Below are 144,179 nucleotides of genomic sequence, written 5' to 3' on the forward strand. Positions count from 1 at the left end.
GGTCCTTATTCTGAGCATGCCAATTCTTCTGCGTGGCAGACATCATCTGTTGGGTACCCATTTGCATCCAGTGGACAGGGTCAAGGTTTTCCTTATGCTGGTCGTCAAGGTTCTTTTGTAGGCTCACATCACCAACATCATGTTGGATCTGCTCCTTCTGGTATTCCTCTTGAAAGGCAGTTTGGCTTCTTCCCAGAGTCACCGGACACATCGTTCATGAATCCAGTTGCATTTCCAGGCATGGGTTTAAGTCGTAGCAATGTGATGAACATTGGTGCCCGTGCAGCTATGAGTGCTGGTGTCGGTCTTTCAGGAAATGTAACAGAAAATGGTTCTCCTAGTTTCAGAATGATGTCAGTGCCAAGGCATGCTCCCTTGTTCCTTGGCAATGGTTCTTATTTGGGACCTGGAGCAACTGGCAATGAGGGATTAGGTGACCGTGGTCGAAGTAGGCGAGTTGAGAATAGTGTAAACCAGACAGATAGCAAGAAGCAGTACCAGCTTGATTTGGATAAAATTATCAGTGGGGAAGATACTAGGACTACTTTAATGATTAAAAACATTCCTAATAAGTAAGAACAATATATGGTCAACGTTTTGAAATCATTACAAATTTCCTAGTTTTTGAATGAGGTGGTCAATTCATTGATGATTTCTGCTTCTGTTATCTTCCTACCAGGTACACTTCAAAGATGCTGCTGGCTGCTATTGATGAAAATCACCGGGGTACTTATGATTTTCTCTACTTGCCAATTGATTTTAAGGTATGCCATTGTGGGAATATAATATTGTGGGAATATAAGATACCATGGTCTTCAATCTCCTATATTTGAATTGCAACTGATGTTAAAGTTGTCTGTTGCAGAATAAATGCAATGTGGGTTATGCTTTCATTAATATGGTGTCTCCTTCACACATTATCCCCTTCTATCAGGTTCAGCTTTTTCCTTTGCTTGAGGCTCCAGGAGTAGTAATACATTATAAAATTTAGACGTTCTTCTATGTCAATGTTGTAAAAGTAAACTTATATGCTAATGTTTTCATAAAAACTAATTTTTTGTTTAAATGGGAAATTCTTTGCATTTATATCTGGCTGACAATTCAAGAAGATTTATCTGCTGAATTGGAGTCATGGAAATCCTTCAAATTTTCCAGAACTTATACCATGGAAATTTATGCAGGCGTTTAATGGAAAGAAGTGGGAGAAGTTCAATAGTGAAAAAGTTGCTTCACTGGCATATGCACGAATTCAGGGCAAGGCTGCCCTTGTGACACACTTTCAGAATTCAAGCCTAATGAATGAAGATAAGCGATGCCGGCCAATTCTCTTTCACTCAGAGGGTCAAGAGATTGTTGATCAGGTTACATGTTTATTGATCACAACAAACTAGAAATATCCTCAACTACTTGGAGCGTTCTTGCTAGTTCTTCTATCTCTAAATAATGTCACCATGCCAGCGTCCTCTAACTTAACTGCCCGAAGATATTTATTGCTGATTCCATATAAATATTATGTTGATAACTGCTTAGTATTCATTTATGTTTGTTATATATTTCATGCTATTTTTGAGCTTTAATTAGGGTCTGTGTGGAAGCAGCTTCTTTGTTGGAGTACATTACATTTGTTAAATTACCGATTGTCTCAAAAGCTTAAGCTATTAGGAAATGGTGAATTTAATCACTTAACCATAAGTCTAACACTTCCCCTCACTTGTGGGCCTAAACTTCCCCTTAATAAGTGGGGGCCCAACAAGTGGGAATTTAACATTTAAATGGGAGGTAGAGTAAAGTTAGGGATCAAACTCAAGATCTCTTGCTTTGATACCATGTTAAATTACCGATTGTCCCCAAAGCTTAAGCTATTAGGAAATGGTGAATTTAATCACTTAACCATAAGTCTAACAACATTCATCCTTAATTTTTTGTTAGTAGCTCACACCTTACATAATGAGGCATTTAGAGGAACACAAAGGAGAATTTAACTGTTGGAGAGGATATTGTGAAACAGAAAAAATTCTCATACAATTTGTACTCAAGAATTTTCATTTGTTTTGAGTGGAGTGCAAAGAGTGAAAGAGGGGGCTGATGCTGATGGTTGAAATAGCTAGACCAAGGGTCCATTTCTAGTTTCTGTGGTTCCCTTGGCATCTTTGATCAGGTTATCAAATTGATCTTGATAAAGAAATAGAAGAGAGAGTTTAATCCTGTTTTAGAATTTACAAAACAAAGATTAATGTATCCATAATTTATTAGAAGTCATGGTTTCTTGAAGTTGTCTTGGAGAAACCATGTTTATTTTTTGACTATTTTTGTGTGTGTCCTCCAGGAACCTTTCCTTTCCAGCAATTTGAACATATGTATTCGACAACCAGATGGGTCTTACTCAGGGGATTCATTGGAGAGCCCAAAAGAAATTCTGGATGAGAGGCCAGAGAAAATTTAACAACGTATGAAAATCTACTCTTAGCCTTAAGGATTGGCAACTAGGAGCTGCTAACTGTTGCATAGATGTTCAAGTGTATAAAGTTGAAAGAGAACCAAGTAACGGGCGTATAATTGCTCTGTCGTATTTGCTACCTCCACCTTTGAGTGATGGATACTTGAAAATATTTCATGAGGAAGTATCCAAGGAAAAGTGGCAGAGAGCATTTTGTTTATATGTAGAGGTACAAATTGTTATTTAACCAGGCGAATAAGGGAAGCATATTGCTGAATTGTGAAGTCTCTCTCCAGCCATATGCATTGCTCACCGGCTTGTGCATGATCTCTCCTTTCGGGTTTGCTTTTTATCATCTCTCAGTTTTTTTTTCTGGGTCTTTCAAGTCAATTTGCTAATATCATTACATGTGTATGGTTAGATGTTTATCAGGTTTGGGGGTTGTAAAAAGATTGTGTACAGAAACGGGACAAACAGAACCATCATGTTCATGTGTTACAGACTTACAGTGTTATTGTGTGACTTAGAAAATGTGTATCTGAGGAAATATATGGTTGTATAGATGTCTTGTTACTCTCTCTCTCTCTCTCTCTCTCTAACAGATTTTTTTCTTCAAAATCGTAAATGAAATGTTTTCAGTTTGATATCTGTAGAACTTAATTTGAATTGAGTGTGGATCAAGGTATTCATTTCATCTCATAGGCTTAATACATTGTTTGCATGTAATTATTGAGAAATTGGCATAAATGAAAGGAGGTGTATTTTCGGCATGTTTTTACTTAGGAAATAATTGTTGACTTTTCCATGATACATTGATCTGTTATAAACGTACAATAGATTTGGGGGGGGGGGGGGGGGGGGGTGGAATCTTACTAGAAAACTGAGTTATGGGGTTTGCACTTCCTCTAATTTCCTTTTTTAACAATTAAATTAGGCTATAAGTTTTGAGACCTATAGCCATGAATTAGTGGGCATCTGCCTTTCCATAATGATATTTGGTTTGAGTAAACCCCCAACACACAAAAAAGTCACTTTGTTAATTATGGAATACATCATGATAGTAATGACTTCACTGCCTTGCAAAGACACCATAGTGTAGGTAACCCGTCTTTTTCCTTGACGTAGAATCCTTCAGATGTTTACCATCTTTCAAGCAATGTTTTACTTTGGTGTCTAAAACAAGTTCCAATACTGCAGCTGTTCTTCAGACTAATCGCTAGTCAAATGATTAAGCATTGCTATCTTTGAGATAACTCACATGGGCTTAACACTACAAGAACCAAATGGTTCTGGATATGATTTATTTTTTTTGGTAGGACCTTGCTCTTAGTTTTTGTGCAATTTTCGTCTTCCCTTGAATACAGACATACAGTGTTTGTAACTAAGCTTCTTTCACAATCTCTCTCACAATGTGCATGGAACTTTATTATTCAACTCTCAGGCAACCTCACGAACTCTTTATCCAAGCAAATGTTTCTTGCCGTCAAACATCTAGTTAACTCACCTGAATATTTATAAGATGAACTAGCTTTTGAAGAGCAACGTTGAAAACAATGTATCACCTATATGGGAATGTGAAGCCTGTCTTCTTTGTTTATCATTTTCAAAGGGATTTCCAAGCCAAAAAAAAAAAAAAAAAACTCATAATGATTTATAGTGTCGTATTTACTCCATACTCAGGCATGGTGAGCCCAAATGACAAAACAATCAATGAAATTTGCAAGCATTCCAGCGGCGTTTAACATTTTTAGTCCAAAATAGATTGAACACCATGATCTAGTTGCAAACCAGTGCTTCAGCATGTCCGCAAGGTGTTTAATTTTTTAGTCTAAAAAAGTCAGAAGACCATGATCTAGGTTCAAACCGGTACTCTTAAGGTTAGATTTTTTTTTTTTGGTTGAGTTGGTAACATTAAAATCATGAAATAAACCAATGAAATTTGACTTAAATGTTACTTCCATCAAAATGATTTATTGGTGAGGTTGCGAGTTCAAAACCCACTCAGTGTGCGTAACTTACCAATTGAAACAATAAAAATCAGGAAATATGCTTCTTGAATACAGCCTTGCCTAAAACATAACACTACATGCATTTCTTCCCACACCATCTTTTCAAATTTGTAGACCATCAGCGATTGATCCTGCAAGACTCAACACTTCAAAAGGGGCTTTATTTGCTATGGCTTTGACAGTCAGTGGGCAAGAATCTGTTATCCAAAAGTAGGAGAATGCCTTTTCCGAGCGTTCTGAAATTGAAATTAAGAAGGCAATAAAAATCAATATAAGTTCAAAAGATAGGGGCAGGGATAGGAATATGCAAGTACTTACCATCCTTTTGAGTGAACCGTTCCCATGAGCGCTTAGGAAACACCCCATGGGTGACATAAGCACTCACCTTCGCTGCCCCATGAGCCGCCAAAACTTTCTGGAAGAATCAAAGAGGAAAAGAGTCAGAGAGAAAGGCAAATGTTATGTTAATACGTGTATGTCTTACACATATCAAATGCCTGTTTCCATCATACTACATGATACACATCCACATGGAACATATATAAATTTAAAGACTAAAAGATTAAAAACTAAAGATTTATTACTTTTTTTAGAGGAAAAGACTTTGATACTTCTGTGGGAAATGTAGTACTGTCGTAAGGAAAGACATACCAAATGCATCTTGAATGTTATGATACAACATTAAGTACAATATAATTGAAAAAGGAAGAACATAGTACGGGTCCCTACACAAGTTAACAATGGATGTGTAAATTGAAAATGCTTGCCTGACTAATTATCCCAAAAAAAAAAAGAAAAAAAAAAAAGATGCTCACATGACTAAATCAGTAAGTTATACCTACAGATTTTGAATCATCTATTTCTTTTAAAAGAAAAAACAGAGATTCCATATTTACATAGATAAACACATAATCCAACTCCACTCGTTATCCAATATTTCACTGATTCACCATATTCATGTATCCATATTATGTCATTTCCCTATCCCTCTACAAACTTGGAATTACATGGGCTACATATGGTAAATTAAAAATTCAGGTTGGGGACATCACAAAAGATTTTGATGTTTAATGTAAATGACATTGTATTAGAAGAATAGTGGAGAGAGAGAGAGAGAGAGAGAGAGAGAGAGAGAGAGAGAGAGAGAATCTTAATGAACATGACCTCTGAAGCACATGACTTCAGAAGAAGAAATAATTCAAATAAGAAAAAAAGTCAATATATTTGAAGATACCTGGCACTCAATCAGGGTGCCTCCAGATTGGACTAAATCATCAACAATGACTACATGACAACCAGCAGGATTTCCTTCCTTGAGCCGGACTATCCTCTTATCACCTTCACGAACTTTATTACACACCACCTGCCATTCAATAACATAAAACGGTAGATATCATATAACACAAACAACAGATTTTAAACTTAAAACTCAAATCTGTTTGAGGGAAAAAAAAACCGTTGCAAAATGATCCAACAGCTTGTGGAATCGCTTCCAAGCTCCATCATCTGGGAATGCAATAACAATCTAGAAGAGAAACAACGATTAGAACGGAGAGATCAAGGATAGAGAAAATTCAATGGGCTAGAACATATTCCTAGAGTTGATAATAAATCAAGAAATATTAATCATCACTCACATTGTCAGCGTCAGGAAGCTGGTGCAGACGCTGTTTTAGGAGAGGAATACCAGTCTCAAACAAAGGCAAAACATGGTCCCCAAAATAAAATCTTTCCTGCGTAAAATTGAAAAGTAAAAGAATGAGAATGCATGCAATGCAATGTTAGCCAGAGTTCATTCTTTATTTAAAAAGATAAGAAAAGCAAATTAAAAAATAAATGTTACATAAATAGCAGAACCCTAGCTACCACCAGTTTTAGAACCATTAGTTACTGCCGGATTATGCACATTATCAGCTAACAGTCTTTGTTAATTAACTCAGACCTCTTAGGTTAAATAATCAGGCCTATATGGAGAGCATTTCTTTATATGAAAAGAAATCTGAGCTTATATTCCAATAGCTTGTGAGCTAATAGGAAAAGAATCACAATATCAGGATAGAAAATAAACAAATGGACAAAAGCATAGGATGGCCTAGAATGGATTTCAGTATACTATTTTTCAGAAAATATGCATGCAGATTAATTGGTTGATGGAATGCATTCCATAGTGCCAGCCCACCAATCCCAGTGGATTCTCATTAGTTGGTCCCCCATAATGTCATCCCCACAATTGTAGAACAGACCTGGCTAAAAGTGACCATCTCAGTAAAGCGCTAATGGCTTTTTAATGATTTTTCCCAGGAAGAAAAATCTTATATTTGCAGCTTGTCTTTTATTGAATATAGCTTATTTTATGCTGGGAAGAAGATTAAATGCATACCAATCAAAATCTATTTAGCTACAAGTCTTCAATCAATTAATATATCTCCATAATTTGAGGTTCAAATTTATACTAATAATGAAAAGGACAATGAGCTGAGGATTAGCAAGAATTTGAAATTGCTCTGGCAACACCTTGTTCAAAGGTAAGATGGTAACAATGTATATATTGTTACTTGATGGAGAATGGAAGTGAAAAACAAATATCTCCACAAGATTCCCTTGTGTATTTGACATTTACACATTCTTCAGAAGCTTTGAAGTTTCATTTCATTGAGCAATTGCTTCTATAAAGTTTGCCTACAACTTGAGCTAAATTGATTTTACACTGGGCAACTGTATGTGAAAATCAAATATAGTTTGCTAAACTTGAGCTAAATGTCAAAGACCACACACATATGATGCACACAAAAACATATAATTGTACACGTGTAAGAAACATATGCATAGTATCAAACATGCATGTCTAAATAATACTAAAATAGATATCACCACACCACTCCAATGCTTGCTCTTTTTCTCTAGGTTTCAACTGTCAAGCTAGAGGCCTATGATCCACTTCCAACCTCCTTAACCCTCAAGCCCAAAGAAAAGAGTGCTTCTAAGTTATGCCCAAAACACAGGAAACCAGATTCATATGTGCCAGAAGACAGCTCGAATATTCAGACCACAGTAAACAAAGATGAAATTAATAGAAGAAGAAGAAGAAGAAGAAGAAGAAGAAGGAAATTATTTTTCATAGTTACAACAAGGGGGAGGGGTGCTTTGAACTTTGGATGTCTCCATTGGAAACACCAAGAAGTACCTGTTGAGCTACAAGGCTCTTGGCAAGAAGAAGGAAATTATTGATCTCCAACAGTACAAGCTTTAAACAAAAGGAAATTCAGCAAAGACTCGTACTAAAAGTTCGTTTCAATATAATCCTAAACCATATAGAAATGCAGTTAAGTATCTAATTCTTAACCTAGAAAAAGGAAAAACAACTAATATCTCTGTTAGATGTTTCACTTTCACCTATTAGATGAAAGAGTGGAAAATCTTTTAACCACACCGCTCTGCACACCCCAATAGATAAAGAGTAGATATAATCATAAACATCTAAACATCATTAATTGAAGTAAGACAAACAACCAGAATCTTCTCATCAACATCATATTCACACCGATTTATAAAGTTTGACAAAGATACTGACTTCCTAGAATTTTTTTAAGAAGGACCAATTTAATGTTGAAAAAATTGAAGTATCAGTACAAAAGAAGTAAATATAGTCACTTCCAGAATAAATAGAACAAACCTGCAAAGCATGAATATCATAGATGACTAAACTAGTAGGACCACCTCTTGATATAGGTATATTAGTCAACATCCTTGATAAGGTAAATGCAGTTGCTACATCCCCTTCATCTTCCATTCGCTCAAAGGAGCCTGTTGGAAAGAAAGGCAAGACCAAAGTGAAGGAAGCAACAAACAGCCGTGGGAGTAAATATATGACTGAGAGCTGCTCAAAGATAACTCCTGTGGAGCTAAAGGATGCAAGAAAGGCAACATGTTGGCCTCGCAGATCTTGGGCATTGTTAATATAAATGTTTGGAAATCCATCATCGAAATTTCTGTACGTGCATAGAAAATAATCAGTTCTCCAATTCATCCTTTTGGGAAACAAGATTTATTCCTATGAGGTGATATCTCATTGTACTAGACTAATGTAACTGTTAGATGCAATGCCCCTCTTACTGCAAAGAGTTTTAACAGGTGTTGGTACCACATATATGTGAGAAAGGCTTTGCATTTAATGGCTGTGTGATAATTTCTAATTTAGGAGAACAACTGACTGTTTGTTCATCTCTTGGTCAAGGGAAAACAAAACTTAATTTGCAATTATTCTTTATAACTATTCTTGCAGGCCCACTTTTGTACACCCAATTCTACATTACGCACAGGTTCAATCTCAAATTAAGAGATCAGTATCAGTGTATGTGAACTTCAAAAATCAGAATACAGAAAGCTAAATAACAATTAAAAAATTCTACACAGTTAGAAATACAGATACAAGTGCTGCATGGAGAAAAGCACATAGATGTTTATGAAACAAAAAATTTATGATCCTTATTAAAAGGAGAAAAAAAAATTGCAAGCTTTAGTAAGTAGAGTAAGAATAGTATTTGAGTAGTGTAGAAATAATTTTTTTTTGATAAGTGAGTAGTGTTGTGATAATTTAGTCGGTAATAACAAACAAAGGGCATGAATAGTAGAGAAATGTTGCACTTTCAATAGAAGGGATTCCTGAAATGCTCATCCTAGCACTCCTATTCATATGTATAATCAAACTGAACCTATCACATTTATCTTTAACCAATCCCAGTTACACACAATTCAAGGCACTTAATGGGATAAAAGAAACTGAAAAAGGTTGAGGATGTGTGTTTCAACTTTCATAAGCTCTTGTAAAGTGCAAACCATTATTTGGTATTGACAAGAACAAACAAAGAATGAAAGAAGCTTAGCTAGTAGAAGTTTCTAACAAGAACAATTCTGAGGTACTTAAGGAAACTTTACTGAGATTCCTTTTCTTTTCTTTAAATTTCAAGACTAGGTGAAATGTGAAATCTAGTAATGAACTGGTTCAGTTCACCTCTAGGGAGCTAGGCCTAGCACCAAAATCTGCTTGCTGATTAATTGAGTTTCTTTAAACCTTTGGTACCTTAAATTGCTTACCATTAAGTTCAAATGCAATATTAGATCAAACATCCTTTCTAGACTAGAGGAGGATCAAATCATTAAATAGTATGAAAACCTGTAAAAGCAGGAAAGTTTGAAGTTTGCTCTTATAATAAAGTTTTGAAGTGTGCAGTGTGCTATAGGGGCTAATTTCCTATGGAAAAGTATCTGGGGTGTTAAGTGCCAAGAAAGATTGCCTTTTTTTCCTGGACAGAAACTTTACATAGAACTTTAACAGTTGATATTCTTCGGAGGTGTAATATGATTATCAATTTTTATTGTGTGTGTAAGAGTATGGGAAATCAGTGGAGCACCTTCTACTTCATTGTATTTGGTCATTTGTGTGAACTTTGTATGGGTATCCTGGGTTATGGCGAAGATGATGGCTCCAAATGTATGGAGAGGGAGCTTTCAGCACTACAGCGATTTTAAAGCTTGGAATGCAGTTTTTGGTGCCTCTTGTGGATGTTTTGGCATAAGAAAAATAGTAAATATTTGGTGCAATTGAACGGCCAATCCACATGATCTAACAATTAATGATATTATGGTTGTATAATTGGATGATGGTGTAAGGAAATGCTCCCTCATGTTCTATCTCAGGCCAATGAGCTCTAGCTCAACTAGCATATCCTCCCCTTATAAGTGTTAAGTGGAGGGTGAGGTCATGGGTTCAATACCCACTGGGTGTGTGTAACTTACCAATAAAAAAAACTTGTAAATGCAACTTTCAGCATCTATTGTATTCATTTTATTAGTCCCTCTGTTGAATAAAATAATATTTAGTTATAAAAAAATTGAAAAGACAGAAAGATAAATTGCACGTTTCTGTTACACATAAAATCAAGGAGTAAAAATATTCTATATTTTTCCCATATGTATTATCCTTTCCTTATTATTAGTCTGCATTATGTGATTCGGGTATAGGATGTTGCATTATTCTCCAATTTTGCAACTAGAGTCAAAACCTATGGACAAGATTAATTACAAAGTGATATTTTAAATGATGCCTGTGCTCGTCTCTTATGCAGTTACACACACACACACACACACATATATATATATATACACGCACACAAACACATGCTCCATTTAGTGCATTTGAAATGCATATGGCCATGTCATCATGCCAAGACTGGTGAAATTACTTTATACTGGTATCTAATATTTTTGTGCCAAATACAAAGATCATGTTAATAACAAGGCATGCGTAACACCACAAAAATCCTAACATCATGCCAAGACTTCTGTAATTTCTTAGACTGGTGACTTAAACTGTTGTGCCAAACACAAAGATCATGTTAATAACAAGGCATACATATGGAAAAGCAAACTAGGAAAACGGATTCAAACTTAACATTATAAATGTAAAAAAAAAAATAAAAAACTCTTTCTCAGTTAGCCCTCCTTCTTACCTTTGTTTTACTTAAGTCTTTTGCTACAATTTATTAAATTTGCATAACTATGTCAACATTCATACCACAATAATTCGGCTTTCAATTTTTCTTAACTCAAACTGGGTTTCAATTTCTTTTAACTAGAACGACATTAAAATTAAAAAAACGTTCTTTTCTTTACCTTATTCGTTTATCTAATTCATTTTATTGCTAAATTCAGAGAAGTAGATAACCAACAAGCGAAAAAACCAAAAAATAAAAACTACCCATTTCATTTTTATAGCAGAAGAGCAAGATAAAGCACAGAAACAAGTAAAAGAAAATGGAAAACATGAAGATTAATCAGTGTACATAGTAGAAAAGAAGGAAAAAAAAGACCTCCATTTGATGGTTTGGAGAGTGATATTGCTGGACTGAGCAGCAACGTTGCGAGCAAGGTCCTCGCATTCAGGGTAGTAGAAGAGGTGCACGTGCTTTTGTTTATTAGACTGAGATTCAGACAAAGCCATTGCAGTCCCCCCAAACCCCTTTGCTATTGGAGAGTGAAAGAGAGAGAGAAAGAGAGAGGGTTTTAGCGTTTAGAGAGAAACAGAGAGATTCGCGAGTGGTGTTTGGTTACTTGAATAACATATTTATAGGGCAACGAAAAGTGATTGTTCTGCTTCTACCTGCCCGTTGCCAAAGCCAAACGGCAACATTCAAAGTCCAAAGTCCAAAGTCCAAACTCCGCATGATATGTACGTGTTGGTTCAAGTGTTTGAACGTTTTACAACTTACAAATCCTCTTTTTCGTACCATACCATGTATATTTTTTACTTTGCTTATCTCTTGTACAAGAGATTTGGGAGTGGGTTTCAATTAATTTAATTGGTAAAATTTTTTATAGTTGAATAAGAGATTTGAGTTTAATTGGTATCATGGTCAGATAATAAAGAATTATCATTAAAAGCGAACGTTATAGATTAAAATACTCTAAAAAAAGCTAATTAATATCTTAATTTAATGATAAAAAAAAAAAAAAAAATCGAACACATAATATATCACGTACCACATGGATGGAATATAAAAAGTGAGGTGAGTTTGGTGTGTGATCTATTATGTACTTTTTACTTACCAAACAGAGCTTTGAAAAAAAATGAAATTCCATAAATACAATGGAGAGGCACTCGAGGACGGAATCTCTGATAAAATCTTGTGGCATTATTTTTGCCGTTGGACCCGACTTTTTTTTAAAGCTAGTGGGTCATGGCCTCATGGGACATGCCTCTTCTTAGTTTTAATGCCTTTCAATCTTTTGGAATAAAGCACTAGTCTTTTTCTTGGAACGTCTTATTTATTATTATTATTTTTTTTTTGAGATATTCGTGGTGGGTCTTATTACATAATATGATTTAAAAAAAAAAAAATTAAGTGGGTAGATTTTTATTTTTATTTTTTTAAATGAGGTAGTGGGTAGAAGCTAGAACCTTAGAACAATTCCTATCTCATAAATTTAAAGTTTCCATTCACATCGTGTTCATATTAATATTAAATTACTAGTAATTAGGGATGTGTATGGTTTGTATTAGATTGAATTTGAGATTTTTTTTTTTTTTTTTTTCCTAATATTTTTTTAAACCCACTTTGATGTTCTTGAATTGAACCCAACCCAACTCATAAGAATCATATTGGGTTGGGTTTTTTTTTTTTTTTTTTTTTTTTTTTTATGAAATTTATCAACTTTAACAAAAAATTTTGGCTTTCCATTCAACTATTTTTGCATTCATTATTCAAAAAATATTTACAATTTACAAACTTGCATATAATATTTTCAATTTCATTTAAAAAAATAGAGGAGCAAATTAATAAATTTAAACTAATTCCCAAAATTCAGATTAAATTGAACCAATACATTTTAATTACGTATTTTTTTAAAGTATTACCAACATGAGTTAGGTAAGGTTATTTATGTTGACAATTTTTCCAACCTGAATTTGACCCAACTCAATTTAAACAAAAAAAAAAAAAAAGAAGCCGAACCCAACCAATCAACTCATGAAAAACTAATCTATAGCGTGAGGTTGGGTTTGATTAGATCGTGTTTATTGGATTGGTTGGTTGAATGCACACTCTTAACATCAACCAATACATGACAAGTAGCAAAAAATAAAAGAAAAAGGAAGAGCACTATAAAGGAGACACATGTTCAGTAGTTAAGCAGTAAAAAGAGCAATACTAGGACCATAACTATTTATACAACTTTTGCTACAACTCGCCATGTGGCGAGTTATGTCAAAAGTTTTGAACTTAGTTGTGGTCCTAGAATTTTTTTGTAGCAAAATTTATATTACATGTACTTATTATGCGACAATCAATCATTAATTGAGAAATTAGTTAAAATATTTTAAAATCTGAATCCAATTAAGCAATCATCCCAAAAATCAAGGAGAGCTCAATATTGGATCATGAAAGTTTTACTAGGGATCAAGATTGAGAAGATAGGTGTCTAGTAGGACAGTGACCATTAGAATGCGAGTATAAATAGAGGTTTCGTTTAAGTAGAATGCAGTCCAACTCCATGTCAAAACTCTCATTGTTTATCCCTTGTATCATGTTGGTTAGAGGGGAGTAAAGTAGAATTGGTTGAAAATAAGCTAATTTTTGACAAACTCTATTTTACTTCTCTCCACTCCTCATGCCTCCACTCTCAATCCAAACAGACCCTAATAGAGAGGAATAGAATTTTAGAAAGATGTCATTTCCTTTTTGTACTTTTCAAAAACAATAAAGAAACAGATTAATCTGTTTGGCAAATGTGTCTCTATTTCAACTTTTTGAAAACACTTCACCATCACAAGATTTTATTTTTATTGATTCTCAAAAAAAAAGAAGATTTTTTTTAATAGACCCCACCACATTTTGGTTTTAACTTTTTATAATGAACAAAACCAAACAAACCCTACTTTGCCAAATTGGACGGAGATGGGAGAGAATGGTTGGGTTTGAATTTGGAATTTCTTAAATATCATCGTAAGTCTTTATTTACAACCACACATTAAAGGTATATCTAAATAAAATTGTCTTTTCTCTTCCTTTCTTTCCATGAACCAAATAATTAAAGATAATTGATAAAGGAGAAATAAACTAGACTATAAGACAATTGATCTGCGTGAAATGTCTGTTTTTTTTTTTAAAGAAAAAAAAAATATTTATGTATAGATAATCGTGATCATGAAGGTATAAACTATGTGACTATGTCCATCCAAATTTTGTCTTTTTTTCTCCGTCTTTTGCTTGTTTAGTGAGCTAAGGACCATGACCTTTGAAAAATTATGCATCCCGGGTTGGTCCAACTGTTGGAAGGTTCTTCCAAACTGGAAAAAAGAATTTTTCTTCTTATTTTTTATATTTTGGTTATTGTTTCCTTCATTTCAAATTGAAAACTTGTAATTTGTAAAAGTCAAGTGTTTTTATCCCTTTGTCGAAGTTATAACAAAGTTGAAAGTGTTGATTAGGACTCAGGAGTATAGATCTTCGGTTCAAGACCCAAAATTTGCCTCTGCCTTGCGTGAAAGACCTATTTCCTTGGCCAAGCACAAAGAGTCGTAATATATATAAATATATACACACACGGTACAAAAACAAAGCGATGTAATTTTTTTGATTTATCTATATTTCTATTTTTAATTATATATGATATATACCAAACAACCCCAACGACCAACTATCAGTGTGGCACCCCATGCCCAACAAAACTAGTAATACTGCAATGACGTCTTTAAGAATATTTTTAGGATGATTACTGAGAAATTTAAATTATACGAAATTTAATAAAAATATAACTTGAATAAATTTTAATGCTAAAAAAAATACGTAAATATATAAAATATTATAAAGTGAAAATTGAAAATGCTAAGATGATAATAATAATGTGAGAAAAAGTCTGAGAGAGAGAGAGAGAGAGAGAGAGAGAGAGAGAGAGAGAGAGAGAGAGAGAGAGAGAGAGAGAGAGAGAGAGAGAGAGAGAGAGAGAGAGAGAGAGAGAGAGAGAGAGATGTTTGCTACAGTTGTAAGCCGAACGGCTAAGGAAAGCAAAATTGTTGCGACTGTAAATCTAAAAAGAGCATAACTACTAGTGAGTTCAAATCTTCTGTCCCACTTTTCCTGCTCCACTTTATACTCCACTAATAAAAGCTTGCCACGTATTCACCTAATTAATTAAATACTATCATTAATTAATAATGATAATATCAATAAGTCAATAATGATAGTATTTAATTAATTATGTTAACATGTGGCAAGTTTTTATTGGTGGAGTATAGAGTGGAGCAGGAAAAGTGAGACAGAAGATTTGGATTCAACTACTAGCACCGCTAAGGAGAACTCAAGACCACGGTATTTTTCTTGATATCATTTTTTTTAATGGAAAAATGAATTAGAAATCATTTTTATAATTATTTTTATGTAATGGGTTGAACGAATTACAAATTTTAATTATTAGGGATATATATTTTTGTTTTTGAATAGGCTTTTTGTTGAATAATTTGTTCACTTGTTGTTGTTTGATCTAGCTTTCTTTTTGTTTAGGTTATTTTTGTTGTTATTGCTAATTTTTATTAAATTTTTTTTTCTCTGGTTTAAGGGGTTAAGAATTATGTTTCGGGAGCTATAATTATTTTTGGAATAATGCTACATTCACAAAATTTTCATAACAAATCTTATGTGATAATCTATTATTGGTGCTAAAATTAGAAGCAATAATAGCTTATCACATAAGATTTGTTGTGAAATTAATGTTATGAATGTAGTATTACTCTTACTTTTGTTGAACCTAAATTCTTGTGGTTCTCAGGTCATGATATTCAATATTTTCATTAAAGTGATCAAAATATGTTAGTTTATTAGTGCAATTGGGCCTTTTTCCAATAAGCTCAATTAAAACAGGGCAATGATTAGAAAAGGACCTGGGGAGATGGGTTACCAATGCTTCAGGGTATAAAAGCCTCCAATTCGGGTTAGCAAAGCATCTATCTAGTCTTTCAAGAATAAGACTCGTGATTAGCCTTTTATTAGTCCAAGTAAACTTTGGGCCAGCAAAGCCCAAATCCAAAAAACTACAGTTATCTAAACAAGCCTTAAATTCCAAAGCCCTATTTAAATTTATCTGATTCCCTCCAAATTTATCCTCACTACTCAAAACCTCATTAAAATCACCAAGCATCAACCAGGGGTGGTTATGGAGTTTAGTAATTTCAGACAAATTGGCCTAGACAATTCTTCTCTCAGCCAATCGTGGACTAGCATAAATAGTTGAAATGAACCAGGAAAGGCCAGAAGAGAGTACCTTAACAGTGGAATGAATTTCTTTTTCCGTGGCAGCAAGCAAATCAATTTCAGCTTCATCCTTCTTCCAAAGCACCCAAAGTCCCCCTGCATAACCAATTGTCTTAGTTGTGATAAAACCATTAAAAGGCAAGTCAGCAATGATCCTCTTAGCCCTATCTCCACCCACTCTAGTCTCCATAATCATCATGATCACCGGATTATGATTCACAACCATCTCAAAAATCCTTCTCTTAAAATCAGGGTTTAATGCACCCATGCAATTCCACATTAAGACATTCATTTGAGCAAACTAACCCAAAGAATATTTGATCTGATTAGGATTCATCAATGCCGCATCCACCATACTCCAACCTAGCCTCCTCAGAAGATCCTTGGATGTTGTCTAGTCCAGTTTCCATATCATCATATACTTGAGAATCCCCATTGTGTCCTCTCTACAACAAAGCAATAGATCACATCTCTTGATCAGCACTAGGATTTGGATCAGCTTCAACATAGGATGGTTCCCCATGTGTGCTAAGGCCAACCCTCTAAAATCCACAATCCTCTTTTCTTGAACGAGCCACCCTGATTCGTTAAAGTAAGGCATGACTAACGACTTCCTTTGCTTGCTCAAAGTCTCTGCTTCCTCCCAAGACAGAAGGGGTGTGTCTATGATGAACCTCCACCATGGGTTGGGCATTTGAGCCCAAGCCAGATGATCCAACGCAAGGTTCCCTGTTTTGATGCTGATAGGAGTAATAGGGAATAGATTTTCCATGCGTTGCTCAAGCCCGGTTTGAACCACCCTGGAGTGTTTGTTGGTGCTGCCCTTATCTGGGCAATCATCTCATCTGAAATTACCACTATTCTGTTTCTGTACCAAATCGCCTATCCTGATCGTGGGAGAGGCATCAATCCTAGGAAGCTTGTTTCCATTGGGTTCAGAGTGAAGCTTATCTGAAGGTGGCGAAGCTAGATTGTTCATCGCCTTACTCCCAAACGAAGCTGCCTAGCGTTTCAAAGTTTTGAAACTTTTGATCCTAAGGCTTTTAGCTGTTTGAAATTTGGAGCTTTGGGTTTGCTTCCTGATGGACACTTCTTCTTTCCTTGCCAGCTGATCTGCCGACAAATCCTCGCTATTGTTATTGTTGGTCAGTGAATCATACTCCAAAGAATCCATACCCTCATCTTGTACTTGATGCGTCGCTTCCTCACGTGCTGAGCCAGGTAGTGTTGTATCTTGGGTCTCAAAAGAAGATTTGGACGTCGCATCTTCATCCACCAATTGATACTTGATTTTACCCTTATGCCTTTCGGTTCTAGAATTATCCTTAGCTGAGGTGGATCCTCGTCTATTTCGGACCAAACTATGTTTTCTCGTGACCAACATCCAAGGCCCATAGTTAGGATTTGGTTGAGATCCCTGGCCCACATCCTAGACTTTAGAGACATCCCTAGGCTGACCAACATTCTAATCTTTAGAAGCTTCTGCAACCTCTCCACCCTTTTCACATGGTTTGATACTTTAGCAACAATTGCATTGGGTATGACCCAGACGACCACAACTGAAACATAAGGCAGAAATGCCTTCATACAGCACCGCTTGCCTGCACTTGCCAATTCTTACTACATTAATAAGGGGTTTCTCTAAGTCAACTTGAACACACAACCTTGCATAACTCCCCCTAGTCCCTGATACAGTGTATGAATCTATACACAACACAGGTCCAATAACACTGCCAATCTCTTTGAGCATTGACCTGTCATAGAACTCTATAGGGAGTTTTGGAAATCTTACCCAAACTACCATAGAGGACAATTTAGCTTCTAAAGCTTTAAAATAAGGCTCCCATGATCTGATAGCTAAAAAGTGTTCTCCAACAAACCAAGGACCCCCTTTTAAAACCTTGTCATAATCATCAACACAGTTAAATTTAATTAAGAAGAAATCCCTTCCCAAGTGGTCACAATCCAATTTAGCTGCAGGTTTCCATAAAGCATTGATTTTAAAAGTGAGGTAGTTGTAGTCAATAGTTCTACCAAATACTTTTACTATCAATGCCTTAGACCAAGGTTCCCTAATGCACAACAAAGTCTCTTTGGGCAACTTTACATCAACCATACCTTCAATAAGAGGTTCCAGATCAGAATTTGAGTCCTCAACATCATCTCTAACTAAGTCAAATTTGAATGCTTGCTCATAAGCACCAGGAATATCTCCTAAAAGAGTATTCTTATAACTGACAGGTACACGAGGCTGGAAGGATTGCCTGGCACCCGTGCTCTCCTTAAACTTCTTAACACTTTCTCCAAGTACATCTTCTTCTTTAATCGAGCAAGGAGGTTTCAAGGAAAACTTAGTGTTCATTTTCATCTTCTTCCAAACAAAGACTTCGATTTTGTACATGTTAGTTTTTTTGCAAGTTAGGGTGGTTCCCTCCCCAAAAAAAAAAAAATAAAAAAAAAAAATTTCCCATAAACAATAAGGCTGAAAGTGCCAAAAAAAGCTCTAGCCATGAGCCTACAACTTGTCATGCACTACTAGACTAGACCTAAAACTACTTAAGTCTTATCACAGTCAGCACATGCCCCACTAGGAGTGATATTGGGTCGGGTCAGGTCAGGTTGGTTCACTATGACCTACAACTTGACCTGATAGAAATCGGGTTTACCTAGCTGAAGCCAGACCCAACCCGAAAATTTGGGTCTATTATTGGGTCAGTTTTATTAGGTCTTGGGTTGGACAGGTTTTTTGTACTCAACTCGAAAAAATTACTTACTCTTTTACTTAGACTTGTCATTTAAAAGTTGTCATGATTTTATTATTATTTTTAAACTTCCATGTTGGAAGGATCTTCACTTTTTATGATAATAAATATTAATGTCTTTTTCTTTATCAAGTTAATGAATGTATGTGTTTAGGCAATATTTTTGTGAAATTATTTTACCAATTTATTGATTGACATTAATGTGAAAAATTAAATTCAATAATTTATTTATTGTCATATAGGCTTAATGGTCGTGATTTCTTGATTAGACAACAAACTTTTACAAATTTTTTTCCTTGTGTACATCTTGACCGATATAAAAACTTTTTTAAACAACAATTTGATTTTCACTATGGAAAATATTATTGTTAGAGTTATTCCCTTTTTGTAAAGTCCAATTATTTTATCATCATTCTAACCTTCATTTGGATGGAAAGTATTTTCACTATTAGTATCATATAGGAAATTATGCTACAATAAACCAAATTATGCTAAAAATTATATTTGGAAATATTGCAGGAAAAGATCATTACTATTTAAGTAAAAGAAATACATAAAAAACAACATTTGGCATTGAAAGTGACGGAAAATATTAAAAAAAAAAAAAATCGGTCAGGTCAAGTTGGACCCAAGACCAACCCGAGGCAGACCCAAATATTGGACCTAAACTCGACCTAAGCATTCATCCAACCCACCCAAGACAGGTCAGGTGGGTTGGGTTGGCTGGGTCTATGCTCAGCCCTATGCCCCACAATGCCCAATCATCATATCTTCCATGTAAAGCCTAGTCTTATGTCACATCAAAAAAAAAAAAAAAAAAGCCTAGTCTTATGTAACATTTCAATTCTAGAGAGTGCCATGTCAATCGTAACTCCATGTCACTAACACATCATCATTTTCCATGTAGGCCCCTAATGTTTGCCACATTTCACCTCTACAGATCACCACATCATTACTACCAGTACCACCTTATACTACCATCACTGTTTACCATCATTGGCTGCCATTATTTGACGATGATAGCAACTGTCTATATTGATTTCCATTTCCTACCACTATTCTCTTATATAATGGCACTTTAATTATCACTCTATTTTTCCATTATGCTCTGGTTTAATTAAGTAGGGGTATGTTTTTTCTATTTGAGGCTCTTAAGTTACACAAAATGGCAAATCACTCTTTTTTTTTGGGGTTAAATCTACTCAAAATCTACCAAACTCACTCATGTGCTTCGTCACGATGTCATCCTATATCGATGTTCCTTAAGCCATTAGTATAGCCACTCTTTGGCCATAGTAGCATTCTTTGGTCATTGGTGCAATTGTTCTCGAGTCATTGTAGCAGTCTTCATAGGCATTCATCTATCCTTGTTGTTTGTTGCCATCATCAACATTTTGCACGATTCATTCCACATTGTGAATGACATAGCATTCATGATCATTATCAAGGCATCTTCACAAATTTATATTCTATACTCAAAGCATTTTTAAATAACTACCTTGAGTTTAAGTGGGGTTGTTAAATATATTGTTGGTTGTGTTAAACATGTTGTGGCCCAAGAGGCCATGTATATTGTAGGCACATGCTAGTATAGTGTTACCCTAGAGTTGGCTCTTATATATAACATACTTAGGATTCATTGTAACACATAATTACCCTAGAGTTTGTTTTTATTTATTTATATTTTTTTCTCTGTGGACATAGGTCATTTGGCTAAATCACATTAATTCTTACATCTGCTTTTCTCTATTCTCTCATTCAATCGCTCAACAACTTTAACAGTTGAGATTGGAAACGTTGCAATATTCGATTATTTTTTATTTGATTGATATTTTAAAACTGTAACATTAGATTATATATTCTTATTATTTTAATGCTCATGACAAATTCATCTTTTTTTTGGATGTTCATTTCTATTTGATCAACAAATTGATTCTTTGAGTATAATTTTAATACCAAAAAAGTAAATGAAATTTAAACATTTTAGATATGAGATAGTCATTGATCTTTGATTATATATCTTGAAAAATTGAAAGAGTGGAGGGTATAAAGAGAAAATATGATCTAATTGTTGATTTATCAAGATACACTTCTAATAAAAAAATATTAGGTGATATAACATTGATAAAAGTTACATGAGTGTAACTTAAGGCTATCCCAATTTTATTTGTTTTGTTCATAATTTTTCCTTAATTACCGACTCTTCAACAATAACCAATAATTTGAAGAGATTTTAAAAAAAAGGGGGCAAAATCCTACCTTAGTCAAATAAAAAATAGGCGTCCCTTCGTGGATAATTTTGTTGTCATCCTTCTCTGTTCCATACTTTGTTGTCATGCACCATCACATCATCTCCTACAATGGCAACACCTCCACCGTCACAGCTACATGAATCATCAATTATTAATCGTGAAAACCAGAAGAGATTATTTTTAGAGTAGTAACCAAATACAAGAAAACAAATGAATTTCTATAGGAAATATTGTGATATTGTCCACTAAAGCAACGAGAGCATTAGACAAATTTATTGATGTTAATAGAATTAATTAACTTAAATTTATAGGGAAATAACATATTTAATAGGAAGAAAGCTCCTTATGGGACACTTAATTAAGGGTCTTATTCAATTCTATAAAGAAGGGGATCTACATCACACAAAAGGTCATCTTGACCTAACACAACTCGTTTCTTAAGCGAATAATATTAGTTGTGTTGTGTCAACTTGTTTAATAACAGGCCTTGTTCATGTAGATATATATATATATATATATATATATATATATATATATATAATCAAATGCTCATAAGTCCACATGATAAAAACACGACATGAGAACATGATTTGCCACCATTAATTACATCCCACCATGTTTAACATTGGCAACAACCCGACCTCCAACATGCCTACATGAAACATCAATCATTAATTGGATAAACCAGACAAGATTATTTTGATAGTAACCAAACACAAGAAAATAAATTCTTTTCTATAGGAAAATATTTTCCACTAAAGCAACAAGAGCACTAGGAAGATTTATTGATATGGATATAATTAATTAGCTTAAATTTATAGGGAAGTAATAGATTTAATAGGATCTTGCCAAAATTTAAATTCTACCCAATAAAGGGTAGAATTTAGTGAGAGGTCTCATTCATTCCAAGCTAAAAAAATGGGGCTTTATATCATGAGAAATTATTAGGTCTACTGGGAGGACTGTTGAAGTGGTCCTCCCAAATAATGAAACAATGTCACTTATGCAAATGTGTAAGTTAGCTTCCTAATCAGAAATATAAATAAAAAATTACTAGATTGTATCATATATGTATAAATAATAATATTTTATTGGTTAGGAGGATTACTTTACTAGTCCTTTGGTAGACCTAATAATTTCTCTTACATCACACGGAAAGTACACAAAAAAAAAAAAAAAAAAAATCTCTCTATGATTGAAAAATAATAAGTTCAATTCTTTGCTAACCTAATTAAGCATCAGAGACTTCCTACTGGGTTTAAGGTATCTTCGATTTTCTTATTTTATTTGCATTTAGTGTTCGGGGTCCAAGGTTGTGCAAAATCATACATCACCATCTATTAGTTTAATGAAACGTGCAATTATGCAGATTTGAGACGCATCAAAATTTGCTGTATTGATCAGTCGTTATATAATTGGTTGTGAAAAGACCCACCACCAATGCAATATTGACTTGGCAACATCTGTGATCTGCCTGCCAGCATTGGCCACTTGTTAGAGTTTAGGAAAAGTATTTGATAGCTTATATCAGCTTTTTAGGGCTAGATCTATTCAGGTTACATTTTTCTCTTTAATCTTATATAAAATGAAATTTGGTGTTCAACCCAACGTCATGGACTATTAGATAAAAGTTCATGTGCTTTGGTGTTCTTCCATTGTTTGGCCAAAAGAAGGTGGGAAAATATAATAAAAACTCTATGACATAGAGTAATGAAGAGGGTTCTATTTATTAAGCCATTTAAGTCATTTTGAAAAAAAATTTCTTTCTAGGCTCACGCCAATTATAAATTTAATGTACTTCTAAAATTATTGATTTATATATATATATATATATATAGTTTCAACCTATAGTGTTCTTCTAAATTTTTTATTTAATCATTAGAGATTTTATTAATTAAACTAACTAAAACTTACTAAAATTAATAATTTTAATTTTTTTTAACAGAGTTATATGTATTGCGAATTTTTTCGTTTCTCCAATTATGCTGTCAACTTGTTTTGTACGTGACTCACCTACACAATTTCTCTATGTTGCATGGTTTACTTTTTAATTTCTTTGCTGTGGGCCTGAATTACGTGGTCTACTTTGCAACTTGTTACTGCAGAAACACATGTTCCATTGAAAGGTGATGTGCGATTTAAATCAATGCCTTTTCACACCAGTTGTCATTTCTTTTCTAATTGCCTTGACTTGGGGAAAAAAAAATGAAAGAAGAAAAAATAAGTGAAAAACGAAATCTGGGTTCGTTTGGATTCATGAATCTTTCTCATGTTCCATGCAAACAATATGCATGATAATCAAACATCCAAATTAAATGATTATGATTTAACAGAACAATAAGGAGAATTGCATGATCTCAATTTCCCTACCCACAAAATTTGAATGAATTGCATTCAACTTTCATAGATTTTTGACAAAATCATGCATATTCAAATCTGGCTTTTTATGGTATCAATTTTTTTTAAAATAAAATAAAAAAGAAACAAACTATTTGTTTCACTTTCGGTTTACCTATCTGGCTGCCATGTTAACCCTAGTTAGCCTGAGCAACATCTAGGAAAATGGCAAGGAAGTCTTTAAATTTTTTGGTGAAAACTGTTGAAAACTCAACAACCTTCCAGGCATAATATGCATGAAAAAGTATATTTCTCTGGGGATGACACCATGATATGTATACCTAAATTTGAATAATGTGATTTTATTGCTTATTTTTTTAATTCTGATCAATCAAGATCAATAGCTGTGATCGTTTCATACTAGAGATTGTAATGAATTAATGATGAAATTGAACAATTATAAATTTATAATCATCAGTCTTGGGAAGACACAAGGGGCAAAGTCAAAATTAATTTTAGTATTAAAAAAAAATAAAAACTAAGGTCAATGGCCAAAAGTAGTTGCAATTTAGTGATTTACTGACAGAGTTTGACATATACAGTGGCAATATCTGAAATAGATTATAAAAAAAAAGTCAATTAATCAGATGGTATGGGTGATCTAACTCAGGATTGGTCCTTTTCACTAAAATAGGTTGAGAAATGTATGGTTCCCCTAGTTTTTGTTTTTATTAATCTTACGCTATTGAGAAAATTTCAAAGGGTAAACATGCACACACATTCCAATAGGATAATAATTAGTGCAGAGAGAGAGAGAGAGCAACTTTTTTTTCTTTTTTGAACTTACTTAGGAATTAATATAAAGTTGTAACATAAGGCGGTCACCAATTTTCAAATATAAACCATAGAACGTAAGGCGGTCACCAACAATTCAACCTACTCTTACTATTTGTCAGTAAACAAGGAAGAAAAAAAATATCTATCTAATGGTGGCATGGCATTTTTTGCACAAAGATACTGTTTATGACTTTATGTAGAGGAAAATAGTATACACATGTAAGGGATGCAATTAATGCATGCGGTGTGGTTAACCGAATGCTCTGGTCAACTTCTCTCACATCCATTAATGGCTCCTATAAATAACCTCTCTACATCTCTTCCAATTCTCCAGGCCCTTCTTTAATTTACTCTCTCTTTCTATCTCTTTCCCCTTTTAGCTCTTTTTAGTCCTTCCTATAAACATTATTGTCAGAGAGAAGAAAAAGAAAAGAAAAGAGAAAATCATGGTGTTTCCAGTGGTGTTACACAAACTTGCTGACTGGGTTTTGTACCAGGTTTTAGCTAAATCATGTTATAGAGCTGCAAGGAAAGTGAGAAACTGTGGTATCCTTTTAAGCAACAACAATAACCCATCTCTTAAATCATCACAACAACCTTCTTTGTTTCCTAGTGTGAGCAAATGCTGTTTAGAGGGTAGGGGTTCTGACACTTTGGTGTGTGATATTCAAGGAACACTCCTAAGGTCTCAATCCTTCTTCCCTTATTTCATGTTGGTTGCTTTTGAAGGTGGTAGTATTGTGAGGGCATTTCTGTTGCTTTTGTCATGCCCAATCTTGTGGGTTTTGGACTATGAGCTCAAATTAAGGGTCATGATATTGATATCCTTTTGTGGGCTTAGGTTGAAGGATATGGAAAATGTTTCAAGGGCTGTTTTGCCTAAGTTTTATCTTGAGAACCTCAACCTTCAGGCTTATGAGGTTTTGGCTTCAACAGGAACAAAGGCTGTCTTCACAAGTGTTCCTAGAGTGATGGTTGAAGGATTTCTTAAAGAATATTTGGGTGTTGCTAATGTTATAGGGTCTGAGTTACACACTTACGGGCACTACTACACAGGCTTGCTTTCTGAGTCTGGTTTGGTTGTAAAGCACAGAGCCCTTAAAGAGTTTTTTGGAGACACAAAGCCTGATGTTGGTCTTGGTAGTTTAAGCCTCCATGACCATCTCTTCATCTCCCTTTGCAAGGTATTCTAAACCTATTATATCTTAAATTCCTTAAATTATTAGTGCCAAAGAAGACAAAAAAGAAGAATAAAGATGTAGAGAATATTGAAGTGTGTACCTTATATGTCTTGGTCAAATGCATTTTAATTTCTTTTTCAGTTACTACTTGAGTATTACATGCTAGCATTTCATATTCTTTGGTATTGAAATTAACCTCTGAAGATATTTTTTTAATATTATTGCATCTTAAGACAATTTTAGTAGTTTGGAAGAACTTGTTTCTATCATTTTATCATGTTTATTTTTTATTCTATGAATTTTATATTGTTTCTTTTGGTTATTGTGTAAGTATACAGATTTATAATAAAAATGGTTACGTTTTAAAAATAAGAAATAAATAAAATAGGAATAATATGGACCTTTTTTCCATTCTTGATATATATATATATATATATATAGAATTTTTGCATAAGATTCACTATTCTTGTTAGAATAGCAAATCTATTGTTGTATACTAGATTATACTTTTTTTTTTGGGTGAGAATCATATTAGATTGTACTATACTATAATTTCTCAATTTTTTTTTAATAAAAAATCTATAGTATATACTGTATATATTCGGCCATTGACGTATGTTTGGGCAGCCGGGCTCTTGTACTCAATGACAGAGCCACTCCACTTTAAGGCCAGGTGGCCACGGTGTCCCAATTTGTTTTTTTGAAAAAAAAAAGAAAAAAAAATCTAAATAGATATTGATTATATATGAGTAATCCAATTTTTTTAATTAAAAAATAATTAAATATATATTCTTATAGCCTCTAAATGCCAATTGTAATTATAATTTTATCAATATGTAAACTTATTTTTTAAAATTATATTATGTTTATAAGAAAGTTGAAGAATTTTTAGATTCATTTGAATAGAGTCACAATTCTATCAGTGATGAGTCGTATATACCCGTTATTTAAATCAATTATAAATTATAATGAATACATAATTATTCTAACAATTATCTTAAAAATTAAACATAAAAATCATTTTTTATTATTTGCTTCCTCTTCATAAAAAGGATAGTTGATTAAAGGTAAGTGAATCCTTTTGTCATGTCTTAACTCAAGTTTGTGAAAGTTTAATAGGTATATTTTATGTAGTACACATTAGATTATAAAATACTTAATTTATCTCTTTAGTTGTGTTTATAGTAATACTAATTTATACTACTATACATATTATGACTATAATATACTATAAGAAAAAAATATACTTAAATCATCAACTTTTTTATTCATCCCCAATGACTAATTTCTAGCTCCATCACTGCTTGTACTGTAACAGGAAGCTTATGTGATAAACAAGGAAGAAAGCAAGAGCAGTACAAGCTCAGTGATGCCAAGGGAAAAGTATCCAAAGCCTCTGATATTTCATGATGGTAGGCTAGCTTTCTTGCCTACCCCCTTAGCAACTCTCACAATGTTCATGTGGCTTCCATTTGGAATTATAATAGCCATCTTTAGAGTCTTGATTGGTATCTACCTTCCATACAAGTTGGCTCTCTTATTAGGCAGTTGGAGTGGTGTAAATGTTCAGTTCAAAGGATGCAATCCTTCAAGATCAAATCACAAAAAAGGAGTTCTATATGTTTGCACACATAGAACTCTCTTGGACCCAGTTTTCCTAAGCACATCTTTAGGCAAGCCATTGACTGCAGTGACATATAGCCTTAGCAAAATGTCAGAATTCATAGCCCCTTTGAAAACAGTAAGATTGACAAGAGACAGAAAACAAGATGGAGGTACCATGCAAAGATTGCTAAGTGAAGGTGATTTGGTGGTGTGCCCTGAAGGAACAACTTGTAGAGAGCCATACCTGTTAAGGTTTAGCTCTTTGTTTGCTGAATTAGCTGAAGACATTGTCCCTGTGGCCATAAACGCACAAGTGAGCATGTTTTATGGGACTACAGCTAGTGGACTCAAGTGCTTGGACCCAATTTTCTTTTTGATGAATCCAAGACCTAGCTATAATCTTGAAATTCTTCCAAAGCTTCCAAGAGAGCTCACATGTGCTGGTGGGAAATCAAGCTTTGAAGTGGCAAATTATATTCAAAGAACACTGGCTGATGCTTTAGGATTTGAGTGCACCACTCTCACAAGAAGGGACAAGTACATGATGCTAGCAGGGAATGAAGGGATTGTAATTGAAAACAATAGAAAGAATATTTATTAATTTCCTTTATTTTTTTTTGTGTGGGTATTATCCATATAGTTTCTTTTTTTTTTTTTCATGTGAAATTTTTGGCTAGGGAACCAGATATATTTCTTTTTGTTAACTATATGGTCATTAACTTTTGTTATATATATCTCATATGTGGGTGAGTTATATGTATCATAAATATTGTTGCAGGATTATTTATTATAGTGTCTTGACTTTGTTTCATCTATATATATTGGCGTGTTCCGATGAGCATGCGTGATACACCCGTACAAACCTATCTTTCTCTCTTATTTTTTATTTTTATAATTACAACCGTAGAAACCTATCGGTTTCAATTTTTGGTGGGTGGGTGACTTAAATGGCTGATACCCCAAAAATTAATTACGATGACTTACTACAACACTACTTTGAATGTTCGCACCGCGCTACCAAAAATTAATGCAGGCGTGAAAAATGTAAACTACTTTTAAAAATGACCACATAATAATTGAGATGCTTTATCTCTTTCATAAACATTGTACGGACATTTGGCCAGAGTAGTTTGTATATGATTATAGTCATTTGGGTACAATGCAGTTGATCCCATATTTGACCAAATTTTATTTTTGAGAAAGAGCTTAAATTTTTAAAGCCAAACAACTCCCATTACAAAAGTAGAACAATTACTATATATTTTGAAAATTTAATTGTCGGTTTGAATGCTCTTTATGTTCTTAGTATGCAAGTCAAATTTTGCACAAATCGGATATTATTTACTATTCGATCCATAAACTTATTTTATATGCATAATTTTAAAGTATAAAAACTTGAAATTTAAACATTTGATTGATGACATAGTTATTGATTTTTGATCTTCTGAAAATTTTGCAAACATGGAGAATATAAGAATTGTATCAAAATTCATATTTAATAAAAACATATTAAGTGGAGTTGTAGTCATTAGTTACAACCAAGTTTATAACTAAATTTTATCCAATTTTTAATTCAAATCTTCATGATCGAGTAGAGAGCACTTTTATATTAGAATGAAAGAACTAATTAAGCATAAAATAAAATAGAAGGGAAGGAAGGAACTATATTATTAAGGATTATGTTAACGGATGCCTTTAGTGCAATTGGTTAATAAAGAATCATTTTCATTGACACCACTTTCATTGAAAATATAAAAAGATGTCAAAAAAATTAATTCATTTTTTATCTTTTCCCATAAAATGTTTTTTTAAAATATTTTCTAAATCAATGTCGTTAATGCATTCGTTAAAGAATTTCCTCCTTGAAGTTGATGTGGTTACCTATATACTTTTTTAAATGTATAATAGTACATTTTTATTATCATTTAGACAATTCAAATGATTAAGCATCTTTTATATAATACACAACTAAGTAAAAATTATAAATTCATCAAAAGTTATTAAAAACATTATAAATTATAAAATTTTGAATCATAATATATAATATTTGTGATATAAATATTGTAAGGACTGAAATTGTATTGATCCCAAGACCGGATTGGGGGCTCAAACGCTAATGGCCCAAACAATAAATTTGTAGAGCGTGGATAGAAGAACTAGATTTATCCCAGAAGAAAAACGATTAGACTTAACGATTTAAGATGGTTTGACACAAATAAGATTATCAAATTTATCCTCGGAACAAACTAAGTTATTTGTTTCATATGGTTTTCTTTAAGACAAAAATTGTATAAGAGTTCCAATCCCCTTCCTCAGTGCATTCTTCCGGGTTATATATTGCAGTCTTGGTGTCTTCCTTACCACACACGTGTAGGTTAGATTTGAGGGACTCCTTCCTGTCCCATCCAGCATCTCCTAGAACCATCAACTAGTAGCTGTAAGGCTGCTTGATCACTGTTCAGGCATCATTTCTACATTAATGCGGCCAGAGAGTTGGTTGAGAGGTATTTAATGCGGAGGTAGCAATTTTTGAAGATATTTGTTTACCTTTCTTTTCTTATCCCTAGTCCAATGTCCCATCCTTAGTTGTGGTGTAACTCTGAAGTAAGTCTGTGATGGTATGACACTTAGATTTACCTTGGACACACGTTGCCGAGAAGACTTTTGTCCTCGGACGCTTATTGGAACCATCTCACATTGTCTCTACTTCTCTCTTAACTTTACTCTCCTCATAACCTTATTTGGGCCTCCTCGGATGGTTTAACGTCCTCGGATAGGGCCATAGGCCCAGTTAATACTGCTTTTAACAATACTTCCTGGTTAACTGGCCCCCACAAATATAACTAAAGATATAAATAACTTTCTTTCACTAATTTAAACGAGAGTTATAAAATATTACATGGAAAAATTATACTTTTCCGCTTTAAACTATTGTCTCAATTACATTTTACCCATGAACTATTGAAATGCATGATTGACCTCCTAATTTTAAACATATGTTACACTTAACTTTTTACCTTCTATTTTGTAGTTAACTTAAACATAATTTGGGATTGAAAGACCAATTTACTATTTAATTGTCTGTTTTGTACAGATGGTTAAATTGGTCTTCTAATGTTAAATTTTGTCAAATTTAACACCAAAACAAATGATATAGGAGACATTGAAACAAAGTTACAACTTTGGAAATGGGGGGTCAATTGTGTTTTTTGATAGTTTAGGTAGTTAAATGTAATCAAGGTGATATTTTATGGTGAAAAAATAGAGTTTTCCCTTGTTACATTCATACTTTATATATATTAATTTTTATTTATTTATAGTAATGATAGAATTTCAATATATGATATTCACTCCATAATACTGCTCTTTATAATCAAGTGAAGACACCAATTGATTTTTAGTGTAAGCAGGATTTTTCGATCCCTAGACTTCTTATTTAACGATAAAAAACCTTACCAAGTATATATATATATATATATATATTTTTTTTTAAAGACATTACAAATAAGAACATAATCCTATCAATTTCCATAAAATGCCATCTATTATAGCTTGTTCCCATGTTAAATACGCCATGTGGCTGAGCAAGCTTAGCTGCTTTCCTATCGAGGTTGCTGGTCCACAGCTCATTTAAAAAGTTTGGAGAAATTTATACATAGAGGTTTTGTAATAAGTGTCCATGCAATTATAACATAGGTTAAAACTTAAAACATAATTCATGGACCATCATTTTCCTTCCACACAACATTAGAGAGTTCAGTGTCAAATCATTCGGTGGTGTCAAGGCTTCTGTTTTTCCTTTTTGATGAAAGGTGTCAAGGCTTCTGGACATGCAATAAATGAGAGAGAAATAAATGACAATGTTTACCGACTTAAATATAGTCAACTGGTGTTTAGGTGGCTGTGAGTTGGTGTTTGGGTTTTTGTAGGTCGGTGTTTATGTGTTGGATTTTTGTAAATTGTTGGGCTTGTGTTTGTATTTTGCTTTTGTTTATTTTTGTTTTGTCTTTTGATTTTTTTTTTTTTTTGAATAACTCTTTCGAATTTCTTAATTTAAAAAAAAAAAATTTGTTGGATTTTTGGATATAATGGCGTTTTGCAATGCTGCTATAGCCATTAAAAAAAAGGATCTATAGAAACTTTTTAAAATGGCATTTTAGGGTATGGATATATAGTGGCGTTTTGAAACGTTACTATAGCCTTTTAAAAATAAAAATTGGTCTATAGTGGCATTTATAAAAACGCTGCTATAAAATTAAAGGAAAAAAAAAATTGTCCTATAGTTGCGTTTTATAAATGCGACTATATCAAACACCGCTATAGTCCTAATGAGCTTATAATGACCTTTTTAGGACCTATAGTTGTGTTTCACAAATGTCATTAGACATAAACCATACATGGACGGAACTAGCTATGGAGCTTTCACGGCATCCAATTTTTTTGATCATTTATATAAATATTGTGGCAGAGATATGGTGGGTTGTTTTGATTAATTAATTATTTCTTTTATAGATAGAATTTAATTTTATAATATTCCCTTTATAATAATTTTTCTCTTTATTATCACTCCATTAATTCAAGATAACAATTGATTTTTCAGTGTAGGCGAGATTTGAATCTCAAATCTTTTATTCAAGAATAATATATTTTACCAATTGAGTTAACTAGAACTGTAGAACCCATATGTTGATTTAAGTTAAAAGAATGAAAAAAAAAGGTAAAAAAAGACAAACATAATATTAGTAGAGAAGTAGTAAAAACATGACATGTTAATTAAGAAAGTAACAAAAAAAAATTGTCTCATCTAAAAAAAAAAAAAGAGTAGGACCTTGGATAAACTAGAATGAAAAAAAAAAAACCATGTTTGCAACTTTGACTAATTTAACTTGTTAAATTTTCTTCTCAATTTTTTCTTTTTTAAAATTTTGTGTTTAGTTAAAAAATTTGACGTTCTCCTACTAAAAAAGAGTTATATTATATTCAAAATATTTATGATATTGAAATCATTAAGGATCTAAAAATTAGATTATATGATAATAAAGTGTAAGTATATTAATATATATATATATATATATATATTTGAGTCACATTTCGTTTTAATAAATTAGGTTTTCAAAATATTTAATATTTCATAAATTTTTTATTACAGCTTTATACAATCTGAAAAAAAAAAATAAAAAATAATGTCAGCATGTCCAAAAAATAAATGCATCAAAATTGTTTAATAAGATGTTAGTTTTCCAATCACTTTCCAAGAAAATATATATAAGATAAGACCTTATTTATTTTTTGAGAAACTATATAAGATAATACTTGGGTAGAGTTTTTCAGCTGGTGCTATATACATTAGCTAGGTTCCTCCCTTAAATTTAGTCATCTGGTTGTATATTAACTGATCCAGTGCAAATAATATTCTCTTTGTGTGTGTATATATATATTATAATGTAATTTTTATTCTTGATCTTGTAATTAAAAATAAAGTCAAATGTAAATAAATATTGAGAAAAATAATTACAACTACCCTAACTTACAACTGTGATCTCATTATATATATTTGAAGCAAAGTCAAGATTTGATTTCGGGGGCAAAATCTATCACTAATATGCATCTCTCTATACTTTGTAGGAATATATAGTGTAATGTTATATCTACAATATTTTCACAACAAAACATAGTTGACAGGTTGATACTTGTTCTAATATGTTAGTTTGAGTGGTAAAGTTTTTTGTTATCGAATAAGAAATTTAGGTTCGAATTCCACCTATACCAAAATTTAAAATCAATTGGTATCTTACACAAATGACAAAGAGTAATTATTATGGAGTAGATGCCATAAATTGAGTGTTTGGTTAGGTATTTTGGGAGCTTAAATGAGCATTTTTAAAATCTAAAACCTTGTTTCGCAATAGAAACTCCTTATAGTTTTATTTATTTATTTTTTATAAACGCTCATTTTAAACTAAAAACACAGTTTTGCAATAGCTTATACAAATGCATCCTTAACTCAATTGCTAAAGTTTCTTCTAAAAAAATTGCTACAGTTTCATGTAATTAAATTGTTTATTAGTTTAGACCCCTTGAAAATCAGATTAGTTTAACCTAATGAATTAGTCAAGTAGTTACTTAGGTTAATTATTCAGATCTAGGTTAAACTCATGCAATCATATTAACTAGTGCGAAAAATTAAAGAAGACAATAATATGATAATCTAAGAAAACTAATAAAACAAACCATTTTAAGGTAAAAACATGGGGATGATTTAACCTAACTATTCTCAAGATAAACAAATCTACTAAGATAGAATAGAAGATTACAATAGATTTAAACCCTAAATCTAAAGCTACCTCTTGTAGAACTTACTAACATGACCACGTGCAGTTTTGACTCTATAGACTCTTCTATCTTGAATTTGCTGAATACAAACTCCCTCGTTTGTGACTTTGAGATCCCACTCAAAAATTTCAGATCACCGTCAGTAGTCGATCTTTTATAGCAACTTGGTTCCACTAGTTCTTGATTGTAGATCTCTTGATCTGGCAGATACTTGCTGAGTTAGAAGACATAGAATCTCTTAGATCTCACATGATTAACTCACAAGACTTTTTAGAATCAATAAAACATAGTTTGGGTTTTCCTTTTATATCTAGAAGTGTTTCACTTGAAACCCCAAACGTTTTTTTTTTGTAGTGTTTGGACTGAAATAGAATTCTGTAGGAAAATCATGTCTACGATTTTCAATCAGTCGAGGCTTAATTTCGATTGGTCGAACCTCACTGAAATTAAATTCTCTTTCTGCAGTTTTGAATGTGCTTGAATCCTAACTTGTACTATCATGAACAATGTCTAATACATAATCTAGACACGTTTAATTCTCGGTTTGCCAACATACATAGAAATAGAAATCTAAATATTTAAACCTAGACATTTAGAACCTAACATAAATAATGGAATTGACACCTCTTAATATTTCCAATGGACACATTCAAGGTTCAAGTTCCCATTTTTCCATTGAATCTATAAAATTATTAAAAGAAAAAGACAAGAGAATCAGGTTTTAACTCCAATTTCACAAAAAAACTAAATGATGTCCTGGACTAGAACAAAGAGTAACCATCATATAAGAAAGCATAAGTTTAAATCCTATCACATATATGAAAAAAAAAAAAATCCTGTCACAGCTTAAAAAGAATTATATGATCCGGCACAATAATTTGGTTATGGTCTTGAAATAATAATAATAATGTGGTCACGGATTGTGCATGGAATAGATTTGGTAGCTGGTACCAACCAAATCCAAGGCAATCTGTAGTCAAACGTGAGGAAAATTTTGGGAACAAGTAACATAAGCAAATCTCAAGAAGTGATAGATAAAATGAAGAAGGAAATCTGGAAATGGCTGTACTGAAAAACAAAATTGGACAACACCAAGCTGTCCTCTGCTACTCTGATCTGAGAGTTATAATTGCCGCGTTTTCTTTCTCACACAGAGTCTGAAACATGTATGATGTATAGTTGTATTAAATCAATCGCTGCGAACCACAATTGACCAGAATGTAGCTAGTCCAAGTCACAAAGGGAAACAAAAATTGACAGCTAGCCATGGCCCCATTGGTCATATTTTTCAACAAAATAAACGTGATGACTTACAGAAAAGCTACCTTGATAGCATGTACCCAGCAAATTCAGCAATAGCCAAAAGCAGCAATTTAAGGATGGCCATGGAACGGGTTTGGGTAGACCTGACCTAAACCTGATCCGCTTCCTACCCGACCTGGTTGTTGTAGACTTGTAGTTGTTAATTTTGTTCTTAAAAAAAAAAAAAAAAAAAAAAAAAAAAAAATCTATGAATGGATAAGTATTAAGTACTAGGACTGCCCATTAATATTTCTCATAGGGTTTGCATGCATCCGCTTAGAGCTTAACAATAGATCAAATGACCCATTGTTTGCGTAATTGCTTCTAATTTATGACCAAAAGCTACTTTGGCCCAACTTTAAGGCAACTAGCTAGCATTAATAATGTAGTGGGCCAATAAACCAAGTCTTTTATAAATTTGTACCCATAACCTAGCCCACAAACCAAGCCCCACCCTTTTTTTTTTATTCCCTCTCTTTGTTTCTCCACGTCTTATCTTTATCTCCTTTCTCTTTCAAATTGTTCTTCTTCTTTATTTTGTTTCTTCACTCTTATGGAGTTTTCTCTGATCTCTCAATGTCCTCATCAAGCATTGTCCAGCCAAGATGTCGACACATAAGAGATTGAAATTATTTTCAATCCGCACTCCGGCCCGTTACATGAAGCCCAAGTTGCTAAAGTAATCTAAAACAATCATATGAGGTATATTTATTTATTTATTTATTTATTATTATTATTTTTTATGATAATCAACCATAAGGTAATCTAAATACACAATCTGTGGAAACAAAGATGAAAATTAAATTCTCACTTTTATTACTTATACATAATACACTTTTCTAATCCTAGTAGGAGCTTTTTTGTCTGCACGCATAGATTTGGCATTTACAGCTTGCTCAGTTGCTTGGGCCCGTTTTATGGTTTACATACAAGTATAAAAAAAAAAAATTAAATAAAAAAAAAAAATTTCCGTTAGTTGGAGTCTGTTAGATGTTATGCAGTCTGTTAGTTGGAGTTTGTGTCATGTTTTAGGAGAAATTATTAGGTCTACTTGGTGAATTGCTGAGGTGGTCATCCAGTTAATAAAACACTGTCAAATTTTTTTTTTGAGAAACTGTCATTTATGTATATATTAATAAGCAAAATTTAGAGAAAGTTCAATTAAAATTAAAATTAAAATTTAGAATCTAATTTTGCGCTATATGTTTAAATTTATGAGAGGATCATATCATAATTATCTACTTAAGTTTGTATCATGTTTCCATTTAAGTCTTTTTAATCTTTGTGCCAAATGAGTTAATGTGTGCAAAATACTAAGAATATAATATTAATGAAATATAAAATTTTAAAAATAAAATCACATATACTCAATAAAAATCACCACACGTTCTATTTTATTAAAAATTAGAAAAAAAAAAAGATCAAAAGTAGTATTAAATTTAGGTAAAAAATTTAATATATGACTAATTACATTTACTTTTTTTATAAATTGACTAATTATTTATATTTTTTGATAAAAATTGTATTTAATTTTAAGTGTATTTATATGTATGCATTAATGCATGTGTTATATGTTATTTTTTTAATAATTTGACTAATTATTTATATTTTTATAATAAAAATTGTGTTTAATTTTAAATGCATATATACATTTGTATGAGTTATATGTTAGCTTGTTCTAATGTGACACCACTTGATGATTTTTTTATTTTATTTTATTTTTTGTGCTAATTACGAATCTGATTCACATATTTTCATAAATGATATATTTTCATTGATTGAAAAGGCCACTCCAATAGTCCGCCTATAATTTGTCCCCTTTTAGTTGGATATATTGTGTGAAGGTAGCTGTTAGGTGAAGGCCGTGAAGTACATGTCCGGTTATTAGTTTAGGTACATTGTTCTAAGATCTGGTAGGAGTCGTAGGACAGCTGTCTTTGTGGTGTTATGGTTTAATCGTTTAAGTTCTGTTGTAGTGTTTTGGTCCTTGCTGTACCGCTGTCCTAGTGTTGTATATCTACTATTCTTTTCAATAAAATCCTCAATTCACGTGGAAAAAAAAAATACCAAAAATATAATATGTAATTTCTTGAATTATTTAATTGATTTATTTTTAATATTTTTGTTAAATAATAATATTATCTTGTTAGCTCATCAAGTAGAACTATAAAAACAAGATAATATTTTACCAATATTATCATGTTACCTAAATTTTACTCATCATATTTTACCAATATAAATTGTTAGCTCAATAAATTATTAAAAAAAATTGTCAATTTTTGTTTGCCCTTAACGATGGGTAAATATGGGGAAATTTAAGCCATATCTATGGCTCAATTGCTTGTCCAAATTGGTAGGAATGCCTTCTTGTACTATATATAATGTAAAATATTGAAATGATTAATAAAAAATGGGTTGAAATATAAATTACATTCTTTAATTTTGGTTGGTTTTCGTTTTTATCATTCACTTCTTAAAGTTTATGTTTCGTGTCACAAATTAAATATTATTCCTTCCCTCCTTAAACTCCAACAATTATTAGTTTTATTGCTAAAAAATTAATAAAATTTCATTTTATTTTTGTCAAAAATACAATTTACATTATTAAATTTGGTGAATTGTCATAAAAATGTTATTTTAATACTAAAATAAAATCTAATTAATTTTTTAGTATTAAAAAATATTTTTAATGTTTATGGACAGAAGGACTAATGCGAATGCAGACAATAAGCATAAACTTTAAAGAATAAAATAATAAAAATGAAATTTAAGTAATAAAAATGATAATTCAGCAAACTTAAAAGTGCAATTTGCATCCTAACAAAAAAAATGATGACCCTTCTAAAGATTTACCAAGATTTATTTATTTAAATTTTTTTTTATCAGATGCTTAATCAATATTGGAGTGCTTATTATATATATATATATATATATATATAATATTTTGGAGTACAACAAATTGAAGGGCAGATGACATATAAAATATCAAATCATCACTTTCCTAATTAAAAAGATAGATCGGATGTAGCATATATCAAATTACTCAGCCCTTATATATATATATATATATATATATATAAACTAATAAGTGAAGCTGAGAGAAAATTCAATTAGATTTCAATTGAATTCTTAATTTTGCACCATGTGTCCTATCTAAATTTTTGTGCCAAAATAAATAATACATTAACACCTAATACAAAATCGAAGAAGACCACAAAAATAACCTAAACAAGAACATTTCACTTGGACACTTCTATGTAGACTCTCTCTCTCTCTCTCTCTTAAATGTTTCTCTAAATATAATCTCAACCCCTAGCCACTTGCTACCATTGGCAAACAACTTTTAACAACACACCGGCAACCCCCCAATGCACAACAAATAGATTTGTAAGTAAACTTGCAGCCCCTTTTTTATTCATATTCATTGACTTATGAAACATTGTCAATTCCTTTTTTCACATTTTTTTTTTTTTAAAGGTTAATAGCTTTTTTGCTTCATAACTAACCATTGAATTTAACAATATCAATATTCAAATATATAAATGAAAATTAAATCCCATATGAGGATTAAAATAAGCAACCATACGAATTTGAAAAATATGGGCTTTTCGAAACAATACTTCATTATAATGCTATTTGGAGTTTTAATTTAATTATTATTAATTTTGTTGTTGTTGTATGCCTTTTTTGTTTTGGGTTGCATCTCAACAATAAACAAAGCCAGTATTCCAATTATTTGTGGTAAGAATATAAGGGTATGATTAGGCAAGACCAATAGTTCTTTTTGTTCCAAGTCCAATGTACATGACTTATTTTTTGGAGACACTAAGTTGAAAGTGGTATTTCTTGAAATTTTTCATATTGCATGAGATAAGATCTATAATGAAAAAAATATATAGTTGAATTTAGTTATACAAGTAGTAACAAAGACTAGACTTTAATACAAGTTTTTTATACAGTTAGGTAGATGAGACTTATCGACTAAAAATTTAAAATATATTTAGTTTCTCAATAGGTAAATATAGAGAGATAGTATTTACTTACATCCAATATGGGGGATGACACTCAAAAGCGGTAGATATTCATCAATAGCTAAAATATAGCATTCCATATGAGTGTTGTTACTTATCTTTGAAAAGATCATATCCAAAAACAAACAAACCAAAAAAATAGGAAAATTATAAATTCAGCTTTCAGAAAAATTTGTTTAGTTTACAAGCTTTTATAATAGTTTTTTTTTTCTCATAGTTTTTAATGCTCTTCAAAGTATATATGACTTTTAATGAAGCTAAGCATTGCTAGAAACAATGTTATCTTATAGCAGAAAATATTGTGGAACAAATGAAAGCTCTCAACGAAAGCTAATTATTTGTCTTAATTCATGAATGAATTTTGGTTTGGAAGATTCACATATATATGAATTTGGAAATATTTTATATGAGAATCATATAGCATAATATAATACTGGTGAATGCCATGGTTGAGAGAGAAGATACTTTAAAGTTTGATTTGTGAGCCAGATGATAATAGTGGGTGCATGTCATTTGATAATTGTGTCTTTGACCTTAAGCTTCGCAAATCAAATGTACATAACCTTGACTCTTGAGGCATTGTCATTGTCCATAGTTCAAGGCAAGCTCTGAGTTTTAAATTTTTTAAGACAAAACTATTTCTCCTGCATGTTGTCATTCATGGTCATTTTATGTCATGTTGAACTTGATATCAGAATTGTGTATGAAGCATAGCTCCTACATGCACCCATGGAATGAGGCTTATAGTGTAGCTTATTTGCCTTCTCAAAAAAAGCGAATACTGAGGTCACTATTCAAGTGGAAGCCAAACCTTTTTTGTGGGTAGTGGAATTAGCAGGTCAAAAGTAGCTTTAGAATGTGGTAATTGGGGGTAATTCCAAACTTTGAGCTGAGGTAGTGACCAATAGATCCAAATTAGTGCACTAGAGAACTGTTAATTTTGTTGTTGAAGTCAGATTGCTATATGCAAGATTTGACTGGCTGGAGTTTAATTGGGTGTATAGGAATGCTAACAAAGTTACACGTCTTAGCAAGATGGTCTTTGTCAAACTCTTTTCCAAGTTATTTTGGTGAAGGGATTGATCCCTTAGGAAATGTTGTCTTGGCATGACTAATTCTATTTTTACGTTTATTATTCTAAATATTAATTTCAATTTGATTTTTAATTCATAATCAATAAGCAAACAATTTATATATATATATATATATATAAAATTGTGATTGTTTTTAAATGTACTGTGCATATGCATGGAGTTACACATTAGTAATTATAAAGAAAAGAACAAATAAGAAATAGAATAAATACACCCCCAATTACATATGCAGTTAATTATGAAAAACTAAGCTTTCATGTTTTTTTAATGATTGCTCACTACTTGGCGAGATTAATTACCAATATTGTTGATTATGCCGTGTGGATGAAGAATGTTTTGCCATGTATCTAACCTGTAATTCGGGCTGATATAGCCGTTATGCATTAATAAAGCCTTGATGTTTTTTTCTTTTAAAAAATGAAAGGTTTTCACCTTTTTTTTTTAATGGTTGATATGGTAAGTTATGACTAAAACAATAACTTCTTTTCATGGATTCATTGTTGATAACAGTTAGCACTAATCATAATATGACACTTCAACCTTGAAAAAAAAAAGTGAATTTATAAATTAAATAATACAATAAGGCATCTTATCTGCTTTTGACCCACAGCTCTGACGTTAAGATCAATAACCACTACATACCATACCCTCACCATGTGATCCAATCCAATAATCCAAACCTTTGGCAGAGAAATGTGACACCTCAAGTTGAAGTAAAAGTTCACGCTTCAGTAACTTCAGTCAAACTAGAATCCAGTAAAATTTGAGAGCTGGTTATTTTTTGAAGAATTATATGATGAACCACATAAATGCTGAGCTGGCATCCCTAGTGTATCCTCCACCATCCGATCTTCCCACCTATCTTTCATGGCTTGATTCAGCCGTTGGATGAACCCCTTTTGTTGCTCTTCAAAATAACCCAACAAATGTGCCACAACCCTAGGGTCCTTATCCTCCCACCATTTCTGGTCACAAAGTTCAGGCAACTTATAAACTTTGTCATAATCTTTAACATTAACAAAGCCAGCAACCATGGTGATATACTCGACCAAGCCATCTAAAAGTGTTGGTGGAGCACTAGACTCGCCGTCGTATAGCCATATACGTGCCATGCTACGTTGGACCGACGATACCATGGCATAGTTCACATCATAATCTTCAAATACCAAAGGGTTTATGTTAATAACATAATCATGTTGTAGTTGGTAATTGGTGACCTTGTGAGTGAAGTTGTGGGTAGCTAGACGAAGAGTGACATGGTGTACAACTTTCTTGGGGAAGTGATGGTTGTTATTAGGATAAAGAAGGTTTTCGACGAATTCACTTGTGTTAAGGACTATGCGTGTGGCTTTATCATTGGAGACATAAAAGAGGGTGAAGTATTGGCCAGCAGGAGTGTGTTTAGCATCATTGATTATGGTTATTTCGAAGCCTTTGGATGCTTCAAAATTGGCCCATAATGAGAGAGTCCCAATGAAGAGGACCATGAGAAGGCGTATAATAATGGAGCAATTTGACAAAGGAATAAGATTAGTATCACGAGCTTCATTGGCATGTAATGAAGAAGTGGAGGTGGTGGTGGTAGCGGTAGTGATGATGGTAGGTAGGAGAGGTTGGTGGAGGCCATGTTGGTCCTTCATAATGGGCATATGGAAAGAGGTGTGTTGAAGTGTAGAACTGTATGGAATAATATGTATTGGCCTTGCCACCACTCACTAGTGATTTACATTGTATAAAGCACGATCAAAGTGAGTGGCTTTGAATACTTGGGTCCCCCTCAGGTATAGGTTCCAGAACTTGGCATGTGCCATTGTTGTCTGATTGAAAAAGAGAGATTTCTGATTTCACTTTATTAAGTTTTTAGTTTTAACAATGGAACACCCCACCAGAAAGGAAAGTGCAACAAACAAAAATTTTACAATTAATTTTTTTTTTTTTTTGAGATGTCTAGTTATAATTTTGAGTAATTTCATTTATATATGAATTCACTATTAAGATTATTTTTGAGGTTGGAATGAAAAATGAAGCTTGTCCAAGTTTCCATTTTTATTGATAGAAATGTAATAGAAATAAAAAAGCACAAGAAACATGATTTTGCTCCATGATTTCAATGCTATTAAGATTTAAGGTTGGAATGAAAAAAGAAGCTTGTCCAAGTTTCCATTTATATTGATAGAAATGTAATAGAAATAAAAAAGCACAAGAAACATGATTTTGCTCTATGATTTCAATCATTGGAAATACCTTACACCTAATATATACTAGTAATGCGTTCTATAAGAGTACTTGTGTGTGTAATAAAACATTGGGCAAATTTAGGGATAGACCCAGAATTTTAAGGTAGAGGGGGTTAGAGTAAAAAAAAAAAAAAAAAAAAAAAAAAAAAAAAACCAAATAGACATCTATATAGTATTAAAAAATTATAAATACATAAAATCGTTATTTCTAAATACATTAAGATGCAATCATCTACCAATAAAGACAAAAAAGAAAACAAAATAATTTTTTTTTTTTAATACTAGGCTGATTAGGATTTTTTTTTTTGAAGTTAGAGCATTCATAGTCGTGGTGCTAAAAATTTTAGCTTTAAGTACCTTAAAAATCTATTTTATCTATTTTATTATCTCACTTTACAATACACTCAATGTCAAATGTTCTATTTTGTTATTACTTTATTTAAAATAATATAAACAACTCATTAAAATAATAAAGAAAAGAGAGTGTGCGCACCAGAAATTAGACTGTTGGGCTTGAACTAACTTGGGCTCACAATCTATTTGTAGAGTGGGCTTCAAGATTTCCTACCTTGGGTCGTTCTCGGCACAGAGACTCAAAGTGATGTTGCTCCTCTCTTTCTTAATGACTCTTTTTCCTCTTTTTCTCTGAACCCTTTCCTCTTCCCCAACTTCTTCTATTTATAGCTTGGGTTAGTGGGGAGATTATGATTACAGCCACCGCTAGTGCAATTGGAGTCCAATATTATCTGTTTTAAGTGGGCGTTTAGGTGAGAGTGTGATGCAACATTTATGGCCTTGGAACTTGGTTCAAGCTTAGCCGATTGTGCTCGGTAATGCTGCTCCCTGAGCATTTGATGATTTGTTAGGACTGGGTTCATATGTTTGTTCGGGAAAGTTTATGCTGAACACATATCAGGATCCGAGACCCAAAATTTGTTTTATATGAAGGCAGCTTCAAGAAGGGCTTAGGGCAATGGGGCCGTTCCATTGGGCTTGGGTCTAGGGCCCATATGAGTCTTAGGATCTCGGTACCGTACATTAGCCTTCCCTTGATTCATACCCGGTTGCCGGGAAGAATCAAGGAGTTGGCCGAGCCTTTCGATCTTGGAGGTTTTAGGGCCTGGGACTCGTGGTTATGGCTTCCCATTAATGCTCATCTCAAAAGACGTGCCGTTTCGCGACGTTAGGTACAGTTGTCATTATTGCTTGACGGTTCATGAATCGAAGCGGCACGCGTATCAGTTGGCTTTGGTATTCGCAGGGCCATTCGTAAATCGTGCCCATTTATTGCCTGATTGAACGTTTCTTTCCCCCCCTTTTTGATCCTATAAATAGTTTCCCTTAGAACATTCTTTCACTTTTTCTCCACCTCTGATTTTTCGAGTTTACTCTCTGCCGACCAACTTTCTGTGCGCTTACTCACCTGCCCAGAGTTCCTTCCCTCCTTAGAACCCAAAGTAAGTTTTCTTCCTTTTCCTATTCCTTCAGCTTATTTCTTCAAGTTCCCTTTCATAGCATCAAGCATCATAGATGGGTTACTCTTATCTTCTAGAGTCCTCGGCCACCTTGGCTACCTTTAGAAACAAGTTTAGTATTCTCGATGACGTGGAAGTGGCTTACTGTCATGAGAGCGAAATTGCTTTACACCAAGGTCGAGGCACAACCTTCTTTCCTTTGATGTCAATTTTAGAGGGTAGGGTTAGGTTCCCCGTAGATCCCCTTTTGACACATACACTTAGGTACTACGGACTGTGTCCCAACCAGTTTCCTCCCAACTTTTACCGGCTAGTTAGCTGCGTCAGTAGGTTGAACCATACCTTTGACTTACAATTAGACTATCATGACATTAACCATATGTATAGCCTCTGTGGGAATAAAGCTACCAACTATTACCTAAAGACAAGAGATAACCGGGTACGGCTAATATCATGCCTACCTGATTCGAACAAGAACTCTGTCGAGGAGTACGTTCGGGTGCGCGGTAATTGGTTTGCCGGGGACGTCCCTTGCCCTCTTTCACGGCGTGAAGTGGGTTTGTACCAATCCCTTAATCTAATTATTTTCCTCCCCCTTTTCCTTTTCTTTTTATTGAAGTAAAACTTTATTGCCAGATACTGATATAACACTTGTTCTTTTGCAGACGACAAAGTGTTTGTTCCGGACATCAGAACTGTCCACGTCAAAGACTTGAACTTTATACTTTGTTCCGAGATATTCGTGCATTGGGATGGATAGCTCCGAGCATCGCATTTGATCCTCGGAGTAGAGCCAGTTTACTCTAACTGGCAGACCTTCAAGCAGGCACTTCTAGTTGATAGTCCCTTGCTGTCATACATTGACGTCCGATACGCCAACTTTTTGCCGCCGAAACTTACAACCCGGGAGATGAGGGAGTTTGGACGGCGCTTCGCCTACTCGGACGAGCTAGCCCCTTTGCGAGACGAGTCTGCAGAACGCGTGTCTCGGCGCCTTAGAGAGTTAGCCCACGAGGCTATCCAACAAGAGGACCCCGTTCAAGAGCAGGCGCAACCCGAGAATCCGCCCGCTGAACCCGAGCAACCAACAACCGAGGCAGAGGATAACCAACTCGGCAGAAACATGGTGTCACGGAGGTTTATGACCATTGACTGCTTTGTGCCTGGCGCACGGCAACCCACACAGCCCTCACCTTCCCAGGGCCGGAGTTAGGTGCCTCACCCTCCACCTTCTTCTCAAGCCGGGCGAGCCCGTAAGAAGCAGAGGGTCGCCGATCAACCATCCTCGGGTTTGAGAGATTTTGCTGACCAGACTCCTCCCCAGCCAATGGGGGGGATTGTAATCTGTGATCAGCAGACCCAGGTTGGGCCGGAGGTCGTGTCCTCCTCCCAAGCTACTCCTGCGTGGAAGCCAAAGTTTTTGCTAGATGGCAAGCCTTTGCCTTCAACAGCCTGTGTGCGGATGTGGGAGAAAGGCGAGGGTGGCCGTATTGCCCAGTCCCTAGCCGAGGGTCTTCTTCTCCCCAAGGATGTGCATGCCTTTGAGGAGGGATCTGAGGAGTCCGTGGGGCTCCGGTTAGAGTGGCACGCTATCGCGGTAATTTTTTAGTTATCTATTTCTTTCCATGTATTTACTTCTACTTCCTTACTAACTTTTGTGATTGCCAGGCTGCTCAACTGGCCCACATAATGGCCGACCGGGCACGGGATCTTGCCAAGGAAGTAGAGCGTGAGAAGGGGGCATGGGAGTCAGCGGCCAAAACAGCAAAGGAAAAACTAAAGGCAGCTGAGTTCGCTGAGAAGAAAGCCGTTGCCGCGGAGAAAAATAGGGTGCTGGCGGAAAAGAGGCGTGCAGAGCTTTTGGCCAAGCAACACGAAACAGATGTGAAGCTAGTTGAAGCCATCAGCCTCAACACTTCTCAAGCCGAGGAGCTAGTCGACCTTAGGGCAGCCCTAGAGGCCTGTGAGCAGAAATGGTACAACGAAAGATTTGCTCATGCCGAGAAATCTGCGGAGCCGGTAGTGGACTAAGCTCGGAAGTTGGGTGGTTCACCGCTCTTCAAGCACTGGGAGTTCCCGAGGATTCCCACCTGAGAGACCTTGGCCAAATTCCCTTCCCGAGTCCCGTTATTGCCGTGCAGGATCCCTCGGTTGCTCCTGAAGAGGAAGAAATGGCAAGCATGAGGGAGCTGGTTAAACAGATTGACGCTCATGCCGAGCCAGATGACATGGAAGCCACCAGCATCCTGACTATACAAGACCTTCTCGGTGAAGACTCGCGTTACCCCCTGACCGATCAGCAAGAAGTGGCAGATCTGACCCGACCCTCCAGCTGATTATCTGCAGTCTAATTTTTTATGCTTTCACTTTTTTATTGGATTTTTAGTTTATTTAATGGTTTATTTGCCTATGTCACTAGGATGTGGTGAACGAACAATTTCCTCTATTTCACGGGATTGACCCGTAAACAGCTTCTTTATTTACCTTGGTTTTAATTCGTTGCATGAATTTCTATTTATTTGCATGTTTTGCTTAGACTTCTGTCAGTGTTTTGGATAGTCCGAGAGTGACAATGCATTTATTGCTTGTAAAGGATCAGGGTTCCCACAGGCTTAGTGATTTATATTGCAGAGGATGATGTTTTTGTTATCTTTTTATTCCTTTGTGACGATAAGGTTTCCACCTGCTCGGCGATTGTAATCGAGCCGAGGGCCAGGTTTCTGTCCTTAAAGTTTTATTTTTTCAGTGACAAGATTTCCACATGCTCGGCAATTTTAATCGAGCCAAGGGCTAGGTTTCTGTCCTTAAGGTTTTTACTTTTTTAGTGACTAGGTTTCCACCTGCTCGGCGATTTTAATCGAGCCGAGGGCCAGGTTTCTGTCCTTAAGGTTTTTATTTTTTTAGTGACTAGGTTTCCACTTGCTCAGCGATTTTAATCGAGCCGAGAGCCAGGTTTTTGTCCTTAAGGTTTTTATTTTTTCAGTGACAAGGTTTCCACTTGCTCGGCGATTTTAATCGAGTCGAGGGTCAGGTTTCTGTCCTTAGAGCTTTTATTTGTAGTTCTCTTGGTGCGCAATAATGGAACCGAAAACAGCATATACAAGCAGCTCCTTTATAATCTTGTCTTTAGCAAAATACAAGTTTTGGCTTACATGGATTGTCACGCATAAAACTTCTTTAAGTTGTGGGCATTCCAAGGCCGGGGAAGCGGCCTCTCGTCAAGATCTTCTTCCAAGTAGTAGGCCCCTGCGCCGGTGATGGCGATAACTCTGTACGGTCCTTCCTAGGTTTAAGCAAGCTTCCCTGCAGCTACGTCTCGCATGTTTCCCATGACCTTTCTTAGCACTAATTCCCCAGCACTGAATTCCCTCTCCTTTACATCTTGGTTGTATCTTTGGGCTAGTTTCTGCTGATACTCGATGAGACGTATGGTCGCGGCCTCCCTGCATTCTTCTAGCCAGTCCAAATGCTCCATCATCAGGTCGGCGTTCTGGGCGGGGTCAAACCCCGCGACCTATGCACTGCATAAGTTCACCTCGGTCGGTATTACGGCCTCCGCCCCGTATGTCAAAGAGAAAGGGGTCTCGCCTGTGGATCTTCTGGGGGTCGTTCGGTAAGCCCATAATACATTAGGTAGCTCTTCTGCCCATCTCCCCTTTGCCCTGTCCAACCTCCTCTTGAGCCCGTTCAAGATCGTCTTGTTAACTGCCTCGGCTTGACTGTTGCTTTGTGGATAAGCCAGGGTTGAATACTTGTTCCTAATGCCGAGATCATTGCAGAAGGCCCGAAAAGCTTTACTAACGAACTGTAGTCCGTTGTCTGTTACTAGTGAATTTGGCACCCCAAACCTTGTGACTATGTTTTTCCATACAAACTTCTTCACGTCAGTATCCCGGATGTTAGCCAAGGCCTCGGCTTCCGCCCATTTTGTGAAGTAATCTACAGCCACCAATACGAAATGGCGGTTGCCTGTTGCTCGGGAGAATGGGCCGAGGATGTCAAGCCCCCATTGCATGAATGGCCATGGGCTGCTAACGGGGTTCAGACGACCTACTGGCTGGTGGATCAATGGGGCGTGCTTTTGACACTGTTCACATCTCCGGATGTATTCGGCAGCATCCTTCTGCATCTGTGGCCACCAAAACCCCTGGGTCATCGCTCTGTGCACTAAAGATCATTCCCCAACATGGCCGCCACACACTCCGTCATGTAGCTCGGTCAGAAGTTCACTTACTTTCTTGGGATGTAAACATAAAAGGTAAGGGCTTGCGAAAGATCTTCGGTACAATTTGTGATCTGAAGATAGCCAATACCAGGGAGCCACCCGACGAATCTTTTTGGCCTCGTCTTCATCATCAGGAACTTTGTTCTCGGCAAGGAAATCTATGATCGAGTTCATCCAGCACGGATTGGCCACAGTTACCTTGGCAACCTCCACTCTGGCCTGGTCGTAAATATTCTTCACACTGATGCTTGGCTCTCTTATAAGCTCTATTTTGACTAGCCGTGGCGTATCCTCAGTAGCGGATGAAGCTAACGTGACTAGTGAGTCGGCGTGTTTGTTTTGAGACCGACCTACCTGGGCCACCTTTACCGTTTCGAATTGGCCGATAATCTGCTTAGCTGCATTTAGATAGGCTTTCATCCGCGAGTCCCGAGCTTCGAAGCTTCCCATGATTTGATAAACAACCAGCTGAGAGTTTGAATAAATCTCAACATCTTTTGCGCCCAGATGCAATACGGCCCTCAAACCAGCCAGTAGGGCCTCGTATTTGGCTTCATTGTTTGAGGCTTTGAATCCTAATCTGAAGGAGTGTTCTAATCGTATGCCCTATGGGGTGATTATGACAATACCAGCCCCAACCCCCATAGCATTAGAAGCATCGTCTACAAACACCTTCCACAGATGAACTTCTGCATTACAGATTACCTTCCCGTCGTTCTTAGGTGTGAATTCTGCGATGAAATTTGCAAGAACTTGTCCTTTCACCGAGCTTCTCGATCGGTACCTTATGTCGAACGAACCTAACCGAGTCCCCCATTTGGCAATTCGGCCCGTGAAGTCTGATCTTTTTAGCAGTGACTGCAATGGATACTCGGTGAGGACAAACATCGTATGGGCCTGAAAGTAATGTGGCAACTTCCTAGTGGCATGTACCAGGGCTAAAACCAACTTCTCCAGGGGCAAATACCTCGTCTCGGCATTTACTAAGGTTTTGCTTATGCTTATGTAATATACAGGCATATGTACTCCTTGATCCCTTAGTAACACAGCACTTACGGCATGGTCGGTGACCGAGAGGTACATAAACAAATCCTCCTCAGGCTCCGTCAACATTGGCGCCTTTACCAAGTATTCCATCAGTTCTTGAAAAGCCTCATCACATCCCTTGTCCCAATAAAACCCCTTCCACTTCTTCAGAAGTTGATAAAATGGCTGGTAGTGATCGGCGAATTTGGAGATGAATCGGTTTAGGGCGGCTAACATCCCGGTAAGCACTTGCATTTCTTTGGGATTGCTTGGTGGTCTGAGATGCTTCACAGCCTCTATTTGGTCGGGGTTGGCCTCTATCCCCCGAGTAGAAACCAGATAACCTAGGAACTTGCCAACCCTCACACTGAAAGTGTGCTTCTCGGTGTTTAGGCGCAATTTATGCCACCGGAGTATCTCAAATACTCCCCGGAGGTCTTCCGTGTGTTGTAACACTTTTCTGCTTTTCACCACCATGTCGTCAATATATTCTTCAACTGTGCACCTAATTTTTTCTCGAAACATCCTCGTCATCATCCGTTGGTACATGGCTCCGGCGTTCTTCAATCCAAACGGTATGACCTCGTAGTGATAGTTTGCAGTTGGGGAGATAAATGCTATCTTTTCTCGATCCTCGGGTGCCAAGACAATTTGGTGGTAACCCTGGAAAGCATTCAAGAAGCTCATCCTTGGGTGCCCATATGTCGCGTCTACTAGTTGGTCAATCTTGGGCATAGGGAACAGATCCTTGGGACACGCCTTGTTCAAGTTTGTGAAGTCCACTCAAACTCTCCATTTACCATTCTTTTTCTTCACGACCATTGTATTCGCTAGCCATCTTGGGAAGAATATTTCTCTTATCACTCTAGCTTCCTTTAGCTGCTGGACCTCCAAGTTCACTGCGTCAACATGTTCCTTTGATGCTCTTCTCGGCTTTTGCTTTTTCGGGGGAAATGATGGGTCCACATTAAGCTTGTGGACAATGAACTCGGGATCTACGCCGGGCACTTCATACGGGTTCCAGGCAAAAACGTCTAAGTTTTGCAAAAGGAACAACAACATCTCTACCCTTTCTCGGTCATTCATGCTTGTACCTATCTGGAAATACCTATCAGTATCTGGAAAAATTCTAACCTTCCATACCTCCTCGGCAACGTCCGCCCCCGTTTCCCTTCGGGGCTTCTGTAATTGCTATAAAGCTTCTCTATTAGTCTGTTCCGCCTGTTCGAGCTGTTCACTTTTCCACTTGACCGCGACAACAAGACACTGCCTCGCCACTCATTGGTTTCCTCTCACCTCGGTGACTCCATATTTGGTGGGAAATTTTACTTTCACGTGGAGGGTGGACGGAACAGCCTTCATTGCGTGAATCCACGGCCTCCCCAGGATTGCAGTATATGGTGAGAATGATCGGACTATTATGAAGGTCACTATAACTTCCTTGCCTTCCATGTCCACCGAGAGAGAGATTTGTCCCTCGGGAACCACGACTCTTCCGTCGAATGAGACCAGCGGCGTGTCATATTTCGCCAAATCCTAACTCTTCAGTCCGAGCCCTTCAAACAGGTCCGGGTACATGACGTCAGCCCCGCTTCCTTGGTTTATCATCACCCTTTTCACTAGGCACCCACTTATCCAAGCAATTACTACCAACGCATCATCATAAGGTTGGACCGTCCCCTCCAAATCCTCTTCTCCGAATGAGATGGTCAGCCGTTCAACTTTCTTCTTCTTCTCGGGTGAATCTCTTTCCGTGCAAGCCACTGTTAATACCCTTTTAGCTGCTGTCGTACCTCTTGGTGCAGCGTGGATGACTTCGATCACCCCCAGTGGTGGCGGGAGGGGGTTCTTTTTCTGTTGAACACCCTGACTGGCTTCCCGGTCCGTGGAGTCCACTACAAACTCCTTCAGGTACCCTGCTTTTACTAGCTGCCCGAGATGATCTTTTAGTACCTAACATTACTCGGTGGTGTGCCCTTTGTCTCTATGGTATATGCAGTACAGGTTTTGGTTCCTCCAAGATGGATCCCCCCCATTTTGTTTGGCCACCTAAAGAATGATTCATTCTTGATCCGATCTAAGATTTTGTACACGGGCTCTTTGAACGCCACATTAACTCCCTCAATTTGCACCCTTGGTTCCTACAACCTGAAGTCTTTTTTTGGTCTTGCCGGTACAACGCCTTACCGAGATCTCCTGAGTAACGGAGCTTTCCCCTTGTTCTACAGCCGATCATCCTCCAGGCGTTTGTACTCCTCAATGCGTCTCATAAGCTGCCTTATATCCTCGGGAGGTCTTTTCGTCAATGACTCCCGCAATTTAGAGTCTTCGGGGAGCCCTATCCTAAAGGTGCTTACTGCAATCTTCTCATTTCCTCCACCAATCTCATTGTAGAGTTCCTAGTACCGGCTGGCATAACTCCGGAGGGTTTTCCCGACCCTCATCTTTATGGAAAGTAACGCATCCATCGGCTGTAGCACTCGGCTGCATGTCATGAATCTACTGCCGAATTCTTGAATCAGCTCTGCGAAGCTACGAATGGAGCCTTTTCGTAACCCATTGAACCATCTCAGGACCGTTGAGCCGAGACTAGAGGGGAATACCTTACACATCAATGCATCATTGTGTGCATACAAGGACATCATGTGGATGCAATGACTGACATGCTCCACAGGGTCCGTCTTCCCATCGTAGGAGTTGAATGGCGGTCGCGTGAATCTACTCGGCATAGGGGCCCGTTCAATCTCATCTGAGAACGGTGACCGGGCAGTCATTCACAGGGCTCGGCTCATGGCATCCAGGGTAGCATTGTGGGGCTGCCGTTTCTCCGGCAATTCCGACCCCCGGTCGTCGTATCCATGAGACCGTGAACGGTTCCGGTGATGGTATGCCTCTCGGGAGTGCCGGCGTGATTCTTGAGAGCGCGATCAGTTTTGGAATCGTTGTGTGCAAGAATGACCGAAGCCCCTCTCGCCCCAATTTCTCCTTTGCCGGCGGTTGTGATCCCTTTCTTGGCGTCGACCCCTTACTTTTAGTTTTAGATTTGTTACCTGTCTTCGCAACCGCTCCAGCTCTCGATCTCTATCATCATACTGCCTATGCGCCGAGATGCCCGAAATTGTTCGGCGTGTCTGATCCGACCCTTCTCCTAGTCCAGACCTTTCCTCCCCTTTGGGGTGCTCCCTATCCTCACGTCGTTTTTGCCTTCTCTCCCTCTACGTCGATCCCCGAGAAGATCTTTCGGAACTACTCGGTGCACGCCCCCCTGAACGCTCCTCGGACATCTCCCTTGTTTGAGTCTCAGTCGAACCACAACTTCGTAGGAGGGCCCCACGGTGGCGCCAATTGTGCGCACCAAAAATGAGACTGTTGGGCTTGAACTCACTTGGGCTCACAATCTATTTGTAGAGTGGGCTTCAAGATTTCCTACCTTGGGTCGTTCTCGGCACAGAGACGTAAAGTGATATTGCTCCTCTCTTTCTTAATGACTCTTTTTCCTCTTTTTCTCTGAACCCTTTCCTCTTCCCCAACTTCTTCTATTTATAGCTTGGGTTAGTGGGGAGATTATGATTACAGCCACCGCTAGTGCAATTGGAGGTCCAATATTATCTGTTTTAAGTGGGCGTTTAGGTGAGAGTGGGATGCAACATTTATGGCCTTGGAACTTAGTTCAGGCTTAGTTGATTGTGCTCGGTAATGCTGCTCCCTGAGCATTTGATGATTTGTTAGGACTGGGTTCATATGTTTATTCGGGAAAGTTTATGCCGAACACATATCAGGATCTGAGGCCCAAAATTTGTTTTATATGAAGGCAGCTTCAAGAAGGGCTTAGGGCAATGGGGCCGTTTCATTGGGCCTGGGCCCAGGGCCCATATGAGTCTCGGGATCTTGGTACCATACAGAGAGAATTTGAATTTTTTAATTGAAGGAAGAGAGATATTCTTAATAAAATACTGTATTTTTATTTTTTATTTTTAACAACTTGCTATAGTCAACTGGTATTTATACCAGTTTACTGTAGTTGCAAAAAATTTAGTTTTAGTTTCTCTAATAACACGTGATTTTTTTGTTCTCTGGTGATAAAATAGTTTTTTTTTTACAAAAATAAAGCAATCATTGTGAATATTTTTATTTTTTTTGTTATGTTTTTGGGTTGGATAGTTGCTATTAGGGTTAGGCTAGCTAGACTGATTGGGGAGAAGGGAGCCCAACTACAAAAATGAAATATAGAATGACTAAAAAAAAAAAAAATGGACCTAGAGGGGCCCAGGCCTCCCTGGGTTTGTCCCTAGGCAAATTACAATTTACCCATTTGTAATTTGACCGAAATTTAAGTTGCCTATTTTGATTTGAAATTTGAAATTTTACCCACTTAAGGTTAGCTCAGTTAAATTTCTTTGACCCACATTTGTTAAAAATAGAACTAAATATGTAATTTTGCTTAATTTTTATGTTTCTCTTATCCAAAAACACATAAAAAACATAAAAACATAAAAATACAAGATCAAATAAGATCAAAAACTATCTATTAGAACACTTGCATCATGAAATTTCAAACCACATATAGACAATCTAAATTTTGGTCAAACCTCAGTGGGTAAAATGTCAAATTTTAAACAACAAGTGGACAGCTTAAATTTCAGTCAAACCACAAGTAGGTAAGTTAGAATTTGTCCTAAAACAATATTCACTAAACCAAACAGTGACACATGAGTGTTTGATTGTTGGTTGTGAAAATATATCGTATTCATTTGCAGTGAATAATATATATAAAAATGTTAAAGTTACTATAAGTTTTATTATATAAAAATAAGTTTATCAAAAAAATTATTATATATAAATAAATGTGATTATGGGTTCTAGTTAGCTAAACTACTAAAGTTTCTGACAGTTGAATCAAAGATCTGAGGTTCATCCCCACTTACACAAAAACTGATTGGTGTCTTGATCTGATGAAAAAAAGAACAATCACCAAAAGTGGATGACATAGGTTAAAACTCTATAAAAATAAATATAGAGTCTGTTTGGATAGAACTTATTTTGCTGAAACTGAAAACACTGTAGCAAAATAATTTTTAAATGTGTGAATAGTACCGTGGGACCCATTTTTAATGAAAAAGTTGATAAAAAGTGTAATTTGTGGGTCCGTGAACAGTGCATATGTGCACTGTTCACTGCAGAAAGTCAACAATTGCGGTTACTGTTCATTGAACAGTAACCGCAATACTCCAAATGAAAACGCATGAAAAAAAAAAAAAAACATAAACGCAACGCAACGCAACTTAAGTCCAACCCAAACACACACGTAATAGGTAGGTTTCAACCACCTCTTAAATGAATTTTTTTTTTTTTGGAGAGAGTTTCAATATATGGCGTTCGCTTCTGATGATAACTTTTTATCATTAGACCAAGACACCAATCAGTTTTTGGAGTAGGCAGGGATTGAATCCTAAATCTCTTTTTTTTTTTGAGAAACAACCCCCTTGGGTTAAATTTATTGATGCATCCTCAAAAGGTCAAGTTGATAAACATCAAAAATATCTGGAGGAACAGCCTCCATCCAGACAAGAAAAGGATCTCTAATAGCCCGTCTAGCAAGTTTGTGGGCAACACAATTCCCTTCCCTATGAATATGCTTGATTGAAATGAAAGAAAAACTAGAAAACAAGAACTTAATATCCTTCAGTACATGACCCAAATAGGAGCAGTCCATATAGTCACCAAGAATAGCCTTGATAACTATCTCAGAGTCACCTTCCAAGATCAACCTGTCAAACCCAAGTTCCTTAGCAAAAACCAGAGCCCGACGAGCCGCTAACACCTCCACCATCTCCACCGAAGCAGGTGATGGAATTTGTTGTGATAAAGCAGCCATAACCAATCCTTGCTCATCTCGGATTATCACTCCGGCGCCAGCTAGTCCATCTTGGGAAAAGATAGCACCGTCGAAGTTCGCCTTCACACATGTTGCAGAGGGAGGCCTCCATTTTACTGCATGGGCTGTTCTTGGAATCACAGCATGGATGGGGCGGAGTTGCTGGAATTCCTGAAGCGCACAAGTGGCCTTAAGAGCAACCTGGCAGACCGGTACAGTAGGCTCTCCCACACGAGCTCTGTTTCGGTGCTGCCATATTTCTACTACGATCATTGCAAACAGATCCAATGACGGTTTTTCCGCTGCTGCACATTCCAGAACTTCCAGAAAATTGGAGCAAGATCCCGTGTCTGTCACAAACTTCTCAAAATTCACCTTCCACACATCCTTTAGAATCGGGCAGGACCAGAGAGCATGCTGCGTGTCCTCCAACTGCAACTTACATTCTGGGCATAACGCATCGGTAAGAACTCTTCGCCGGACCAAATTCACTCGTGTAGGAAGGGCATCTCTCCCAGCTCGCCATACGAGAGACTTAACACGATTTGGCACGTTCATGCGCCAAATGGTCTTCCAAACCGGAGCTGCAGTCCCAGTGTGCGTCATACCATGCATCTCTGTTTCATCAAGCTCCATTAAACGGTGATAACCAGATTTTACCGAAAACCTTCCATCACGGGAAAACGGCCAAAAGGGAAGATCGTTCTGAGCAAACAAACTCAGTGGGATAGCCTTAATGGTGGCTGCCTCCTCTGGTAAGAATACTCTGTCAATCTCATCCACATTCCAACTCCTTTCTTCATGGTTAATTAGGCTATAAACCAAGGCATTTTCATGGCTTTCAGGGGCAGGGGAAACCACCTTACCATGTTGAGAATCAGGCAGCCAAGAATCATGAAAAATGCGCACTTGTGCACCATCTCCAATTCTCCATTTCAATCCCCCCTTAATGAGCTCTCTACCCTTCAAAATGCTTTTCCATGCAAAAGAGCCTTTAGTGTCTTTAGCATCAAAAATAGATCCATGAGGGAAATATTTTGATTTAAAGAACCTGTAAAAAAGGGAGTCTTGATTTTTTAATAGGCGCCATACTTGCTTGGCGAGCATGGCGTTATTAAAATTTTTGAGTTCCCTAAACCCCATACCTCCATAGGCTTTTGACCTACACAAAGTGCGCCATTTTACCCAATGAATACGTCTTCTTGTACCATGTTGTCCCCACCAAAACTGACGAATCAAAGTCTCAATCTCCTAGCAAAGTGAAATAGGGAGTTTAAAGCAACTCATAGAGTAGGCTGGGATCGCTTGTATCACTGCCTTTAGAAGGACTTCTCTACCAGCTTGGGAGAGGAGCTTCTCTTTCCACCCTTGGAGCTTAGACCAAATTCGATCTTTAATGTATGCCAAGCTTGCTTTCTTTCGCTTACCCACAAAAGATGGTAAGCCTAAGTATTTTTCATACTGCTTTATCTCTGGAACCCCTAACAAATCTTTGATAGATTCTTGGACCTCTATGCCCGTATTTTTACTGAAGAACAGCGTTGTCTTTTCCCGATTAAGCTGTTGCCCAGAAGCTTGCTCATAAGTAGCCAGAAGGGTTTGTATGTGATTGCATTCCTGTAAAGAAGCTCTACAGAAAAGAAGACTATCATCTGCAAAAAATAAGTGGGTTAAGCGAGGTCCATTCCTGCATATAGATATTCCTCTAATATCACCAGAAGTGGCCGCTTTTGAAATAAGGCCATGCAAACCCTCTGTAACAAGGAGGAATAGGTATGGAGAGATAGGATCCCCTTGTCGCAATCCTCTGCTAGGATAGATGGTTTGTGAAGGCTCCCTATTGATCAAAATGGAGTAAGAGACAGTAGTAATGCACTCCATCATAAGATCAACCCAACGGTTATGAAAACCAAACTTTCTTAACAAGCATTCCAAGAAAGACCATTCAACTCGGTCATACGCCTTACTCATGTCGAGTTTGAGAGCCATAAAACCTGTGGAGCCAGTTTGCTGAGTTTTCATGTAGTGTAAAGTTTCAAATGCCATGAGGATATTGTCTGTGATTACCCTCCCAGCTTGAAAGGCACTTTGATTCTCAGACACAATAGAAGGCAATAAAGGTTTCAATCGGTTTGCTAGAACCTTTGAAATCAATTTATAAATAACATTACACAAACTTATCGGTCTGAACTCAGCAATTTTTACAGGATTTTTCACTTTAGGAATAAGAGTCACATATGTGTAATTGAACTCTTTAGGGATATAACAAGAATGTAAACAATCCAAGACAGCTTTAGAGACATCATCACCAATCAAAGGCCAAAAAGACTGAAAGAAAAGAGGAGGCATACCATCGGGTCCTGGAGCCTTAAGTGGGGCCATCTCATTCAAAGCAAGATCAACCTCTTGTCTTGTAAATTCTCTAGTTAGGTTGGTGTTCATTTCTTCAGTGACTATTGGTTGTATCACTTCCAAAATACCTTGGGCATTGGCTGGTCTCTCCGATGTGAACAACCTCGAATAAAACCCAACTATAATATCAGCCACCTGCTTAGTCTCTGTGCACCATGAATTAGAATCATCCAATAAACCCATAATCCTATTGCGTCGAAATCTCTGAGAAGCTTTGTTGTGGAAAAACCGTGTGTTTTGATCACCACACTTAAGATGCAAAGCTCTAGCCCTCTGCTGCCACATTAAGCTCTCTTTGTCCAACAATTCATTAACCTCCAATTTTAGTAATCTCACTGGCTCATAATCTGCTCCTCTTGCCGCAGCAAATTCAGCCTTTTCCAGAAGTTTTGATTTTTCCCCCAACTACTTCCTCACGCTGCCAAAGGATCTCTTGCTCCACTCCATAAGCCTAATACCACAAAGCTTTATTTTATCATGCATCAACGGAGAGCTTGAAACAGGGGAAGGAGACAGCCATGCTTCCTTGACAGTATCACCACACCCACTTTCTTTCAACCACATGTGTTCAAACCTAAAGGGTTTGCAAGGTCTATCTGCAACCCCTTTAGGATTAATAATAATGGGATAATGATCCGAAACATTGGACCGAAAGCAATGAACTCTAGTAGTTGGATTCTGAGCAAGCCAAGAATGAGTAGCAAGAGCACGGTCAAGTCTCTCCAATACCATGGTATTACCTCTCTTGCCTCTCCAAGTATATTTTTTCCCCACAAAACCTAAGTCCATGAACCCACAATCATCCACAACTTCTCTGAATTCACTCATCGCTGCTGCACTTCTTAGTCCCCCTCCAAGCTTTTCGTGTGACATTAGAATTTCATTGAAGTCGCCGGCGCACAACCATGGAAGGGTGTATTTCCGATGGAGAGTATGCAGTAAGCTCCAAGTATCACTTTTCCGGCTAGCCTCCGGAAACCCATAAATACCCGTGAACCTCCATGAATCCTCCTTCCCTTTGTTGACTATAACGTCTATATGGTTAAGCGAAGAGGAGTCCACATCAATCTGAATTGTATTCTTCCATAAGAGGGCCAAACTGCCAGCCCTTGTCACTCTAGGAACTACCCATTTTTCATCAAAATGCAAGTCATCACAAATCTTAGAAAGCCTATCATCGTCTGCCCATGTCTCGGCCAAGAACAGGACAGCAGGATCTTGCGCCCGCATAATCGATGCAAGCTCATGAACGGTGCGTTGGTTCCCAAGCCCCCGCACGTTCCAGCACAGCCAACTCATTGGAATCGGCGGGGCTGTTGGGCAGCCTCCACCGTTGAGAAAGAGAGTGGCTGTGTAGCCTCATTTCGTTGCAAACGACGCTTTGCTTCTGGATGTTCAGAGGAAGCAGCTTCAACATGGCGCTTTCCCAGCTATGCAACGTTATTAGCTTCTACGTAATGAATATTGGGCCGAGCCATCCTCACCCATTTAGCTGAAACTTCACTTACCAGGCCCGGTCTCACTATTGGGGCCTTTTTACTTCCAATGCTTGTCGGGCTTAGCCCTACACGGGCCTCATTAGACCCAGTTACTTCCACTGTGTCATCCAATGAATTATCAGCAAGCTGGCTAGCCCCATGCAGATCAGAATCCCTGGACGTGCGCTCCGAAATAATGGGATTCATTGTCTCATCATTAACGGCCTCATGTTGACTCTGAAAAATAGGCAGTGAATCCGGCTTGTCTGAATTCAAGTCAGCATTAAATTCATCCTGATTAGGCGCACCTTCCTTATCTGGTTTTTCCTGTTGCCGGCACTGAACATCTGGCTCTCCTCTCCGATTGGATTTCAACGTGGAAGACGCCCTTTCTTTGACTTTTTGTTTCTGTGTTTCAAAATAACCAGGCACACAAACAGAATTTTTGTTTGAGGGATAGAAAGGCAAGGCTCTAATGCTAGAATCATACCTTTTGTCCTTTAGCTTGAGAGTGCCATTACTCTGTATCCATTTGTCGCAGTCCTTATCGGTATGGTCCAGACGTCCACACCAATAACAAATTGGTAGCCGCTCATACTTAAAGGCCACCCATGACTGCTCACCATTCTCCAAAGTCACCACTCTACCACGACAAAGGGGTTGATTAACATCCACTCTAACCCGGACCCTCATAAAACCTCTTCCGCCCAAGGGAGAATTCCCCGGCACATGTATCACCTCTCCAATCGATGCACACAAAGCTTCAGCCGTAGCTTGGTTCATGTATGTAATTGGTATGTCATGCACTTGCACCCAAAAAACGGTCTCCTTAAACACCACATCACGCAAAGGGAGGGTTTTGTCAAAGTATTGTAGTACAATAACATGCTTGTCAAAGCTCCATGGCTCATTGCGTAAGACCCTTTCCACATCTGATTTATTTTCAAATAGAAACAATAATCGGTGTTCACCAAGATTTTGGATCTGAAACCCATTCTTTGATCTCCAGATAGGGTTAAAGGTGCGCGCTACTGCTTCCACATTTAGAGCTCTAGGTGTGAAAAACTTCGCCACAATCGAGAACTCTTGAGATTTGTGCTGCGCCTGAAATTTGAATTCACCCGCTTCCCTGTCTGAGAGGGATAGTTTTTTCCATCCATTCATGATATCGTCCATAGATAAAACTGTGAGATCAAACACTCAAAGCACTCACTGTTTCCCGGAACCCCAAGAAACAAAGCCCTACAAGCCTTGATAGTAAGCTAGTTACTTCAAGGATACAAACAAAAACACTCACAAGAACATTCTACAGTCTAATGTTAGCAGGAGTTGGAGCCCTGAAAACCATTAGATCAGAGAAACTTTTTCCCAATATGCCACTGGTGGTACTCCCATTTAAAAAGGTAAGTTCTCCTATCGAATCCTAAATCTCTTATATAACCATTAGAGACTTTATCAATTGAACTAACTGGAACCCACCCTCTTAAATGAATATGTAAGTTGTCTATTTGTAATTGATGACACCCTAGTTTGTAAGCTTAATGTTGTAAAATTTGTAGTACCCAGTGGTGGAGCCAGAAATATTTTCTAAGGAGGGCCAAGCTAAAGAGTAAATACAATAAAGTTCTTAAGTAAAAAAAAAAAAAAAAAAAAAAAAAAAAAAAAAAAATTCATAAATTAACTTTAACTCAACAAAGTTGTGACCTATATTTTTTTATTATACTAAAATCATTTATAATTGATTCTAAGCTAATTTTTTAGTAATATATATATATATATATATATATAATTAAAAAATTACTCAAAATCTTATTTTCCATCTTGTACACTAGGATGATACCACATCGGTCGTCAATAGTCAATACACAACACTAGTATGAACAATCAAGCATAAACTACCATGTGTAGTAAGATAAACAAACAATTAAGCATATATATATTATAAAAAATCCAATTAAAAATTAAGCAAAAAATTTCAAAACCAAATACAAATACGTTAACATACAATACATGGCACTATTCTAATATTATATAACATTCGCTTTCAATAACACAATCACTCATGACTCAACAATACAGTAATATTATTAATATATTATAAAAATTTATAAACAAAAATTTAAAGAAATTACAACCAAATTTTTTATTTATTTATTGAGATTATCAAACCCACAAATGAAACTCAACCAAGTTAAAATTGCTAAAGTACAACATATAGTTGTATAGGACATTGTATAACAAAAGTAGTAAACCGACTACACTATATAGTTTAGTCTTTAGTAGTAACTGATGTGCATGAAATATATACAATAAAGTACTCACATATCTACATATTTAGCCTTACTTTTATGTTACTTTGTGACTGATTATATAATATCTTTGTGTTGTAGGTAACAAGGGCTTTACATGCAAAGTGGGGTTAGGCCAATTGAATCAAGCCAACTTACATCCAGCCAGGCATAAATTCAAGAAAAGACCAACCCAATTAAATTTAAGTCCAATTGGAGTAAAGAATCAAAGGAAATTTGCACCAAATCTAAGTTCAATTCGGATTAGGATTCCAGACTGCACATCAGTTAATATTTTTGGCATAATTTTCGGCTCAAATGTCCAATCAAGATGATTCAAGTTGGGCTGAAAAGTTAACTTAAAGGGCTACAACTTTGTAGTTTACCAAAAGTCCAAATTCTGAAGTTAAATGGGCCAAAACTGTCGGTTAAGTGAAGCCTAAAAATCTGGGATTTTCTCTAAACGGGAATTCAACTTGTAAGAGGATTCCTTGACCTATTTAAAGACTCTTTAGGGCAAAATTCAGGAGGCGGAGGCTAGTGCTAGGGCTGAGGGCTGAATGTATAGAGAGTGCGGCTACTTTTTTGGTTTTCTTCTATGACAGTTAGTTTTATTTTATTTGTCTAGTTTAATGTTAGTACTTTATTTTTGTGTTTTCTTTCAATTACTATGAGTAGCTAAATTTATAATTAGTGTTGAGAATGAAACCTTGTTAAGGATTATCAATAATATTTATGTGATTTGATTTTTCCCACAATAGTTGTTTTTTAATGATTTAAATTGTTCTTGTTTTATATCAATTGACTAAGATGGAATTCTAGATACGAGTTCAATCATGTTTTTCTCATGATTTAGGATTTATCTTAATTAATTGAATGCCTGGTTTATTAATTCTTGATTATAAAATTGGATATTACTTGTGATTTGTCTGTCAATGGATACAATTTATGATTTGATTTTTAGAATTGGATATATTTTGTGATTTGTTTGACTATGGATACAATTGATGATTTGATTTTATACTTAAGAAGCGAAGAAGAACATGCCTTTGATTTTTAAAATAAGGATTTTAATGATGATATTTTCCATGATAGCAAGATTGATTTCTAGATTATCATGCAGTGGTTGGAAAAAATTAATGATCATAAATATATGATGATATGATTTACAAGACGGATTCCAAAACCTTAATTCCTTTCCCTTGATTGTTTACATCTTTTTATTGCTTTATATATTTTGCTGAGTCTAACTATTTGCTTAATTTTATTATTTGCTTAGTTTATTTTATTGCAACCAACCAATTTTTATTTAAACTAGATTAGGATTAATTTGGTTAAGGTTTAATTAATTTTCCTACATTCATACAAGTCCCTGTGGATTTGACCTCGTTCTTGTCCAACTATACTTCGGTACGGTTCGTACACTTGCGAGTATTTTAAAATTTCACAACAGTAACGTAGTATATTACTTGGTGTTCACAAGTTAAAGAGAGAGAGGGAGAGAGAGAGAGGGAGAGAGAGAGAGAGAGAGAGAGAGAGAGAGCTTGGAGTTGATGGACGACCACAGATTCACAGCGAGGTGACTGGCAGTGTGATGGGTTAGGTGCACAACACACACAATAACTTAGGTGACAAACGGAATACACTGTTTGCTGACGTGGCTAATAAACTGATAATAAAAAAATATATTTAAAATTTTTTAAATGCCATGTCAGCATTTAAATTAATAAAAGAAAGCCAGCCCTAAGAAAATTTAAAGAAAAAATGTAAATTAAAATTTTTAAAAAAACCTTAAATCTAATTTAAACTAAAATCATTTCTTAAAAAATAAAAATTCATAATTGTTTTAATTTTTTTTTTGTTTTTTTGTTTTTTTTTTGTTTTTGGTTAACCTTATTAGCTTAAAAAAAATCTTCACACTCTCTACCACTAATCTCAAACTCCCTCTCTCTCTCTCTTCACCCTACACTTGGACTCCCTAAATCAGAAACCACCAATTCAGCCTTCTTCTCCCTCTCTATTTGTCTATTCTTTTTTCCTCATCTCGGTCTCCCTCTCTCCAAATCAGTGATTTCTGGTTGAGTAGTGGCGTTTCGGTGGTCGTGTCTTACTGTGGGTGGGTTCAGATCGGCACAAGTGGGATTCAGATTGCCGTGGGCTGGCGTGGGGCCGTTGGTGCTTGTGGGTGGCAGTGGTTTTGCTCGCCATCATCTTGGTCTCCCTTTCTCCGAAACAGTGATTTCTGGTTGAGTGGTGGCGTTTCGGTGGTCGTGGCTCGTTGGAGGTGGGTTCAGATCGACACATATGGGATTTAGATCACCGTGGGCTAACGTGGGGCCGTTGGTGCTCGTGGGTGGCCGTGGTTTTGCTTGCCATGGGTCGCCGCGAGTCTTAGGTTTGGTGATTGTGGCAGAAAATGGATTTGTTTTGGTTATTTTATTTTATTTTATTTTAATTATTATTTGGGTTTATGGGTATGGATTTGGCAGTGGTGGATGTTGATGGTGGTAGTGGTGGTGGCAGTGGTAGCGGATGGTTTGGATTTTGGATTTTGTTTGGGTGTTTTGAGTTTTAGTATGGGTATTGGCTTTTGTTTGAGTTTGGGTTTGACTCTCGGCGGTGGGTGGTGCTAGGTTGATCGACGGTGGGTTTTTGGTGGTGATTTGTGGTTGTTATGGTTGGTGGTGTGGGTAATTGTGGCGGTTGTTTTGGTTGTTGGTGGTGGTTTCAGTTTGTGGGTATGGATTTTTTGTGTTGAGATTGATTTTGAGTGGGTTAGTCAATTGGGTTTGTCTTGATTTGGAGAAAAACATGAAGAATGAAGTTGTTGGATGTTTCTAGGTTGGAGGTTTGATGATTTTTCTGGGTTGGAAGTTTGATGATTTTTCTAGGTTGGTTTTCTCATGTGGGTTTGGGTTTGATGATTTTTTCATGTTTTGGAGGTTTCAGTGGAGGGTAGGGATTTTGTATGAAATTTTGCATTGTTCTGGGTTTGATGTTTTGGGTTTGATTGTTTTTGAGTTCAGGAAGAACATGAAGAACAAGTTCTTGTGATCTTACCTCCTAACCTAAAAAATAATGAAAGCAATAATAATAATAAAATTAGATTTAAAAGTTTTTTTTTTTTAATTTAGTTTGAATTAAATTGAAATTGAAAAATATAAATTATTTTTATTTTTTAATTAAATTGACATGGCTTTTTTAATTCAGAAAATTCTGACATGGCATTTAAATATATATTTTTTATTATTATTTTATTAGCCATGTCAGCAAACAGTATATTCCGTTTGCCACCTTAGCATTTTCTGTCACTGGGTTGACGGTAGGGACTATTTTAAAAACGATTTTTGAAAATCAGGGACTGACCTAGGACCTAAATCAATTTAGGGACCAAATTGTGGATAGGACCAAAATGTAGGGACCAAAAGTACATTTTCACCTAATTTTTTTTGGGATTTTTAGGACTACTTGAAAATTTTGAGGGACCACTTATGAATGCTTAAGGTCCAAATTTTAGATTTTGAGGGATCAAATTCTCAAATTTGAGAGGGGACCGGTCATTTATATTTTGTATAAATTCTAATTGTAGTACTCATACTATTGGGAAATTGGAAAAGTTAGGGGCTACCCTCCTAACTCCGCCTCTAGTAGTACCCCTAACATTACTCACATTTATCTCACTATGTGAATTTCACACAATTGTGAGACTCAAATATTATGAAAATAATAATATGCATACTTGTAGCATTTTTCATACATACATGAGAATTATAAACTAATTATTAGTGAAATTAAAAACTAATCTAACGTTTGTTTGTTTGTTTGTTTTTTTTTTTTAACAAAGATAACATACACGTTTTGCATGTGGCACTTTTTATTTTATTTTATTGGTAGATCAGAAATTCCACTGTGTTGCGCACAGAATGTTAGATGATGATCAGAGTCGTCCAATCGCATGATCGTATGGTTGAGAAGGACATGACACATCTCACAGCACAACACCACATTCCACATATATAACGACACGGTATTCTAAAACTTTTTGTATAGAACTCTTTTTGTCTTATTATTTTTTATTTTGATAAATTACACTAACCTACCTTGAGATTTGGGATAATACCAAACGGATCCAAAAGTTTTAAAATATGATCAATTTGGTCCTTTAACACTAACACTGTATTATGCCGTATTCTCATGTGCAATGCATGTAACATAAACACTTCTCATTTTGCTGTCGCGAGTCAATTCCTAAGCCTACAATCAAGTTTGTAACTAAATTTTATCTTTATTTTTTTATTTTTGTAGCTAGATAAGTTGAAAGAGTATCATTGTTTTGAATTTTACAAAAAAGATGCAATGAAAGAAATTGGTTAGGCCCGAGAGAATGCCAGAATGGGTGAACTTGAGCACATGTATGGAGTGCAATATCCCATTCACAATTTAAAGGAAAAAAAGAATCTTCGGTTTTGATATGCCACTGTTAATTCCTATTGATTCTTTTCTTTAAAAAAAATAATTAAAAAAATCCTATTGATTCCAAAGCTTTAAAATACTGAATTTCTTATTTCCTAGAGAAGTAATAATCTCTTCTTAAATGATTGATAAGTTTTATCTGTTTACAAAAAAAAAAAGAAAAAAAAGAAAAGTTTTATCTAAATTCTCACTTTTGATATTTAACCCACCATGTCACAAAAGAGAGTTATTCTTGCTTGAAGAAAAGGCCATTTCCTAGGGGGAAATATTTTTTATTTTTGGAAAAAGCTTAGTTCCAACCACTTTAGAGTTATCTTTCTCAAGTCCATTATGTGTTGATTGAACAAATTATTCATGTGCAGTTTTAATTGTAGGACATTTTTAATAAATCATGTAATTTGTTTAAATAATATATATGAATAGTTTTATAAATTGTCACGTTGTGGATTGAAGAAGATAACTTCAAACTAATTTAGAATTAAACTTTGTTTTATTTATTTATTTAATTGAATGATAGATCGAACCTAGGGACAATATTCATTGCCCACGTATTGAAAATGTGTGTATCGGTGGAAGAAGTTGTGTCACCTTTTCTTGAACGTGATGTTGCTATGGATGTAACATGTACCAATCGATAAAAATTAAGTAAAAATTGGGCCTAATATTCCAACTTCATTAGAAGTAAAAATTAAGTCTTGAAATACTGACATAAAAAAGTCATAAAATATCAAAATAAATCAAACTAACAAATTTAAACTAAGTTTCAAAATAAATAAATAAATAATATTAATTATTACAAATTTTACCCATGTGACGTGAGATTACCATTTTACCCTGAAGTTAAATTAGGGTTATAAAATGCAATATCTACACTTCCGCCCTTGATGAAATTTTCTAATTATTTACAAGAAAATAATATATGCAATGTAGCAGGTTAAAGACATACTCTAAGTATAAAGTATTGTATACATGTTATCAAAAACGAATATATTATATATATTTTTGATGAACACGAATATATCATGTATACTTGTGTATTGTTAATTTGATTGAATTAAAAAATTATTGATAAATATAGTTTTGTACCCCTTGAATATCTCTCTCTCTCTCTCTCTCTCTCTCTCTCTCTCTTCAAATAATGTATGAACCCTACATAGTATAACCTATGTACTATGTCACCAAAAAACACACATTGATTTAAATTTTGTGGGGGGTTGGACAAGAGCCCAATCCTGTACATGCCGATTCATAGGCCGGTCAGAATAAGCCCTATTAGAATGATTAAGGAAACGTCTATCTAGGGCCTAGTTAAGGAACCCACATCGACCTAGGGACAATGTTTTGTGAGTTTCTACTAGAGGGAGTTCCTTGACTCAACCTATAAGGAGATAAAGAAGAAAAAGAGTGAAGATTGTCCAAACAATGGAGCTCGTCCATACTGAAGGAAGGCAACAAAAGGGGCAACCATCATCTCCGCATTAATTACACTCACATACCAGCAGTCTCTTAGCATTAAATGCTAAATGACCTGTCTAAACAATGGAATAGCTTACTGTAAGAGAAATTATAAGGTTCTCATGGTAGATAATTGATGTAGTCTACAATTCCAGTATAAGAATCTCACTTGCTTAAAATTATGGAGTTTTAAATAAAAACTAAATACTGACTCAAAAATTTTAAATAGGTGGGAGTTTTTTACTCGAATGATAGACAAATGACGTAATCCACTATGAAGACTGTATATTTTCTCTTATTGCAGACCTATTCTTTCCTTGTTTATGGAAGGACAGGTGATGGGACTCAAACCCATTGGCACATCGTCCATATCTAGGGAGATGGTCAAGGAAGGGTACAAATACCCACCCCATGCCCTAAAGAAGGGGGTTGGAAAAAAGAGAGGGTGAAGAGGGAAAAAAAAAAAAAAAAAGGAAAAGAAAAACAAACAAGAGTGAGACACTAAGAGATGAGTGATGAGTGATTGTAATCTTTTGGGTTTTTATTTGAGTTTTTGATTGTGGATCTTCTCATATAATTAATAAATTGTATCACTGAGTTTACTAATTCAAATCCACCACAAATTCAATTAAACAATTTTCATCCAAAAAAATAAGGGTATATTGGGTAAACTGTAATGGTAATTACATAAGAATAGGAATAGGTATTACAAGGAATACAAGATGTTGTAATGTAATACTTTTTACTATTCATTTGTTTGGTAACGACACGATAATAGAACCTTGGAGACAATGCAATTAAAGTATTTTAAATCAAATTTAAGATATATTTTAGAAAATATTTTACTCATATAATTATATTTTCTAAAAAATAATATATATATTTTTAAATTTGAAAGAGAGAATAATTTTTTTTATAATTTTTTTTTATTTTCATAATTGTTGTAAGGACTCAATTTGTAACGATCCCAAACTTGTATTGGGTTCAAACGCTAAAAACCCAAACAATAAATTTGTAGAGCATAGATATAAAAGAACTAGATTAACTTCAAAAGAAAAACGATTAAACTTAACGTTTTTAGATGAATTAACACAAATATTACGATTAATTTCTCCTTGAAACAAGTTAAGTTCTTTATTTCATAAGGTTTTCCTCTAGGCGTCCCTTATTTAGAAGTTCCGATCCCCTTTTCTCAATGCATTCTTCCATGTTATATACTACCCTCTTGGTGTTATCTTCACCACACACGTGTATGTTGGATTCTAGAGATCCCTTCCTGTCTCATCCAACACTTCCTGGAACCTTCAACTAGCAGCTGTAAGGCTGCTTCATCACTGTTCAGACATCATTTTCACATTAATGCGGTCAGAGAGTTGGTTGAGAGGCAATTAATGCTGAGACAGCAGTTGTTCAAGATATTTGTTTATCCTTTCTTTCTTATCCTTGGTCTTATGTCCCACCTTTAGTGGTAATGTAGTTCTGAAGTGTGTTTGTAACAATATGGCGATCAGGTCGTCCTCGGACACATATTGCCGAGAATGATATTGTCCTCGAACGAATACTGGACCCATTTTATGTGATATCTACTTCTCTTTTCATTTAGTTCCCCTTATAACCTTATATGGGCCTCTTCGGACGGTTTTACGTCATCGGATGGGCCACAGGCCCAGATAGCTCGGTTTTAATAATTACTGATTAACTGGCCCCCACAATTGTTATGTACATATGAAAAGTTTGTTTATTTGAAAATATATTAATTTTAGAAATTAATACATTTACTAAGAAATAACTATTACAATTCTTTTAAAGATGAATAATTATTCATCATTTTAGAGAATAGTTATTCAAAAGGAATATCTATGTCTTGTAATAAAAACATACCAAACTATTGAATAGTTAAATCATAGGAATAACTATTACATTACCGTACTTATTACAGTCTACCAAACATACTCTAAAAGAAATCAATCAAACAACACTGCTGCAAAGACTATAAGCTCATCTAAAAAAAGATACATATTCACCACCTTACATTCTTTCTTCAAGCTAAATCAAGGTTGACCATGAAAGTGAAGTGGGTGGGGGATCGAGTCAGCTTATGCTGTGTATCATATTGTATGGTTGAGAGAAATCTGTGCATTTTTTTGTCTTGCATAGGGAAACTTTAACGGTTTCAGTGACATACAATTACAACCTTCCAACCAAAAGTTTCTCATTCCCATGAATTTACAAAATAGTCCAAGAGCCTAATGATATATTATTATTGTAAAACCACCCAAAAAAAAGATAAGAAAAAAGAAAAGAAAAGAAAAAACTATTAATGGTTACTATCTCTACAGAACCCTCCATATTGCTCGCTTTTCTTCTACACTACGAGCCTTCTCTTACAACTAATTTACATATCTAGTATAAGATTAATCTCAACACAAAACTATGGTCTATGACTGCAAAAAAAACATATGTGCCACTCATTTGTCTATGCTTGATTATCTGTCACTCAAAAAAGCCAGCATGCGATCAAATTGACTTGATCCAATTATGTAGTGAATGCTGAGTGCAATTTCCACCCTTCTCAGAGATGACATTTACCCAGGAACAATGTCATGAGACATGTAATGATAAAGGAATGTGACAATAAGCTCTTTAACGTGGTAGCTGCTGATGATGATGATGGGGTGGAGGGGCCAGTAGGGACAGCTCCAAAAACTGTTGAGCCACTCGAATTTGTTGTGTTTAACAATGATGAACTTGTGCTGCAATTCCAATTCAAAACTTAATAAGGATTTCTTCTCTGTTTTAAGTGCTTAAAAAAAAAAAAAAAAAAAAAAAAAAAAAAAAAGTAATAGAGGTGGCTAGGAGTTAGGAGTGTTCACCTAGTGGATGCATATTGACATGTCCCAGTACCTGTAATGATGATTAAAAAATACATGAGGAAAGAAGAATTCCAATGTTATTTTGAAATTGGTTGATGTTATTAAATTAGACTTAAAAATTAATTAAAAAAAAGAAGGAATCATAAACTATATATAAAATCAGTCTATAGACAATTATGCTATGGACACAACGCTTTTCACAACTGCTGATATGACAAATTGAAATTGAAATGATCACAACATATAGCTTAGTCCTTGTGAAAATTATTGTGTCCTCAAGACTTATCGTTTTATAGTTAAAAATTAGAAGCCACTCTCCATGAATTTCGTAGGAAATATTACCATAGGCAATAATAGTATGGCATAATGAAATGGCACAATAAGGAGACATAGCTTACTTGGGTCAGTGCTTGTAATCATAGCAGTTCCTCCAAAATTACAGCTATTTGGAACTGGGTTCTTCTGATAATACGCATTAAACGCATATGATGCATGGTCACGAATGGTGCTGGGGTTGTAACAACTTCCACTAAGCTGTATTGCTGAACAATCAACACCACCATACCCACAAGCATAGTCTAAAGCAACTTGTAACTCTTTTTGTGGTGCACTTTGGGTAGCAACACACCAGCTAGCCCCTGAAGTTGCAGGTGATGTAGTTGCAGGAGCTGGGTTTGTAATTGGGGTCATGTTGACTGCTGGTGTGCTTGTATCAGGGTTTGAGGTTGGGTTTATAATTGGAGTTGTTGTAGAAGGTGTGGTACTGGCTGGAGTTATTGTAGGAACTGTTGTGATTGGAGTAGTAATGTCTTTTTGGGTAGTTGAAATTGAGGAAGTGAAATGCAACAATTGTGTTACTTCATGGTCTTGTTCTGTGCTGTACCCTATTGATATCTTCTTTGTTAAAATTGAACCTGTAGTTGAAATGAAATAAAAAGTCGAGGTGAAACTTTACTTTTTGTCTGTATGTACAACTTTTTCAACAAATAAGGCTAAATCTCAATAGGAAGAATACAAAATAAGGTTGCTAGATTCAAGCTGTCTACCTATAACATGTAAAGTGACAAGAAACCTAAATAGTGGTTTTTCTTTTTATTAGGAGACTAGGAAAAGCATAAAAAACACAAGCTCTGTTTACATTATTTAATTTTGAAACCTAATATCAAATCTTATACATGAATTCAAAAGTCACAAATTTGTCATGATATTAGGTTCATAAATTCAGATAGGATCATAGGATACTCTTTTTTGGGTGGACTTAATAGCTTTACTGACCCATCAATATTTCACTTCCCCGCTCTTCTTCTAATTAACTTAGCAAAAGATATACGTATATTAAAAAGAAAAGGGGTGGACAAATTCAGTTAGATGTTTGGTACCTAAAGGGACTTGACCAAATCTGAGGGACAAAATAGTTTGGTCATTTCAATGTCCCAATTTAGTACTCAAGATTATTATGGACTCGTGAACGCAATCTGACTGTTGAAAGGAGCAAGTTTAATAAGAAGAAAACGACACAAAAATTGGCTTGTGATGTGGATATCAGACGCCAAAATATGTCATATGTAATAGTCGGCAACCAGAAATTTTTTTTCTGAAAAAGATAAAGAAAAAGAAAAGGAGAGAGAAGAGGACAAAGTCAGAAATTGAGCAAGAAGGATCGTTGAAAATTTGAAAAACCAAGTAATTAGTACTAAACCATATCCAACAGAAATACCCATTTGGAGAAAAAAAAATCATTAAAGTGTGAAGCTGTAAAGTGTGAATTCAAAGTATAAGAAGTTAAGAACTGCATTTCAAATGGCAAAATTCAAAGCCTACTCCAGCCAAGAAATTAGTGCTAAACTATAATATCAGGTGAGAGAGGGAGAGAGAGAATTGACAGTAAAGGAAAAGCAAAGAAATTTGGTGACCAACATGTGAAGCAGCAAAAGTGTGAATTCGAAATATAATAACTACATTTGAAATTAAAGAATTCACAACACCAGATTCAATACTGTGTTTCGATTATTATCAGGGATCCTGTGAAGGAAGAAAATTAAAGCAATAGAAGTATGAATACAAAGAATAAGAACCGCATTCAAAATGGCTTAATTCAAAGCAAGAAGACTCTGTATCATATTTCAATGTTTAGTGCGCAAGAATCATCTTATAGAATAAGAACTAAGCCTCAAATGAAAAAAAATTCCCAGCAAAAGAATTCATCTGAGGTCTTGGAAAGCTGTTTGTTGCTAAGAAAAGGAGAATATTTTCACATGGTAACACAAAGAAAGGAAGGAAAAGAAGAAAGAACCAATTGGAATTGCTGCCTTCAAACAAAATAAAACAAGATTCCCAGTTAGAATGGAAGTATAAAACCATATATTATAATGAATTAACTAATAAGAAGCATACCATACAAACAAGACAAAGCAACTCTCTTACCTGAACAGACGAAATGACCAAATAGGAGAAATATGAGACAGGTAAAGACCCTTTCTTCCATCTCAAATGCGTTCTTCTTCGTCTTCTTCCTCTTGTCCTTTAATGGTGCTAGCTCTTCAATAATCAAATTCTGCTTTTCCACTTGGTTTGAAACAGAGAAAAGTGAAGCAAAGATATCATAAACTAGAGAAGAATCAATGATGTTGTTGGAGAGTAGAGGATAGTGTAGCTCTTGACATGTGTATAAATATATATATGTTTTGTGGAATAAGTGCACCCTTTAGAGAGAGAAAGAAGGAAACTTGAGAAAAGGAAAGGAGACATGGGGATGGGGTGTATGTAAGAAGGTGGAAGCAAGAAGGGTAGGCCTCAAAAAGGAGGGAAAAGGTAGGGAAGAAGGTTGGAAAAAAAAGAAAGTAAAGGACAGTTTTTTTGCAATTTTGATTTGGAATGTGGTCTGGTTAAGTGATGATTGTAATGATGGTGATGATGTGTGCATTTTTTGCCTTTTTTCTTTATGCTTCTCCTTTTTACTGTTTTATAGGTCTAAATTTCTGCTAAATCAACCACAGATCTTGAACTATTAGTCTTTACTGTTCGGAGAAGTGCTCTAATTTTTAAAGACTTGGCATGCTTATCTTCCCACTCATAGTTAAGGGTGGTGATTAGTGAGGTCCTGAAGTCAAATCTTAGTAGGTTTGCTGGTTATTTTATAAGAAAAAGAATGGTTTTGAGAAAGAAAAATGCTAAGTAATCACCAATTTTATTATAGAAGGTCATTGCAAATTAATTTGACAATAAATATGTGAATTACCTTATATATTACACTCATGAGTTTGTAAAACTTGGGTAGAAAATTATTAATATTTTTAGGGTAAACTATGTATTTGGTCTCCATCATCACCATATTTTAATTTGGTTCATATCCTTTACACCATTTTTTAATTTGGTCCATAACCTTTCAATTATGTTAATTTAGTTTCTAACTTTTCAGTGCTGTGTCAATTTAGTTTCTACTGTTATTTTTGGACGGAAATTGCTGAAATTGTAAATGGCCAAAATAAATAATTAGTTGCCGTTGATGTGGCAATAAACTAATTTTTTATTTTGTTCATTTGCCACACCAGGAATTTCCATCAAAGAGATACTGGTAGAGACTAAATTAATACAACACTGAAATATTAGAGACCAAATTGACACAATTAAAATGTTGATAACCAAATTAAAATACTGTGTAAATGATAGAGATCAAATACATAATTTACCATATTCCTAACATTTTAAGAAATTCATTACTAAAGTAAAAACTAATTAACTAATATACCACATTCATTAAAAAACCATATCAATTAAAAAAAAAGAAAAGAAGAAGGAGGGGCTGTTGGTTGCAGAACTTATCTGACTGGAGTGTGCCCAGGATACTAAAGGTGACATTCAAGTTTCCTTTCTTTTTTCACTTTCTCTCTCTCTCTCTCTCCCCCCTGGGCTTTATGTGCTTTTCATTGTGGTTGGGTTGATTTTAGAGCAAGACTTTGTTGTTCGGTTGTTACATGACCATGACTCCTCCAACTGCACAAGCACAGTCAGTATAATTTTTCTTCTTTATTCCTTTTGGAGATTCATCTTGTCATTTTTTTTTTTTTTTTTTTTTTTTCACTTTAACTGATTCCTTGTTTGCAAAGATTAATGGTGACCCTTAAGTTTCAAGTTCAATCAGATAATGTTCAACAACTTGTCTAACACAAAGTAGTAAACATTCTTTAACCTTCCTTTTAGTATTAGCTTTGGATTTGGGTGACACATGGTGGGCTTCCATTGAAGTTGTGGTCCTGTGGATGTGGTAGTCTGATCAGTGATCAGTGGCTTTAGTACTATGGCTGGGTTCTTGACTACACTAGAAAATTGGTGCTCCCACCCCAACCAACACTTTGCTAAAAAAAAATTGTTTTAAGTAGGTCACTCTGAACCATTATTATCCACTTGAACTATTGAAGTATGACAACTTTTTTTTAGATAGACTTTGAAGTACAGTATGACAACGCCCATGATGTTCAAAAAATTTGCACTCAAAAGATTAGTTTCATTGGTGTAGCTACTTTGTTCATAAGCCTCTTAATTGTTTGTACTAATGAAAAAAATTAAGGGTATTACATAACATTTAATTCACAGAGTTTAACTTAAATTTTAAACTAAACTTTAAATGTTTGGTTTTTGGGTATCAATTTTGACCCTATAATTTTAAATTGTTGCCTTGTATACCCCAAATGAATTTCTTTTAACAAAAGATAATGTACACCATGTAAGTTGTAATGTTGCAATACTAAAAACCATTTTATGAGAATATGTGTGATGCCTCATATTGAAATTGAAGTAGTTGATTGAATTAGTTGAGTAGGGGGGTGTGCTGAGTCTCATGTTCGACATATATTGGATTGATTTGAGCTTTATAAATAACTACAAGAAATTTTATATATATATTTTTTTTTGATAATTTGATAGTTGGGGTGGAGAATTTGAATTCTAAACGTCTCCATTGAAAACACCAAGAAATGTCAGTTAAGTTATAAGGCTCTTGGCAACGACAAGAAATCTTAATCTTGATGATTTGATTAGTACAATTTTAGAACTATGGAATAGATATTTTAATGATTGAAGCTTAGGGATTAATTTAAAACCAAATCAAAACTTCTAGCTATTTATGTAATTATCCCAAAACATTAATAAATACTAGGAGTGATTAATAAGTCTTGATTGCCGTTATGATCACGAAAAATATGCAGTAGATGACTAGATGCTTACTTTAGGCGCCATAGTTTTTTTATTAAAAAAAAAGAAAAAGGCAAAATAAATTGGAGAAATTGGTCCTCCAAGTGGACCCTTCAAAACTCTATCCTGTGCCTCGCACTTTTGACCAATTGGATTCGAAAATAAACTATGTTTATAGCATCTATTAAAATAAATTAAAAAAATAAACCTATGATTATAGTATTTTTATTTTTCTAGACTCCTTTATAGGCATAAAGGCGCTTCTTGATTGTTGCTCCCATTAGACTATTTAATTTGAAGGTCTGATAGAGACTCAATAATAAAATTATTAGAGGTTGGAAGATTAATCTGTTAAATTAATTTACCCCATAGACCATACCAACTACAAACATTCCCTTTTTATATTTAGTGTCCGTTTGACAAAGATTATTTTTGTCAATTTATTTTACTATTTAACTTATTTTTACTACTGTTCATGAGTCCACTGTATTTTTTGGTAATATTTCAGCTAACTTTTATTTATAGTACTTTCAGTAAAAAATTTTCAATTTCAACAAAATAAGTGGATCTCAAATGGACCCTTACAAATCTTGAATTTGCGTTCCTAACCTTTTGAAATCTCCTAATTCTTAGCATACATGACATTCAGTACAGGCCTAACTAGGAAAACTTTTCCTGCATATGAATTTAATTAATTAAACTTTGTTGAAATCAAGAAGCTTGTTTATGATTATGATAAAAGTAATGCTAAGAACACATCAAAATGTTACAAAAATTTCACAACATTCTTAAACTAGTATGTTTACTCCAACTAATTTTTTCTAAAGACTAATTTGAAAATGTTGTGAAATTGTTATGAATTTTTGTTCTGTTCATTCTATTATTATAGCTAGCACATGATTTTTTTTATTTTCTCAAATAAAACTGTCTTACAAAACATGGAAAGAATTCTATATTTTTTTACAAGAGTAGTGTTTATTGCACACTGTATATATATTAGTTTTTCTACAAAGAAGAACTAGATATCAGATATATATGCTTTTAAAAAAGAGATTATACTCGAATCTACATATCTTCATTTTGGATTTACATTTTCTTAGAAACATTTTGAAAGTCAAGAGTCAATTAATCAAATGAAAGTTGAGAGTGAGAGCTTGGAAGTACTTTTGTTTTTATGTTTTTGTAATTTTATAATGAACATGTTGGAGTACTTGAAGTCTTCAACCACACAAAATGGGACTGGTACTGGAGAAGGCCTGAGTGAGCCCGCCGCCCCTCACATGATTATGGCCCCCACCATCATGTGAGACACGTCTCCACCCATTGAAATAGGCCCAGTTACCTCTTTATCTCTTTAAGAAAAAAATAATATAAAGTTTTTTTCTTTTTGGGTAAACAATTGAAAGTTACCAATCAATATCAATTGCCTAATACCTATTAGAATGGGGCAATTGATATTGTTCTTAATCTAAGCAAAATAGTTTATTACATATCAACACCTTCGGCTGATGCTAGGATTGGCTTGTCTAGGAACATGGGGACTTGCATACTTGTCATCTTTAGTGTGCTACAAAACAAGTGAATACGGCCAAAAACCTTATAATTTAGTAATATTGCTTACTCTTTTTAAAGAAGTATCGAGATTTCAATATTCCTTTTTTCGTTATTGTAATTATTGAATTATAAAATAAGTGAATATGTCATTGTAGTTTTTCTTTTGAATGGGTTTAAGGGTTCACTTACTAGCTTCCTTCTTTCTTCCTTGTTTTCTTTACAGCAAAAAGATTAAAAGTAAATATCTCATTTAATTTTTCCGTAGTTATTACTATAAAAAAAACGACTAGCAAGCCATTGTAGCTAGACTTAGCAAACAAGTTGGGTCGATAAAGTACAGGTTCGGGGCAGAAATTTATTGGACTAAAATGGTTTGCTATTCCTTTGACCTTTGCTTGTACAAGTTTTGAGTTTATACTCTCTTTTTTTGGTCCAAGTCAAACATCGGAAAATATATTTCAAGGCACCATAAAGAGTGTACTCAAACATAAGAACGCAAAAAGTTTTTCCTGAAAATGTTTTAACTGAAAACATGTTTTTAGTCTAAATAAGAGCGATTTTCTGGTCAAGTAAAAGTCTTTTACTTGCTCCAAATGTTTGGAAATGAAAAAAGTCTTTTTGGGGGGGAAAATTATGTTGAAACAAACGCATCACTTTTTCCATCTCTAATCCCCATATTCATTGATGTAAATTTTTGTGAGTTGATTTCTAGTGAATTATCTACACGGTTAAGTATTAACGAGTGAGGCTTAGGTCTAGTGCATGTAGTGTACTGGACCCATTAAGATGGTGACATGTGTTTAAAAGTGAATATGTGTTATAATCTCAACGGGTCTAATGCAACTAGACATTGGACTCAAACCTCACCTAGTGTTAACTAAATCTTCCTTAGTTGAGAGGATTCTTATCTTATTACAGTGTGGTTATAAACTGATGTGTTATCAATTAAAAAGAAACAATTTAAAATTTAGTTATGAAGTGGTTAAAACCCACCAGTTACATTTAGGCTGGGTTTGGATAGCACTGAAAAGTGCTATTGTCTGCGGTTGCACTTTTTGTGTGGGTCCCGTGAAACTGTTCACGGGACTCGCAAGTACGGATTTTAGCAAATTTTTCTTTAAAACTAGGTCTCACAGCACTATTCACACATTTAAAAATTATTTTGCTATAGTGTTTTCAGTTTTCAGTAATAAGCGATATCTAAATAGACTCTTAGTGTGCATTTGGGAAGTAATGAAAATTATAAATTATTTCACCATTCAGTTTATTTTTTTTACTATTCATGGATCTCACTGAACTTTTTGGTATTTCTCATGGGCTCTACTATATTATTTCAACTAATTTTTACCTTTATTTACAGTATTTTCAGCAATAAATCTTTAATTTTAACAAAATAAGTGATATCTAAACAGACCTTTATTACTGCATAGTTTGGAAGGTTCATGTGATAAACTTGTATTACGTTTAACATTTTCCCAAAAGAAATATTGGATTCCCACAATTCACGTGTTAATTATCAGTTAACCTGTGTCTCAAGCTTGACGGCATCAAATAGAGAAAATCGAGATGACGAAGAGCGTAAAGCTGGCTACCAACATGGGTCCAAAGATGTCTATTCTTAGGAATTAGAGGGTCAATTCCTAAGTTTGGGTCAAAAAGCTCCTCATGAGCATGTCCCCTCCTAATTTTTCGGTCTTAAATGATCTAACTTGATTTCTACTTGACACTACATTGATCACCTGCATGACAGAGGTTGGATTTTATGCTGTTTAGGATGGTTTGCTGCTGATACTTGATTGGATTATTCGTTTGCCTCCTTACTACTTAGGCACATGTGCAAATGCTTTGCACCCAAATACTTTTAAGTAAGATCAGGAAAGATATTTTCCTGTCCATACTCTCTTTAGAATATCAAACTCCAAATGGAACATGGCCAGAAGATTTAAGATTCTCTATAGTTTTTACTTTTTAGGTGACTCTCCACTATGAAATTTTAAAAACCCTATTTATTTGTGAATTGAATTTTACCATGTCATTAATCTATATATCTATATATATATATAATAATAGATGATGCTGAAAGAAACTCAAATTAGAATTCCAAATTAGAGTTCCAATTTTGCACCATGTGTCCTTAATTATTTATTTTTAAAAAATTTTATTTCTTAATTTTAGAATCAAATGTGGGATCACATCATAAATATTCATCCAAGTGAGTTATTAAATACCAAAATCAAAGAGTTTAGAATAAATAAATTAGAAAAGAAAAAAAAAAGTGCTTCACAATAATAAAATAAAAAACATGGAAAATTTACATTTTATACCTAATAATATCTTTACAAAATTTTGTAAAAAGTTAATAAAATATAAAAATGACTATCAATAGTATTTAGATTATATATTTTAGGAATTATATTATGCATCTTATATTGTATAATTTTAAGTGTATCCATGCATATGCATGAAATTACAAACTAGTCTATATATCTATATATATATATAATAATAGGTGAAGTTGAGAGAAACTCAAATTAGAATTTCAAATTGGAGTTCTAATTTTGCGCCATTTGTCCTAAATTATTTATTCTTAAAAAGTTTTATTTCTTAATTTTAGAATCAAATGTGAGACCATATCATAAATATTCATTCAAGTGAGTTATTAAGTTCAAAAACCAAAGAGTCTAGAATAAATGAATCGTAAAAAAAAAAAAAAAAAAAAAAGTGCTTCACAATAATTTTTTTTTTTAAATGGACAATTTACATTTTATACCTAATAATATCCTTACAAATTTTTTTAAAGAGTTAACAAAATATAAAAATGACTATCAATGATATTTAAATTATATATATAAGAATTATATTATGCATCTTTATATATATCGTTAAGTATACCCATGCATATGCATGGGGTTACAAGCTAGTATTTAAATAAATATTGGTTATTATTATTTTAATATATATTTAAATTACTGATAACATGGCAAAATCCAAACAACTTATTTCAAACTGAATAGGTAGAATTTTATGAACTCTATAGTAGAGTTACTCTTAAGAAATATTTGTGACACAACAGTCATTAAAGGGTCCATGAATAATTCTAGAGCATAGATACTGAACAAAAGGAAGCCCAGTGGGGTTTATGAACTCCAGACATTGCAATTGACCAATCTTGTTGTGTAGTACATTTCTAGTCCATGAGAATAATTGAGCTGTGACCACAAGCACTCCCAGCCCAATATTATCACATCAAAATACCCTGCCCAAGCCTAACATGGTAATTGTAATCCATTAGAATCTGGGTGAAACCCCATGTTCCCTCCTTTTCAGTATTTCAACTCTCATCCATTGCTCACAGCCACAGGTGATAGGATTGGATAATATCTTCAGCAACTGAAAACAAGAACCACAACAAATGATACCATCTTGTTGCTGCTCACTCACCCCATTATCATCATCAACCTCCATATCCAAATTCATCTCAGACCAACCTTACCTCACCATGCTAGAAAAACAATGCACCAACATGAAAGACCTTCAGAAGATTCATGCCAACCTCATCAAAACTGGCTTAGCCAAGGACACTATTGCTGCTAGCCGCATCTTGGCCTTTTGTGCCTCTCCAGCTGGTGACATGAACTATGCTTACTTGCTCTTTACTCATATCCAAAATCCAAACCTTTTTGCATGGAACACCATCATTAGAGGCTTCTCTCAAAGCTCAACTCCACATAATGCAATATCTCTTTTCATTGACATGTTAATATCTTCACCTATTGAACCTCAAAGATTGACTTATCCTTCAGTTTTCAAAGCTTATACTCAACTTGGACTAGCCCATGATGGAGCTCAGCTTCATGGGAGGATTATAAAAGAGGGTCTTGAGAGTGATCCATTTATACGAAACACTATCTTATATATGTACATGAATTGCGGTTTTTTGAGTGAGGCACGTCAAATGTTTGATAAAGATAAGGAATTTGATGTTGTTGCATGGAATTCAATGATTATTGGTCTTGCTAAATATGGAGAAATTCATGAGTCTAGGAGATTATTTGAAAGAATGCAATTCAGAAATGCGGTTTCATGGAATTCCATGATTAGTGGATATGTTAGGAATGGGAAATTGATGGAGGCATTGGAGCTTTTTGGCAAGATGCAGGAGAAGAGAATTGAGCCAAGCGAGTTTACAATGGTCAGTTTGTTAAATGCATGTGCTCGCTTAGGAGCACTTAGACAAGGAGAGTGGATTCATGACTTTATTAGGAAGAATGACTTTGAGTTGAATGTCATTGTTAGCACAGCAATAATTGACATGTATTGCAAGTGTGGCACCATTGAAAAGGCTCTTCAAACGTTTGAGGCTGCCCCGAAGAAAGGATTATCATGCTGGAACTCTATGATCTTTGGCCTAGCCATGAATGGTTGTGAGGAAGAAGCAATTCATTTATTCTCTAAGCTGCAGTCTACGAATTTGAAACCAGATTCTGTTAGTTTTATTGGGGTTCTCACGGCTTGTAATCACTCGGGCATGGTGGATGAAGCAAGGTATTATTTCTCATTAATGACAAATACATACAAGATTAAGCCATCAATAAAGCACTATAGTTGCATGGTTGATGTACTAGGACGAGCCGGGCTCCCTGAAGAGGCAGAGGAGCTGATAAGAAGTATGCCAGTAAAGCCAGATGCTATTATATGGGGATCTTTGCTCTCAGCTTGTAGAAAGCATGGAAACATTGAGATGGCCAAGGAGGCAGCAAAGCGTGTGACTGAGTTGGATCCAAGTGATAGCTGTGGTTATGTGCTTATGTCTAATGTTTATGCTGCCTCCAGTCATTTTGAAGAAGCAATAGAGGAAAGGCTTTCCATGAAGGAGAAGCATATAGAGAAAGAACCAGGATGTAGTTTGATTGAAGTGGATGGAGAAGTGCATGAGTTTGTTGCTGGTGGCAGGCTGCACTATAGAGCACCAGAGATCTACTCTTTGTTGAATGAGCTGGGACTGGTGTTACATGAGATGGAATATGTCTGAAACAAATAACATGTCCAATCCAGTTTTTCAAGCAATTTTGTGGCAGAAGAAAAACCACAATTAAATTGGACTCCTTTTGGTGCATAATCATAATGAGAAGTACTATTAACAATTTTTTTTGTCATCATGATTCAATTCCCAATATCTGAGTTACCAATTTGAACTTCAACATTCCATTTTATTTTTGTGAAAGTTGGAAATTTATATAATTTAGAAGTCAGAAGAAAATAGGTGGTCATTTATGGATTTATGCATGGGGATCAGTATATGTTTATAGCATACCCTGATTTGAAATCTTTACTCTAACAGTAACTAAATGATTTTTCTAAATAATTAGCGCTATATTGATATGGAAAAACAGGCAAAGCCATATAGAATATCTATTAGTGATGCTACAAAGTTACAATGAACTTCAACAATAACATAGAAGGGACACAACGGTTTAAGAGAACTTTTGTGTATGGCTACGACAAACTAATGAATTGCTGCAGTTGCTGCGAAAAAGGCTAGGTTTTTGACATGTTTCGTCCTGGAACCCAAGAGTATATCTCAGGGGGCATAGACATGGTACCATTGGTAAGCAAGTTCTTTGGCATCCCATATAAATCTGAAATATCAAGGTGATGATTCCGACCATTTTGGTAATGTTGATTCTGCATGGCAGCAGCAATTTCATCATCATCTAATGGCAGGCGATCAAAAGTTGCATTCATGAATGATGCAGCCATGATTACAACAGGACCAGATGCAATAAGAGCACCAGCCACACCCCCACCCACTACCTGCCCTTGAGCCCCAGCTAAGTAGATAGTCAGGCCAGTGATGCCTGGTGGAGCAGGTGGAGGCAAGATTGATCCAAGCAATGAAAGAATCTCAAACCGCCCGTGAAGGGTCACAATTGCCCCAGAGGATGTTGGTTGTCTCAGCGTGACATTTGTTACACATCCACTCCCACTAAGTATGCAAATGCCGCGCTGCTTCCTCCTTGCAAAATTAGCTAAACTTTCACTCACATCACAGCCAGAGCTCACTTCCATAGCATGTGCACGAAGTGCATTTGCACTGTCTCGGGTAACAATAATTGGTGGCTTTGGCTTGTTCTTGGAACCAGCTGGCCTTCCACGAGGTCGCCTAATGGTCTCCCCATCAGCTATCGAAGAAACTGGTGATACTGCCTTTGGCACTTTGGGAGACATGAGCACATCAATGGCAGGCCTGTTGTTATTATTGCCCTTTTCAGGTTCTTGGTTTCTATCCATGGCATTTTTTGATCCAACGGAAGGGACTGTTAGATCTGCACCTCCAGCCATTCTTCATACACTGCTTAAAGCACACTCCCTTTGCTGACAAATGAGTGGAAATTCACCAAAATTGTGATCAAGATGTGAGTTTAAGTAGTCCATTTTGTCAATAATTTTATCCTACCAACCCAAAAGAATGACAGTGGATTAGGAGATGGTTAAGTAGATACAGTTATGCAATACCAACCCTGTAATTAACTGAGGTTTTGAGCTACTTGCAGTGCCTAATTCCCAACTGACTGTTCCTTCATGTCAATTGTCTTCCCTAACAGATGCTCAAATCACATATAAATATTCCACTTTGGCAAAATCATGACTTCTTTTATTATTCAAGTAATCATGTTAGGTAACAGGCACAAATAACAAATCAGTACTACAACAAAAATGGGGAGACAGATAAATGCCTTCCGCAATATCTGATTCAGCGTCCAAGTGAACTATGAACTCTTTTCTTTCTATCTTTTTTGATGAGTGAAATATGAATTCTATCCAACTGTTCAACCAGAAAATTTCCAATAGGAAGAATCAAATTAGTCAGCTACCAAACTCAAAAATCATGCCTCTAGTCTAAATGGAATTAGCCAAAGCCTTTGAGTAACTCTTAGCTTGAGGGGGCCTGTAACCAAGAGTCACTCTTTGAGTAACTCTTGTCCGGATTAGCCCAAGACTTCATATTTGGATAAGCCAATTTGAAATAGTTTAAAACATTTGTGTTATACAACCAAAAGATTTCTTAATTGAGCGGTGATAATTACACAATGTGTACGAGACATACAATGCCATGTCAGCTGAAATTATGTTTTGAAAACACAATTTCAGTTAAAATTGTGAAATTGTGTTTTGACCATTTGATTTCACAATTATAACTTAAATTCTGTTTTCAAAACATGATTTCAAAGAAGCGTGTACAAAGTGCATGCAACAATGAGCATGTAATAATAATTAACCTTCTTAACGTTAAGATATTTTTATTTTTTTTCCATTAGACAATGTTTTTATTAGGGGGTAACTAATGTAAATAATCAAGATTTTTAGTACACCGGTTTGCCAATTTCACCACCTCAACGAACTCAAATCCTTTGAGCTGTAAGCCTGCAACATTACTCATTTATTAATTCCAGAATCCCATTTATATGAATTCTAACATTATTTCAATGTAAGAATGCAATAAATGTGAAAAATCAGGATGTAGTGCGAGGCAGGAGAAAGCAGCGTGTGAAGGAATATAAAATAAGTAAATTTAAAGGAATAAAAGTGAAAACTATGATAGAGTTCAAATTTACACTTTTTTTTAATGAAAAGTGAAAGAATTCTAAAAAATTTCTCTTGCAAGATCCGTTTGATGGTCAGGACAACTTTGATTTGACCCGTCGACATGAACCTTTAAAAAATTCTTCTACCCATAACCATATCGATCTTTTTCGAGCGGGAAAACTCTCATGATCATCAAATGTAGCTAATCTTGAGCATCCCAATACAATGAAGTCTCTTAGTAACTCTAATTGAAGAATGGCGCAGGGAAGATGCACAAGATTTTTGCAATGGCTTATATTCAATAAGGAAAGACTAGTCAAATGTTCAATTGATGAAGGTAGGTCTACAATTGCAGTCCCATTTACATGAAGCTCCCGTAACCGTTCCATGTTTTTTGTAAATTCTGGAATCTTCTTGACTTTAGAGCAACCAGAAAGGGTAAAAATTTCAAGAGATTCCATTTCAAGCTTGCTAGGAAGACTTACAAGACTTGTGCAATCTTTCAAATTCAAAAAAATAAGGCGTTTAAGTACACCAACGGATGGGTGAACCTCAATTAAATTTGTGCAGCCTTCAAAATCTATTCTCTCAAGCTCTCGTGTCTCCGAGAAGTCTGGAGTCCTAACAAGATTTCGAGAGTGACTGAGTTTGATGAATCTTAAACTGTCCAATTGCTGTTCAAAAAAAGAATAAGGTTTGGAATGATTACTCATTAGAATTTATTTTAGTAAAATAAATAATATAGAGAAGTTGACGAAACAACATTACCTTTACTCCATTCCAAAGTAGTTCAATGTTGCTATGACACATTCTAAGTTCAACAAGCATCTTAGGTTCAAAATTTGGTGGCAAAGATTTTAAAGAATACCCACTCCATTCAACAAATCTTAACCCATTAGGAAAATGAGTGAGTTTATGCTGAAGTTGCACATTATGAATTTTGAGCAATACAAGACAATGCATCTTTGAAAAGGCTTCTGGATGCCAATGTACCTCTTTTTGTGCAGGCAAGTCGAGGACTATGCTTTGAATAGCTTTTGTTCCCTAATAATAAAAAACAAGGGATTGGTGAATTGCATAATAAGAGTGCAAGATACTTTAATGTTTATTTTCATGAATAATAGAAGGGATCTATATTTAAGTCGAAGATATCTACATAGCCTCTTACCATATTGTCTGTAAGCACAAGATCAATGTCCTTCGGCAACCATAATCTACTTCTCTCCCAAGGAAATTTAGGGGACTCTCTAAAAATGATTTCCCGGCCCATTTGTTGTACCAGTGGATGCATCCACAACTGCTTGTCTAAAGAAACACTTAAGAGAGATTTATCAATAAGAATACTTATTGCAATTTTCGGGTAAAGTTCAAGATAATCTAGTATTTCTACTATGCGATCTTGGTCCTCCCCATTAAAGAAACATGCAATATGTAGAAATGTTTCTTTTTCTACTTCTTGTAGACTATCAAAACTTATTTGAAATACTTGTAAAATTTCTGTTGGAAAATTATTTTCCAGCCTCTCTAAACAGCTTTTCCATGCAGGGATGCTTCTGCCGTCTAGAAAAGAACCCAAAAACTTAATTGCTAAAGGAAGGCCATGAGCATAACTGACGACATGATTGGACATCTCCATATAACCTTCAGGAGGATGTTCACTGCCGAAACACGTCAAGCTCAAAAGACGAACAGCCTCTTCACTACTCAATTCCTTTGGCCTATGTATTTCGTCAACTTCTAGTGTCTTAAGCAAATGTTCATCTCTTGTTGTAATGACAATTCTACTGCCAGGACGAAACCAATCACGCTTACAAGCCAACTTATATAATTGGTCCAAACAATCTACATCATCAAGAACGAGAAGTACCTTTTTATTACATAGCCTATGCCTGATCAATCGGACTCCATTGTCAACATCAGATATCCTTATGTTTCTTTCCATAAAGATGTCAGAAAGAAGTTGTTCTTGCAAATAAGCTAAACCCTCTCTTTCAGCTGTTTCTCTAACATTATGGAGAAAGCTACTAGCTTCAAATTGATTAGAAAAGCTATCATAAACCACTCGTGCAATGGTTGTCTTACCGATACCACCTGTCCCATATATTCCAATCATGTGAACATCAGTCAAACCTATTTTTAAGCATGAATATACTTCCCATACACGAGAATCTATTCCGACCAAGCCCTCATTTAGTTTTATGGAACTCAGTGTTTTGAATATCTTCTCGACAATTGGTTCAATATATTCTGATTCCTGCCTGCAAAAAGAGTGAACAGCTAGAGTTTATTTTTGGGCCCAAAGTATAAACCAAAAAAATTTTGGAATTCAAGGATGAAAAATATACTAAAATTCAATACTAAATTAATATAGGGAAATAAAACTAACATATATTTAGTGTTAACAAAATATAAACTAAAAAAAAGATAAAAAAATCGTAATCTTTCAATACATTTTAAATATATTAAGTGCTAACATTACTAATCAAAATGACATGTATGATCCAAATGACAAGTCCTCTTCACAGCTTTCACTCACAATTGATGTGTAGTTCTTCCTGTTGAAATAGTATGCGTGCCATTTGTATTAAACTACATGTTGTGCAATATTTATGCTTTGGTCAGCAGGTGTTAGTTAGACAATTGCAGAACTAAAATGTGTTAAGACTGTGTTTTCATTATATAAGAACAGGGGAAGTGTATTAACAGAGCAAGTGTATATTTCCCCTTTGGTAGAAGGTGAAGATCAAATTCTCTTCACTACTTCTTGGGCTACATGGGTTAGAACTTGTCTCAACAAGAAAAACTCACATTCTTGGCCAAGATATTAGCTATTAAGTTGAAAATGAAGGAGGTTTCAAGAAGATTATTTGCAAAAAAAAAAAAAAAAAAAATTATTTGAAATCAAGTTTGTTGTTGCATCAAGGTATTTTATTTGAATTTTTTCTAATTGAATTTTCAAATTCTAGCAAGTATGATGTTATGCATCACGTGATCTTGACTTTAATTATGCTTCGTATTTCATGGATAAGATGCATGTAGATAATTCAACAATAATGTATAGGACAGAGCTGTACATTGGTATACGTGGGTTGAGTTTTAGAAGCTATGCGCTATAAACTTCCCCCTAAATCAATATCCTTGGTGCCCTTAAACCCAAAAAATAAACAAACCAATTAGCACAATTACAAAACCAAAATGGTTTGTAGTGCTTGTTGGTAGTGACGAGTGGCCAAGTGAGTCGGCAACAAAGTGAGTTAGAATAATTGATATAGTATTGCTTATGGTGTTTTAAGACCCCACCCCATCACAAGTTTTCAAAACAAAATCGAATGAAGATATACTGAATCTAAGCCTTACGTTACAAGTCAATATTCAAAAGGTAGTATATTCAAAAGCTGTGAATTGAATAAGAAGAAAAAGGCTTACCCCTTGGGTATAACCCAACCACTGATATTGGCGACTTCTGTTAAAGCATCCCTCCATCTTTTCACCCTCTCCAAATTCTCCTTAAAAACTTCTTCATGCTTTGCAAATGCTTCACCAAAACTCCCTTTCTGCTTCCGTACCTCAGTTGGTTCAACATCATAGAAAACTGGAAAAATTGTATGACCCTTCATTTTCTGGCGGCATTCGACAATCTTTGCAAGTTCATCCAAGCACCAACTGGAGGTTGCATAGTTTTTTGAAAAAATGACGACTGAAAACCTTGACTCTTCAATTGCTTTCAAGAGTTCTGATGGAATGGGTTTTCCTCTCTCAAGTACTTTATCATCTCTGAACGTGGAGATTTGTTTCTCAACCAAAGCGTCATATAGAAGACGCAAAAAACTGTGGCGGGTGTCCTCGCCTCTGAAATTAAGGAAGACCTCGAAAACCCATTTACCGGTACGCAACGAAAAGGTGCTTCCGTCGTTTATAAGAGCCATTGGGTATGCTTATGCTTGCAAGGTTCGCAAAGGAGTGATTTTTTTCTTGAAATGGAACTACGTTGTGTCAAGAATTGGAGAAATGAAAGAGAGGGGTGTGCGTGTGAAAAGTGGAAATTAAATTGCAGATTTGAGACATGGAGATGCAAAGACCGAGCGAAGACTCAGCTAGTTCTAGGAAGAACATCAATGGGTTTTTTTTCGCGTAGAGAGAGTGGGAAAGTAAAGGCAATACGCTTGCTTGGGAAAGGACCCAAGTAGAAACTTTTGGGCAAAAGGGATGAGGTCCTTTTCTCCCTTTGGAGTTCGGACCCATCCCCCGCGAAGACTATTATATTTAGTGGGTTTGTTTGGAGGTGAAATAGATAAGATGACAAATTTTGAAAAGGAAATAGGAAAGGAAATTTGTTTGGAGTGTGCATGGTTCCGTGAGAATGATGAAAAATAAATGGTGGGATTTAGGTATTTTTTCTCTTGGTTCAATAAAAAGTTTCTGTGGGGCCGGAGAATTTGTGGTCCCGGCCCACTTTATGCTAGGGCCCAAGGCCTAAGCCGAGGAGACCTATAGCCGAGGACGCATAATAAAAGCCCAAAAAGGCCCAAGGATATGGTCGAGGATGATCTTATGCTCAACATCCCATAGAACGCCTAAAGGAAAGGACGAGCTCAGTGCAGGAACAGACCAAGTGAAAAAACTGTCAATTCAGCAGTGAAGCATGCTGCGTCTGACAGGACCATACCTTTCGCCATGCTATTCAGCTTTTACAACCACTCCCAACCACTCCAGGTATGGGCTGATAGGATAAGTATCAACCCCAGAAAGTGGAGCTGACACGTAGATACTAGAAGGGAGGTAAATGCTAGTATAAAAGGGAGGTAAAACCAAGGGGGCCGGGGAGGCCCTAGAGGGGGGGGGGGGAGAGAATAATAACATTAACCTCCTCGGACAAGGTCCAAAGATCGGAACCATTCATGTCGCCACTAGAAGAAAGTTTTGTTAAACTCGTCAGGATCACCTTCATTCAAATTTCCATAGACACCATGGCTAACCATGGCTAACCGCTGTTCAGTGACCTGGGCCTAACCTTTCAAGCCCACGCTCTACAAATGATATTGTTCGGGCCCTTAAATGTACGAACCCAATATCTTTTTTGGGTCGCTACAAATTGTGTCCTTACAATTGGCGCCGTCTGTGGGGAGGCTTGCGCGTTGGCACAGGTGGTGGCGGAATTAAGCCTCTGTCAAATAAGGGTCTGCGAAAACTCCTCCATTTCTAGCAACACGCTGTTGTTGTCCTGACATAAATTTCCGCTAGGGGCTACACCTCGTAGTGTCAATGGCACGGGCAGTTCTAAGGGCCTCCAACATCAAGTTAATGCCCCACACCTTGGTTGAGGGGTTAATCCTAGAAAATAAAAAAATAATATAAAAGAAAGACTAAAAGAGTTTTGGACAGAACCAAGGCATTGTATGGTCCTCAGACTCGGGCCTATGGGGAAACCAACTACTCAAAAGAGTTTTGGACAGAACTAAGGCACTGTATGGTCCTCGGACTCAGGCCTATGGGGAAACCAACTACTCAAAAGAGTTTTGGACAGAACCAAGGCACTGTATGGTCCTCGAACTCGGGTCTATGGGGAAACCAACTACTTAAAAGAGTTTTGGATAGAACCAAGGCACTGTATGATCCTCGGACTCGGGCTTATGGGGAAACCAACTACTTATAAGAAAAATTACAAGTTTTGGACAGAACCAAGGCACTGTATGGTCCTCGGACTCGGGCCTATGGGGAAACCAACTACTTACAAGAAAAATTACAAGTTTTAGACAGAACCAAGGCACTGTATGGTCCTCAAACTCTGGCCTATAGGGAAACCAACTACTTAAAAGAGTTTTGGATAGAACCAAGGCACTGTATGGTCCTCGGACTCGGGCCTATGGGAAAACCAACTACTTAAAAGAAAAATTACAAGTTTTGGACAGAATCAAGACATTGTATGGTCCTCGGACTCTGGCCTATGGGGAAACCAACTAATTAAAAGAGTTTTGGATAGAACCAAGGCACTGTATGGTCCTCGGACTCGGGTCTATGGGGAAACCAACTACTTAAAAGAAAAATTACAAGTTTTGGACAAAACCAAGGCACTGTATGGTCCTTGGACTCGGGCCTATGGGGAAACCAACTACTTAAAAGAGTTTTGGACAGAACCAAGACACTGTATAGTCCTCGAATTTGGACAAAACCAAGGCACTGTATAGTCCTCGAACTCAGGCCTATGGGGAAACCAACTACTCAAAAGAGTTTTGGACAGAACCAAGGCACTGTATGGTCCTCGGACTCGGGCCTATGGGGAAACCAACTACTTAAAAGAGTTTTGAATAGAACCAAGGCACTGTATGGTCCTCGGACTCGAGCCTATGGAGAAACCAACTACTCAAAAGAGTTTTGGACAGAACCAAGGCACTATATGGTCCTCGGACTCGGGCCTATGGGGAAACCAACTACTTAAAAAAGTTTTGGACAGAACCAAGGCACTGTATGGTCATCGGACTCGGGCCTATGGGGAAACCAACTACTTAAAAGAAAGACAAAGAGTTTTGGACAGAACCAAGGCATTGTATGGTCCTCGGACTCTGACCCATGGAGAGATTGCCCATTAAAAATTGGATTAAGTCCCAGACCGAGTGGAAGTCCTGATCTATCCTCGGATCCTCAATTCTAAGGGAACTAACGTAAAACGAGTGTTTAGGCCTGGTATAGCCATACCTTGGTCCTCGGACCAGATGCCAAAAACGATTAAGTTCATATGTTACCAAGAACGCGGCCAAGCCCCCTAGTCCTTGGCAACCCTCTCGAATGGTTTATTTTAGGTTACTCCTTCTCGGATGACTGCCTCGCGCGCAATACAGGGCATTCGGCTGTTATCATGGTTAGTCTCGTATGTTTAATTTACTGTAGGTTAGTATTATTATGCTTGACGGTCTCAATGAGTTCGTAATAATAGCTTTTTGTTACAAGGGTTTTTGCCCTAAGTATCACCCAAAAAATATAATAATAAAAAACACCCATATGAAATACATCCCTTCACAAAGTAACTACTGCAGAAAAGAAAGAATATGTAGAACAAAACAAAATCATCTTTTATTAAAACAAAGAAACAGTACAGCGTACAATGAGGGGCTTGAGTAAGCCTATACAAAAGCTAACTACAGAAGCAAAAAGAAAAATATACATGGAAGAGAAAAATCCTTCGAAACTCTGCTCTGGTAGAGATTATGCATGACAAGATGGCCCACTAACGGAAGAGAAGAAGAAGCAGAGGAAGAAGAAGCAAAAACACCAAGGTAGCCCCGATGATGAGAAAGAAGAAAAAGCGGAGGCGAAAAGGGACACCAGTGAAGGAAGAGAGGAAGACGTAGGGATGCTTAATCCCCGCATCAGCTCTGACTCCTAACACGCCGGTGTCATATTAGCAGCGCTCGAGAAAGAGCGGATGGTACTGACGACGAGAAACCCCACTGCTGTCACACCAAAAATCTAACGCGACTAGCACTTGCTTCGGATTTTGACTGAAAGAGGTGGAGGCATCGCTCCCACCTTGCAAAAGCGGAGACCTACCTTGAGTCTGTGTCTCCCCTGTCCTGGCCGTGCCATATTGAGTCTCGGAAGGACCCAATGCCTCTGAAGCGGGTATGGTTCCTTCATCCCCACCCGTGCCTCAAACATATCACTCTAAGGTGTGATTGCGCTGGAGATGAGGGCTTGGAGCACAGCGAAAGGATTAAGAATCTGAAGGGATTGAAAGATCTTCACGAAAAGGGAGTGACTCCCCACCCTGCTTCTTATATAGAGGGCAAGTGGGTGGCATTTAATCTATGCAGATTTCCAAGAAGCGCTACAGACGAGACAGTTTCTATTCAACTCCCCACACCGTCTACAACCATAGGATTTGGGTGGCCTCGTGAAGGGGACATATTAAAGACGCGCCTCGAGCACTGAAACGGTGAGGACGCCGCGTGAGTAAATCTAGAGGAATGTCTCATAATCCGGCGCACCTCCCATGCGAATGGAGAGACACCGACATTAATGAAGTGCAGAGCTGGGCAAGCCATGATGTGGACCTGACATCACCAAAACCCACCTCCCCAACCAAGAGGTCGGGCAGCTGGATTTTAAGGGGTAATTGTGGGGTAGGAGAATTTGTGGTCCCGGCCCACTTTACGCTAGGGCCTAAGGCCTAAGCCGAGGAGACTTATAGCCGAGGATGCATAATAAAAGTCCAAAAAGGCCCAAGGATATGGCCGAGGACGATCTTATGCTCAACATCTCATAGAATGCCTAAAGGAAAGGACGAGCTCAGTGCAGGAACAGACCAAGTGAAAAAGCTGCCAATACAACAGTGAAGCATGCTGCGTCTGACAGGACCATGCCTTTCGCCATGCTATTTAGCTTTTACAACCACTCCAGGTATGGGCTGATAGGACAAGTATCAATCCCAGAAAGTGGAGCTGACACGTGGACTCTAGAAGGGAGGTAAATGCTAGTATAAAAGGGAGGTAAAATCAAGGGGGCCGGGGAGGCCCTAGAGAGGGGGGAGGGGGGAGAATAATAACATTAAGCTCCTCGGACAAGGTCCAAAGACCGGAACCATTCATGTCGCCACCAGAAGAAGGTTTCGTTAAACTCGTTAAGATCACCTTCATGCAAATTTTCATAGACACCATGGCTAACCATGGCTAACCGCTGTTCAGTGACCCGGGCCTAGCTTTTCAAGCCCACGCTCTACAAATGATATTGTTCGGGCCCTTAAATGTACGAACTCAATATCTTTTTTGGGTCACTACAAATTAAGTCCTTACAGTTTCCTCTCCAAAATGAAAAGAAAAATGAAGAGAGAAATTGGATATTATTTTTAGACAAAAATGCGCATGTATAATTGCACATTCACCCACTTTTTCTTTTTTTACCTGCCTCTTTTTATATATTTTCTTCTTCTTTTTTTCTTTTTTTATTTTATTTTTTCTTTTGGTTTACTAGGCAGGCGTCCGCGTTGCCTTTTTTTTTTATTTTTTTATTTTTTTATTTTTTTTTATAGATGTATTTTTTTATGGATATAATTTATATTTTTTAATAAATTTGGGTGATTGATTTTTTTGGTTATTTATCACTTTTCGAGTTTTAATTGAGCATCATTTTTTTAATAAGGGTATATGTGTAAATTTGTGTAAATTTACTTTTTCCATCCTTCCATTTTTCCACTCCTAACCAAACAAAAATTAGGGAAATTAAAATCTTTTCTATCCTCCCGCTTTTCCATCCTCTCACCATTTTCTATCCTCTCACTTTTTCACTCCTCCAACCAAACGGACCCTTAACCCCCCTACCTAATCAAAATTTGAAAAATAAAACATATATTAATCATCTATTTTAAGGAATTATTTATAAAAAATTTAAAAAGTTGTAAAAAAAAAAGTAACTTTATAATTATATCATAAAAAAATTTTTAAAATGATTTTACTAATACATGTCCTAAGGGCATAGATTAGTAAAAACCATAAAAAAAATCATTTATATATAATTTAAAGAAAGATAGATTTCTGATTTCATTAATTAATATAGTTTTAAAATTGTACAATGAGCACATCCCAATGATACAATTTTCTACCAAATCTTTCACTTAAACTGATTCACACTTTCATAGTAATATAATTATGATTTTGGCTTCTTTGTAGTAGTCTTAGCATTCATATTGAAGGTGTTAAAATAGCTTTAAAAAAAACTATTTTTAGTACTACAAACACCAAAATGCATGCTATGTTAGAGCTACTAAGTTTAAAAAAAAATTTAACAACTTGCTATAATAAAATGCTACTAGTTTTTTTTTTTTTTTAATTTCTCTCTCTTTCTCTCTCTCTCTCTCTTACCTAGCACTCTCTTTCCTCTCTACTTAGAACTCTCTTCCCTCTCTCTCCTCATAGATTGTGGGCTTGCAACTGGGTTAGATTTGATTTTTCAATTTTGGTTAGGTTTGGTTGATCTAATGGGTTTTAATTGATTTGGTTGGTTTCGGTTGTAGCGGCAGTGGGTAGGCTATGGATGTTTGTGGCAGTGATGGTGGGTTGCTAGGTTTTATAGCTATTTGTTGTGGTTTTCCTTTATAGTAATAAAAAAAAAAAAAAAAAAAAAAAAAAAAAGAGTTGCGGTGGGCTAAGAGTGTTTGTGGTGGCTAGTTGTAGTTTTGAGTGGTTGCGGTAGCTTGTTGTGGTTGGTTTCTATGGAGTTTTGTAGGTGGATGTTCTATACTATTTTAATGGGTGTTTATATTATTTTAATGGACAATGTGCTAAAGTAATAAATGAATGTAGGGTGTACTATTAAATGGGGTGATAAAATAAATAAAGTAGGTTTTTGAGGTGTTAAAAACTAATTTTTTTAGCACTACCAATGTGAATGCTTGCATTCAAATTCGGGGTGCTAAAAAATTTAGCATTTAGCACCTCAAAAATCTAAACCCAATCCAAAATCAACCCAACCACAAACCCGAAAATCCATTGTGACCCATATACATCATTAGTCACTCAAAGCTTAAGCTATCACTATTTGAAGCCCAGGCAGTGGCAATTCGAAACCCAAGGATCCAACGAGAGAGAGAGAGAGAGAGAGAAGAGAATGTGAGAGACAATGAAAGTGTAAGAGAAAGAAGAGAGAAATTATTTACAAAATGAGTAGCAACTTGTTATAGTAACCTACTACTAGTTACAGATTACTCTAGCAAGTTGTTAATAAATTAATTTTGGCAATGATGTAGGTCAAACACAAATAGCTTAGGATATTTTATGGGCTCGGTAATAAATTTGATATAGGTTTGAACAAAAATTCATATCTTCTTAAGCTTTTAATTAATTGGGAGTTGATACCACATGTCTAAAGCAAATGGGCTTGATAAAATGCCTAATATAGGCATGCTAATATACTTGTATTGGATCTTGAGCTCAAAAGCTTGGTATTGTACTCGAGTTTAAGCTTGATATTGAGCTTAAGCTTAGCTTACGCAATGAATTATGTCAAGCGAAGTTTAAACTTTTGGACTATCTAAGAAGCTCAAGCTCAAACCGAGCTTGAACATTTTACATTTCTTGTCAAGCCGAGCTTGAATATTCAATACTTGACAAATCTCAGCTTGTTTACAACCCTAAAATAAGCCAACTTATTTGCTTAAAACTAGTTTTTATCTTACACTTAAGCAAATAAGCATTACCAAACCCTAAGATTCAAGGAATTTTTTAAGATTATCAACCAATTTTAAATCTCTTGATTGGTAGCAAACAAGTTCCTTTAGGCCTTTTTTTTTTTTGATGAAAAATTTAAAATATATTTGTCTCATTTCGTAGGTGTTTGGGATGCCTGAAAGTGTTGTTCAACGGAAAAATTGCTTTCCAGTTGAGCATAAAATAAAGGCACTTCACCCAAAAATCATCAATTGAACCTCCACCCCCCACTATTAGCGATCCAACCACCACCCCCATTAACGTTCTCAGTCTCTAGTTGCCAACTACTGCAAGTCGCTACCACTATTGGTTGCCGATTACAATTATTTTGATAGAATTCTCCTTTTTTTATTATTATATATGTACGTGCTTAGAAGATGAGAAAATTGAGAAAGTAGTAGAAAATATTGTTTCCATAGCATTTTTAGAAATGCAATAAAACAATTGAAAATATTTTATTTTTGAAAAATTATTTTCACCTAAAAAATATTTTGCAGTTGAAAAATATTTTCTGTTGAGCCAAACATAACTTAAAAGTGAGGACAAAATGGCCTTATGCCTTTTTCACCCAAATTATATAGCCTTATGCCCCCATTTCCAAACTAATTAGAGAAATGCCCCTCTTTTGTAACTCGATTTTCTCAAAATTGAGTTTAAAAAAAAAATTTGGAGCCTTATAGTGACGTTTTTAAGGACCTATAGTGACGTTTTAAGGACTTATAATGACGTTTTGTAACTCGATTTCATGGAGCTCGAGTTACAAAACACCACTATAAGTCTTTAAAAACGTTACTATAGGTCTTTAAAAACGTCACTATAGGGTTTAACTCGATTTTGACAAAGTCGAGTTTCAAAAGAGGGGCATTTCCCTTATTAGTTTGGGAAGAGGGGCATAAGGCTATATAATTTGGGTGAAAAGGGCATAAGGCAATTTTGTCCCTAAAAGTACACGTGGCTTTTTTAACCACCATGTAATGGGTTGGAAGAAGTTTCCTCCAAACCTATTTTGAGGTAAACCTTTTATGTTAGGAAAGAACAAGGGTCATTTTGCAATGGGTAAAATCTCCAAACAAGTAGAACCCATCACTCCAAACCTAACATAAAATCCAAAACCCACATCTAAATAAAAGAAATAGAAAAGCCCAATAAATCTATACTTGGAAGTGTTGAATAAATCTAATCGGTCAACACTCCATACAAAATTACAGAAATGTCACTGAACTTTACCAAATCTACATTTTAACTCCTAAACCTTTTGAAAAACTATATTTTGACTAGTAAATTGCAAAGTACATTCCTGAAGTTTGGGGTTGCTTGGATTTTACATTCAAAAATTTCAAAATTTTGATTTTACACCTTGAAATTTGGTTCCATTAGCAATTACCCCGTAGTTAGTTTTTGTTATTAAGTGACACATCATCGTGCTGATGTGTTTTTTTTTTGGCCAAATTAGCCTCAAACGAGACCATTTTAGTATTAAAAAAAAAGAAAAAAAGAAAAAAAAGAAGAGTTGGCAAAGTCAAACGATGTCGTTTCGCCGAAAATGAAAACACAAAACTCAAGCTTAATGATACGACACCATTTTAGCTGTGTTTTTCTTCCTCTCCAATTGTGTCTCTCTTTTCCCCTCTATCTCTCTACCTCTCAACAACCCATAACCACTACTCACCACTCAATCCCATATCAACCCAACCAACAAAACTTAGCCAACCACCATCCAAAACTGAAACCACCACCACAACTAGCCACACCACCAATCACAACAACAATAATAACCACCAACATGCTACCACCATGCCACACTCAACAACAACCACCAAAACACATTAATATTAAATCAACAACCACCGCAACCACCACCCAACAATAGCAAACTACACCCAAAAACCACTGCCAATCACCCAAGAACCACTGCCACACACCTAAAATCGCACCCACTAGCCACAATAATCCTAAACACCCAAACCCATCAACCACCAACAACCACCACACCTGAAACAAGCCATGAACTAGTGACAAACATTGTGACCAAACCCACTTACAAATCACGAACCAAACTACAAACCACAAACCAAACCTAGATTGGAACCATTAACCACCACCACCCTAACCCAAATTGGAACCAAAACCCAACAAAAATTAACCCATGAAACCTATGAATTTAAAAGCCAAATGCGAAAGAGAAAGAGAGTTTCAAAGAAGAAAAAGTGAACTCACTATAGTTGGGCCACTGGCTTAGACCTAATTTGGTTAGGCTAATGGGTTCACTATGAGTCGATGGTTTTCATGTGGATGGGCTCTGCGATTTTAGGTGGATGTACTCTGTAGGAAATTCTCTTTGTTCTCTTTGAAATGGCATCGTTAAGGGCTGATTTTGAGGGGGAAAAAAAAAATCCACGTCAGCACAATGATGTGTCATTTTACTGCAAAAACTAATAGCACGTGGAATTGCTAACAGAACCAAACTTCAAGGTGTAAAATCAAATTTCTAAAATTTTGAGATGTAAAATCCAAATAACCTCAAATTTCAAGGGTGTACTTTGCAATTTATTCTATTTTGACCCCAAACTTAGATTTAAAACTCATAAGTGGATAGATCCTTGGATAGCTGGCATAGGAGGTACCCTAGGGCATCCTCCACCCTTTCCATTTCTTGTTCCAAAAATTTCTAAATGTGTTGTCTATTGACATTCTTTGTTGTCTTTAGATTTTGACTCCATTGCCCCTTGCTATGGGCTAGATTCATCTTGAACCATATAAAAAATTCTTCGGTCTGTTTTCTAGTGGGTAAAATCTTATGGTCATCATTAGAGTTAGCTAATTTTGAGCATCCAAAAAAAAATTTGTTAGGGACTACAAAAAAATGTAAGGAAGACATGCCAGATTTTTGCAATGGCTTATATTAATAAAGTGAGATCAGCCAAATATGTTCAATTGACGAAGGCAACTCTTCAATTTATGTCCCATTTAAATGAAGCTCCCGTAAGTGATACACTGCTACATGTAATATGTAAATTTTGGTATCTTCTTGACTTGGGATGTAAAATTCAAACAATCTCATATTTCAGGGGTGTACTTTGCAATTTACCCTATTTTGACCCCAAATCACAAGTGGGTAATTTGTAATTTCTCATAAATAAATTTAAAGGAATAAAAGTGTGTTAAGACTTGAGAGCTAGTGTGATATGTAGTTTTGTAAATAGAAGATACAAACGGCAGGTAGCTTAAAAGTACTTATAATGGAGTTAGTTAGTTATAATTTAGTCCACGTGGAAGCTGACTTGGAGTTTGTTATGCCATGTCATTGTCAGCTGTTCTGTTATAGTAGTAGTTAGTTTGTTACTTTTGTTTCCTCTAACTCTGTACTATATATATGAACAGAGCTTTATAATTCTTTTCTAAGCTTAATGTAATATTCAAAAAAAAATTTCTGAATAATGCAATATTCATTCAATATTAATAAAGTGAAAACTATGATACAGTTCAACGTTTACAATTTCTTAATGAAAGAATTCTTTAAAAAAAAAAAAAAAAATCTTGCATGGCCCGTATGACCGATCAGGAGGACAAGTCCAACAGATCCATCATCTTGAGCCTTTGAAAAATTCCTTCACATGAAAATAAATAAACAAAAAAAATAAAATAAACCTCTGAAAATATTTTCTACCGATACCCATATCGCTTTTCTTCAATCATCGTTAGATTTTTTATTTTTTGTTTTTTTTGCAGAACGATCATCGTTAGCTAATCTTGAGCATCCAAATACAATGAATTCTTTTAGGGACTCCATTCTAAAAACGGCACATGGAAGACCCGCCAGATTTTTGCAATGGCTTATATTCAATAAAGTCAGACCAGTTAAATGTTCGATTGACAAAGGTAGATATTTAATTGTAGTACCATTTAAATGAAGCTCCCGTAACCGTTCCATGTTTTTTGCAAATTCTGGAATCTCCTTGACTTTGGAGCAGCTAGAAAAAATAAGAATTTCTAGAGATTTCATTTCAAGCTTGCGCGGGAGACTTTCAAGACTTGTGCAATCTTTCAAATTCAACAAAGTAAGGAGTTTAAGTTCACCAACGGATGGGTGAACCTCGACTAAATTTGTACAGCCTTCAAAATCTATGTTCACAAGAAGTGGAGCCCATGAGAAGTCTGGAGTGCTAATAAGATTTTGTGAGTGACTGAGTTTGATGAATTTTAAACTCCCTAAATACTGTTAAAAAAGGGTAGAATGATTGCTCATTAGAATTTATTTTTAATAAAATAAATAATACAGAGAAGTTGAGGAAACAACGTTACCTTTACTCCCTTCCAAAGTAGTTCAATGTTGCTATGACACATTGTAAGTTCAACAAGCTTATAAGGTACGAAATTTGGTGGCAAAGATTTTAGAGAATACCCGCTCCATTCAACAAATCTTAACCCGTTAGGAAAATGAGTGAGTTCATGCTGAAGTTGCACATTGTGAATTTTGAGCAATTGAAGATTAGGAATCTTTGAAAAGGCTTCTGGATGCCAGTATACCTTTTTTTGTACTGGCAAGTTGAGGACTATGCATTTAATAGCATCTGTTCCCTAACAATCATGAAAAAGGGAATAGTGAATTGCATAATAAGAATACAAGATTACATAAATGTTTATTTTCTTTAATAATATAGAAGGGATCTATGTTTAGGTTGAAGATTTCTACCTAATTGCTTACCATATTGTCTGTAAGCAGAGCGTCAATGTCCTCTGGCAACCATAATCTACTTCGTCTCGAAGGCCATTCAGGACATTCTCTACAAACCATTTCCCGGCCCATTTGTTGAACTAGAGGATGCATCCAATAGCAGTTCTTGTCTAAAGATAAATTTAAGAGAGATTTATCTATAAGTTCTCTTAATACAATTTCTATGGGGTAAAGTCTAAGAGAGTCTAGTATACGTACTGTGCGATCTCTGTCCTCCCCATTGAAGAAACATGCCATATGTAGAAATGTTTCTTTGTCTACTTCATGTAGACTATCAAAACTTATTTGAAATACTTGTAAAAGTTCTGTTGGAAAATTATTTTCGAGCCCAACTAAACAGCTTTTCCATGCAGTGATGCTTCCGCCGACTAGATGAGAACCCAAAACCTTAATTGCTAAAGGAAGGCCGTGACCATAACTGACAACAAGATTGGACATCTCCTTATACCCTTCAGGAGTGTGTTCACTGCCGAAACATGTCAAGCTGAAAAGACGAAGAGCCTCTTCATTACTCATTTCCTCAGGCCTATATATTGCATCAACTGCATGTGCCTCTAGCAAATGTTGATCTCTCGTTGTAATGATAATTCTACTGCCTGCACCATACCAACTATGCTCGCCAACCAAAAATTTTAGTTGTTTCAACTTATTAACGTCATCCAGAACGAGAAGTACCTTTTTATTACATAGCCTGTGCTTGATAAATTGGAGCCCGTCATATTCATCTCCTACATTTATATTTCTTTCCATCAAGGTGTCAGAAAGAAGTTTTTTCTGCAAATGAACTAAACCCTGTCTTTCATATGTTTCTCTAACATCATGGAGAAAGCTACTAGCTTCAAATTGATTAGAGAAGCTATCATAAACCACTCGTGCAATGGTTGTCTTACCGATACCACCTGTCCCATATATCCCAAACATGCGAACATCAGTCGAACCTATTTTTAATTCTGAATATACTTCCCATACACGAGATTCTATTCCGACCAAGCCCTCATTTAGTTTTATGGAACTCAGTGTTTTGAATATCCTCTCAACAATTGGTTCGATATATTCTGACTCCTGCCTGCAAAAAGAGTGAACAGCAGGAATTTATTTTTTGGGACCAAAGTATAAACAATTTTTTTTTTTGGATTTCAATAATTAAAAATGGTCTAAAATTCAAGAGTAGGTTAAAATAGAAAATGAAATTAACATCTAATAACAAAATATAAACTAAAGAAAAGATACAAAATAATAATGTCTCAATACATTTTGAAAGTTCAAATAGTGTAAAAACACCCTTGAACGTTTAGACCCCCAATTTACAAATTAACCAATTCAAGTTTTATGTCAAACAACTAGTGTGCGGAAAATAAACAAAAGCTATAATGAAGAATTGGAAAAACTATCTAAACCAAATTAAAATCACAACCCACATCAGATAATAAAACGCAAAGATAAAGGGAAGAGAGATGCAAACACAACGACAACACACGATGTGTTATCGAAGAGGAAACCGAAACCCTCGACGTAAAACCTCTCCGCCGCTCTCTAAGCGGTCAATAATCCACTAGAAAATATAGTTAGGATACATGAACAGTAATAGACCCTTCAAGCCTAATCTACCCGATGTACCTAAACCCTCCAAGCTTCTTGCTCCAACGAGGTTGCGCCAAACCTTTTTCTTTTCTAGCTTACCGGATTCCGCTATAATCCATAGCATCTGCCATCCTTGGCATCTTCCAGTGCTTCCCAAAGCTCCAAAAACACTTAACACTATAAATGGGTGTGGATAGTGTTTGGATAGAAATCTCCTCTCAATAGGTATGACAATGAGGGAGGGAATGAGAAGAGACTACAAAGATTTCTCTCTAAGAATGAGTAGCTCTCTCTAATTGGGTGGGTGTTTTGAAGAAACCTCTCTTAGGGTTTTTCTTTCTGAATGGCCACACATATTTTGTGGGAATGAGGGGAATTTATACTGGTGTGAGAATGGAATGCGAAGAGACAGTTTTTCCAAAATAGGGCTGGCTGGCGACTTGATCTCGCGACTTGACTAAGTCGCGAGTTCAAGCCGTGAGCTAACTGAGTGACCAGTCTGGATTTTTGTCATGTAGTGCTCCAGTTGGTACGATTGTTCAGTTCCCTTGCATGCTCTGCGCGTGTGCAACTTTTGGCGGCTTGCAAGCCGCGAGCCTCCCGCGAGATCCAGTCGCGAGTCCCTGCTTCACTGCACAGTCTTGAGCATTTCTTCACACTCTCTAACACACTACCCTTAGAGCATCCATATCAGTTGGTGGATAGTCTTCTATAATACAAAAAACTCCATTTTACACATTTTGGTCAAAAAACCTCCCTCATCAGCTCATGTAAAATTGTGTAAAGTCTTCTAAAATTTTCATGAGCTACAGTAACCATGTAAATTTACACGGTTACTGTAGCTCTTCTATATATTTTTTTATATTTTTTTCTCTCTCCACTCTCTTGCCTTATTAGACCCTCTCTCACCCACTCATCAATGCCAAGAAGAAGAAGAAGCAGTTGACCATCACAACAACCCAGCACCGCTAACTGCTAAGCACCACCACTGCAACACAGTACCACCAACCACCACCACTGCAACCCAATACCGACAACCACCACCACAACAACATGGACACACCAAATCTAGATCCAAATTCATCAAACCCATATACAAATTCATATAAATAATCAAACCAAAATTGGAAAAAGAAGAAGGAGAAGAAGAAGAAAGAAAGAAGAAGATGCTGAAGAAGATGCCAAAATCACCATTTTCTCCGCCCAAAATTTTTGCTTTCTCCACCCAAAACCCTTGCCTTAATCAAACCCAACCCAAAATCATTATCTATAATAAAAGTATAAAACCCAAATTGTAAAAGAAGAAGAGGAAAGAAAAAGATTCTCAAAAAAAAAAAAAAAAAAAAAAAAAAAAAAAGAAAGAGTGGCGGAGATAGAGATAAGAAGAAGAAGAAGAAGAAGAAGAAGAAGAAGAAGGGAAATGGGGTGAATTCAGATTAAAAAAAGGGTTGATGGGGTTAGTTGGGAAATAATAAAAAAAGTAATAAAAATATTATTTTAATAAAAATGTGTGTATAATAGATAAACTGATGTTGGTGTTTTGTAAAAATGATAGTGTAAAATAGAAAAAGTAAGTATTTTGTGTAAAATAGACGGAATCTTTTAGACACACTGATGTGATTGCTTTTACATGATTCTCTCCTAAATACAGGGTTTCTAAGTGCTGTATTACAAGCAAATTTGTCACGGAATAAAGCCAGCACATGGTTGATTTTTAAAGGCAGCACATGGTTGATTTTTTTTTTTTTTTTTGCTAGGTAATTGTTTATGCAGGTGCAGGGGCTCGAACCCCTGAGCTGAAGGTCATTAAAGAGACCGGGTACCACTTGGGCCAACAGGCCCGGTGGTAGCACATGGTTGATTAAATTCAACCATACACATTTCAAATATTCTGTTAACATTACTAATCAAAACGACATGTATGATCCAAATGACAAGTCGTCTTCTCAACTTTCACTCACAAACGAAGTGTAGTTCTTCCTGTTATGAGCCGTTTGTATTAAACTACACGTTGTGAAATATTATGCTTTGGTCATTCGGTGTTAGTGTTTTTTTTTTTTTTTTTTTTTTTTTTTTTTTTTTTTTTTTTGGGTCTAATCAGCGGGGTCGTTAGTTTGACAGTCTTGCGATTTTAGTGGGATAGTTGTTACAATCATAAGGTTGTTGGAACTGACCCCCAACGGCTAGCTAGTATACAGTAATTATCTAACGAACTCTGTTGGACTCTTTTTCCAGTATATAAGAACAGAGCAACTGTATTTTCCGTTTGGGAGAAGGTGAAAATCAATTTTTCTTCACTACTTCTTGTGTTACACGGGTGGAGCTTGTCTCAACAAGAAAAAACCATAATATTGGATAAGATATTAGTCATTGAGGTGAAGAATGAAGATCAAGTAAGTTTCAAGAAGATAATTTACTAAAAATTTATTTGAAATCAAGTTTGTTGCATCAAGGTATTTTATTTGAATTCTTTCTAATTAAAATTTCAAATTCTAGTAAGTATGTGGTTATGGATAATATGATCCTCATTTTAATTCTGATATGTATTTCATAGATAAGATGCATTTAGATTATTCCGCAATAGCGCATAGGATGGAGGCCATGACCCCTGCCCTTTTCTTTTTCTCTAAAAACGAAAATACTAGGTATTTGTGCGTTGAGTTTTAGAAGCTATATATGCCCTATAAAATTAAAGTTGGTATCTAAATGAAAAATGAAAAGAAAAAGGCTTACCCCTTGGGTATAACCCAACCACTGATATTGGTGACTTCTTTTAAAGCATCCCTCCATTTTTTCACCTTCTCCAGATTCTCCTTAAAAGCTTCTTCATGCTTCGCAAATGCTTCTCCAAAACTCCCTTCCTGCTTCCGTACCTCAGTTGGTTCAACATCAAAGAAAACTGGAAATATTGTATGCCCCTTCATTTTCTGGCGGCATTCCACAATCTTTGTAAGTTCATCTAAGCACCAACTAGAGGATGCATAGTTTTTTGAAAAAATGACAACCGAAAACCTTGATCCTTCAATTGCTTTCAAGAGTTCTGAGGGAATGGGTTTTCCTCTCTCAAGTACTTCATCATCCTTGAACGTGGAGATTTTTTTCTCAACCAAAGCAGCATACAGAAGGCGCAAAAAACTGTGGCGGGCGTCCTCTCCTCTAAAATTAAGGAAGACATCAAAAATCCATTTACCAATACGTAACGAAAAGGTGCTTCCGTCGTTTGTAAGAGCCATCGGGCATGTATACTAGCAAAGTTGCTACGATGTTCTCTTCCCAATCTTGAATGAACAAAACAGGTATTGATATTGAGAATACACTTATAATTAGAGTTGGATCACAAAAAGAAACGGGTAAAAAAGAAAAAGGTTGATGTAGGGTTGCAGAGATTGAGAGAAGTGATCTTTTATGTTGAAATAGATATACCTTGTGTCTAGAAGGGAACTAAAAACTGGAAAAATAAAAGAGAAGGGTGTGCAGGTGAAAGCTGGAAATTACAGATTTGAGATATAGATGCAATGACTGTGAGCAAAGACTTAAAAAGTTCTAGGAAAAACATCAATGGGGAATCTTACGCGGAGAGAGAGTGTGAGAGAGTAAAGCCAATACGCGATCATGGAAATAATGGTTATAAAGATTCTTTGTAACTTTAATCACACTGTAAAGTATACCGCTTGATCAACAACAATGATTCTATCATGGTGGCCCCCTCTTCAATAGGTTGAAATAAATTATGGGTAAAGTTTTTTTGATAAAATTTTGGGTAAAGTTGCCCTGAAACTGTTGCCAACTGGAGAGTTTTTTTTTTTTTTTTAATATTAGAAGATTAAATCATAATGACCTATCACACGCTATATTGTGACTTCCATGCTGAAATCCTGAACACCTTTTGCTCTTTCACCCCACGGTGGTTATCAACCTGACTTCTTCTCAACTTCAGCAATGTTTTTTTCTCAACTTATGGAAAGCCAGGAGAAAATGTTTTAGTAGCCGATCCAATCTCATTGTTTGGATGAGGAAGAGAATTGCACCCTATTCTTGCTATCTTGTGCGACAAGTTGCGGCAATGTCAGAACATATTAGCATTTGCGATTGTACTCCAAGTCCTTTAAAATGATAGCAAAAGAGGAAACTAGAACCTACCTTCTTCACATTAATCCTTCTTCACATTAATGCTTGGGGATCGATCCTTGGTAGAGTTTGTCACACCTTTTCCCGTTGGAAACAATTTTAATTGATGTTGCAATAAAATCCCAATGTTTTTATTTATGGTCCTTATGGATACTGAATTCTTTTGTAATGATACGGATAATTTGACTCATGTTTGAACCAAAAGCGACATCCTAGGTGATTCTTTGTGGGGGCAAAACAATTCCAGCTTTGTTGGCATGCAGTAAATTCTCCTATCTTTCTAACGCTTAATTTTGTGATTTTTTAAAGGCGATGCAGCAGATGTAGTCAAAGCAATTAAAGGGCATCGTGTCCAAGTTCCTTGGTCCAGCTTATTTTCATTAGTTTGCTGGGCTTGGAAAATAATTTGGTCAAAGATATAACTGTATCTAGAAGAAGATAGAATTTTAAAAAAATTGTACATTAACCACTAACTTATGACAAATATGACATCAAGTTGCTGATAAAAAATACTTTGCAGCTTGAGACTCTTTTTTAAGTTGAAGTGAGAATTTTCTGACCCAGCTGGATGGGCTGTTAATTATAATGCTAATGGCCTATTCCCAAATCCGTTCTTCCTACTTGGATTTTGGTCCAAGAGTAAAGAGATGAGCCTGGCCCATTTTGTGGCTTTTGTTATCTTTCGTCTCAGTAAATTTCTTTAAACAAGAGGGAAGAAATGTTCTCTTTCTCAATAAATTTCTTTAAACAATAGGGGAGAAAAATGGTGATAGTTACATATAGTGTATATGAGACACAACTAAAATCATGCTTTGAAAACATAATTTTTGTTAAAATTTCATTATTTTACAATTATAATTGAAGTCGTATTTTCAAAATACGATTTCAAATGGAGTGTATACGGTAATGTATAACTCAGCGTGTGCAAAAATAATTAGCAAAATAAAAAAGTAGGTTTTTGAAATTTCATTAAAAGCATTGGCAAAATATTAAGTAGTGTTTCTTTAAAAATAAAAATAAAAATCCTTCCCACTTGTCAAGTGTCAAATTTGTCAAAATACCCAGCTGTTATGGTACAATGCAAATCTGATAGAGTGATAGTTAAAAAAAAAAAAAAAAAACCTTCAAATTTGAAAAATAATTACTTGAAAACACTTGAAAAAAATTTTATTTTCCAAAAATTATTTTCACCTATAAATTATTTTGCAGTTGGAAAATATTTTCCATCGAGCCAAACATAACCTAAAAGTACATGTGATTTTTTTTACCACCACATAATGAATTGAAAGAAGTTTCCTCCAAACCTGTTTTGAGATAAACATTTTATAATAAGAAATGATAAGAGTCTTATAAAATATATATATATATATATATAAATAAATAAATAAAGGGAAAAGGACAAGAGTCTTTTTCCAATGGCTAAAATCTCCAAACAAGAGAAACCCATCACTCCAAACACAACATAAAATCCAAAACCCACGTTTAAATAAAAGAAATAATAAAGCCCAACAAATCTATACTTGGAAGTCTTGAAAAAATCCCACCAGCCAACACTCCATACAAAATTAAAGAAATGTCACCGAAACTTTACCAAATCTACATTTTAGCTCCTACACTTTTTGAAAAACTATATTTTGACCCAAACTTAGATTTAAAACTCATAATTGGATAGATCCTTGGATAGCTGGCATAGGAGGTACCCTAAGGCATCCTCCACCCTTCCATTTCTTGTTCCAAAAACTTCTAAATGTTTTGCTTGTTGACATTTTCTGCCATCTTTAGATTTTGACTCCAATGCCACTTGTTATGGGCTAGATTCGTCTTGAACCATATAAAAAATTCTTCGGTCTCTTTCCAGTGGGTAAAATCTCATGGAGTTAGCTAATTTTGAGCATCTAAGTACAAAATACATTTGTTAGGGACTCCAAAACGGCGCACGGAAGACGTGCCAGATTTTTGCAATGGCTTATAAGGCAGCTCTTCAATTTATGTTATGTAATATGTAAGTGTATCTTCTTGACTTTTGAGCAACCAAAAAAATTAACAATATCTAGAGATAGAATTTCAAGCTTGCTGGGAAGACTTGTAAAACTTTGCGCAATCTTTTATGTTCAACAAAATAAGGCTTTTAGAGCATTATCATCAAGTGTGCCAAATGCCAAATATTTGACATTTGGCACACCAAACACCAAAAAACATCTCTCATGAGATGTTCTAAATCTCAAAAAATTTGACATTCATTAACAGTACGCTCTCAAATATGAAAGCGTATGGAAATATGTGGTATAATTTTTATGAATTTTTTATTCTTTTCTCTCTCATCTCTCTGGCAGTCTCATCCTCCTTTTTTTTTTTTTTTTCTCAAACACTGAATATCATAGCTCTCTCATCCTCTCATATTTTCTTCTCTCACCATCAATTCTCTTCCACACTAATGCCGACCATCAATTCCACACTGACGCCAACGCATCACTTCCACTCCATTCTCTCTCTAGCTATGGTTTTTCTATTTTTCTTTTTGGCTGTGGTTTGATGGGTGGGTTAGGTAGATTGATGGTGGGTGGGTTCAGATGGGCAAATCGCTGTCCACCACGCAGCACCATCCACCTCACACTCTCAGATCGCCTTTTTTTTTTGGTGGATATGGGTTGAGTTTCATGGGTTGTAATGGGCTGATGTTGGTGGGTTATGGCGATGGGTGTGGGCTGATTTTGGGTTTTGGTTGATTTTGGATTTTAGCTATGGTGATCGGTGGTAGTGGGTTGGTTGGTTGGTTGATTTTGGGTTTTGGTTATGGTTGTCAACGATAGTGGATTGCAGTGGTTGTAGGGGTGGGCTACTATGGGTAGGGGTGGGCTACTATGGGCAGTGGTGGTGGTGGTGTGCTATGGGCAGTGGTGGTGGTGGGCTGTGTAGTTTATATTACTGTTTGAAGTTTTTTTTTTTAATGATATTTTAATGTGATGTATATATTATTTTAATGTATAGGATTGAAGAATAGAACATCTGATAAATGGTATATTGTAAAATGATGTGCTAAAATAATAAAGTAGACTTTTGGTGTGTCAAAATGACATTTTTTATGGAAGACCTAATGGTAATGCTCTAAGAGTTCCAAAAAAAAAAAAAAAAAAAACCTTTTAAGTACACCATGAAATGGGTGATCCTATCTTGTCCTCCCCTTTTTCACTATTTCCCAAATCACTCCAACCAAACAACATCTTAATCTATAATTTTGTTCCAAAAAAGGTAGTTTGGAAGAATATTGCTCAAATCTTTACTAAAGGCCTCTCTTTTCTTTGAAATTTTATTTTGTGTAATCGCAATAAATCACACTCCTCTCACATGGGATGAAACCCACAAGTGTGGACATGGAATTTTTTTAAAAAATATTAATATATATAGGTACGAATTTTTGCAATTTTGTTTTATAAAATTATACTTTGCCTCCCTCAACAATAACATTGATTTTTTTAAGAGCAATCTTTTAGCCACAAACTTTTTTACAACATTTTTTTTACAAACTGTTAAGTTAGCAAATTTTTATTGGTTTACAACTAAGTCTACCGACTACATCACTTTTTTGCTTACCAATAATTACTTGCCACATCAGTAGTTTGTGAAAAAATTTGTAACTATAGCATTTTCTTCCATTTAAAGGCCATAAAAAATTTAGGGTAAATTACGTATTTGGTCCCTATCATTTACACCATTTTTTAATTTGGTCACTAACTTTTCAATTATATTAATTTGGTCTATAATTTTTCAATATCGTGTCAATTTAGTTTTTGCAATTATCTTTTGGATGAAAAATTATTGACGTGGCTAATGGCTAAAAAAAAAAAGTTTTTGCAATAAACTAATTTTTTATTTTTACTATTTGCCGCGTTAACAATTTTCATCCAAAAGATAACTACAAGGACTAAATTGACACGACATTGAAATGTTAGGATAAAATTGACACAATTGAAAGTTTAGAAATCACTTGAAATATGGTATAAAAGATAGAGACCAAATACATAGTTTACCCAAAAATATTATGAATCTAAAATATAAAACAAAATATACAAGCCCCAAAAAAAAAAAAAAAATAGGACAACAACAAAAATTACCAAAATTAAAACTAAAAAAATTAAGCCTAATTAACTTATATTTTTTTTTTGATACCAAATAAGGGAGATTACAAAAAGGCTGGATTAAACCAGCAAAGTTTAAGAGGCATTATAGTTGCCTGTCTAGCTATATTACATAAAGACTTACACAGCACGTGAGGGACTAAGATCATTTTACAGAGGAATCCATTTAGAACAAGAAAATTGATGTCAGCAAGTCTAACATTGTCCTGCCCATCAGAAGCTCTTCCAGAGTTGAAAACTTTGACTAAACCTCTGCAGTCACTTAGAAACAAAACATGATGAAGACCATGGTTTTTTGCAATGAGACAAGCTTCCACCACAGCTTCAAGTAAAACTCCAGGTGCTGTTCTTGCCAAACTACTATTAACACCAAAAAACATAAAATCTCCCTGTGTGTTTATAGCTTTATATACATAGGCCCTTCTATTCTTCTTCTTGTTTCTGAAACCAGCAACTTTGATAATTAATTGCCAGGGTCCTGCAGCTGACTGGGTTGGTGGTTTAGGTCTACTTGAGAACCAGTTTGAGTTTTGTTGGTCAGAGAATGCATTACCATACCTGCAAGACAAAGTTTGAACCGTGAGAATTACTTGCATAGGATTAGGAGATATACCTTCATGAACCACTTGGTTCCTATGGTTCCAAATAGTCCACAAGGTGATGAAGAGGGATTGCAGATAATTCATGGAGCCAGGATCCTTGTAATTGTGAATAGTAATAACAGTAGATAACCAATGCTGAATGGAGATATTGCTGAAGTCAGAAGAATGGATTCCCAAGGATGAACCATGCCAACAGGCCCTAGAGAAAGGGCAGAGGAGAAAGAGATGAGTACTGGTTTCCTCATGATCATTACAGAAAGGACAGGTGGAATCAATCGAAATTCCTCGTTGCTTAAGATTGGAAAAGGTGGGAATACTGTCATGAAGCAACCTCCACACAAAAGTATTTATCTTCAAGGGGGTCTTCACTTTCCAAATCCTGTACCAAACCTCTTGGTTTCTAAGAACTTGTTGGGGTGGGGCCAAGTGCTCTGAATTAAGCAACTCATAAGCTATCCGGACCTTATACTCTCCATCATAGGAATGCCTCCAAACCAGCTTATCTGATACAGACTTGGTTCTAGAAATGGGTGTTTGCAAGATTTGACTAGCCACAGGAGGAGGGTATAGAGATCTGACCAAATTATGGTTCCAGGAAACAGAATTGTGATCAATTAAGTCTCCTACAGTACCAGTTGGAAGCCTCTGGTCATGAAGATTGAGAGAAAGGCAATGATACCAATCTTTATGCTGGAGAAGAATGTTGTACCCATCACCCACCCACCAAGTTCCCTCTCTCAATATTGGATGGTTTTGCTTAATGATGTTCCTCCATACCCAGGAGTAATGGGGCTTAGGGCAGCAATCCATTAAGGAATCTCTAGGGAAGTATTTGGCTTTGTAAGTCCTAGCTAGCAGAGATTGGGGCTTCTGGTTTATTTTCCAGAATCAAGCTATGATTAACTTATTTTACCTAAACAAACAATCACACCCTTTTAGAAATTTATAAACAAAATATTTTTGTCCTTATTCAAGGGAAGACGCACGCAGTAAAGACTAAAGACCACCTCTTTATATTTGCTTTACTTCACTTCGGGACAACCGGACAAGCTCAGGTTAAGTTCTCCATCTATTAGCTTGAGGGGCCCTGTAACTATAAGCCTGAATTATTCTCTTGTAACTCTCCTTCAGATAAGCTAATTCAATACAATCCAATTTTCCAAATCATTTTGGTTATGCAACCAAAAGGTTTCTTACCGTTAAGAATTTTTTTCCCCACATTAAACAATGTTATGGTGTGGGATTTTGCCTCGAACCTTCTTTTGAATTATAATGAAGCCTCAAAATTTTTCAAACTTGGTCCAGACTATTGTGAGATTAGCTGGATGAAGCCTCCAATGGGGGTCTATAAGATAAATGTGGATGGAGCGACAGCTGAGAGAGGACGGAATTCAAGTATTGGAGTAATCATAAGAGATTACAGGGGGGAGGCGGCAACTGGCATGTGTAGGTTGCTAAATGGAAATTTTTCTGTGTTGGAGACTGAATTGTTGGCGATGGAAGCTGGTATATTGTTAGCAAAGGATTTAGGCTTCCAACAAATTATTATTGAATCTGACTCTCTATTAGCGGCTCAGAGCATATTAGCAAAGATAATCAGTGGTGAAACAGGGCATATTGTTCAAGCAATTTTGTGTAATCTGGGCTGTTTTGGCAGTTGGAAAGTTCAGCATGTTAAGAGGGAGTTCAATAGGGTGGCGCATGAACTTGCCCACTATGCAAAGTGTAAAGAAGTGAATTAGGTCTGGGAGGGGTGTTCCTCGCCCATTGTGAGTCACTTGATCCTTTAGGATCGGTTATGATGTGTCTGTTCCGTTGTTCTCTGTTTCTGTATTGGTTTAATGGTAGTTGTTTTTATCAAAAAAAGAAAAAAAAAAGTGACTAGCGAAAGCAGCGACATGTGAAGGAATCTAAAATTAATCAATTTAGAGGAATAAAAGTGTGTTAAGAAAGCTAGTGCGACATGTAGTTTTGTAGATAGAAGATACAAACGGCAGGTAGCTTAGAAGTATTTGTGGTGGAGTTAGTTAGTTATAGATTAGTCCACGTGGAAGCTGACTTGGAGTTTGTTATGCCATGTCATTGTCAGTTGTTCTGTTATAGTAGTAGTTAGTTTGTTACTTTTCTTTCCTCTAACTCTGCTAATATATATATATATATATATATATATAAAGGGGGAAGGGACGCACGGCTGAAGAGAAGAGATGGAAGCACAGTAATATTGTAAAGAAAATAATGTAAGTAACTTGAAAGTAACAACAATAAATAGCTTGAAAGTAAGAACAATTATAAAGCGGTAGAACCAGCCAAGTATATATGAAAATAATTCAAAGTAAATGAGAACAATAGTTCAAAGTAAGTGAAAGCAATTTAGAACCGTCCGGTATGGCGGTAATCCATCCAAGGTGGCGGTAGCAACAAGAAAAGTAATGAACATAAAACTGAAAATACTTGTTATTGAAAGTAGGATAAACACTTACAGTAGTAGTAGTGAATACAAGATCTTAAGAGTACAAGTTAATAGTTACAAAGCTTGAACTAGTCCTAGTTACAAGGTTAGTAGAATTACAAAGTTTGTAGTGAACAAGGATGAACAAGGTAATAGTAGTGGAAGTAGGGTGAGTTCTCTCTCTAAGAAGGCTAGTTCTAAGGAAAGAGAAATCAGAAGTAAAACTTGACTTAAAAAACCCTTTAAACATAAGGGACAACCCCCCTTAAATAGGCAAAATTCGGAGTGAACAGTGTCATGAATAGTAACAGATGAACAGTGACAGTGAATAGTGACATATGAATAGTGGCAGGTGAATAGTGACTGAATAGTAAAATATAATTTTTCTTCTCTTTTTGACCTAGGATTGTGGGGAATCTTCAAGATTGCATGAATCCACTGTAGAGCTCAGCAATAGACTTATAAGTTTAGGGACAAGTCCTCATTATTGGTGTCCTTTAGTGACAAAAGAAACCAATAGGAAGAAAACCAATAAAAAGGACTAATAAGCATGCCTTTCAATTGTCTTCACATGAACACTAGTCTTTGGGAACCTTTGAAAGCATCATATTGGTGGGAAACAAGCTTCCAACAGTAGTAAATATTGAAGCATTGGCCATTGTGCAGGCCAGACAAATATAGGAATCAAAATCTTCTGCAAAATCCGGAGTATCTTGAAACAGTTTCAGATTTTCATATCCGTCATGGACAATGAAATATTTTGGCTTTTGTACAAGCCAAACAAATAAAGTAGTATCAGTCTTGTAACAGTAGTGACCTCATCAATCAGTAGAGGGAGCATCAGATGGATAACCATCAAAAGGATCAAAAGGACCTTGTGGAGAATCACAAACATGCTCATGGTAAATAGCATACTTATTACAGAATCCGCAATATAAAATTGGCTCAAACTTTGGAGTTTTCCCTGGAATGAGAAGACTTTTTAGATTAGGATGATCTTCTGTTTGTAGGTGAACAAGGGCATCAGCATAGGGTTTGGGACCAAAAATAGCAATTCTATCTGTGCTTCCTATGAAATGATAGTTTTTCCATAGATCATGAGCAACTTCATGAATTTGATTATTAAAATAATTTCTCCAACAATTTGCAAGATCAAAAGGATCTTTAAAGGATAGTTGAGAATTTCCCTCAAACCATGGCCCTTGGTGAGTGTAACCATTAATAAGAATGAGATGCTTTAAGGGTTTAACATTCAACCAGTTATTTCTTTTCCATTTTGGTAGAGTGCTCCAGCATCTAATAGTAACAAAAGATCTAGTGGAAGAGCTTTCAAACCCTTTAATAGCATTCTGAATGATCTGAGGAAGTTGACTGGCCTGTTTATGGCTTGTTAACTTTACGAACCTAATAAAGCCATATTCGAACATTTGGGAAAGCCAGCTAGGATTAGGATCATCATCATCACCATCATCTGAATCTTCATCAATGAAATATGAACCGTCATCAAAATCAATAAGGAGACCAGGAAATGGATGTTTCTTTTCGTATACTCTGAGACTACTCCCAAAGTGATCTTCCCATTCAAGCTGAATAAAGACATTATCACCTTCGCCTAATTCATTAGGGTTAGGAATAGTGGCAGTAACAAGTTTCCTGAAATACTTGGACCATAGGTCAAAAGACTTAAACATAGCATTGCTATCCAGAATACGAGATTGTAAATCTGAAGGCAAGTTGGCAACAGCACTTCTTAACATGGATTGGGTCTTAAGACTCAATCTAACATAATCAGTGCCCATTATAGTCTCTTTATCCATCGAATGGATTTTCTCTTTGCCAAAGAGTTGACTAGTGTAGGCTTTAAGACGGCTCACAAGAGCCTCATTTTTTGAAACAATGTTATTTTCTTGAACAAAGTCAATATTTGAAGCAAGGTCATTTTCTGGAATAAGGTTACCATAATGGCTCATATAAACCTCATTTTGAGCAATAAGGTTAACGAGGTGGATTTCAGGGCTCTGAGGGTTTTTTGGAAAATATTTCGGTGATTTCTGGTAGAAGCAAACTGAAGGTTATCAAGAATGAATTTAATAGAATCTAGTAATTCTAAATAGGTTCCATTGTGGAATTGTAAACTTTGTGACAAAACTTCCTGTAAAGCAATTAGTATATCACCATTAGAGTATGTCACCTCTATCGGGACATTTCCTTGAAGGGATGTTGATCCACTGGGTTTTACCCCAGAAGATGCCCCTTCATGCATTTTAAAAGGTTATCCCGCTGGGAACACTTTGTTTTGAGAATGGTCCTATGCAGGAGCTTTTCCCTTGTTTTTCTTTTCCATAATAATCCACTTACTAGTGGTATAAATGTGAATATTATTATTATCCCACTTATTAGTGGTATTTATCCACGCATCATTGTCCGATTCCTGCAAAGAACCGTTGATAATGTTAGGATAATGGATAGTATTTAACATTTTGGTACTATGAAAATTACCTTTAAAATCATCAGTGAAATATTGGGCAGAATTCATCACTAGCTCTTGAATAAGTTCATTCATGGGAGAATCTTTCTTATAAGACAGATTATCAATATCAATTTCAAACTTTGAAGCAAATTTAAATTTTACTTTCTGTCCAAATGGATCAGTAGTAATTCCATCATGTTCAACAAGAAAGGGATACAAAGCATTATTCAATTCATACTTAATTTTCATTTGAGAACCATTAGCAGAAACCAATCTTTCAGTAGATTTTTCAAAATATTTTGAAGGAATTAATCTTTCTTGGATACAGTTCATATCTGCACCAGAATTAATCATAGCAATAACAGTGAAATGATAATCAGGAGAAACAACAATTTTAACTTTTGTAAACCATTTTGGAGGAAGTAATTTATTAACAAAAGCAAGTTGAGGATCAGTGAAAGTATCAGGAGTACCTTTATAAAAAAGAAGAGCCTGTTGACTGGATTCATCTCCATCATTGTGCTCATTTTGTTTTTCAGATTTATTAAGATTTTTATCAATTTTTAACATTATTAATTCTTGTTTAAGATTATTGTTTTCACTTTTCATGCTTTTAAATTCATGTTTTAATTCATTTATCTCTTGTTTAAAAATAACAATTTCATGTTGGAGATCATTAACAGTTAGTTCTTTAGATTTCTTTTTATTAAATCTTTCCAAAGTTTCTTCAAAACTTATAGTAGATTTTGGTTTTTTACCAGTTTCATCTCTTATCAAATTTTTCTTAAACTTATCCAAATATTCTTTCTGGAGTTCAGGGTTTTGAATTTGATTTATTAGTTGAATTATTAAATTTTCATCATTTTCAGTCTTGGTGAGAGCATTAACAGTATTAACAACATTGCAACAAGAATCTCTACAACCAATTTTAATATTAGAAGAATCAGAAGAATCATCAACAGATTGATAGCAGGAATCAGATGAAGAAGAAAAATCATCTTCCAAAGAATCAGACGAGTTGTTTGATTCAAGGATTCCGAATAATTTTTCTTGCTCTTTATCATCAATATTTAGCATGTTAAATTTGTTTTTTTAACTTACCAGGTTTTTCCTTACAGTCTTTGCTAAAGTATCCAGGTTTACCACAGTTAAAACATTTACCTTTACTTGATCTCTGTTTAACATGTTTTTTAGAAGCATTTTTCTTCTTAGCATAGAAATCATTAGGTTTAACAAAGTCATTTCTGTATTTTTTATAGCTTTTATCATGTTTTTTTACCTTTTTGCCTAGAAGGAGCAATAGGAGGCAAACCATATTGTTCATAGAAATTTCCCATTTCATATTTAGCTTTTCTTTTATTTTTAATTGGTGTTTTAACAATTTTTCATCATTACACATATTGGTACCAAGTTTTTTAATAGTACTGAAAATATCACCATAGGTTAAGTTATCATAATCAATAGAATCATTTTTACCCATTAATTCTTGTTTTACCTTATGAGCAAAGATAGGAGGCAGACCGTCAATAAACTTTTCTTTCCAATAAGGCTTATGACAATCTTTCCGGAGCATCACTCTGGAAGTAAAAACATCTTGATACCATCTGTAATCAGACATAGTAGGACAACTCAAATTATTCAAATAATCAGAAACACGAGATGAAATATTGGATGGAGTACCAACAAAATGTTTAAGAATAGTATAGATCAAGGTATTAACACCATCAGGAATACCACGACCAATACTTTCATCAAAAATAGGCAAACCTTCATCATTCTTTTTAACAACATGTTTAATAGACTCTCTGGATTCTTTAGTGATGTAAGAATCCCACCATCCACGAAGAGTACCAGAAAAACCAGTAACAAGTAGATTAACAATTTCAGTTTGATCAAGATCATGATTATTTTGATAAGCAATACCAACCATAGACATGTGACTCATTTTATTGATGATTTCTTGTTCAGACAAACCATCAATATTCCATTCATAAAGCTTATCAGCAGAAACAGAAAACTGTGTTTGAAAAGATCTCTCCTCAAACTGCATATCAGGAGGAGTGGGTTTTGAATACTAGTTTTTAGTAAAAGACATGGGTTTGGAGTTTCCAGCAAATCTTTTAATTTCTGGGAAATCATCATCAAAGATTCTTTTTGCAGGAACAAAAGAAACAGTATTAGAATCTGTATTTTCTTCAGAAACAATTTCTTTTTTGGAAATAGTTCGAGCAGTTGAAGTAAAAGTACCCTCAGTTTTAACCTTTAAATCAGAAAGCATTTTTTCAACAATTTCAAGAGTCTTGGACTGAGAAGTTTTAAACATAACTTTTTCTCTTTGACTGGGTAAATCAATCAAAGGTTTCTCAGTTTTAACAGAAACGGATTTTTCAGGAACAGGTTTTTCAGAAACAGGTTTTTCAACAATTTTTTCTTCAATACGGTCAAGTTGTTGACCAATAATATGCAAAGATTGATTAGTAAAATTGTTTTATTCAATAAGACTAACAATGGGAGTTTGATCATCAGTAATTTTGAAAGGGGAGGCCTTCACTTCCTCTTTTGTCACTTCATCTTTCTTGGTAGTTATCAAAATTGAGTCAAGAGGAGGATGACTAGACTTAATAATGGTTTTATCAATTTTAACAAAATTTGATTTCTTTATCACATTTAAATGTGTTTTTGAAGCCTCATCATTTGAAACATAATGGTTTTCAAGAAAATCAAAAAACAAAATATGTTTTTTCAATTGGTTCATCTTTTCCAACCATTTTCTTTTAACACGGTCTTTTTCGGACTGAGCAAAATTATTTTGGAAATATTTTCTTTTGGTTCTGTTTTTTGCAAACATAAACTCATTGTACAGAGAATCCCAATCAATTTCAAAATCATCATTTAAGATAGTCAAAACTGTTAATTGATTTTGGTAAATAGGAGGATTTTCAATAGGAGGAGAATCAAAGTCAGATGGAGTAACAGAAACAGAGTCTTCTTCTTCATTAAGAGCAACATTGTCATAAGGAGAGGAAGATTCAGGTTTAGTGGAATAGTAAACAGAGCTAACTTGAGATTTATCACTTGAAATACCTTTTAGCTTTAAATCATAGGATTTTTCCAAATTCTTTTTCAAAAAATCATTGATCTCTCGATCTCTTTTTGAAATACTTTCAGATCCAGCAAAGGAATGTCTTCCTTCGTTGATCCTCAAAGGTGGATTGTTTTGAAAACTTATTTTAACAGTACCATCAAGATATTGTTGAATATGGGTGAGATCAAGTTCATCAAAAATGGGTTTAGCAGGAGGGGTTTCTTGTTCTAACAACCAATCATTAGGAAGTTTAACATCTTGCCATTGAATCATTTTTGGAACTTGAATTTTAGCATCAGGAGTTGAACATTGAATTAACATGGTTTTACCCAAAGGTTCTCTAGGATTCATGGCACAAGGATTCATTTGAGTACCCATAAGTTTATAATAAATGCAATAGATCAAAGCAAAAGGCTTACTACCCTCTTCCATGTGATAACCAAATGAAGCAATATTCAATGTCAAAGCTTTAACAATATTAGGATCATCCAAAGTAAGAGTAAGATCAGGATAACAGTTAAAATAAACAGGACCATCATACATAGAAGCAGTAATCATACCAAGAATGCTATCTTTAAAAATCTTAAATCTAGCATCTCTTAAGCACATGAGAACAGAAGCATTAATACCCTTTCAGGTAAGTGGTTTAATAGCAACTTGAACCATACCAATATGCAAATAACTGAATTTTTTAGCAGCAAGGAAGTCATTAATATTCTTTTTAGTGAACAAATAGCATTTTTCATGAACTTTTGAAATAGAGAAAATTTGTTCAACAGTTCTAGCTTTGTAAGCAGAATGAAAAGTACTTCCAACAAAACTAGTTTTATAAATAGTTTTAGTATCAACTTTAGGAATAGTCCATTTACGAAAATCAGGGATCAATTCACTATCATCAATAGTGTGATCTTCTTCATGCCCTACACGCCCTCTCTTGGCTCAAACGGGCCTTACAGCTAGGTCCTAGGAATTCACTTTACGACTAGGGTGGTGCCAACAACGGTAAGAAGGGAACACAACAACGGAATATCAAGCGTTTGGGTAGACACGGACAAGAAACAAAGAACACAACAACACTACCACCGGCCAGAAAAGAGTGGCTCTGATACCATAAAGGGGGAAGGGACGCACTGCTGAAGAGAAGAGATGGAAGCACAGTAAAGAAAATAACAATTTGCTGAAAGCAATCTTGGTGTGACTAAAAGTCACAGGAAACATGGAGAATCAACTTTTCAGAACATTATCATCAGTGGTGGAAATCAGCAGTAGAATTTGACCAAAAAGTAAACATCACAACATTTTTGGCCATTATGCAGGCTAGACAAACAGGGGAATCAAGCTTTCAATCAATCTTTTGCTAAGTCATCAGCATCTTCGTCATCATGACCAAACCACTCCTGATTGTAAGGGTAGTAAGGGTCTTTTGAAATAGAGGTTTGAGAGGATCGTTCATCATTTGAATCAGCAGCTTCATCTTCTTTAACCATTTTAGTGAGCAGGGCATATAAAGCATCAGGGTCCTTGCGGATTGCATCCAAAGGAGAACTCTTCTTCTTAGTCTTAGCAGGTGGTTTAACACTTTTAGCAGATGAAGAAGCAGGTGCGTCAGTTACAACTTTTTGCATAGGAGTAGTGATTCGTAATGGGGAAGCACTTGGGGAAGGGAAATCTCTGGCAACATTGGTAATGATGGATTGGGTGTGAGCAAACTTATCCCACCATTTAACATAACAACAGCGAGTGAGAACATCACCATCTTTAACATACTGCCATTTTAGAATCCAAGGAACCTTATATTTTTTAGCAAAATGAAGCAGGGGAGTGAATCTAGCTCCATGATCATCAGTTCTGAACCTTAATGTAAAATTTTGGAAAGAATCCTTTAATGGCACAGGGAATATTTCAACAATTGAACCAAATTGGGTCCACCAACAGATGAACCAGAGAGGGAATTCAGAATCAAAATCTTTATCAAAATTAACAAACCATGAATGAGACATATTTTCATTTTGGTGGAGCATGAATCTGAACCAAGCAGTAACATAATCATGATATAAATAGGGAATAGGGAAATTTGGTAATCTTCTTGTGGCGGCAGGGCTGGAGCCCCACATTTCTTCAGAAATAATATTTTTTATGTAAACACTGTGGTAAATAATCCTATCATTATTAGCCTTGTCAGTTATGGCTTTGATAATGATTGAATTCTCATGTCGAAGCATTTCAGAATAATATTGGACAGTCTTTTGGCTGTGTTCCGGAATCCAGTGAAATTTTAGAGGAAAATAATTAGTAGCAAGCCGAAAAGGGTTAGTAATGGAGGCCCTATTTGGCTCTACGGAGAACAGGTTTTGGATATATTGTTTTCTAACATATTGGGAAGCATTGGAAGCATTAGGGTAAATAGTTTTAACAGGTTGGTGAACAGTGGCTAAAGCATAAGGATCATATTGTGAAGCTAAAACAGAAGAATAATTAGGTTTGAGAATGGTACCTAGGGGAGTAAAACGGTTAACAATATCCAAAGAGGAAACAGGTTCTTTTTTAACAATTGGATTAGTAGTGGTAGGTGTCTTGTCATTCGGCCGTCTACTTGCCATTGGGACACTGCAGAAATTCATGGGTAAGGAAATCAGGGATAGCATTTTGAGATCCTTTAATATATTCAATATCAAAATCAAAAACACTCAAAATAGCTTGCCATTCGGCAAAAATATGTTTTGAAGCAATATTTTCAACATCTTTTTCAATAACATATTTAGCACTTTTGCAATCAATACGTAACAGAAACCTTTGGTTTAACAAATCACTTTGAAATTTTGAAATACATAGTACTATAGATAAAATTTCCTTTTTAATAGTACTATAATTTAACTGTGCATTATTCCAAATACCAGAATAAAAACGAACAATTTGTTCAGGTGACTCAGGAGAAACTCTTTGTTTTAGAATACCACCATAACCAACGTCAGAGGCATCAGTTTCAACAAGTTTGAAGGCACCAACAGTAGGAATACCAAGACAAGACAATGTCTTAACATGAGATTTGATTTGTTTAACAATAGAAGTATGAACATCAGACCAAGGAGGAGGATTACTTTTTAACCGGTCAAACAAAAGTTTGCATTGTTTCCTCATATCTTTGTAAAAATCCGCAACATAGTTTAATGACCCAAGAAATCTTTGGAGTTGTGTTTTGTCAATGATAACATCAGGAAACTTATCAGCAAATTGGATGGCTCTATCTATAGGACGAATTTGTCCTTCAGAGATATCATAGCCAAGAAAACGAACTTTGGTTTGGAATAGTTTAATCTCCTTGGTTGAAACAACAAGACCATTTCTTTTAATAGTGTCTAGAAATGAATTCAAATGTTTCCAGTGTTCGTCAATGGAGCTAGAGTAAACAAGAACATCATCAATATAAACAATGGTGAAATGACTGAAAGAGTTAAAAATGTCATTCATGATATTTTGAAACTCGCTTGGAGCATTTTTAAGGCCAAATGGCATAACATTCCACTCATAATGTCCAAAAGGAGTGGTAAAAGCAGTTTTGTACCTATCATTCTCACTAATCTGGATTTGCCAGAACCCAGATTTCATGTCAAACTTGGAGAACACAACAACTTCACTTAGCCTATGGACAAGGTCATTCTTATTGGGAATAGGATACCGAATCCATTCTAAAACCTTATTCAATGGTTTGTAGTTAATGACTAATCTTGGGGTTCCTCTTTCAATCTCAGCATTTTTTTAGACATAAAAAGCTGAACAAGACCAGGGGAACTTGCTATTCCTAATCAATTTTTTCTGCAACAAATCATGGATTTCTTTTTTGCAAAATTCAACAGTTTCAACATTCATTTGGATAGAACGAGCTTTAGTGGGAATATTTTTCTCATCAAAATCTTTAACATATGGCAAATCAACAATATGTTTCTTCCTATGCCAGAAAGCATTAGGAACATCGGAGCAAACATCATCAATCAACATTTTCTGAAAATTATCAATTTTGGATTGCAACAATTTATCAGAAATTTGTTCAGCAATTTTCTTGTATCTAACCTCTTGCTGAAGGAATTTAAGATGTTTAATTTTAGCATGAATCATGTTTGAAGCAGTATTAGTATCAATATCAATCTTTGAAGCAAATTTGAACTTTACTTTTTGTGCAAAAGGATCAGTAGTAATTCCATCATGTTCAACAAGAAAAGGATATAAAGCATTTATAAAAGGCAAACCAAGAATCACTTTATCAGTTATATTTCTAACAAGAACAGAAGGAATCTTGAAACAGACATTAGCATGGCATACATGAGCATTATTCAATTCATACTTTATTTTCATCTGAGAACCATTGGCAAAAACCAATCTTTCAGTAGATTTTTCGAAGTATTTTGAAGGAATCAGTCCTTCTTGGATACAGTTCATATCCGCACCTGAATCTATCATAGCAATAACGGTGAAATAATAATCAGGAGAAACAACAATTTTAACTTTTGTAAACCATTTTGGAGGAATTATTTTATTAACAAGAGCAAGTTAAGAATTAGTGAAAGCATCAGGAATACCTTTACCAGAAAGAAGAGCTTGTTGACAAGATTCATCTCCATCTTTATGCTCATGTCCTTGCTTAAGATTATTGTTATCACTTTTAATATCTTTAAAATCATGTTTTAATTCGCTTATCTCTTGTTTAACAATATTAATTTCATGTTGTAAATCATTAACAGTTAGTTCTTTAGATTTCTTTCTATTAAATTTTTCCAAAGTTTTATCCTCTTTACTCTTGGTGAGAACATTGGTTTTAATAACGTTGCAGCAAGAACCTCTTAATATCAAAAGAATTATCAATATTTAGCATGTTAAATTTTTTTTTAAATTACCAGGTTTTTCTTTACAGTTTTTACTAATGTTTCCAGATTTACCACAGTTAAAACATCTACCTTTACCTGACCTTTGTTTAACGTATTTTTTTGAAACATTTTTCTTCTTAGCATAGAAATCATTAGGTTTAACAAAGTTATTTCTGTACTTTTTATATTTAGTTTTTCTTTTATCCTTTAATTGGTGTTTTAACAATTTTTTTTTATCATTACACATATTGATACTAAGTTTTTTAATAGTACTGAAAATATCACCATAGGTTAAATTATCATAATCAAAAAAATCATTTTTACCCATTAATTCTTGTTTTACCTTGTGAGCAAAGATAGGAGGCAGACCGTCAATAAACTTTTCCTTCCAATAAGGCTTATGACAATCTTTCCAGAGCATTACTCTGGAAGTAAAAACATCTTGATACCATCTGTATTCAGACATAGTTGGACAACTCAAATTATTCAAATAATCATGAGATGAAATATTGGATGGAGTACCAACAAAGTGTTTGAGAACAGTATAGATCAAGGTATTGACACCATTAGGAATACCATGACCAATACTTTCATCAAAAATAGGCAAACCTTCATCATTCTTTTTAACAGCATGTTTAATAGACTCTCTGGATTCTTCAATGATATATGAATCCCACCATCCACGAAGAGTACCAGAAAAACCAGTGGCAAGCAAGTTAACAATATCAGGTTGATCAAGATCATGGTTATTTTGATAAGCAATACCAACCATAGACATGTGAATCATTTTAGTAATAATTTCCCGTTCAGACAAACCATCAATATTCCATTCATAAAGCTTATCAGCAGAAACAGAAAATTGTGTTTGAAAAGATCTCTCTTCAAACTGCATATCAGGAGGAGTGGGTTTTGAATACCAGTTTTTAGTAAAAGACATGGGTTTGGAGTTTCCAACAAATCTTTTAATTTCTGGGAAATCATCATCAAAGATCCTTTTTATATGAACAGAGCTGTACGTATAATTCTTTTCTAAGCTTAATGCAATATTCAATTTCTTTTTTCTTCTGAATAATGCAATATTTATTCAATCTCAATAAAGTGAAAACCATGATATAGTTCAAAGTTTACAATTTTTTAATAAAATAATTCTTTTAAAAAGAATAAAATCTTGCATGGCCCGTCTAACCGATCAGGAGGACAACCTTGATCCATCATCTTGAACCTTTGAAAAATTCCTTCTTATGAAAAGAAAAACATGAAAAAAAATAAACTTCTGATAATATTTTCTACCCATACTCATAATGGTCTTTTTTGATCACCCTCACCTAATTTTGAGCATCCAAATACAATGAATTCTTTAGATGAAAAAGTGTGGCAAGCTGTGGAGATAGGCTGGACTAAGCCTATAGAAGCGCCGGCCGATTGGGATGATGCCAAGATTAAGGTGGCAAACTTCAACAGTAGAGCGTTGAATGCCTTATTCAATGTCATCACTAATGAGAAGTTTAAGAAGATATCCTCAATTGAAACTGCCAAGGAGGGTTGGACCATTCTCCAAACAACCTATGAGGGAACCAAGGCTGTCAAGGATTCGAAGCTACAGAGGCTCACTACAAGCTTCGAAGAGATTAAGATGGAGGAGGATGAGTCTATGCCAAGCTGAAGGACATAGTGAACTTTGCGTTCAATCTTGGGGAAACCATTTTTGAACCCAGGATTGTGAGAAAGGTGCTCAGATCTCTGCCCGAGAGATTCCATGCCAAGATCACGGCGATAGAGGAATCAAAGGATATTGACAAGATTCCTTTGACAGAGCTGGTTGGTAATTGCAGACTTATGAGCTAGGGTTATCAAGAATGGGCAAGTCGGGCAAGAGCAAGAGTACGGCACTAAAGGTCAAGAGCAGTGACATGGATGAGTCTTCCGATGATGAAGATTATAAAATGAAGTCCTACATCACTAGGCAGTTCAAGAAGTTTATGAAAATGCCAATGGAAAGGGCTTCGATAAGGACCATAGGCAATCTAGTTATTCTTAGTTCAAGAGCCAAGACAAAGGGAAAGAGGATGCAAAGGATGGCGGTCAGTACACTGTTCCTGCAGGACCTAAGTGCTTTGGGTGTCAAGGCTTCGGTCACATGAAATAAGAGTGTCCTACATATCTCAAGAGCATTGGGAAGAGCAAGGCACTTGCTACTACTTTGAGCGACACCGAGCCTAAGGATGATTCCGACAATAAGGATGATAGAATCTTGAATGCCTTCACTGCCACTGTGAATCCTACTGATGGGATTGTTGAAGATGTGGATGAAGAAGAGGAATTGGTGAAATCCAAGTTTGAGAAGATGGATGATCAGGATGACATCCATATAGCCAATGAGAAACTGTATAAGCTTTCTGAAAAGCATAAGAAACTATATAGGCTGATCATCAAGAAGCTCAGTGATATGGAACTTGACCATGAGGAGCTTTCCACAAAATTTGATGAAGCTAATTAGACTATTGGAGCACTGATGTTCGAGAATAATTTCTTGGCTGAAAAGACCAAGAAGCTTGAAGCGGAGTTGTTTTAAGTTAGAGCTCAATTGGAGAGGGCTTCAAGTGCAAAGCTTGATGAGATGCTCAGTCTTCAGAAATTTGCTTCTGATTAAACAGGTTTAGGGTATGGTTTATCTTCCTCTAATATTGCTTCTACTAGTATTACTGTTTTTGTTCCTCCTAGTAATAATGTTGAAATTGAGAACAATGATATTAAAACTGATTTAGCTATTGAGAACATAGACAAGGGTAAATCTATCTTACGAGCACCCCCTAAGCAAGATAAGAAGGAACCTAAAAACCCTAGGGCTAAGAAGGCTAACTCTCAAAAGCCTAAACAAAAGAAGCAGCATCTCTGTCATCATTGTGGAGCTACCGGTCATACTCGACCAAATTGCTATAAGTGGTTAGCCACTCAACAGAGCAACGGCATGATAGTATCTGGAAGCCCGAATCAACTTCAATCCTTTCTTGCTCCCCTTGGAGATCTTCTCAAAGCCCTCATGTTCCTTTTGAACTTGAACGGTTTCAATTCTTCCCCCTCACCGCCAATTCAAGGGTTTAATCAAAGGAAAGGTTCTTCCAGGGCGTGGAAGGAAAAGGACTCTAAGTGATTCTATCACTTTCTTCTCTCTCTTTCTATTTCTGTTTTTGCATAACTTGTGTGTTTTACTTTTATTTTGAGTTAGTCTAGTTTTTATGCTTTGCTTTGTTTAACATGCTTTTGTTTGTTTTCAGTTTTGGTTATTTTGTTTTGATATAAAAATATATAATAAAAAAATTGAAAAATCATAAAAATACAAAAATAGTGTGTGTTTTGTGTACATTGGTACTTGTGTACCTTGGATGGCCATTGAAATAAAGTTTTCTAAACTTTATATTTTTTGTAGCTTAGATGAGCATCTCTATGCACAAATAAGCAAGTAAGCTTTGTGGTTCTTGTTTGTGATGAGTAAGATTAATTTATCTCTTGTACTTAACACTCGTATCACTCTTTTTGACGGGAAGGACTAGAAAATCCTAAGAGAAAGACATAAATAACCATCTCACCACTGTTGCCCGCCAATCATAAAATGACATCTATATGCTTCAGCATAGCAAAAGTGCAATGTCAAATGCTTAACATAATTGAGTATTTCTTTTCTATCTCTTATATGCCCATGCATGGTTTGCTTAAAAGAAACATATGCAAAGAAAATAAAAGCAAAAAGATCAAAATGCTTTAAATATGATTGCAAGTGTGTCTTCTAGGAGATGTGGGAGTTATAGGATGTATCTCGAAAGTGATAGTCCCCATCAAACAGTTATGATTGTGTGTGAGTTAAAGTGATTTTCTCATATCTCAAATCGTCATAACATGTATACACTTATGCAATCTTGTGATGTTTTTCACACACAACATGCAATATTCTTTGCTACTCTTGATACTTGTGCAGGTACAATGTGATTTGGCCATCACAAGGTTTACATGTGTTAATGTATGCTCACTAAACTATTTTGACTTGTTTTTAAAATATAAAATTGGTTAGACTTGTTTAGTGTGTGTGTTTTTCTTTTGGGATCTATGTTCTTAAATTTGCTGTTGAGAGATGATTTTGAGAGGTTAATATGGTGTTTGGATCATTGGTTGAGTTGTATGCTTGATTGCATTCATGTCTGTGTTTTTCTCTTCTCGAAAAACTGTTTTTAACAGCTAGCTCGACACCTCTACGACACCTGGCTATCTGTCGAGCTCTTAAGCATTTTCTTATCGCAATCTCGACACCTCTTCGACACCTGGTGGATCGGATCGAGAAAGTTCCTGAACCCTCAATAGCTTCTCGATAGTTGGTGGATCGATCAAGCTTCTCTTCTTGTGTCTTTGCTTTATTCCTTGACACCTCCTTGACAGCTACATCTGTCGACGTTGTTTTTCTCGAAACCTTCCTCGACAGATGGCTCGACACCTCTATCTGTCGAGAATCACTGAGGATCTATATATATGTTCTTCGCAATTCGGTTCTCATTTCCTCGATCTGTCCGCACCTGTTCATCTCCCAAACACTCTCTCCTTCACATCTAACCTCTTCCTCAAGCATTCTTCGAGATTAATCAAGTTTTTCTTCACTTGGTAAGCTTCGTTTCTCTCATTTTCATGTATTTTCATGTTTTGAATCCTAAGTTTTTAGGGGTTTTTGAAAAATTTTTGGGGTTTTTCAAAATTGATGAGTGATTGTTGAAATTTTGGAATGGGTTTTTGCTTAAATGAGTTTAAAATCACATGCATTGCATCACATTAACATAATAACAGTATTATCATGCATTTTAGATGTGTGCAATTGATTGTGTGCTTGTAGGATTGGATTGGGTTGAGCCCATGATGCAATTTTTTTTTTCATGTCACATGTTCATGCATCCCCATGCATACATACTCCTTTTTTTAATATACTTGCTATATTTGAATTGTTTGGAGCTTTTCTGATTGTCTCTTTCTTCCCTCTCTCTTTCTGTGTACATTAGTCTATGGCACCAAAACGTAAATCCACTCCGTCCTAGAACCCTTTTCGTTCTGGGGCATTGTCTTCCTCTAATCCTACTCCTTCTCATATCCGGTTCCGTGATAAAAATGCCCAAAAGAACTTCTCAGAGAACTTTTCTCGATGAGGTGTTCATTCGGAATGCCGAGTCATTTTGTCGGATTTCTCCAACACTGACTTACCCACTGTCATTCATAGTCGGGGTTGGGAGTCACTGTGTGACATCCCAATCACTTGTCCTTCCATGTTGATCCAGGAGTTTTACTCTAACATGCATGGAATTGATTCTTTAGTACCTCTGTTTCATACTCGCATTAAGGTATGCGCATTGTTGTCACACCGCAGCTTGTTGCGGATGTGCTTCATGTTCCAAGGGTAGAGCACCCTAACTACCCCGGATGTGATCATCTGAGGACTGTGTCCAAAGATGAGATGATCTCTTCTTTCTGCGAGCGCCTTTCTGATTAGGGTGACCGTCAATTTACACCATGTAAGGCCTTTGCTAAAGGTCCTAGATTCATAAATATGGTGATGACTTTTGTTTTGCACCCACTCTCTCACTATAACTCTATCACAGAGCCTCGTGCTCGATTTTTGCTTTCTTTGTTAAAGCACCTCACTATTGATTTTCCTTCACATTTTATTCTTTCTCTTATAGATGTGTTTAGGGATATAGCTACCTGTGATAAGCTCATCTTTCCTTCGGCTATCACGAGGATCTTATGCCATTTTTTTGTTCCTTTTCCCTCTTCCACCCATTTTTCTATCATGTGTGCCTTAGATGCCGTTACCGTTAAACGTAGTGAGGCGCAGTTTAAGTCACGGCAGACGGATTCAGCAGCTCCTCCCTCCCGTTTGGCTCCATCCCTATCTGCTCCATCCACATCCGCTCCCTCCTCTTCTTTGAGCGATATGTCACTAGGGGACATCATGGCGCAGCTACAGCGCATGGATGCTCGCTTTGCTACACTCTCTACAGAGCTGTATCAAGTGAACGTCTGTGTCGGTCATATCGCACGGCAGCAGGTGACTATGGGCGGTTTTGCTCCTAAGGCTTCTCCTCCACCTCCTTCAGCGGCTTCTGATTCTGATTCTGAGGATGAGGATGATGATGATAGTGATGACTATGATGCTTCTGATGATGATGATGGAGATGTTAGCTCTCTACCGATGAGATGTCTACTTGACACTTTACCCTTTGTCACTCGTGACAAAAAGGGGAAGTAGTTTTGGTATATGAGAGTAGTCATACTTAGGGGGAGAGTTAGTATAGGACATTTTTGTTAGGGGGAGTGTTGATATCTTGAGGGATGTAGTGAGGATTTTATGTATCTTTTATTTTCTTTCTTTTATAGATACATTGTTCTTATACTTTAGGTCTTGTGACCATTATTGACATACATTGTACTTATCTTCTTTATATGTGGATGTATGTTTTTCTTTCACCTACCCCTTTACATGTGTTGTTTTTTTTCTCTCTTTATGCACGTGCTTCTTATTATTTGTATGCAATCTATTATTTCTGTTTCACACAAAGATGCCTTGATGAGTTTTGTTTAAAGTGTTTTAGAAATACAGGTTGTTAAAGTCTACTTACTATAAACTCTCTTCTTGCAAAGGTTTTTAAGAGTTTGTGTTAGGATAGATTTTATTGTATTCAACAAGTGAATATGAGTTGAGTGATTTATGACTTCTTTCATATGTTCATTTGTTTGTTGTGGTTTTGTCACGAATTGCCAAAGGGGGAGATTGTTAGGACATATGTAATTCATTTATTAGAAACATATGTCACTATTTTGTGTAATTGACTAATCTTTTGACAAAACGCACTTTACTTGTAATTGGGTAGATCTAGGTGTTTTTAATACTTCATGAAACTGTGTTTCAAGGTCAAGTGTTGAAATCATACAAGTCTGTCCAAGATTCAAGCTGAAAAGTGCCTGTCATTAAAGCTCGACAGCTAGCTATCTATTGAGCTTAAAGAGTTGTTCAGCCCCAAGGCTCGATAGCAGCTCGACAGATAAGGTATCTGTCGAGGTTTATGAAAAACATATTTTCAATTCTGTTTTGACTCCAATCCGTGTTTAAGTGTTTGGGTTTTCTTTTCTCACAAACCTATACATATAAAAGGATTATTTTAAGGGCCGTCAAAGAGTACACAAGTTACACAAGCTTTGAGAATAGTTTGTTCAAGCAAATTGTGACCGGAGACAAAGTTTTGCCCTAGTTCATCTCTTTTGAAGAAGTTGTTGTGTATGTGTACCATAGGGTTTTGTGACCAAGCATCTTCTTGATCTTCATCGTGTGGATGAACTGAATAACTTTGCAGCCAATAACCTTCTCTAGCTGGTGATTGAAGTCGCGTATTGAGATTCGCGCAACTAGTTAGTACTTGGGATCCGTGCATCAAAAGGAGAAATTGTCACTATAGAACAAGTCCAATTGGGTATTGGTGTAAGGGTTCAACTGTAGGTTGGTATAAAGTACTGAGATTCCTTTACTTGTAATCACTTGTTGTGATAATAGTGGAATTTTGGGAGTAGTGACCTTAAAATCACTCGGTGGGGGTTTTGCCGTGTAGGTTTTCCCCATTCGTAAACAAATCATGTAAGGTTGAATTTATTCAACCATCTAATTGGCTTTATTCTGTGCCAAATTTGTTTGTATTTCAGCATTTAATAATCCTGTATTTAGGTGGGCTTGTTGTAAGGGTAGTGAGTGAGATAGAGTGAAGTTTACTCAAGAGTGTGCAAGAAAACAGAGACTCGCGGCTTGGCCTCGCTGGCCTCGCGGGTGACTCGCGGCTGCAAGCCACCAGACGCAGCACACGTGCCAAGCATGCCAGAAGGTGAACAGTCATGCTAGCTGGAGCACTACAGGACAAAATAGGACAACTGGCCATACGGTTATCTCGCGACTGGATCTCGCGACTCAGTCAAGTCGCGAGGCCAAGCCGCGAGCCAGCCCTGTTTTGAAAAACCTGATGTTTCACATTCCTCTCTCATCCTAGTATATATACCCCTTATACCCACAAAACAAAGAGAACTTCCAGAGAGAATTTTGAGAGAGAAACCCTAGAGTAAAACAAGATTGATTCATCTACAATCTTTACATAAGTGCATCTTCAAATTCCTCAACTCTCTTCCTCTCCATTGCCAAACCCTTGAGAGGCTTTTTACCAAAACCTTGTTCTCACCATATCCATTACTGTGAGAGGGCTGTTTGGTGTTCTGGGAAGCAGTTAGGAAGGAACCAATCTTCATTGGTTGATGCTATGGTCTAGTAGCGGAATCCGGGAAGCTAGAAAAGAAAAAGGTTCGGCGCAACCTCGTTGGAGCAAGAAGCTTGGAGGGCTTAGGTGCACTGGGTAAATTAGGCTTGGAGGGTCTATTACTGTCCATGTATCCCAACTACATTTTCTAGTGGATTGTTTACCGCTTGGAGGGCGGCAGAGAGGTTTTACGCCGAGAGCTTCGGTTTCCTCTTCGATAACACATCGCGTGTTGTCTTTGTGTTTGCATCTTCCTTCCCTTTTATCTTTGCCTTTTATTATCTGCTGTGGGTTGTGATTTTAATTTGGCTTAGATAGTTTTTCCAATTCCATATTATAGTTTATGTTAATTTTCCGCACACTAGTTGTTTGACATAATGCTTGAATTGGTTAAGTTGTAATTTGGGAGTTTAAACGTTCAAGGGTGTTTTTACACTATTTGAACTTTCAAATCACCGTGTCAGTTTATTTTCTACTGCATACTTAGTTTATTGGTGATTTGTTTGTACTACCACGCGTTTGCATGTTAATTTGATTAATTAATAAATTTGGCTAATTAATCAATTAATTCATCACAATGGGTCAATTAGTTTTTGGCCTATCATAATGCACCGAGGAGTGTAGACCTTGATGATCCCCATTTTGCATGTTATATGCTATACACATATCTAATGAGTGAGGATCTGGACAAATGGACCCAGTCACATGATGGTGGAAGACGTTACAGGGCAATGACAACCAATATCTTTGAGTGCTTTAATGGGGTACTTAAAGGTGCCCACAATTAGCACGTAATACTTAAATGGACCCAGTCACAAGAATGATAAGCAATTAGCACGTAATAGACATGATTGAAAACAAAAACAATCTAAGAAATATTCTCAAAAAACAAAAAACCGCATTGTATCCAATGGTTATTAGAGTAGAGACAATTGATGGCAAAATGAGGCAAAAGTTATTCAAAGAGTTTCTAGGTAGTTATTCTTTAGAACATGATAAAGTTCCACAGAATACTCAGGTCCATCCTCATAACTGGAATACACAAAATAACCTGACACTACAAGCATCACTCTACTAAAAAATTAATTCATATCATGATAGTCTTGAATGTCATAACACTAAGATAATTAACAAGTAACTAACAAACAGAAGGTGCAGATCATGAACCCAATATCCACACAAAGTCATAAACAAAAACCCAATACAAGACTAAGTGTTTCCTCATTTCCTTTCAAGTATCCAATGTCTCCTTTATACCTCACCTTAGTCACCTTTCATCCCTTTTTAGGTGACCCCCTTTGTTAATGAATCATGGTGGAATATAATCCATTTTTGATTAGTGTTCTTTTACTCATTATTATTATTTCATAGTCTGCTTTGAATTGGATATATTATGATTTAACAAGTGGATTCCCTAATCAAAACAAATTAATCATGTTCATCTTTATATCCTTGTACTAGATACATATATTTGTCATGATACCAAATAGTTGATGGAAAAAAAAAAGTTGATAAAGTCTTTTCTATTTTGATTTAAGCCAATCAAGTACCTTGAAGCCTTGAACCACCTACAAAACCAGGACCTTTTTCTTTCACATAAACTACTAGGCATAAGTAGTAAAAACATTGTTTCCTCTCTATTGTGTCAATGTCTGGACTAACACAGGAATATATATATATATATATATACACATTTTTTTTTGTTTAATTTACAAACTGAAAAGAAAAGAAAACATTATGATTAACTTCTGTGTCCTTTAATAAAACATTTTGAATGGCAGAATCTTCCACTTTGATTTACCAGAAGAACTAATTAAAAAACACTGAGCACTAAACAGTGATTGAAATCTTAATTAAGAGGACAATTTACGATAAACTTTGATTAGCTGGCAAGTGTATGAAATTTGCTAATGCAATTCTGGAGTTTAAAAAACAACACGAAAAACAGAGGGCGGAATAGGGGAACATGAATGCTGAGTCACAAACACAGCCTCTTTATTTTGCTACCATCCCTCTGTGAATGGTTATGAAGCTATCCTAGCATTTAGGTATGACAAATTATAGGCAATTCGAGATCAAAAAATTTGAAAGGGATTTTGAAGAAAACATTTGGAACAAGACGTAAATAATGCCTGATGCAGCAATATACACTAATGCAACATAACACACAGCTTCTACTAGCAACCAGAAAAGTCACATTGCCCCTATAAATAAAAGGCAAAAAACACATTTTCGTCCCTACATTTTCACGTGATTCCCACTTTGGTCCCTAAGTTTTTTTTTTTACCGCTTTTAGTCCCTATTTAGAAAAACGCCTTCTGTTTTAGTCCTTTCCGTCGTGCCGTTAGGGCACTGACCTACGTGGCAAACATAATTATTAAAATAATAATAATAATTTTTATTTTGTCATTAAAAAATGCCAAGTCAGCATTTAAATTTTAAAAAATAATTTATTAATTTTAATTAAATAAAAAAATAAAAAACAGAAATAAAAATAAAAAATCACATTAATTGAGATTGAAGTATGTCTTGAGCAAGAACACAAACTCAAATCTAAGAACACAAAATTAAAATCTAAAAATCACAAACCCAATAAATAAGAACATCAAATTAAACCTGAACAAGGAATTAAACATGAAAACAAACACAAAACACAAACCCAAAACCTCACAAACCACTCCGTCTAACCTAAACACACAAAAAGAAATTCAAAACCTCACAGACCACTCCGTCTAACCTGAACACACAAAAGCAAATTCAAAACCTCAAATTGCGGCCAAATTAGCTCTAACCAAAACTAATTTCCTCAAAGCTGAGATCGATTTTGGTATCTCTCTGTTGACTGAAACTTTTTCTCTCTAAGGTTTTTGGATCTTGGTTTGATCTGGGTTAGAGATAGTGAGAGGCTGAGATGGTTTAATCCGGGTGAGAGAGAGATGCTGAGATCAGTTGCTGGTGGCGGCGCAATGCAAGACCAGTGACGGCCATGGCTGGTGGCGGCGCAATGCAAGACTAGAGAGATGCTGAGATCGGTTCTGTCTCTTTGATCTAAATGAAGAGATTCGGTCTCTCCCTCATGAGCACCGTTGCCAAGACAGCCACCACGACCACAAAGCCAAACCCAATGACATCTCGGTCTCTCCCTCTCTTCGATCTACACGATTGGAATGGGTTTTTGCTATTTGGTTTTCATTTGGGTTTGCTTTGTTGGGTTTGTAAATTTGGTTGAAGGTGTGTAAGTTCTTTGTGTTTGTTGAAGTTCTTTGTGATTTGAATCTTTGAAAGTCTTTGTGTTTGTAATGAGAATGTGAAAGAATCGACTGAGTAATTGTTGAATGTCTTTGTGTTTTGTAAATCTGTGGGCATGTTGTTGTGTTTTGTAAATCTGAGTGATTCTATGGGTTTGGTTGCTAAGGAAATGTAAGAAAAGAGAAAAAAAAAAAATTTGATTCTTTAATTTTCTGGGCAAGGTTGGATGATTGACCGCGAAGAACACATGTTCTTCAAAAAAAATTGTGTTCTTAGATCTGAGTTTGTGTTCTTGTTGTTCTTGTTCAAGACACACTTCAATCTCAATTAATGTGATTTTTTATTTTTATTTCTGTTTTTTATTTTTTTATTTAATTAAAATTAATAAATTATTTTTTAAAATTTAAATGCTGACTTGGCATTTTTTAATGACAAAATAAAATTTTTTATTATTATTTTAATAATTCTGTTTGCCACGTAGGTCAGTGTCCTAATGGCACTGATGGAAAGGACTAAAACAAAAGGCGTTTTTCTAAATAGGGACTAAAAGCGGTAAAAAAAAAAAAACTTAGGAACCAAAGTGGGAATCGTGTGAAAATGTAGGAACGAAAATGTGCTTTTCGCCTAAAAAAAATCACAAATTCCCAATAGTCCAAATAAGTATAAAAGCTGCTAAAGTAGGAATCAAAGTAGTCTAATTATGTACTCCATTGTTAGATACTACATTATATAACATACCCACATACAATAAGACACAACACCCACCTTAGAAATAAACAATGGACATATAAAATTAAAATACAAATTAGACTAACTTCTTCTTGTCGATGTCAGGTATGTCACTTCTTTCAGCCTTCTCTACAATAACCTACATAGCACAATAAAATCTATGAAAAGAAGAATTAAAGGTGACCATTATGTGTAACATCCTATATGTAGACATGCTCTTGAAAATGAGATATGAACTTCATACTGGTATTCTATCAGGATACTTCTCCCTGATTCGAGCAGCTTCTGCCTGCCTCCTTTCTGGCATGTACACAAAAATGTGACATATTTATAACAAATAAGAACGAGTAAGGAAAACTTGACCTATTTCTAAACCAATCTACAGGAAGACACCAGAAAAAGATAGCCACACAGTCTTTAATAAAGGCATGCTAGTGTAACTCAGAGAGAGAGAGAGAGAGGGTAGGGGGGGTATGAATGACAAGTTGAAAAAAAGGTATTAGCTATTTCCATGTGGCAATTCCAGTGATGGTTTCTACTATTAGTTTCTTACAGTCTCTTGCAAAGAAAACAATTCTAGCTTTTCATCTCTTTGGCAAGTACAAATAATCCCAAAAAGTTTCCTTACATCAATCCACTTTCAATTTTTTATTCATTGCAAACAATATTTAAGTACATACTGCCAACGAGCTCTAGCTCAAATGGCACGGTGGAGAGTGAAGTTCAAGACCCACAGAGTATGTGTGTAACTTAACCAATCAAAAAATAAGAAAAGAGTTTTAAGTATGTTCTTTCATTTTTCAATTAGATTCATCTGGTTTTTATTGTTCCATACAAGCACAGTAAAGGTTGAAAGGATCATTTGATCATTTTTCAACATATCTAGATCTCAGGTTTGTCAATCTCTAATACTAAAACAATAAATATTTAAACAAGACATACCAATACAAGATCAAAAAGGTGAAAAGACCCTAACAAAATCGACAATTATATCTTACCTATACAATTGTTTACGTAAAGAGCTAGTAGTACTAATTAACAAGAATTAGTGATTGATATGATATTTTCACTATTGGCTTAGACTTTTCAGTTTAAGTAGTATTCTAATATGTTGCATTTTAAGCACTCACAAAGTGATTTTTTCCAAAGTGTTAATATTCAACTCTAATAAATTACCGATGAACCTATAATACCAAGAAGTAATATTAATATTAGAGCCAGCGATTTCATTGGGGTGGGGTTTCCATCCAAGAGAAAGATTAGTTGTGCAAGCTAATCCTTTTTTGAAATGGTGTCCTAACATGTTGTATCAATCTTTACCAATTAAGAGACTCCAAGGCACTAGTTTTAATATCTATATTCAAAAGTAGCAAGTACTTTTCATACATTTGAATGATTAATCTTAGATAGTTCGAGGCTCCTAATAATTCATCTCTATCTATGTTAAGTAAGGTTAATGATACAATCATGACCTCAAGAAAAAGAATCTACTAAAGGAATTATCATTCATCAACGAACTGGAACAAAGCCCTCAACTCTTTGTCCTAGTATTAGGATTAGCCAATAACTAGATGATCCTTAACTCCTTGACCCACTGCACACTCCTCATTAATACTTTTAGCAGCATCCTAAGATAGTGTTCTATTATAGCATGATGCCTTTAGAACACTATCTTAGTAACATATTTACCATAACTGACCAAATCAAACTTAGATCAAAGTAAATTTTGTCCACTCTAGCAAAGTTTAGAGAAAAAGCACTAAATTAGAGTAAATTTTTTCCAAAAAACAACTAAAAATTAAATCCTCAGCAACCCAACAAGTATATATATATATATATATATATCTCCAATTTCTCCATTCTTAGTAACATATTTACCATAACTGACCAAATCAAACTTAGATCAAAGTAAATTTTGATCAACAAAGCACTAAAATTAAATCCTTAGCAAATATAAACAAACCCAGAAATATAATCCGATTCCACATACCAATTCAATCTCAAAAAACAATAAAGCTTTGATCTTTTTTAACAGTTCTATTAGAAATTCAATACAGAAACCAAAATCGAAAAGAAAAAAAAAACGAATTGAAACCAAAGTTTCTTTGATTTTTCCCACTATTTCTCGGCAACCAAATGATGAAACACACTTTGCATAAAGTGACTCACCTTTTTTTTTTTTATTTATTTAAGTTTTGAGAGACCGCGTAGACTGAAACTCAAAGCTCTGTGATAAGGGTTTGATAAAATCTTTGTACACCTCGCTGTGGCTTTATCAAATCTTTTGACAAAGGTGATGAATGTGAAATAGTGGAGACTAAGAGTGGAGATTGAGTGAGAGTGGAGAGGGTGAGTGAGAGAGTAGAGAGGGTGACAGGGTGTCTGTGTGAGGGTGGAGAGGGTGATTGAGAGAGGCGTGAGAGTGGGTCGGTGCGTGAGAGAGGCGTGAGAGTCTACTCTGGTCTGTGTGAGAGTGAGAGGGTGAGTGAGAGTGGAGAGGCGTTAGAGACAGAGCGCATTTAAATTTGAAAAAGCCCTATTAGAAATCGAGTCTGAAAGACTCGGTTTCCAAGTGGCTTCCACGTGGATCAACCACGTTACATACAAATTTCCACGTCACTCATAAATTGATGCTTATAGGGTCGGCTTATAAATTGAGTCTATAAAACTCGATTTCCAGGTAGACGCCACGTGGAAAAAACGCCACATCAGGGGTGATCAGAACATGGAAACCAAGTCTTTGAGACTCGATTTATAAGCCCAAAATCAAGTTTTTGATACTTGAGATGTTAGTAATATATATACTTTTTAAACTGTGCCTACTAACTATATAGTTGGGAAAATGAGCTTAATTCCCAATTTTGGCCCATATAATGGGTTGGAAGAAGTTTCCTCCAAACCTTTTATGCTAAGAAAGGACAAGAGTCTTATAAAAAAAATATAAATAAATAAAAAAGGGGAAAGGACAAAAGTCTATTTCCAATGGCTAAAATCTCCAAACAAGAGAAACCCATCACTCCAAACCCAACATAAAATCCAAAACCCACATCTAAATAAAAGAAATAGAAAAGCCCAATAAATCTATACTTGGAAGTCTTGAACAAATCCCACCAACCAGCACTCCATACAAAATTACAAAAATGTACCGAAACTTTACCAAATCTACATTTTAACTCCTATACTTTTTGAAAATTTATATTTTGACTCCAAACTTAGATTTAAAACTCATAACTGGATAGATCCTTGGATAGCTGGCATAGGGCCATAACAAGTGACATTGGAGTCAAAATCTAAAGATGGCAGAAAATGTCAACAGGCAACACATTTAGAAGTTTTTGGAACAAGAAATGGAAGGGTGGAGGACCTCCCAGGGTACCTCCTATACTTATGGGCTAGATTCATCTTGAACCATATAAAAAATTCTTCGGTCTTTTTCCAGCGGGTAAAATCTCATGGAGTTTAGCTAATTTTGAGCATCCAAGTACAAAAAAACATTTGTTAAGGACTCCAAAACGACGCACAAAAGACATGCCAGATTTTTGCAATGGCTTATAAGGTAGCTCTTCAATTTATGTTATGTAAGAGCAACCACATCAGTGGTTGCAAAAGCTTGTAAAATACAAAAAGTGCTCAATTTTGCACATTTTAAACCAAAAAACACTCACATTAGTGCTTGTAAAAATGTGCAAATATACAGAACTGCTATAGTAACCATGCATATATGCACGATAACTGTTCATGTGCAAATGATTTTTTTTATTCTTTTTTCTCTCTCTTCCTTCTTCTTGCTCTTCTCCTCTGTCTTCTTCTCACAACAAAACCACAAAATCACCCCTGCCCTAGCCTTAACCACCGATCTCTATCTTCTTCCAACAACAAAATCACAAAACCACCCTTGCCCAGCCTCAACCACAGATCAAGGTGGTATCACCCAAATACAAAAAACCAAAAACTAATATTAGCAATAACACATCATAATACAAAAACCCAAAAACTAAAACTAGCAATAACCCATCATAGAACCAGTAAGAACCAGATGAAATCAAACTCCAAAATTAACCAAAACCAAGATGAAGTCACCCCTGCCCTAGCCTCAACCACCGATCTCTATCTTCTTCCAACAACAAAATCACAAAACCACCCCTGCCTAGCCTCAACCACAGATCAAGGTGGTATCACCCAAATACAAAAAAACCAAAAACTAATATTAGCAATAACACATCATAATACAAAAACCCAAAAACTAAAACTAGCAATAACCCATCATAGAACCAGTAAGAACCAGATGATATCAAACTCCAAAATTAACCAAAACCAAGATGAAGTCACCCCTGCCCTAGCCTCAACCACCGATCTCTATCTTCTTCCAACAACAAAATCACAAAACCACCCCTGCCCAACCTCAACCACAGATCAAGGTGGTATCACCCAAATACAAAAAACCAAAAACTAATATTAGCAATAACACATCATAATACAAAAACCCAAAAACTAAAACTAGCAATAACCCATCATAGAACTAGTAAGAACCAGATGAAATCAAACTCCAAAATTAACCAAAACCAAGATGAAGTCAAGTAGGGACCATGCAGCACTACATCAAGATCGGAGATGGCGGGGGTGGGTCGCTGCAACTGGGGTTGACTTGGGTTGTTGGCGGTGGTGTGATGATGGCGGCAGTGTGATAATGGCAGCAGTGAGGTTGGTTTGAGTTTGAGAAATCTGTTGAAGAAAAAGAAAGAATAAAGAGAAGAAGGAAGAAGGAAAAGGAAAACAAGAAAGAAGGAGATGGTTTAGAGAAAAAGAGAGGGTTGGTGTGAGAAAAAGAAAGAAAGAGGTGGGTGGGGCCATGTGGGTAGTGGTTTGTTTGATATAATAAAAAATTAAAGAAACATTATTATTTAAATAAAATAGATGATAGAATAGATAAATTGATGTGGGTGTTTTTGTAAAAATGAGTGTGTAAAATAGAAAAAAAAGTATGTTTTTTCTTGCAAAATAGACGAAAATTTTGCACGGATTGATGCAATTGCTCTAACATGTAAGTGTATCTTATTGACTTTTGAGCAACCAGAAAAATTAAGAATATCTAGAGATACAATTTCAAGCTTACTGGGAAGACTTATAAAACTTTGTGCAATCTTTTATGTTCAACAAAGTAAGGCTTTTAAGAGTTCAAAAAAAAAAAAAACCCTTTTAAGTACACCAATAAATGGGTGATCCTATCTTCTCCTCCCCTTTTCCACTCTTTCCCAAATCACCCAACCAAACAACCCCTTAATCTATCATTTTGCTCCTAAAAAGGTTGTTTGGAAGAATATTGCTCAAGTTGCTAAAATCTTTGCTTTAAGGGCCTCTCATTTCTCTGAATTTTTATTTTGTGTAATCGCAATAAATCACACTCCTCTCACATGGTATGAAACCCACAAGAGTGGACAGGGAATTTTTAAAAAAAAAAATATATATATATATATATATATTATTAATATATATTTAGGTACTAATTTTTGCAATTTTGTTTTATAAAATTATACTTGGCTTCCCTTAACAATAATATTGATTCTTTTAAAAGTAATTTTATAGCCACAAATTTTTCTACAACAATTTTTTTACAAATTGTTGAGATATCAAAATTCTTATTGGTTTTCATCTAAACCTACCAATTAAATTACTTTTTTACTTACCAGTAATTACTCACCACATCTGCAGTTTGTAAAAACATTTGTAGCTATAATATTCTCTTCCATTTAAAGGCCATAAAAAATTTAGGGTAAACTACGTATTTGGTCCCTATTATTTACACCATATTTTAATTTGGTCATTGACCTTTCAATTATATTAATTTGGTCCATAACTTTTTAGTATCGTGTCAATTTAGTCCTTGAAATTATTTTTTGGATGAAAAATTATTGACGGGGCTAATGGTAAAAAAAAAAATGTTTTTGTTGATGTGGCAATAAACTAATTTTTTATTTTTACTGTTTGCCGCGTCAACAATTTTCATCCAAAAGATATTTACAAGGATTTAAATGACACGACACTGAAATGTTATGACAAAATTGACACAATTGAAAGTTTAGAGACCAATTTGAAATACGGTATAAACGATAGAGACCAAGTACATAGTTTACCAAAAAAAATTATGAATCTAAAATATAAAACAAAATATACAAGCCCAAAAAAAAAAATTAGGACAACAACAAAAATTACCAAAGGTAAAACTAAAAAAATTAAGCCTAATTAACTTATTTTACCTAAACAAGCAATCACACCCTTTTAGAAATTTATAAACAAAATATTTTTGTCCTTATTCAGGGGAAGACGCACGCAGTAAAGACTAAAGACCACCTCTTTATATTTGCTTTACTTCAACCGGACAAGCTCAGGTTAAGTTCTCCCTCTATTAGCTTGAGGGGCACTGTAACTATAAGCCTGAATTATTCTCTTGTAACTCTCCTTCAGATAAGCTAATTCAATACAATCCAATTTTCCAAATCTTTTTGGTTATGCAACCAAAAGGTTTCTTATCGTTAAGAATTTAAGATTTTTTTCCCCACATTAAACAATGTTATCTTTTTATTACATGGGCTTACTCGTGTATTAATTCCAGAATCCCATTTCTACGAATTCCAACATTACTATTTCAACGTATAACGGAGAGAAATGTAATAAATGTGAAAAATCAAAGATGTAGTGAGTATCGAAAGCAGCGACATGTGAAGGAATCTAAAATAAATAAATTTAGAGGAATAAATGGGTGTTAAGAAAGCTAGTGCGACATGTAGTTTTGTAAATAGAAGATACAAACGGCAGGTAGCTTAGAAGTATTTAGAGTGGCGTTAGTTAGTTATAGATTAATCCACGTGGAAGCTGGCTTGGAGTTTGTTATGCCATGTCATTGTCAGCTGTTCTGTTATAGCAGTAGTTAGTTTGTTACTTTTCTTTCCACTAACTCTGTAGTATATATTATCAACAGAGCTGTAAAATTATTTTCTAAGCTTAATGCAATATTCAATTTTTTCTTTCTGAATAATACAATATTTATTCAATCTCAATAAAGTGAAAACCATGATATAGTTCAAAGTTACAATTTTTTAATAAAAGAATACTTAAAAAAAAAAAATTCTTGCATGGCCCGTTTGACTGTTCAGGAGGACAACCTTGATCCATCATCTTGAACCTTTGAAAAATTCCTTCTCATGAAAAGAAAAACATGAAAAAAATAAACCTCTGAAAATATTTTCAACCCATACTCATACCGGTCTTTTTTTATCATTCCTCACCTAATTTTGAGCATCCAAATACATAGAATTCTTTCAGGTACTCCATTCTAAAAACGGCACGTGGAAGACCCACTAGATTTTCGCAATGGCTTAAATTCAATAAAGTCAGACCAGTTAAATGTTCAATTGACGAAGGTAGATATTTAATTGTAGTACCATTTAAATGAAGCTCCCGTAACCGTTCCATGTCTTTTGCAAATTCTGGAATCTCCTTGACTTTGGAGCAGCCAGAAAGAATAAGAATTTCTAGAGATTTCATTTCAAGCTTGCGTGGGAGACTTTTAAGACTTGTGCAATCTTTCAGATTCAATAAAGTAAGGCGTCTAAGTACACCAACGGATGGGTGAACATTAACAAAATTTGTACAGCCTTCAAAATTTATTCTCTTAAGCCATGGAGCCTCTGAGAAGTCTGGAGTGCTAATAAGATTTTGTGAGTGACTGAGTTTGATAGATCGTAAACGGTACAATTTCTGTTAAAAAAAATGGTAGAATGATTGCTTATTAGAATTTATTTTTAATAAAATAAATAATAAAGAGAAGTTGAGGAAACAACGTCACCTTTACTCCCTTCCAAAGTAGTTCAATGTTGCTATGACACATTATAAGTTCAACAAGCTTCTCAGGTTCGAAATTTGATGGCAAAGATTTTGAAGAATACCCACTCCATTCAACAAATCTTAACCCGTTAGGAAAATGAGTGAGTTCATGCTGAAGTTGCACATTGTGAATTTTGAGCAATTGAAGATTAGGAATCTTTGAAAAGGCTTCTGGATGCCAATGTACCTTTTTTTGTACAGGCAAGTTGAGGACTATGCTATTAATAGCATCTGTTCCCTAACAATCATGAAAAAGGGATTAGTGAATTGCATAATAAGAATACAAGATTACATAAATGTTTATATTCTTTAATAATAGAAGGGATCTATGTTTAAGTTGAAGATTTCAACGTAATTGCTTACCATATTGTCTGTAAGCACAGCGTCAATGTCCTCTGGCAACCATAATCTACTTCGTCTCCAAGGCCATTTAGGACATTCTCTACAAACAATTTCCCGGCCCATTTGTTGAAGTAGACGATGCATCCGCAAGCAGTTCTTGTCTAAAGATATATTTAAGAGAGATTTATTTATAAGTTCCTTAAATCCAATATTGGCGTAAAGTCCAAGAGAGTCTAGTATATGTAATGTGCGATCTTTGTCCTCCCCATTGAAGAAACATGC

The 144,179-nt window shown here is 35.5% G+C and overlaps 9 protein-coding genes across 16 annotated transcripts in view; 3 read left to right on the forward strand and 6 right to left on the reverse strand.

Annotated features, from left to right (window-relative positions):
• The window catches only part of LOC115954914 (protein MEI2-like 2), a 10,189-nt gene extending 7,086 nt beyond the window's left edge, over positions 1–3,103 (forward strand). For 4 of the 5 annotated variants that reach the window (XM_031072912.1, XM_031072915.1, XM_031072913.1 and 1 more), the window contains 5 exons: positions 1–572; positions 680–764; positions 866–934; positions 1,182–1,361; positions 2,327–2,451. The exon at positions 1–572 is cut by the window's left edge and continues 371 nt beyond it. In XM_031072912.1, the coding sequence (XP_030928772.1) occupies positions 1–572; positions 680–764; positions 866–934; positions 1,182–1,361; positions 2,327–2,443 (1,023 nt within the window). In that variant the 3' untranslated portion in view covers positions 2,444–2,451. Of the gene's footprint in view, positions 573–679; positions 765–865; positions 935–1,181; positions 1,362–2,326 lie in introns of all 5 variants that reach the window. The other variant, XM_031072911.1, reaches the window with a different exon arrangement.
• Positions 3,104–4,348: 1,245 nt separating this feature from the next.
• LOC115957548 (ribose-phosphate pyrophosphokinase 4) lies at positions 4,349–11,554 on the reverse strand. Its single transcript, XM_031075821.1, has 7 exons — positions 11,316–11,554; positions 8,120–8,435; positions 6,084–6,179; positions 5,903–5,971; positions 5,681–5,809; positions 4,765–4,861; positions 4,349–4,682 (listed from the first exon to the last, which is right to left on the reverse strand). Exons 1-7 carry the CDS (start codon positions 11,444–11,446, stop codon positions 4,549–4,551), a joined length of 972 nt encoding a protein of 323 aa, XP_030931681.1. The 5' UTR covers positions 11,447–11,554; the 3' UTR covers positions 4,349–4,548.
• A 13,130-nt stretch (positions 11,555–24,684) lies between these two features.
• On the forward strand, positions 24,685–27,924 carry LOC115957346 (glycerol-3-phosphate acyltransferase 1). The gene is made up of 2 exons (XM_031075566.1): positions 24,685–25,622; positions 26,938–27,924. Exons 1-2 carry the CDS (start codon positions 24,885–24,887, stop codon positions 27,823–27,825), a joined length of 1,626 nt encoding a protein of 541 aa, XP_030931426.1. The 5' UTR covers positions 24,685–24,884; the 3' UTR covers positions 27,826–27,924.
• A 12,603-nt stretch (positions 27,925–40,527) lies between these two features.
• Positions 40,528–41,745, reverse strand: LOC115957467. The gene has a single exon (XM_031075710.1). It carries the CDS (start codon positions 41,631–41,633, stop codon positions 40,731–40,733), a length of 903 nt encoding a protein of 300 aa, XP_030931570.1. The 5' UTR covers positions 41,634–41,745; the 3' UTR covers positions 40,528–40,730.
• Positions 41,746–69,020: 27,275 nt separating this feature from the next.
• LOC115955080 (PLASMODESMATA CALLOSE-BINDING PROTEIN 3-like) lies at positions 69,021–72,728 on the reverse strand. Its single transcript, XM_031073128.1, has 4 exons — positions 72,226–72,728; positions 70,200–70,715; positions 69,802–69,832; positions 69,021–69,681 (listed from the first exon to the last, which is right to left on the reverse strand). Exons 1-4 carry the CDS (start codon positions 72,284–72,286, stop codon positions 69,501–69,503), a joined length of 789 nt encoding a protein of 262 aa, XP_030928988.1. The 5' UTR covers positions 72,287–72,728; the 3' UTR covers positions 69,021–69,500.
• A 7,110-nt stretch (positions 72,729–79,838) lies between these two features.
• LOC115955537 (pentatricopeptide repeat-containing protein At2g42920, chloroplastic) lies at positions 79,839–81,740 on the forward strand. Its single transcript, XM_031073684.1, has one exon. The coding sequence runs from the start codon at positions 79,958–79,960 to the stop codon at positions 81,575–81,577; it is 1,620 nt and encodes a 539-aa protein (XP_030929544.1). The 5' UTR covers positions 79,839–79,957; the 3' UTR covers positions 81,578–81,740.
• A 187-nt stretch (positions 81,741–81,927) lies between these two features.
• LOC115955538 (AT-hook motif nuclear-localized protein 16) lies at positions 81,928–83,030 on the reverse strand. The gene has a single exon (XM_031073685.1). The coding sequence runs from the start codon at positions 82,885–82,887 to the stop codon at positions 82,084–82,086; it is 804 nt and encodes a 267-aa protein (XP_030929545.1). The 5' UTR covers positions 82,888–83,030; the 3' UTR covers positions 81,928–82,083.
• A 966-nt stretch (positions 83,031–83,996) lies between these two features.
• Positions 83,997–105,193, reverse strand: LOC115955536 (TMV resistance protein N-like). 4 transcript variants are annotated; one of them, XM_031073680.1, is made up of 4 exons: positions 104,377–105,188; positions 100,033–101,128; positions 99,630–99,905; positions 83,997–84,806 (listed from the first exon to the last, which is right to left on the reverse strand). In XM_031073680.1, exons 1-4 carry the CDS (start codon positions 104,874–104,876, stop codon positions 84,225–84,227), a joined length of 2,454 nt encoding a protein of 817 aa, XP_030929540.1. In that variant the 5' UTR covers positions 104,877–105,188; the 3' UTR covers positions 83,997–84,224. The 4 variants fall into 4 exon arrangements, with proteins under 4 accessions (XP_030929540.1, XP_030929543.1, XP_030929541.1 ...); XM_031073683.1 differs by lacking the exons at positions 99,630–99,905; positions 100,033–101,128; positions 104,377–105,188 and adding exons at positions 85,126–85,176; positions 85,301–86,390; positions 87,559–88,344 and having other exon boundaries at positions 84,014–84,806; XM_031073681.1 differs by lacking the exons at positions 99,630–99,905; positions 100,033–101,128; positions 104,377–105,188 and adding exons at positions 84,901–85,176; positions 85,301–86,390; positions 87,559–88,344 and having other exon boundaries at positions 84,017–84,806.
• Positions 105,194–109,951: 4,758 nt separating this feature from the next.
• On the reverse strand, positions 109,952–111,319 carry LOC115956929. Its single transcript, XM_031075191.1, has one exon. It carries the CDS (start codon positions 111,317–111,319, stop codon positions 109,952–109,954), a length of 1,368 nt encoding a protein of 455 aa, XP_030931051.1.
• Positions 111,320–144,179: the final 32,860 nt, after the last annotated feature.

Source organism: Quercus lobata, chromosome 8 (assembly GCF_001633185.2).
Source record: "Quercus lobata isolate SW786 chromosome 8, ValleyOak3.0 Primary Assembly, whole genome shotgun sequence".
Taxonomy (NCBI): domain Eukaryota; kingdom Viridiplantae; phylum Streptophyta; class Magnoliopsida; order Fagales; family Fagaceae; genus Quercus; species Quercus lobata.

What these genes read in the sequence shown, in the direction of transcription:
- LOC115957548 (XM_031075821.1), bottom strand. Translation starts at nt 11,446, where the DNA reads ATGGCTTTGTCTGAATCTCAGTCTAATAAACAAAAGCACGTGCACCTC. An exon ending in TGTTGGATCATTTTGCAACG is followed by an intron (nt 5,810 to 5,902) that starts GTTTTTTTTTCC and finishes ATTGAATGGCAG; the next exon opens with GTGGTGTGTAATAAAGTTCG. An exon ending in ACGGTTCACTCAAAAGGATG is followed by an intron (nt 4,683 to 4,764) that starts GTAAGTACTTGC and finishes TTTCAATTTCAG; the next exon opens with AACGCTCGGAAAAGGCATTC.
- LOC115957346 (XM_031075566.1), top strand. Translation starts at nt 24,885, where the DNA reads ATGGTGTTTCCAGTGGTGTTACACAAACTTGCTGACTGGGTTTTGTAC. An exon ending in TCTTCATCTCCCTTTGCAAG is followed by an intron (nt 25,623 to 26,937) that starts GTATTCTAAACC and finishes GTACTGTAACAG; the next exon opens with GAAGCTTATGTGATAAACAA.
- LOC115957467 (XM_031075710.1), bottom strand. Translation starts at nt 41,633, where the DNA reads ATGCCCATTATGAAGGACCAACATGGCCTCCACCAACCTCTCCTACCT.
- LOC115955080 (XM_031073128.1), bottom strand. Translation starts at nt 72,286, where the DNA reads ATGGAAGAAAGGGTCTTTACCTGTCTCATATTTCTCCTATTTGGTCAT. An exon ending in TGGTCATTTCGTCTGTTCAG is followed by an intron (nt 70,716 to 72,225) that starts GTAAGAGAGTTG and finishes TTTCAACTACAG; the next exon opens with GTTCAATTTTAACAAAGAAG. An exon ending in TGTCAATATGCATCCACTAG is followed by an intron (nt 69,682 to 69,801) that starts GTGAACACTCCT and finishes TTGGAATTGCAG; the next exon opens with CACAAGTTCATCATTGTTAA.
- LOC115955537 (XM_031073684.1), top strand. Translation starts at nt 79,958, where the DNA reads ATGATACCATCTTGTTGCTGCTCACTCACCCCATTATCATCATCAACC.
- LOC115955538 (XM_031073685.1), bottom strand. Translation starts at nt 82,887, where the DNA reads ATGGCTGGAGGTGCAGATCTAACAGTCCCTTCCGTTGGATCAAAAAAT.
- LOC115955536 (XM_031073680.1), bottom strand. Translation starts at nt 104,876, where the DNA reads ATGGCTCTTACAAACGACGGAAGCACCTTTTCGTTACGTATTGGTAAA. An exon ending in GGTTGGGTTATACCCAAGGG is followed by an intron (nt 101,129 to 104,376) that starts GTAAGCCTTTTT and finishes CTCTTTTTGCAG; the next exon opens with GCAGGAGTCAGAATATATCG. An exon ending in TACTTTGGAAGGGAGTAAAG is followed by an intron (nt 84,807 to 99,629) that starts GTAACGTTGTTT and finishes TTTTTTGAACAG; the next exon opens with CAATTGGACAGTTTAAGATT.
- LOC115956929 (XM_031075191.1), bottom strand. Translation starts at nt 111,319, where the DNA reads ATGGATTGCTGCCCTAAGCCCCATTACTCCTGGGTATGGAGGAACATC.